Here is a 144,179-nt window from a genome sequence, read left to right as displayed (position 1 = left end):
TGCAGAAAATTGCATGTTGATTTTTCTTGGAAAACTTAAAATAATACAGCATTTTTGAATGGAGGAAAATTAGTTTGAATTTCGAGTACTGGGTCATTATGACATTAAAAATGACATTAGTTTTATTAGTTTTTACTTCACAATTTCTTGTGTTTTCTTCTGCTCTTATTCAAAATTGACTCAATGGAACAATGTACACAAAAATGGCTTTTGATAATCCCTTTGTTTTGTTCATAGCCATGCAATTTTAACTGCTTTCTCATTCTTTTCGCCTTTCTTTTTGGCTTTGGATGAGTTTCGAAATCGATTTCACAAATCATAAAACCTACCTCGATTGATGTTTCATAAAAGCTCTTCATTTTACTTTATTATGTTAATAAAACAAGCCAGCTAAGTGCGTAGATAGGCTTTCTGTTTATTAACATTTGTGTGTGTGTGTGTGTGTGTGTGTGTAAAAAGTCATCTCATACAAGTGGTTACATCGTCGGGGAAGCATCTTGATTTGAATACAACACCACTCTACCCCTTTTGCTATAAAGAAGCTCATTTTTTTTTTACAGCGCAGCTGATAAGCTTGTGCCATTTGGAGTTTATGGTGGCGTTTAGAAAATGTGGAATCAAATACATCTTATCATAACCTCAACCATCACCAGTAGCTGTCCTCATATTCGCGCTGCTACGTTGATGATGGTTGACCGCATGTTTCACGGACATTTGGTATTCTTATGAGCGTTTGGCAGGGAGGAAAACGACTACATGGAGCTATTTTTCCATCATAGCCCGGGCTCTACGATCCATAGAATGTGGTCCACAAGCAATCAGCTGTGAGTGGGGCGGAACCGTCATAGCGTCACAGGTTGTCCGGATTGTCGATATGAGAAAGCACATGCACGATCCCGGAACCAGATGGGATGTTTTATCGTTGGGAAGAAACGTGATACTTTATTGGTCGTTTGGAAGCTGAAAAAGAGCGTGCTTTCCTAGAAGAATATGAGGCGTAAAAGTTGTCGAAAATATGGTCCAGTTAAGCATGAGCAGTGAGTGTGGAATTCGAATCAAGTGAGCTGAATAATTAAAATCGCAAAACAAATGCTTCGATTTGCTAAACATCGCACCAGCGGTCTTCGAAAAGCACCGCCCGTCGTGCTCATCGACACGGCTGCCTGTCTAAACAGTTCGCCAGCAACAAAAGGGGTGAACACCAGCCAGCCAGAAAAAACGGCCCCATCGCAAAGGAAAAGGATGCCCGATGAGCCGCGTAACGGTGGGCGAGTTAATTAAAAACGTAAATTGGGTCCCGATAAAGTTGGAGAAAAGATCGACAACCACCTCTGAATCCTCCATTCCTACCGCAGGTAACGAGCCTCTGGTGCAACTGTTCGGCGCGGACCAGAGCAGACCAGACGAAGTGGCCGTATTTTACCCACGTTGCCGAGTCCTCTTCCGTCCCTGGCGGGCGTTCTGGTACACGCGTCAAATTAGGCCCGGTTTTGGAGGCCCTCACCTTCCGGCGGTGCGCCGAGGCGTAGCTAATTTAATTTTCACCAACGGATTTCCTGCTGTCCCAGAAAACGCCATCACCACCACTGGCTCCTCGGGCTCTGTCAAGTTATGGTGCCGTAAAGCATCGCTTACCTGCTCATTAAATCCGGTAATGAAGCTCGAACGAAGCGGGACGCCAGGGCGTGAAGAGGAGTTGAAAACATAGAGACATAGAGAGAGAGAGACAGCAGGGAGTGCCAGCATGTTGCCAGCGTGTGATCCTTTCTCCAGTGACGGGACAGGATCGGGCTGGGGACCAGTTAAAACAGCCCGGTCGGTAACGGGTTTAACAATGTGCAAGACAATCATTTCGGTTTGCGGGAAATGCTTCAGCCTTTTGGGAGCCACCGGTAGACTAGAAGGGAGCCCTGGGAATGAAACGAAATCAATGCTAATGTCTTTGGAAAACCCTTTTTTCCAGCCCGGGTTGCTGGTGGTATTGGAAAGGGCCACTGAAATTATCTCATTGGACGGTGGGAATGTCGCTTTTTTCTATTTCCAAAAAAGTACGGCAATTGGGAAACACATAAAATTGACGATGAATCGTTTGTACACTTCTGTACAAAACATTGAGCTTTTCTCGGGGTGAATTGGGAATCGAAATAAACGGTTTCGTTTAGGGGTTTATTGATTTGGTTTATTGATGAGCTTAGGCAATTGGCTAAAAATACACTTTGAAGTACTTTGAATTGTTGCCTACTTTCAGGCGTTTTTACAATCGTAGAAATAGGGATTGGTATTTAGAACCTTTCACAATTTTCTTTCTGATTGCAGGTGTTGTTTCCTGGGTACTAAACACTTTAAAAAAATCAAAATATTCCTCATTGTACGAGTGAAATTCAGTATTTTGAATTTAATTTTAAATTGTTACAGTCCGTAATTAATGACGAGTGAAGTACAAGTGTATCTTATAATATTTTTTACAATTTATAAACTTAAAAATATTTCAAGTAAATTTAATAAATATCAGGATTTGTACACAATTTTCTATAAAATTTCTAACAGTTTCTATTTTTCGATTCATTTTCACACTTCATAAAATGAATAAATGATCGCATTATTTATGAATCGAACAATATTGTCCGTGCGAAAAACAATAAACCCACCAACGCGAACGACCCTCAATATCTCGCCCACCTAGAGCAGACACGTTGAGAGGTCAATTATCTTAACCTTGGTGCAATTTAGAGGCTAATTCGAGGCCCATAGCCACTGCCGTCCACCGACGTACCTGAAAGCTCCCGGACTGCCGGTCGAGAAAAGCCATCCAAAGCGCCCGAACAAGGGAAGTGGCAACGGGGCAATGGGTGCAGCGGGGTAAAAACACCAAAAGATACAACCTCAACACAATGAACCTCCTTCCATCGTTTATATAGCGTGCGCCCATCCGTCTTTGAGGCGCTGGGCGCAAAGGCAAAACGGGAAACGAGATTCGTGAATCTTTTCCCTGGGTGCCCGATCCTCCTTCTTTCAACCCTCCTCAAAAGACAGTGTTGAGATTCCGTTCCGTTGAAACTGGCCACAGTGCTGGCACAGACTGCGCAGAGGCTGAGAAAAAAGGCAGCAGAGCCAGAAAAAAGGGGTGGCAAATGATGGTAATTGGCGGCGAAAAGCGAGCCGAGTTTGTGCCGTGATTTAGATGGGTTGTCAGAATGTTAAATTTCCTTGTGTCCATGCCCCCCTCTCCTACGCCTACCTACTCCACCTCATCCACCACTCCCTCGCTGCTGCTGGGACAGCGAGAAGGCTTTTGTTGTTTTTTTTCCATTCGGCGTGCGTTCGGTCGCGCAAACCATCATTGCCCCGGCGTCGTCGGAACCAACAATCACCCGGGAGCCGTTGTTTGTAAGCCACTGTGTGTGTGTTTGTGTGTGTGTGTCTGTCGACATTAGTTTTGGGGAGGCTTCGAGACCGATCTACAGCACGATGTAACACGTTCGCGGACGATGCTGAAGCATCTGGCGATGAAAGGTTTTTGGGGTGGATGAAATTGAATTTATTTCTCGTTACAGCGCATCGCGCTACTGCTTTATCCGAGCTTTGGTTGGCTTTTCGCCCGGGTAGGGAGGGGTGGTGCAGGCTGGCAGAAGTACGAAAACGGTAGTCAAATCCGGTACCGGCGGATCATTTCGCTGGCGGGAAATTACGGGTGAAAACTTTCCGTTTCCCCTTCGCCGGCAATGGTCCCGCTCGTCCCGATTGTTGCACGCGCGCCCGAAAGTTTTACTACGGCCCGTCAACTTGTGCTGTGTTTCGTTCCACTGTTTTTTTTTTATTATTTTTGTTTTTGAGACTCACTGTTTCGTTCGATCAAGCTCGTTGTCTATTGTCCTCGCATCGTTCGAGAAGTTGTGGAAAGTTCTGTTGCCCACCCAAACAAAAAAGATACCCATCCGGAACGAACGTTAGACGGTGTGGATGGGTAAGCTCATGGTGTTCGATGGTGGTATTAGAAATCAATCAATCCCAACCGAGCGCCGGGAAACGATCCCCGAAAACCGTGTCCGAAGCGCCCGAATGCTCCCAGGGATTAGCAGTAGCGTCCGTCGGTATGTGTGTGTGTGTGTTTCGGTCGGCGGGCAAGTACCCCAAAGCGTAAGGAATGGAAAATCTATTTCACCCTATAAATGGTTCGATGGAGAAGACGAACCGATCGGTAATGGATGCCTGATCTACTTCGGACTCGGGCATCCGCAAGCAAGCAAAAAAGGACGAGGAACTTTGTGCCAAGGTGGTGGTGGTGGTGATGTGCTGTGTTAATAAAAATGCGAAACCTTATTCGAATGGCAGAAAAAGGCGAAACAAAAAAACCAACCTACCAAGCAAGTGTTGTCGAATGGATAAATGGAAACGATGGGATTGCGGGAAAACGTGTTGGTGCAAAAGTTTATTTGTTTCTGTTGCGAGGGGTTCCCGTTCTTCAGACAAGCTGTCGGACTGCGTGTGCGTGGGTTTGATAAAAAAGTAAAAGGATAAAAAAGGAAAGTTTTTTCCCCACACACACACATATATCACGATCGATCCTCTCGATCCAGGAATCCATTACCGGGAATGTTGGTTCGTCTTCCTTTATTATTTACCCGTTTTCTTCGTGTTTATTTTATACCGTTACAAACTGTGGCACTAATGGTCATTACTTTTCCCCACGGTAATTGGTGCGTAGTAATTAAACGTTGACCTCGGTGTGGCACGTGCCACCGATAGGTCCCTAGGGGGAGAGGCAGTACAGTACAGCGCGGCGCGGGACATGCCGTGAATCGGCAGTCAAGTTTTTACCCACACGCACAACAAACTTGCTAGCGAAACGATTGTTTTGCTTTTTTGTTGTTCTCAAATCTACCCGAATTGGATGAATAATTGACAAAAGTCTTATTTCCGCTTTCCGTGATATACATTTATTAAAACTCCAAACAAAACAAAACATCCCATCCCCAAAACACTTTTGGGTGAAAGTTAATATGAAAAAGCAGGGCACGTGGGGATAGAAAGTTTTTCGATTAATATGAAAGTTAGGGTGAATATCGGTGATACAGTGATGTCTACCAGCATTTACTTCCTCTGTTTCTTAGCTTCGATCTATGAGAGGTAGGGGGGAAAATGGAATACCATTTTGAGACACTAAGCAGAAAGGGAAATAAAAGGAAAGAGTGAGAAAAGTATCTTAAAACGATTTCTCAAAACCCGAAGACGATTGATTCTGACGGACGAGGATACCTTTTCCCGGGTGGTAAGTTTCGCTTTTAACTTTTAGCTCTTGTCAATTTTATGCTGGACGGGGTTAGTTTATTTGTTTGGCTGTGATAGGCAACCCCCTCGAGCAACCCAAATCATTTCTCGGCAAGGACGACAATAATGGTGTATGTGTGTTTGGCAGCTCGTTGAGGTGGAAAATGACCATTTTTGGGGAAGGACAGTAATGCATAGAGAGAAAGATAGCGAGATGGTGTGAGAGATAGAGTGTATACTGTGGTAACTTCGATAGAGCCTACTAGTCCAGGAAAGCTTTTTAGCTGCGAACACTTCCCGGAAAGCTTCGTTTTAAGGTAATTATAGGAAGGGACGATTAAGTTCTTGTTTTTTGTTCAGAAGAGCTTCTCAAAATATTATAAATCTTATTTCGCCTGTTTCTATATGAATAATATATTTTCGTTGATTTACCGGTTTACTGCCTTTAAAGCATTATGTACTAGTGATGTGTTCTCTGAAGCGCACCATAGACTCCAAACGGATTCCAGTTATTGTTAGTCTCATTCCGGCAAATTCACTACTTCCGTCCTGAGTCGCCTTTACACGACTTTTACCTTCACACGATGTAACAGCTCATATGCTACCACACCATAGTATAAAACACTTTTTCTACTCTAAAAAAACGACCATCATCATCATCTTGCTGCTGCAAATTGTTATTTTCAAACAGATTATTTACTTCTTTCCAAGATTTCCGGACAGAGCAGACAAAAGACTCCGGGAGAAAGACTGTCCCCCGACAAAGTTGCACCGGCCCCATTTCCCTACCCGTTGGCTGTTGCTGCTTGTTTTTGTTGGGATGACTTTTAATCAATTTTCTTATCGAGGCTCCCCCCCCCCCCCCCCGCGCTGGAGCCGCTACAGGAGGAGAAAGTTTTCCCCGCAGCCCGAAAGGGTTAGGGCTTTGCGTTGAGTGATTTGCAAACCCCAGGAGACGCGGGCAAAAGTTTTACTCCCCACAGCAGCCCTTGGGAGCTTGGGGCTTGGGCGGAATGAATCTTATGTTATCAACTCCACAGCGTGTGTGTGTGTGTGTAGGTAGTTTTTGTTTTATCCTTCGCTCACACTCTGTTTGTCGGCACGACTCCGTTCAAGATACTTTGTTTCCCTTATTGCAGTCATTCGGAGGGGTTGATGGGACTATTTATTGAAAAAACAAAACAAAATGGAAAGTTTCATCCCGGCACGTGTTACAACTTCATCAACCGGCATGAAGAGTGTCCCTCGAGGGTGTTGTAATCATGTAGCGTAATGTTGCTAGACCAAATTAGAGGAGCGCTTGCCGTGGGTCGCAAAACGTGCGATGAATAAAGTTTCATCACTAATAGAGACTGAGAATGGAATGAAATGATACAGTTTGTTGTAACGAAACCGTAAGTGATGCAGAAGAGAAAGACAATCTTTTGTAACAATACACATTATCAACCGGGAGCAGTAGCAGCAGCGCATTAAAGACAATGTAGCAGCTTTATTAAACTACACGCTTTCATCAAGTTCATTTGGAGTGGAAGACAAATCGCCACCAGCACGGTGAGGTTTTGTATCGAACATAGATGCATCCGACAGTCATAAATTCAACCCCATAGAACCGGGAGAGCACATACACCCAAACCGAAGGAGGCAACACACACACACGGTTTGCTCCTTCCACAGCCAGTTGCCTGCGTCCAGAACCTGTCGGGGTTGGGTGTTGGGCGGGTGTGCATAAAGTAAATACGCAGGCTAGAGATTAACAACTGCAGCTTACCGTAAATGAGTTATGAGTTGACTTCCTGTGCACGGTAGTGGTGGCACAGTGTGCGGAGTCGACCGTGCTTCCGGTGGTGGAAGGAGTAGATGGGGTGTCGTTTGGGTACGCGTGGCCCGCTTTTTATCAACACGGTCGCACACGATGATTAATGGTTGCTGATGGACAACGGGAACGCGTTTGCTGGTTTGCCCCGTTTCCTCCGAGAGCTTCGTGCCGTGGCTCTCGCTGCTACACTGCACGATGTGACAATTTATCTTGTCACTCGCCAGAAAGTCATTCAGCTATGAAGATTTCAGGCGGAAGTTTTGGGCGCATGGAGACGGTGGATGGAGAAGAAAGAAACGACATTTAATGTTTTTCAATACATTGAACTATTGAGCTACTGGGAAGAAGCAGAATTCTGGGGGGGAAGCAGTAATTGCGTTGCGAGAGTTTCCCGGTTTTTTCCCGGCAATGTGTGGTCGATGTAAGTGTAATTATTTCCGGAATAGTTCAACTTTTTCACGCCCGTTTGTCTTGCTTCTTTATCATTTGGTGAAAGGGGAACGCTTTTGACGCTTGCGTGACGATTCATTACGCATTCCACGATCGTACGTGACACTGGTGCTAAGCTGGCAGTTGCGGTCCGTGTATGCGGAAAGCACTGACAATTAGAAGTGAACTGGTTGCGCCACCAATCTGGAAGCAACTGCAAGAGCGTAGCATAAATTATGTACCAAAGAGGTGTCATCGAATGGGCCATTTGAGTGAATGTAAGCATAATTGAAAGAAATTAAACATGATATCCAAAGGAAAGGCATTTAAAGTGCAAATGTACTGCTCGATGCTCATTTTGACTTGTTTGGTTGAGGAAATTTTCTCCTTTTTCAACTAACTGTATACGTTTTGTGTACGTCCTTCTTGAAAAAGTCGATTCAATTCAGACTTCAGCATGTTAACCTTCCCACATTTTGACCAAAAACTTTGCTTTGAGCTTTTGCGACCAAAGCGAGCAGCGGTGCAATGGAGAGGAAAGCGAATGAGAATAAAAGCGAAAAGTACAAACCGAAAACTGAACTTTTGTCCAGCATTTTATCGTCCGGTGGCTTTTCGCTTTTGTGCCATTTTTTTTCGGGGGCTTTGAATTATGAATTAGTATAATGAAAAAATAAAAAAATAAAAAAAAGGAAACGAAACAAAGGCAAAACTTTTATCGCAACAAACAACGAAGCAAGGGATCCTCGCAATCCTTTTCTGGGCGGCCGAAATTCATTCACACTGCTGTTGTTTGGTGTGTGTGTGTGTGAGAAGAAGAGAAGATAAAAAAATCGCATTTTGATGTAAAAATGGGAAAACAAATAACTCGGCCAAGGTGCTCCGGATCACCCCCACCCCCCCCCCCCCCCCCCCCCCCCTGTATCAAGAAGATCTAAAAGAAGGCAAAATAATAATAATACATTTCTGAACTGAAAACTAAAAGATGATGAACAGCCTTACCCTTGCTGTTAGCAACTGTTTTTTTTTCTTTCTTTCTTACCATTGACCATTGATTTATTTAAATTTTATGCTTCTTTCTTCGCTGCTGTTTGGGGAGGAGCGGCTGCCTTCCTCCTTGGGGTACAGTTAGGGTAGGGTCTCGATCGGCTCGTAACTGTATGCGGCGGGCGATGAAATATAAATGAGCCATATGATTGCGGAGAAAACGTGTGTGTGAAGCGAAGAAAATATGACCGGCGTTAGGTTAGGTTGGAAAAATGGTAATATATTTTCACGAGTTAGCACTTCTGGCGCGCTTAGCACGTCCGAACAAATGTTCCGCCCTTTTGTTTGGTTTTGCTATTGCTTCTTTACGCAAAAGAATGATGAAGATTTCGAAGGATGCTGCCTTGTTTCTTTGGAGATTTGTTGAGAAATGTACTTAGCTTGCAAATATACAAAAAAAGCTTTTTCTGAGCTTGCATTGTAAGTGGTTGTGCAATTTGTTTGTGTTTTAAAAAAAGCTTCATAGAACATGAACCTGGGCTAAGTAAAACCGGTTTCTTTAGAAGTTCATATTTACTGAATCACTCAAACAACAGAATGCAGAGAATAAATGAGTGAAAGAAATGAGTTTAATCCACTTCAGAACAAAATGATCTACAAAAGCTTGTCAGCAAAAGCTTATGAAGCATTTCATGATAATTGTTTGGATTATGTTGAACAAACATTATCTTCGTCTGAGCATTTGTTTCTTCCGAAAGTTACTGGAAGTTTCTCGCTTATCTCGCTCTCTGCCAGCCGTTGTCGTTGAGTTGACGAATTTCAAATTTTCTAACTTGTATCCCTAAAACCTGAATCTACTCTTCACAGTGCTCCCTACTAAGCTTCACCCAAAGCACACTGAAACTTTCGTCCAAGCAGACAGTATCGATAGCTGCTCGTGGGAAGAAAGATTATCTCATCCTAGGAAATGCGATTGGAAATGAATAAGCCATTGCTGTTGGCAGCTCCACGTGACATTGGAAATAGTCTCTCCGTGCTCGTATTTTCCACAGCTTGGTTAATTTGTCTAGCCAGAACGGGCCAATGCTAATATTCGTACCCGGTTTTGCGCTGTTCTGTTCCAACGATTGCTTATGGATTGCTGCTGCTACTGCTGCTGGTGAGTGATGATACCTGCAACAGTTGTGCCGTTACGTGCAATACAGATACCGCTAACGATGTACGATTTCATTTTATAGCCCGGTGCAGCAACAGCAATAGCAGCTGTCAGCGGCTGGCGCAAAGTCTGGTACAGCAAACGCAACAGGCAAAGCAAACAAATCCAGCAGCAGAACCATCACGGTGTATTGGTGTATAAATTTGACCATTTAGCGGTTATAAAATTGGGCGTATCAATAGTGCCTCCCGGCGATGGTGCTGGTGGTGGTAGTCATTTCGATGCTGCAATTGAGTGGATTTAGCCCAACGCTCGGTAGGTCTGGAGTGACGTGGGTCTGATTTTACGACCGCACCGCACCGCGGTACCTGACGGTGGTACGGAATATTCCAGTATTACGGGCCTTGCTGCTGCAGTGGTAAAGCTTTACGACTAGCGAACGGCAATTGATAAGGGTATAATCCGAAGTGCAAACTACGATTTAGATTATTCTTACGGCATTGGGCGGTCCCGGTTGAGTGTGTTTCAACACGATGGAGCTGTGTTTTGTGTGTCGCTGTTAGACGGTAGATCATTTTTGCTCGCCAGGATGTTTATGTGTTTGTTTAGGGAAGAAGCAAGTCTTGCACTTTATACCTTTGTTTGTCATGGAAAATACATACTTTTTGGCAGATGTCAATTTTACCATAAAAAATTAAGTGAAAAGTACATAATTTTACCATTATTCATTCCATCCTAGGAGCTTTAACCGTGTATAAAAAGCTTCTAGGGCCCTTTTTGAAGTATTTTGCTCTCTTTAGGAGAGACAAAAAAGAAAAAAAAGGAACGAAAATTGCGTTCAACTGATTGTATTTTAATTTGAAACGGGTCGCTAACGAGACATCCTCCATTCAAACCATTTAATGTCAATTTGGCTGCCAGAGATCTAATCATACCCGTGGCGCGTATAAATGCTTGCCAGTTTTGTGCAGGGCCGGTGGTTTTGGAACGGTGAAACGAAAAAAAAACGCCTTTAAAAAACAACTTGACAGAAGTGAAATGAATTTACCGCACCGATCGTGAGGGGGTGGGGGGGCCGAGTTCGCGGTGCGATTGTTTACCGGTCGGATAACGAAAATCTAATTGAGACATGCCGATAAAAAAATGGTTCTGTTAAGCGTTCGGTTTTTTGTTTGTTGTTGTTTGCAGCTCTGTTCGCAGCCCTGGTTGGTTGGACCACGCATAGAAGGGGAGTGCAAATTACGATCGAATTTATGCTTTACATTCGCGAACAAATCACCCAAACGGAGCAGCGTCCGTTCGTTAGGGTATCGTTTGTCTTGTTTTTCCGCGTTTTTCGTTTTCTTGGTTGTTTCCAGCATAAGATTTAACAGCATCTTGCCGGCACTTCGCATGACTCTTCTGCCACTTGTGATGGTCATGTTTGGGTATAAGATAAACCAAACACCCTTGAAAACGCAAATGGACCCACGGTTAAATGGGGCAGCCCATAAAAGCGCCATTGCTTCGCCAAATAAATGGATGGCCGGGGAGAGAGAGAGGGAGAGATAGAGAGAGTGAGAATCATGGACAGGGGCTAAGCAGCAAGCATTGGAAAGGGTGGTCAAACTGTCACAAAACCGGCCAGAAATCCTTTTTCTTGTTGGTTACTAATTTATTGGTCGTAAGACACAGGCATTCGGGCCTCACGCCTTCCGCTTCCACATTCCTCCGAACTGGGGCTCAGTAAAACGAGCTTCCTTCCCCGTCATTCTGCAACCCCCCCAAAGAAGCCTCCCAGTGGACTCGGCCGCGCTCTCCAATCACTTTGGGGCCGAATGCGCTGTTGTTTATTGGGGTGGGTTTTGTCCACCGTTGAAGTAGCCCATTCATTTGGACAGACTGGTTTTCGGAAACGGATGTGGTGGGGGAAAGGCAAAGGCGATCCAAGCGGTTGACCTTTCCCGAGGTTTTATTGGTCCAGCCCTTTCCGTTTCGCATGGTTGCTGCACACATGCGGGGGGGGGGAGGTCGAAACGGCTGCTAGGCGGTAGATACGGATCGAGTGACCGATGATTGGAACCTGGGCAAATGGTTCCAGCCCGGTGCCCGGTGGAAGGAAATTAGCTTCCATTCCGCTGTCGGCAATCTGATACGACTCAATCTTGCCATGATTTGTCGTCCGGGGTTGGCCGTTCGGTGTTCGCATTTTGTTGAACATCGGTGGTTAGGACACGGGCGGGCGGCGGAGGGTTGGAGCGGTGGATTTAAAACATTTGTGTTTTTGAGCAGAGCACGTTCAGGGAAAGGTGTAAAACGTTGTAAACGCTACAACCTAAAATTTGTTCGATTGTGTTCTCTCATGCTTTTAATGTGCTTTTTCTATTTGACAGTAAGTTTTACCTTTTCTGCAACTTGAAGCAATCGTTTATTTGGCCATTTTTAGAGCAAAACATCTAAGGAGGCCATGAAGATTTGTACAGTATACGCTCGGTAATCCGCACTTGATCACTTGGTTTATAAAATTATGTTTTGATGCGTTTTTTAAACTTCTTATTTTTGTCTCACTTCACGAGTCAATTATTACAATACATACATTTTCATGTTGTACAAAAAAAGCTGTAATTCCAAAAAACGAAAAATATTTGTCTAGCAGTGGTCTGGATGCATTTTCGGGCATATTGCAACGTTTGGTCATAAATTTTTACTTACAAAAGTTGAGGAATATCAAGAAACGATAGAATTAATGTGCAATTATCGATTATAACACGATCAGTGATCAAAATTTGGACAAAATAATGTGTAACTCAAGAGAACCAAAGCTAGGAGGCTAGTTTTCTGATTTTGATAGTTTTTAAGTGATGAATTACTGGAAAAAACACGAAGAATACATTAGGTTTTGTGCAGAAAATGCAGAAATGGTCATCAAAAGTGTTTGGTTTTGTGAAAATGTTTGTAAACACTGTATCATCTAACTGTCAAAATCAAGCTTTGAAAATCTTCTTCTTCTTCTTGTTTTGGCTCAACAACCGTTGTCGGTCAAGCCCTGCCTGCCTGTATCATCACTTCCCCCACCCCTCCCATAGCAGGATAGTCAGTGCTACGTATAGTGGCATGGTCCATTTGGGGCTTGAACCCATGACGGGCTTGTCGTTAAGTTAAGCTTTGAAAATGGTGAACCAAAATCAACATACGTATCGATCTCTGTATTATATAGACTTTAGTGCGGATTATCGAGCTTAAGGATTAAAAAGTGCGGATTACTGAACGTGAACTGTATACGAAAGCACCGACAAACCGACGTGACACTGGCGTTACAAAAGTGTCCCACACGAAAGTACTGTCATTTACCAGTGAGGCGATCACTTCTGTCAAAGTAAGCTCTGTTCACTGCTGCTTCGATGTAAACAACTCTTCTAAATACAAATTGCGAAGGAAGTGTGAGGCAAGATTTTGTGAGAATTATTGGACAAAACACCCAGGAAAATCATTTTATAAGTTTCCAAATCAATGCAAAAGATGTGAGAAGTACATAAAACAATACGCATTGGAATTTGTGAAGAAAAACAAAAAGGGAATTTAGCAGTTGGTTCTCTGTGTCAGTGTAGTAAGCGAATCATTATAGAGATGGCGCTAGTGTTTAACGTATTTTCATTTAAAATAGAGAAACAACTTTTGAAGCTCATTTTGTTCGAAGTGTTATAAAAAGTTGAAGTGAAGTGTTATGAAGTTTTATAAAAAAAACATTAAATTAAAATGAAAAACAAAACATCTTCAGTGCAGTAGGGTTCTCTATTCAGTTCTATTAATTTTCAATTCTATTCCATCATTTTCTGTATTTTTTATACCTAATCCTAAATTAAGTAATAATGTAAAGCAAGTTCATTGGGAAATATGAACGTTCAACCATTTACGCGCCAATCAATATCGATTCCAACCTGTTTCTAACCGGATGCCTGGGATAATAAAGCCATCCCTCACCCGTACTGATGAATATTTTAGCCCCCCCCCCTACCCCTTTATTAGCCTGTTTGTCCATCCCGAGCACGTATGTTCCAGCCGAGCAAGTATTATCCATTGTGACACAGGGCAAAGAACAAAAAAAACCCCTCCAGCTTACCTCTGCCATTCCCATCTGTCCACGATGCTTTGGTTTGCAATTTGTCAAAATTCGGATCGTCGCTTTTTCGCACACCCAGCATCCAGCAGACCCTTAAAGGAGAGGAGTGTGGAGGAGAAGGAAGCAAAAAAAATAAGAGAAAAATAAAAATGGGAAATGTACCTTGCATAATTCAATTCGTTTGGCGCAATAATTCAAAATAATGGAACAAAATGAAGCTACATTATCCCCAATGATTTGTCACAGCCAGCAGCTGAGCTAAGCTTTGCTAGCAGGGAGCATCCACCGAAGGGAGGAAGGTCTGGAAGTTGTACTACCGGCCAGGAATTGTGCACGCTCCCTGGAGGAACGCGCTACGTTTGCTAGCACGGTAGGCTTTAGCACAAGATTTGACCTCCGATCTCGCTTATTGCGATGGAATAACGGCAAAAATCCAACCAAGATTTCAAACCTGTCCCTTACCTGTTTTGATTTGGGCAGTAGGTTGGCCCTAAAGTTACCACTGCTCTACCGGGCGCTGGGAAGAAAATCCACAAAAATGGGACCTCCGGTTTGGGGTTTTTTTTTCTCTCTTCTGTGTGTGTTCTCTTCTGTGTATTCCCTCCCGTAGCTCAATCTCTGATGCGTTAGTGTTCTTGTCTTGGCTTCAGCTCCCGGGCTGCAATTTATTACTGCCATGTCCATTACGGCGAAGCGCGCAGCATGATGCCGCCGGGGGTGTTTCCACCGAATGGGCGCTGTAAATCATTTAACCTTGACCTTACCCGGGATGGTCGGATGGGATGGCCTACGGGAAGAAGAACACGAACACGATTCCTTTAACAGATGCACGCCAAGATGCGCATAAAGTGAGGTTATAAATAACGTGCTAATGTCAGCGCAGACATACAGGCGCAGCAAATGGCAGCAAAACCCGTGTCGTTTCCATTGATGGTTGGTGGGAAAGGTTTTGCAGGAAAAGAATAGAAACACAAATCAAGGGCCGGCCAACTTACACGACACCGAAGTTCCATCAGCGTGGAGCCGTCAAATGTGACACCTTCTCATTGTGCCGAAAAAAAAAGAAGGAAAACACTTCATTCAATTAAGTCGACGGGGCCGTGCATGTCAAATGCTTTTCTTGGGACAAGGGACACATTCTTGACACTAATAAGCCTGGGTCTGTTTCGAAAAAAGGGAAGGCAATGCGAGAACAATCTAACGAATTTTAATCTCTTTTCTTCAACTGTTTCCATTTGGGTGCGGGGGGGTGTTGTGGCAACTTGAACTTGGCAGCAGCCAAGACACTAATTGTTTGAGGATGATGTGCTTAATTTCATTAATCGGTTTGTCGGTGTTCGTTAGCCCTGTTTAGGTTTGTTATTATTGTTAAACCAATCCCACTGCCTGCAAGCCTGCTTTCCTATCCTTTTTAAAAAGTCCCAATCCCCAAATCAGGCTGCCTGGGGGCGTAACGTAACATGATGTTAATGTTGTGATTAAAATCAGATAATGCTTCCTCCCCGTTCGCTACGCAATTCTGGTCCCGTCTTTCGGCTCTTCATTTGCTTTAGTTCCGTTCCACCGACACGCCACGACGACATATGCGTGTCAAATTACCGATGCTGGGCTCAGTGGGGACGTGAAGAAGTGAGGAGGGGTTAGGAGGGGGCGTTACCAATATTCTGCCTGTCAGCGCAGATCGTGTTGCCGCGTGCCATTTCGGGGAGGATGGATTAATGGTGTACCGGGAAGTGGAGTCGAGGAGTCATCAAGATTGACGTTGTATGATAGTGTGTGCGAATGTGTGTGTGTGTGTGTGTGTGTGTGTGTGTTCGGTGTAGGAGCAAGGGAGTAAAGAGAATAAAACACACACTCTCACACACGCACACACGCACATATCCGATCGAATGTTATTTACATGCAAATCAGAAAATTAATGTAAGCTTCACTTACTTTGGACGTGTGCGTCCTGGGTGCGTTTGTGTAGCCTTTATTTTTCGATCAAACACTCACGCGCAAAGCTTCTGTGTACTGCAGCAGTACAAGCTTTACTGAATTGGCTTTTGGTGTTTTGACTGGGTGTTACAGGCCCCCCTCGGCAGGATCCTTTTTGTTTTGTTTTTTTGTTCGGACGCCTCATTTTAGGGAGACAAATGAAGGAAATGGTAATGATTTTTGTTTTAAGAACCGACTCAGACAACAGAAAAAACACTAATGGACGAGGTGCCAAGCTAATGAAATGTAAATGTTGTACCACTTGAGGCACCCACTCCCGCACCCATACTAAAAGCCTTTGCGTTTGGTTGGATAATGAAACATTCTTTTTTTTTGCTGACAGGTTTCGGGTGCCTTTTTTCTGGTGTTGTCCTTGCACTGTTTTTCGGGTGAAGATTGAAGTTCATCACTTTGTGTGTGTGCTGGAAACCAGACACCGAATAAACAATGTAGCTTGGGGGTTATGCCCTGGGTCGGTAAAATATCGACAGATAACAAGTGCTCGTAGCACTTTGCGTTTGTGGCGTAATATCTTCACTGAAATGGATGGGAGTGGAATAATGCAATCGGAAGGAATGCTTGGGTATGAAATTTCCTACCATGACCTTGGGGGAGGCAATACAAATGAGTTGGAGTTTTATTTGGTGGTCAATGTTCGATTATCAGCTGCTTTTAAGATTGTTCATTAATTGCCTCAATAATAAAATGATCCTTAAATATCCCATAATTTAACGGGTAGTGCCATAATTTAATCCTTACAGGTAGATAATGTATCCATTTGAGTTTAACGTTGCTGCTTTGGTACAGACCAAAGTCTGTATAATACAGAGGTCGAGTCATTCAGAACATTTGATCAAAAAGCGTGGGAAAGTTTTGACAGCTGGATGAAAAAGCTTTAATAGTTTCATTGCAGCATGCATTGAGGTTTTAGTTGTTGTGCATGCAGTGGTCTAATAATAATAATAATAATAATAATAATAATAATAATAATAATAATAATAATAATAATGTGCAGTTCAAGAGGACCAAAGCTAAGAGGCTAGATTTCTGATTAAGGTCGTTTTAAAGTGATAAATTTCTGAATAAAAAAACTACTCCATGTCACGTTCATGAGAAAGAAATGTACAGTTACACTAAGTTTTGTGCACAAAATGCACAATTAACCCTGAAAAGTGTTTGGTTGTTTTTAATCGTTTGTGAACGCTTTTTCATCTAACTGTCAAAAACAAGCGTTCAAATTGTGGACCAAAATCGAGCTATGCACCGACCTCTGTATTATATAGACTTTGATACAGACTTTGAGCTGAAATTTCAATCTGTCACTGGAACAATATTCAACATCCGGGTTGTATCCATATGACAGTTTCATTCCGCCATAATGGATTTCAGCATTTGTGTACTAACAAAGACGTATTTGTAAATAATTTCGTTTCCCTTTCCTGCTTTGAAACATGATATAGTATTTTTAATAAGTTTTAAAATTACGATTCAAAGAATTTTGAACCTTTCTTGACAAAATATTTATGATTCAGCAAATAAAATCAACCTTTCATGGGCTGAACCTGGCCGAGTTTGGCACGAATCCCTCTTTGTTTACATATTTTTTAGACATGTGGTTTTGTATGGAGTGTTGACATGATTTTAGCCGCCAACTTTCAAACTGCATATAAAAAAGTAACTGGCATACTAAAAAAGTAAATTAGTCCACATGTACCGATTGTCGAATTTCAACTAACTCGCTAGGAGCCGACCAATCCTCCTCCTTCTCTCCTAATTTACCGTTTTTATCTACCCTCTCACTCTCTTCTCTAGCGTTGTGACCTGACAGACTGTTGGGCACTCACGAGTTTCCAACAGGCTAGTATCGTAACTTACAGTCGTTGCCACCTAATTTTGGCTCTAAGGCATCAATTTTTGCCTCTAAGGCGACTTCCAAAATTATCAAAATAATTAGTTTATTTTAAACTCTATCAACAAAATTATTCACTACTTAACTTAATTTCAATAATTTCAGAACACACAGTTTCAGAAATCACGTAAAATTTTGTAAATAAAGCGATTGACTCACATTAAAAAATTGATGCCTTGCAGGCAAAAATTAATGCGCACTGCCTTCGAGCCTTCGTGCCAAAAATCGTGACACGCTGTGAAAAATTGGTGCCTTCGAGACAAAAATAGGTGAATAAGTGTACACATTTAGCGGCAACGACTGTATGACTTACATCACGTCCGTCATGGGTTCAAGCCCCGATTGGACCGTGCTCTCATACGTAGGACTGACTATCCCGCTATGGGTAATAAGTAAGTCACAGAAAGTCCATTAGTGGTATAGGCAGTTCTTGATCAACAACGGTTGTTGAGCCAAAAGAAGAAAAAGAAATATCATTAAGCCCCCAATTGTTTCAAAAAGGTTCATTTAGCTTTTTGTTCATTGCTCGTTTTTTTTATCCACACTTCACCTAGTAATTCAATTTATGTTGTTCGGATGCATAGAAAATAATATTAAAAAACTCAAGTAGTCTCAAGTGTATCGTAATTATAAAAATCTACCTTTTAAATAAGAAATATCGTACTCTTTGAGTCGTTTCTGTAGAATTACGAGATGAAATCGTTAACTTTTAAAGCACCAATTGAAAATGCAAACGTAAACGGTAATAGCAAAATTTGCTTACCATTGCCTATCTTTTTCCAAACAGTAGAAGGGAAAATTTCTTCGATAAATGGCTATTTTCCGAAAATTTTGTATCACCTGCCCAAAAAAAAAAAAGAAAGAAAGATACCTACAGAATGTGAATTATTTTCCTAATATATGGAAACGGTTTTAGTGCGAAAAAATTAGCCACACTTGATTGGCGTGGGTGTGTACGGCGCACGGCATGGCACAAGTTTATTTTATAAAATTCCCTCAAGGAAATGGTTTCTCGGTAAGGCCACGGTGGAAAGTGGTTCCCGAAATTGTGTTCTTGCGAAGGTTTTCTTTTTTCGCTTGGTTCGATTTGTCCCTCCCTCTCCAATTCCACGACAAGGGAATTGCATTAGCATTTGAGTTTCGGTCGGGTCCATCTCTTCGCTTTCCTCCTCGTCTAGCTTGCTGCTTCGGAGGTGGTATGGTAGCAAAACTCGCTTCGGCTAAGAAAGTTTTTCACCGAAACACAGTCAATTTCTAGTCAAATAATATTAAGCACTTCTTTGCTGGTTGGGCGACGCCAAACTGGGACAGTGTGCGCAACAATTTCGGTAACTTTTCTTCTTTTTTTGCTGTTGCCAATAAAGCTTTCCGCTCCATATAATCCCGTTTTGCCACTGTTCCCCCTGTTCCCCCTTAAGGCACGTACAATAACATTGTATCCTTTTTCGGAAAACGATTCACCGGTGGCTGCATAATCACGTTCCGCCCCAAACCGATGACTAATAAAACTGTTGCAATGACAACGCCGCCAAGTTTGGGCCGCCATCTTGGCCGCCCTCCCAACTTGTTGCACCGAAGAAGGACGGTTCAGCGGGAGAGGGAGGGAGGGAGGAAGGCAAAAATCAACATGTTGGATTGACTGTGCTTTCCGCACCGCAACGGCAGGCATTGTGTACAGCGCCTGGAAGCTGTTTTGTAATTTCGTTTGAATTTTCGTTCCTCCCCGCCCACCCGCGTTCGCGTTAATATACTCACAATTGATGAATGATTGTGCCCAAAGGGAGCGGGGGGGGGGGAGGGTGGAGGAAAAGGGAGGGGATTGTTAATCTTTTTTCTCTTCCGAGTACGTGGTAAACTCCCAAAAGCACACGAAACACGCCGGCTAACCAGGGAGGGTGATGAGCTTCGCTTCGACGGTACAACGACGGTCCGGAGGAATCCGGTACTGGTTCCGGGCAGGCACAATGTGGAGTGTGTTTTCTCAACAAACAAACAAAGTCTCGGTGAAGGTGAATGTGCCGGTGCCGTGGTGTAAAAGTTCAACGGCCATCAGCCGTGATTGGAACGATGCCAAAATCAAATCTCAAGTTTAGAGCAATTTTACCGGGACAGGAAAATGGTATAAAGTGAAAAGTGATTTAGACACTCAAACGAGTGTGTGGGTGTGTATGTGTATTTGAGAGTGTCCTACACACACACACACACACACACACACACACACACACACACACACACACACACACACACACACACACACACACAAAACATGCAAAAATTCATTAAATTGTCTCTTCGCATCAAGTGGCACAACCTGTTGTTTGACTTTCTTTCTCTTTAGCAAGCAATTCTTTGTGCGGCGGTTTTTCTGTGTGTGTGTGTGTGTGTGTGTGTATGTAGCAGTGTGTCCTCTCAATGGCAGCGCAAATATAAAACAGCGCGTGCGGTAGAGAAACAAATGCATCAAAGGGGTAAAAGCTCTCGAGATTCCGCTGCTTCCCACGGTGTCGCACAGATCAAACACGCCTCGCGGCCACAAAAACGTGCGTCGCGTAAGAGTAATGCGATCTTGCCATGTGTGAGCGAAAGAGAAAGTAAATAAAAATGTAAAAAAAGCACAAAAAAGTACTGTCTTTCCTAGCAAATTACATCATACAGTTACATCGCGTCTTCCTTTTGTTCCGAGGGGGGCTTTTTCTTTGTGAGCTTTTGCCCAACAGGCTGCTGGCCTACTTGGTTTTACAAAAACAGGTTATTGACGTTCGTACATGCGTGTTTGTGTGTGTGTGTGTGCTTGTGCGCTCAGGCTCTAGAAGGTTAAAGCAACAATTTCCTCATCAATTGGCTCAGAGGCGGCTGTATTTGTGCGCAGGATCTCGCGGGATCGAAAGGCTTTGGAATTGATTGAGAAGCATATGCTTCAATGCCGCCGTCGTCGTCGCATCGTGTGCTCTCGGGGGCCGGTTTTTAACGAATGGCAAATGGTTAAAAATCCGATTGGCTTTTCTTGGAAAGCGCTCATCGGGTTAGCTGACGCAATCCCGGCGCGTTGCGTTAAAAAAGCAATCAAAACAGCGCTGGTGTTTATATTGATGCGTGTTTTGTTTTGTAGGTTGGAGGGGTAATTGAATTGGAACCTTTTGTGTTTTTTTAATACGATTAAAACGATCCAGTGAGTGGGATTGAATAATGGTTGAGCAATTGAAATTGGGCATCTTTTTTCTATTAGAATAATAATGTATTTAAATTATTCCAAGAAATGTGTTAATTTACTTTAAAAAAAATCTATCTAAATGCTTCCTTCTTCAAACATTCCAGCATTTCATCAAACAGTGCAAAATCTTCAACGGAAAATCTTCTATACAAAATCATCACAAAAACCTTCCAGGGATTCCTTCCCATTCCTAATGAATTCACTCAAAAGGAGCGGTTGCGGTGGTTTTCGTGAAACAAATAGGGTAAAACTTTTGAAGCCCATTCCCGTCCCGCTCGTAACGAAGTGCAAACGGGCCTAGGGAATGACCGAGTGGTTTGTGGTGCAAACTTTTCCCAAATGGCAACAGCAGCAGTGTTCATCCAGCTGGGAATATAACAGCATATTGGCAGTTTATGTAAAGTGTCAAACTCACATCCGGTGTACACCATGTATATGTGTGTGTGTGTGTTTGTGAGGGCATATCAGTAGAAAAAGGTGATTGTGCCATTTCAACAAAAGGTGCCAAACAATCCCCGCCCGGGGGTGGCTGTGGTTGGGACAAAGGGAAAACGAAAAGGGAACTAATCAAGGTAGTAGATTGTGTCGTTGATGTTTGTGACGTTGTGAGGATAGGACGTGGAACGATAAACGATTCGCGCCGGTGTGGAGGAGAGTGCAGGAAGTTACAGCTGTTTCCCCCGCCAACAAATCGGGTCGTTTGGGAATCATGAGCTTTTGCGGATAGTTTTGCTATTTCTGTACGTACGGGCTGCGCTGTTTGTTGTGCTGTTCTTGTGTGATGGTAAAAGTAGGACAGTGTGATAAAAAAATCAACTGTGGTTGATAAAGTTTCTTTGCATTTTTGTTGCTTTACCGAAACGTTGTGAACGTGGCATTGCATTAGTAGGATCGTATTGAAATTACGCTTTAAAGTTGAAAGTAAAAAGCAGTTTATAGTAGCTAAGTTAAAAACAGGTTCAACTTTCTTTTGCTCTTTTACAGTCATGTTCTTACTGTTTAACTTATTATTTGAAACATTTTAATATAACCGATTTTTTTCCAATTAGAACACAAAATTCAAATCAGAACACAACACAAGCTAATTGCTCTGGATATGTTCTTGAGATGGTTCATTACAATGAAGTAATGAATATGAAGTCACAATAATTTATTTATTTATTTATTTGGTGTGTAATAAATGTAACAAATGAATAAATAAATAATGGTTAAAAATAATTGCCAATTGTTGTGTTGATATTTTTTTCTAAAGAAATTGCACGCGTATAAGCAGAATCCATGACAAGACAAGTTCCCTGTTGAAATACTTCATAATAATCCTTTCTTAGTATCCTTAGTATCAAATATCAAGTCTTACAAAGTGGTTTAAAATACGATTAAAGGTTGATTAAAACTAGCCATCAAAACTCCAATTTTTGTTTTGACTGACTGTCATTACAAGGACAGGACGTTTTAAAGGTAAAAGGTATGTTGGAAATGGATATGTTTCTAGGAATGTTTTGTAGTATGTGTACAAACTCTTCTGTAGTTGTTAGTTTGGCTATTTTAACATTTTTGTTATAAACAAGATTTTAAGAGAATTTTAAAGTTGTTAAAACACGATTTTAAGAGAATTTTAAAGTTATAAATATAAAATTTGGATTGTTCCTTGGAACTTTCGAATATTCCACGATAATTTTTCCTTACTTGTTAGATGTTATTTCCCGTTTGATTGTCCCGGATGTTTATGTCCCGCCTAGAGTAAGGGTGATTCGGTGTTTTCAAAAACATTGTAAAACTTATCGAAACAGGAAAGCCTTAAAGTCTTGTTTATAATTTCTTCCCAAAATATCGTGTACCGTATTGTAATGGCAGCCCGTACTCAAACATTCCAGCGTAGAAGCATTAGATTAGGCTTTACAGTTGACAGTAATGGCAATGGCTCGGTATACTGCATCCATCGACAACCGAAAGCCCCTCTTTCCTTTGTTAACCTTAAACCATTACTCGACACGCCTTGCTATGTTGTTTCCAGAATACCAAAACACATAATTTCATGTTGATCCTTTGCACGACCAGCGAAAGTACAACGAGGATTGCGTTCTTTTGAATATTAAGGTACATATTTATGGTGAAAGCTTAGTCACCCCTTGAGAAGAAAATAGTTGAATAGTGAGAGTGAGAAATTCAATTTCAGTTAGCTGAGTGCTAATGAACTTGTTCTGTGTGTTGCCGTGCCTCACTAATGGAGACGCCTAGTTCGTGAGGGGAAAAGAAAACGATTCGAAGCTTATGTCATTGATATGGCCCCCCTTCACGTGTTGGGATGGTATCTTTGGTTACAATTGCTGCTTGCAAATAAAAGAGCTTCCTTTTGAAACGGGAAACATGTCCGAACAAAATTAAATGATACACTCCACTACTCAATAAGTGCCCGGAAGCTGTAAAGCTTTCTCCCCCGGAACAGCTTCGATCAATAATTGAATTAGAAACATTTGCAACTCCCCACTCCCCACAAAAAAAAACCTCTTCAGTAAATGTATAACTGTAATTTGCGGGATTGTAAAGGAAGAATCGTTTGCACTGAAGTACGTTACAGCGCTTGCTGATAAACATGCTAAATTAATAAAGGTAATTATGTTAGCCCCCACCGGCTTCGGAACACCGAAGTCGTCGGAGGTGAATGTAAAGACGAAATGAGTAAAGCAGAAAACCCTCCACTGCTGAACATTTGATACGCATGACGCATCGGTAAACAATCGGGTAAGGGGCGCCGAGGCTGTGGCTAGCAGCGCGGGAGCGCTTGCTTTTGGGGAAAATATTTTCATCCTCCGCTTTCCGTCGGTAAGCGAACGTTTCCGGTTCTGCTTCGTTGGCGTATCAGATTGTCATTCATTTAATTTTTACGACTGGAAAATCATGATCCGAATCATTGCACTCGGGCCGTGGCACTTGGGTGGGTTCTTTGCGTTGAGCTGGATTGGGTGCACGTGCCCTGTGCCGGAGTGGTTTGTTGGCCGGGAGATGAATGAAACGCTTTTATCTTCTTAATATTGTGTATAAGGGCAAGCATTTATTATTTGAAATTGTACTTTAAAAGCCAAAAATATGCGACAAAACACTGTTGTTAAAGGAGTCATTGTTATAAATGGAACCGTACACATCCATTTTTAACCAAAATTGCTCTTGAGTTTCCTCACCAGTGCTGAAGATGGATTCGACGTGAGCGAATAAGCAAAAAAACCACAACTAACCAACGCCAAAACACTCCTTCACGCAGTTGGTGATAAGTTATCTAAAGCGACACAGGGCACAAAACCCCACAGAAGGCTTCAACCGGGCAAAGTACTTTACTCGTTCTCTATCTCTTTCCCGCACCGTCTTTTGCCCGCAAAATCTGTCGCCAGAAGTTAAGTCACTGTAAAGCTGATGGTAAATATCAGCGAGCTGTCGTTCGTATTTTGTCGGTGTGTGTGTGTGTGTGTTCGCTTGTTACTTGTGCCCTTTACCGTCCCCATACAAAAGACTCCAGCAAAGTGGTGGAAAGTGTCACCATTCCAACTTCATTTACTTTCCCCGTTCCGAAAAAAAGCCCCACCCAATGTGATGGCACAGTTTCAGTAAGCTAAAAATAATTTGATATCACGAAGGGCAGCAACAGTAGCAGCAACACAACACAGGCACCAAGATTAAAACTCGTCGGTTTTGCGTCTACTGAACGTTTGCCGGTTCGGTGCGAATTCCGTCCGTGCCAGCACGTGTCGTCGTTCCCGGTGCCTTCTAAACCCGCGTTGGAATGGGTAAAACTTTTTAAGATGAGGTAAAAACAAAGTGAAGAGAGCAGAAAAAAAACCCTTCCAAAACAGTGACTTTTGGTCGAGGAGTAGCAAGTCGACTTACTTTCCGATAACGAGTGACAGTAATTAAAGCTACTTTACTCCGTGCGGTTGGACAGTATTCGACCGTGGGTGTGAGGTGAAAGCGCTTTGAAGGCGAACAAACTTACACCCTTCACGTGCAAACTTGCGTGGTTGTTGGTGTTGAGTTGATAAAGCAGCGACATTATGGGTGGACAAATCACGTTCGATCGCGTTGGACGATGATCAGAGTCGCTTTGCACTTTAACGTACGGCATGGACTAGACCAGACTAACAGCAACCCGTTCTTGTTGATTGAATTCGAGAAGGCTTTGTTTTCCCTAACTGCTATTAATTACGGAAATTGAACACACCAAAGGAAATGGCTCAGCAAAAGGTCAGCACTAATCAGTGGGATTATGGAAGCTTACACAAACAGCAACGCCCACGGCACGCTTCCAGGCGATGCGTGGCGCCTGTTATGATTGATGTTGCTGGGCGAAGATTTGAATACGCCTCATCGTCGCCTCACTCCAAAACGAGCGACACGAGTTCTCGGGAAATTTCGGAGATCGATGGGGCTTCAAACCAAACTATGTGCGCCTGCGGGGCTTGCGAAATATGCTGGCTCTTTAGTGGCTGTGCATATTGTGAAGAGGATGAAATATTAAAACTCATTACTCGCTGTTGCGTGCGTGCGTTTGCTTGGGCAGGAAGCCGGGCAGAGAAAGAAACGGCTGAGCAAGGGAAATATGAATGTGATTTTAAGTCAAAAATTATTCATCACAGTGTGGTTGGCTGTGATGAGGACTTGCAGTCGTAATTTTCATTTATCTTTGCTATCCATTTATAATGGAACTGTGTACTATGCATTCATGAGGTATGGTGCAGTTACTTTGCTATGATTAACTGGAGCTTGGTTATAGTGTGTATTTTTGTTGGCTCTGTTCACGATGTAACATTACATTTACGCTTGTTTTTAGAGGTCATATGAAGAGGTTCATTCGTTATTAATTGGCAAAACAATGCACTTCAATGTGTGTGGAGTAGACAAGCAATAGTATGCCCCAAGGTATCGTTTAGCTTTCACAAAGAAAATCAATGTTGATTTCTTCTTTCGTATATTATATTATTAAAGCATCATATGATCATTTATTTATTTATTTATTTCGACATCTAAAGGCCGGGCTACATTGATCGTACTCTCTGGTGTAATTTTGATTTTCACTAGCGCATCTGGCGGCGGCTGACCGAAGCATTTTTCCAAACAATTTGGAGCCGCTTCAGAAAATATGTTATTTTTCCATGTTTATTACCTTAACTGGACTGGAAACGCTTTGTAATTGATAGATGAATACGTTGTGCAAGTATTTCAGCCATTTTCGCATCAAAAAACGGTGAAAAAACAACTTAAATTTGAGATCCGGCACGACTATTCCCTTGAAGACCAAAAAAAGCTTCCACCAGCCGCCGCCAGATGCGCTAGTGAATATCGAAATTACACTACGGAGTACGATCAATGTAGCCCGGCCTTAATGGGTCTATTTCGCTAACTACATAGACTATGACCCATTCCACTTAATTCTATATGCTGAAACTAATCCAGTGTAGTTATATGCAAGTTATATGAATGTTTATAAACAAGTGCATTTAAATAATTTATTTGATTTAAACGCATACATAAAAACAAACCAAAAATCAAACGTCATATGTGGATGGCTTCTTTAGTTTTAAAGCCGGGGTACATTGTCCGTACTCGCTAGTGTAATTTTGATTTTCACTAGCGCATCTAGCGGCGGATGGTGGAAGCTTTTTTTGGTCATCGAGGGAATGGTCGTGCCGGGGCTCAAAATAAAGTATTGTTTTCTTCGTTTGTCGATGCAAAAAAGGATGCAATTCGTGCAGATCTACCTTTTACAAAACTTTTCTTGACCAATTTAAGTTAAAAAAATGGCAAAATCACATATTTTTTGAAGCGGTTAAAAATTGTTTGTCAAAATGCTTCGGTCAGCCGCCACCAGATGCGCTAATGAAAATAAAAATTACACTAGCGAGTACGGACAATGTCCCCCGGCCTTAACAGTACTGATTGACACTGACTATAAAGACCGGGGTACATTGTCCGTACTCGCTAGTGTAAAGGTCGGGCTACATTGATCGTACTCGCAAGTGTAATTTCGATTTTCACTAGCGCATCTGGCGGCGGCTGGTGGAAGCTTTTTTTGGTCGTCGAGGGAATAGTCGTGCCGGATCTCAAATTTAAGTTGTTTTTCCATCGTTTTTTGCCATGAAAATGGATGCAATGCTTATAGGACATGTGCATCTACCTTTTACAAAACTTTTCTTGTCCAAATTAGGTGAAAAACATGGAAAAATTACATATTTTCTAAAGCGGCTCCAAATTGTTTGGAAAAATGCTTCGGTCAGCCGCCGCCAGGTGCGCTAGTGAAAATTAAAATTACACCAGAGAGTACGATCAATGTAGCCCGGCCTTTAGAACAGTGATATCTGAACAGTAAAATAAGGAACTTAGCGTATACTTACAATAAACCGGATACATTGATGGAGACGCCTAGTATCTCACAACAAGGAATGTTTCAAATAGTAATAAGTAACGTAATTATAGGCAACACAACACAAAAGCCAATTTCGGATGTAAAACTTAACAGTGATACCCAATTTATGTTTAGAATGATAAAATTTGATTTTTATTGAATGTTTCTGTTTCACACGGCTAGTGAAACGGAGCATAATCCCAATTCCGGACTTACCATCCTATTACATCTTACACATTAGTAGTTTATATGCTCTTTACACTCTAAACGTCGTGTTCCAATGCTTTCCACGCAAACAAAAAAAAAACACTACGACATATTCGACAATATATACTCCATCGCTCACACATCGTTTTCATCGTTTTTTTGATATAATATACATCGTACAGGCTTTAGCGTCTGTCTGTTTTTTTTTAATAATCTTTTATAGTTTGTACAAAACATGAACAACTCTTGTGTACTTTTGTTTCATTATGACTCACTTCCCGCATGAGTGGAGCCGACTGTACTGTACAGCTGTCATACCTCTTATGAGCTTAGATGCTTGCTAATGCGTTGGTATGGTTGAAAGTAGTAGGCTTACGTATAAATTATGTCTTAGCTCACTATCTCACTTTAAATGCTTCATGTTGTGGCGCTGCGCTGCGATACGACTTGTGGTTGTATGTACTATGTGGTTATGGCACCGTCAATGTGTGATACTAACCATCCAATGGAGTGCTTTGCTAACTTGCCATTGTTTCCGATTGCCGCCCATTGCACCATGTAACGCCTAGTTTCTGTGCGTTTCGAAGTTTTGATTGGCATGTATGGGCGTTACCCTGGCTGATGGGGCCCTGCTATTTACTTCTAAAACTCGCAAACTTTACAAAATCGATGATACTTTCTTTAAATTCTAAGCAAAACGCAACAATAAATCGGTTTTAATGTAACAAACGCATCTGTAAATCTACTAACGTCTCGCTGGACGCGTTGTAATAACGAAACAATTCCATTCTACAGTACCACAACCGATGTTTGCTTTTGGATTAGATGGTTTTCCCTATAAGTATAAATATCTCTCTTTCTCTCTATCTGACTGCTACGCTTCGGTAAATCTCTAGTGAATGTGAACAATGTGTTGTTTAAAAATAGTGCTCGAATCTAAGTGTTTTGGTGGATCGGGTACCCGGTGGTGGAGGTGAAAACGGAGCAAAAATTTAACAACTCGAATCCTCGTTACCTACAATACTTGCTTTGTACACGTTTTGGCTCGTGTGTCTAGATGCCATCACTCTCCCAATCGTTCGCCTGTATTTACATTACACACAGTAACACTTTACCCACCTGGCTGAGGTGTGCAGCAACCTTTAGTGTAGCTTATAAATATAGCAACAGATTGGACTGCTGTGAAATTTTCCTTACTAATCGCTTTTCGATTGTTGACTTTATTGCTACGAACAAGAAGCGTTACTACTACTTATGTTGCTTTGCCTTTTTTTATTTACAGCGCTCAAAGTATCTAACCTACACGCTAGTAAAGTTTGGAGATATGTTTTATCAAACATAGCGAATGGCAATTGAATGCTAGCTAACGCTCGACGACGAATGCACCAATGTGCGATAAAGTAAAAACACTCCTTAGGAGTGCGTTCCCAATGGTCCCTCACGGATTTTACTCAATCGCTGGGCAAAACCCCTAAGTGTACCCATCTCGCATTGTGCATCATCCCGCAATAAGCCACGAAATGCAAACGTTTTCTAAGGGGCTCACTTAGACAACGTAGTGATTTTGGACTATGCTTAATGGGGTTTAAACGTTACGTTGCAGCAATGCAATAGAATGCGAGATGGTGACAGCAGTGTGTTTTTGGATAGCGGTTGAGTTGTAAAATCCGTCGGAGCATTCGCTTTGGCAAACAAGATAACGCAAGGTGTACAGTCTTTGTGTTGCAACTGAGCAGAATATGTCCTATGTTTAAAGCGTTATTGTTAGCTAGCGTTCGGATTTCGATTTTATCGATGATATTGGATCTTAAATGTACTGTTACTGGGATAAGGGAATAAACATAACGCATGCAATCGGATTATCAGTAAATCTTAAATCATTGCTTTTACAGGGTAACATTCCGATAGTATGTTCGAGCACTAGGACTCATCGCCTTTCGGCAAGCCAAACGGTAGGACAATCAATCGTACCGTATCGTGACAGCAAACGATTCCTTTATTCACTGCTGTCCGTGGAATGTAGTAAAATAAATATGTGCTACACGCATGGTGATGTTAAATCGTAACGAAACGCATATTGACAAATCATCAGGCAATAATTCATACGCTATGCAAATGATCCATTCGCATGCGGCAGGTTTGGGAAGATGTGTGTGTGTGTGTGTGTGTGTGTGGATGATTTTTTCCCGGAAAGGAAGTAACGAAAGCAACGCAGTGAGGCGGTAGATAAAAAGTATCGAAAATAAATATTGCCCCTAGGTTGCATGACGACGTTCCGTGCATGACTCCCATTGGTTCGTGATTGCCGAAAGCGGTGAAAATATTGATGGATGAAGCGCTTACGATGTTACGATAACGTACCCTGGATAGGTCGATCGAATCAGCTCGTTTATGTCTGTGGTTTGTGTAATGTTGTGCAAGGGGTTTTAATCTTTCGAAAAAGTACTTAAGTCATTTTTGGGATTTTTTGGCGATAAAAAAAAAAACGTATGTAGAATTTTGGTTGGGCTTTTGTACATTAACATATCTAAGGCTATAGGGGCACAGATGGCCATAGTTGGCCATGTTTCAAACCATTCAAATGCTTTTTAGGTAGAGGAACCAGGCGTCTCCATCATCACAAGTAAAGTACCGGGCGTCTCCTTGAGATTACACAACTACCATACGTGAAAGCTCTATCTATCACAGCCTACTAGGTAACCGAGGCTTCGAAGGAGCATCATTAAAATTAAACGGTGAAGCTTAGCAACGAAACCATACATCGGTAGGCATACTTTGATGAATACGGTAAGATTAATTTACTTAAATACCTACTACTGAATTTACTAAAAGGAAATTGTTTAACACTTTAAGCGCCGTGTCATATAAATTCGCATGACGGTTTGGCTCACCGTTCAGCTTGGCATCTGACGCTCAGTGATTCTCTTAAGAACGAATGAAGTAGGAAAGAGAGAACGAGAACGACAAGTACTACGCCGCTTATCGCAATGAAACAAAAGAGTGATAACAATGGCACAAGAAACTGTCGCTCTCATCGCTCTCTTGCCATGCGCTACGTGCTCACTCAAAAACTGTGACGTCAGGCCGGCGGTCAAAGTGTTAAATAGCATGGAGGCGCCTAGTATTTTATAAAATATACATAGCAATGAATTCTTAGACCAAAAACGCCCCAACTGAGATGTGAAATTTTTTAAAGTATGATAAATGTAATCTATTTAAAATAATGTTGTTAAGTAAATAATGCTTCAAGTAACTAAATTTGTGTAAGGGAAATTGTTTGAATATAATGGAGGCGCCTAGTAGTTCACAAAACTTACATTGTATGTTCATGAATTCTTAGGCCAAAACACGCACACGCAATTGAATTGTGAATATTTTAAAAATAAGATGAAAGTTATCTATTTGCTGGAATGTTGTCAGCATATTCCAAAGCGCTTATCGATACAATTTCACCAACCGCAATGTGGGGTACATCGCTCTACAATACGATAGTAGGTACCGTAAGGGAGAACAAAAAAAGCATACGGTGAAAAGCAAGTGTTTCACAATTTCATCGCTCCGAGATGCTTATCGCTCGCTCGCTCGGTCGGTTGGGTGGGAGTAAACGCCAATGATCTGTTTATTGCATATGTGTACCACTTTTTGCCTTTTTCACCCATCATGTTAACCCATCGGCAACATCGCTGTTTGTATCGTCGCAAGCAAATGGTCCGTACCAGAGGCAAACAAAGATCAAACACATTCTTGCACAGCCTTGCCAAGGTGAAGTTGTGCAGTGCAAGGAGTTGAGTGTGAGGGGGATCTCCGCTTACCCGGGCCCGGAATGTTCTGACAGTCTAGTGCCTGGGGGGGAGGAGAACAAGAGTTTCCACCCACGAACGGCAGGCATGGCACAGAGTATCTCAAATCGTTGATTAATAAAAAGGAAATGTGTGTTATTTTGTAAAGCTTGACTTTCGTGCGAGTAGAATATGCTACACTGCTTTTGCAGAAGCATTAAAGCACTTTCATACAACATGAAGCCACCGTATCTTATGCGGTAGGTTGCCACCCGTATCTAGCTTCATCTTTTCCTAAGTAAGAAAAGAAGATAAAAAAGAAAGCTTGCGACACATTTTACGATATTCCACCCGTGATTCCATCGCAGTGCGGGACGTGAGACAAATCCACCAACGAATGAATAGTGTCGATTTTATTACTCCACTGCCGTTCGGGGACGAAGAATCCGAATGAGCAGAAAAAAACCTAAAATAAATACATTGCTTTTATTGCCGCCCGCACTCGAAAACGCACACATTAAGAAGCGATTTTCTGCGCGCGATGCGAAGATTGTTTGATTTCATAAATATTCCAAATAATGAGCCAAGTCACTGCTCGCTGTTACGTTCGGGTCCCAGGTCCCATGCTGCCGTGGGGGGTGGACACATTTAGAAGAAAGCCGACAACAGGGGCGTCGTATCTCACCGCCGTCCCTTCTTGGTGCTTCCCGTGGTCACGATCCGTACGGCGAGCACGGCTGCGCACGGAGCGCACGTAAATGAAATTGGAAATAATGTAATACACATTGTGCTGGGGCGGGGAAAACGCTGGGGTGAAAACAAATGTCGAAACAATTGTAAGCCAATACCGGGTGCTGGGGCCTTCATTTCTGTCATCTCCACCTTTCACCGCACCGGCGCACCACCCACTCCGCCAGCGCTGGGTGGTTTCAGCGTGAATCATGTGCAAACGGGTGTGCGATAAAATCGAGCGAAAAAGTATCTCTTGTGCAGCCGCTGTGCTGTACGTGTTGCGCTGCTGGTACCAGTTCATAAATTGATTTTACGACCGGGAGCGGGCCGAATGATCAGTGCCTGCTGATAAGCCTGCGTTGCCGGATGGAAGTAACAAACGCAACGCAGAAGTTCACCACCGCTCCCCAGAGGAGGGCAAGGAGAGTGAAAATATGACACAACAGTGCACTGTTTGTTTTAATTATGCACATGGGGCGTGAGTCGGGAGTGGTCCCAGCAGAGGTGAGGGCAAATTATGAGCAGCGTATGATGGTTACAGTCGCTGATGGGTGAAATGAATGTTTAATGTGCGCTGAGTTTATCCACAGCAATGGCAGGAGCCTTTAATTCAAGACGAAACGGATCGGAATGAACCAAAGAAAGAGCAATGATTTGATTGAAATGCTGTTGCTGTGCAAATAAAGCATACAAACAAGGTTGAACAGTGACTGGTAGAAAACAGAAGCTTGAATACACACAAACATTGGGCTGATTTTGATCACGTCTTTCTTCTCGAGCGTGTGATGAAACCATACGAAACGTTCGCCAATATTGATATCAAACACAGTGGCATGGCTATCGGACACTATAAACGATAAGCCTCGGAAAGAGAGATGTTAAGCAAGGATACAAAAGAGAGAAAGAAAAACACACACACACACACGCAAACGGAACATGCTGACAGCTCGCTCGACAGCTTCGGCTTTAATCGTAACCGATCGCAACACCAAATCAACCCAACTGAAGCGAAAATGCGATTAGAACGGATGAAACGCAGCAGGGAAAAACTAGTCGACGGACTAGAAAAACACTCGATAATCGAGTTTTGTCCGGTGGAGCCGGCAAAGAGAAACATAACCACAGGTTCGCTGTCTACTATCGCGAACGCTACTCGTGTATCGATGTACGGTCCAGACGGCCGGACTTTGATTGTTTCGCTCGTTTCGTGCTTCAGTTTATCTCATTCATTGGAAGCTTTTTTCCACTAGCACACACACACACACACAGAGACACACCGACACACAATTGTGTCGTAAAATTTTGCATGTGTCTGTCCTATCCACCTCAACTCCTCACGGCAGTGCCTCACACCGACACCTCCTCGGTGTACTTGGAGCGATCGTTCAGATCGATAACGAGCCGCTTTTCGGGCGACTTTTTCTTCTTCGTCCCGCTCGTGCTGGTGCTGCCCACCTCGCCACTCGCCCCACCCTCACTGCCGCCCTCCCCGCCATCCGCACCGTCCCCACCGGCGGTCGACGTTTCCGGCGAGGCGGCACTGTTGCCGGTGCTGCTGCTGCCCTTGCTGCCGTTGCTGCTTTCGCCCCTCCGACTGCCGTGGTTGTTGCGCTTGGTTTCGCTACTACCACCGGCACTGCTGCTACTGCTATTACTACAGCTACTACTACCACTACTGCTATTGCATTTACTATTGATTGCTTCATCCCGGCCGACCGGGTTACCGGGGGCCACCGTGCTTGATTGTTGTTGTTCGTGCTGCGTTTGCACTGCTGTGTCCCTTGCCGGTGGTTCCGTCACGCCACCACAACCGCCACCCCCACCCTGCTCCACCGGCTCCCTTCCTCTCGCTCTGCTCCCCTGGCCCCTGGACCGGTTTTCAATTTCCAGATGCTGCAGCGCGGTCGTGAGCGCGTTCCGCATCAGAAAGTGCTCCTTCAAGCTATCTATCCTACTGCTGTTGTTGGCGTACAATTTGTTAAACTTTTCTAGATTCACCGACCGGATCGTGGCCTCGTCGGTGGCGGGCGCCAGCTGGGCAAGCGTCCCGGCCACCCCCACCTGTGTCTGTGTCGCCTGGCTATCTACAAGGGTGTTGGGGCCGGTGCCCGATGGGTGGTTGTGCCGCTGGTGCTGGCGGACTGGTTGCTGCTGCTGCTGCTGATGTAGCAGATTATCACAAGATTCGAAAGCTTTTGTACTGAACTCACCACACTCGCTGGTGCTGGAGGCACGCTGATGGTGATGCGGGGAAGGATGCATTTGTTGCTGTGTTGAGTTCGGTTGCTGCTGCTGTTGCTTCCGGTGCTCCGCGCTGCTCCTATCGACAAACTGACAGTTGAGCACCAGCTCCGAGGTGTGCTGTTTGGCTTTGTGCAACGGCCCGGCACTCCCGACCGTTGCGTCCTGCCGCCGCCCGCCCGCACTACAGGCACACCCGGAAGCGGAACCGGATTTGACGTGCACTCCACTTATCTTACAATTACAATTAACCGCACTGCCCGCACCGGTGAGCACCCCGGCGCTGGTGGAATTGTTTATCACACTATCGTTGCGCCGGCCGTGCTGCTGCTGCGGCTGTGCGGTGCGGGTCGAGGTGCAGCAGGCGCAGCTGCAGCAGCAACCATTGCTGTTGTTGCGCCGGCCGGTCAGCTCCATCGACCGGGACAGTGGGTCCCGCTGGCCGGCCTCACCGTACTCCTCGTCGCCGCTGCACATGCACTGCAGCTGCTGGTGGTCGAGCCGGAAGTCGCTGCCATCGATCGAGCGGAGACAGTTCGGCCGGGCGAGGTCGGGCACCGCCTCCTCCGGCCCGTCCAGCTCGTCCGTGATGGTGATGCGCGTTTGGGCGGGTAGCGGAACGATCGACCCATTTCCGGGCGGTGCGGTCGTGACCGACCCGTTCGGGATCGTTGCGGTCGTGTTCGTGTTGGTGCTCTTGTCCAGCCGCAGGATGGTGGTTGGGGTGGGCGCTGGCGACGGGATGCCCGTTGCGCCCGATGCCACCGACAGGCCGTCCGGTGCAGCGGCGGCCTTTATCGCTTTCAGCGGGCTGGGCGCACCGAGGGCGGGCGGTGGGCGCAGCGAGGTGGTCCGGCACGCTTCCATCAGGCTGGCGACGGTCAGGATGGCGGCGCCACGCTGCGGGATGCGCTCGTACAGCCGCTGGAGCTGGGTGTAGAGGAGCTTCAGCTCCTCCAGCGCTTCCGTTTCCGTGAGGCGACCTTCGTTCGCTGGAAAAAGGGAGGGCGGAAAAGGATGCTGTAACTTTCTGTGATGATGTTTTTGAATGAAATAAAGTTGAGATTGAATGAAACGCCCGGGGACAAGATGGCTCAATTATTATCGTTGTAAGTTTCATACTCATTTCCCAGGATGTTTGGCCCATGACGGGTCGTATTCAAAAAGGTTCGCAGGAGATAGTTACAGTACGATTGCTGTATGATGTTGTAGAGAGTGCTTTAGACGAAATAGTACAACATTAATAAAGTGTAGCAATCAAGCAGCAATAAAATGCTAAAGATATCAAGCTTAACTATGAAAAATTTAATGTAAGAAGATCAAACCTATACAAACGCCTAACATAGCTCTGGGTAGAGACTATTACGTGAGTGACATAAGTACTCTTTAAGGTACAGAAAATGCCATAAAAAGAAGCAATGTGTTTGCTGAAATAAACAATAGTGAAGTCTCTTCAAAGTGCAGCTTATTTAAGATGGTCTTGTCAAAATGCATTTTGGCTACCTCTGAGATGAATTCTTAAATGGAAAATTTCCTTTGATTTGTACACGCTGTACAGTGCAATAAATTGCATTAGTTTTAGTAATACAGTGAAATCTCTTTAAAGTGAATTTTCAAGGGACTGTCAGCATAAAAGCAGATTCATGTTGAGGAAAACTAATGTAGGTGTTGCTATGAGGCATCCAGGTTATCCACTCTATGGGAAAAGAATGACCAAAATTTTTGTGAACTGTCACCAAAACCTTCATCTTAGAGAATTTCGGCTGCCAAATCGCATATGCAGCTTGAGGGATATATGCCTTAGGGAGTCATTCGTCTTGAAGAGACACAACAAATATGGAATACGAAGGGACGCTCATCTTAGTGAATCTTCACTGCAAAAGCCGGGGTACATTGTCCGTACTCGCTAGTGTAATTTTGATTTTCACTAGCGCATCTAGCGGCGGATGGTGGAAGCTTTTTTTGGTCATCGAGGGAATGGTCGTGCCGGGGCTCAAAATAAAGTATTGTTTTCTTCGTTTGTCGATGCAAAAAAGGATGCAATTCGTGCAGATCTACCTTTTACAAAACTTTTCTTGACCAATTTAAGTTAAAAAAATGGCAAAATCACATATTTTTTGAAGCGGTTAAAAATTAAAATTACACTAGCGAGTACGGACAATGTCCCCCGGCCTTAACAGTACTGATTGACACTGATTATAACGACCGGGGTACATTGTCCGTACTCGCTAGTGTAATTAAAATTTTCTCTAGCGCATCTGGCGGCGGCTGGTGGAAGCTTTTTTGGTCATCCAAGGAAAAGTCGTGCTAGATCTTAAATCTAAATAGTTTTTTCATCGTTTTTTTGACGCGAAAATGGCTGAAATACTTGCATAAAGGCCGGGGGACATTGCCCGTACTCGCTAGTGTAATTTCGATTTTCACTAGCGCATCTGGCGGCGGCTGACTGAAGCATTTTGCTAAACAATTTGCAGCCACTTTAGAAAATATGTTATTTTTCAATGTTTTGTGCTTAATTTGGATGAGAAAAGTTTTGTAAAAGGTAGATGCACATGTCCTGTACGCATTGCATCCATTATCATGACAAAAAACGGTGGAAATGAAGTAGATTTTGAGATCCATTTTGATTTCCAGTCCAGTTTATGTAAAAAATATTGGAAAATAACATGTTCTCTGAAGCGTCTCCAAATTGTTTGGAAAAATACTTCGGTCAGCCACCGCCAGCTGCGCTAGCGACAATCGAAATTACACTAGCGAGTACGGACAATGTACCCCGGGCTTAACAAATTTGATTGGATCTGGTTTATACACAACCTTCCTTTTGTTACCTAATGCGAATGTAACCATCCAATCAAGAATGAAATTTACAAAGAGGAAGTAGTTTCATGCTTCTTCTTCCTCAATAAGATCTAAATAGTCTTGATTACATCGATGCACTATCGAAAACTATTCATGTTGGCTGCTAGAGGTCCTCAGAATATCCTCTGGGCTAAAAGAATACTTCAACAAATATGAACAGCAACATGGGGAACATCACACCCAGCTGCAAAGACACTTGCTTCCTCAAGCCACACTTTGAAGCTGTCGGTAGTCCCAAATGTGTGCTGTTTACTCAACAGGTCGCACTTGAACTTGCCGTGGTATCACCACTAAATCAACTTCTCACCCATAGCGCATTGTTCATAACAGCTTCCGGCAAATTGGTGCGAACGATTTAATTGCTTTCGTAAGTGTTGTTTCGGTTGACTATCATCCGACCGAATGTCATCAATCAGTCTGCCCATCGCAGTGGGGAGGGGCGGCGTGAGGAATATGTTTTCTTCATCCACATTCACACATAGACCTCACAACAAACCTGTTTGTTAGATGGTAGCTCAGCCGCACTAACATTGCACCTCATGGGGTAATACTTCTGTCCGATGAACGATGTCTATTTTTCATGCGTTTAATCAATTTCGGCACAAGCTTCCAATTCCCATTACACACACACACATGTATGGCCATGCAGAGCTTCATCTTCATTACCACCCCGACCCTCTCCACCGTTGGGAATATTATAAGCCGGCGGTAGACTGGTAATGAAAGTGGCTGATCGATCATTCCGGGGGAAGCTTGAACGGGCCTGAATACCCGTCGACCCGTTACGCGCCACCTATAGTGCGTGGAATGTGATAACGATAATTCATTTCCGAAAGGATGTGTCTTCTCCCGGCTGGTTGGATTCGAGTGCTCGCATCCCAGTTTTCCAATACTGCATGCATGGGATGGTGTAGATGGGGCGAGGGTTGAAGCGATTTGTAGAGCACCGATGCGTCTATCCAATGTAAAAGGGCACTTGATCACTGCCAGCGTGCAGAAAAGCGGGTCAAAGTATAATTTCTCCTTCCTTTGTGAGCGGTGGCAAAACTGCACGGGAAGCAGTGGAGAGAGGCACTCTTACACTCACTATTCCTTTGTATTTGGGACCAACCCCCTATCTTCCCCCCCACCCATCCGGTGTGGCCAGTCGTGCAACACGGTTTGCCGAAAAGTGATTTATCGAAATATGCCTCGAGCTTGTATGTAATTGGTTTCGGTTCCGTTATTTGCTTTTCTGGCGGCAGTGGAGCTATAAAGTGGTGTCTGCAGTTGGCTTGCCCATTCCCTGGGTGTCGGACAGACTTGAACCAGAGGATGTGGAGCGCGGGAAAACAAAAGAAAAGCGGGGAGAAAAAAAGAGAATTCTGCTCCAATCGTACAAGTTCATGAAAGGGGATAAGTGTTCTGGGTTACTCTCTCTCTCCCTCTCTCTTGATTGCTGTTCGATGTTTCCTCTCCACGAGCATCCCAGCATGTTACCCGGCACATGCAATTCCCTCCCTAGGGTTCACTACCATCCACTATCCCCTGCTGAGGTCACTGACAAATGGGAGCCGACCCAGCTTTCAGCTGCAACGGGCTTTTTCTTCCCGAAAGATCGTGCTCTCCCAAATGTCCAAGATGTCAAATAGTTTCCCAAATTGAATTTAATGAAACGAAAACAATCTGGCATTGGAACGATGCAAACGCTCCCTCGACCTGCCGGGCAAAGTTTCTAAAGAGTTTCCGTTCACTGCAACTCGTTCGTTCTGCTCTTGTGGCACGTACGCATCGAACACGATTGCTCTGGAATGGCTTTTTAGACAGCAATCATTGCTAACACTATCAAAAGGAATTGCTCTGCTGAACTGTGTGTGCTTTCGTTCTTCCGATTAGTGCACACACATACACACACTAATTCCAATTGGGATTTCCTAGCTCCACAATGCAATACATCAAACGAATCAAACGATTCAAATGGCTCAACATGCGGTCATTTGTGTACAGGCAAACGTTTCATTCCATCAATTTCTCTTGGCACATGTAAAAAACGGATTAAAAAAAACACCCGGAAATGAAAGAAAAAAAAAACAAGACTAACTAACAAGACTAAGCGACAGCACCGCATACTGATACTGACCCATGTTGGCCCCGAGCTGGGCGGTCGACGTCGTGACGCTGCTAGCGTTCGCAAAGGTACGTCCGTGCGAGCGGCTAATAAATTTGGCACCGGATGGTTTGATGCCGAGCCCGGTCGGGTCGTCCTGATGCTTGCCACCGCCCCGGAACACCAGGTACACCTGCGGGGAAAAGAGACGGGTGAAAGAGAGTGGCAAAGTGTAGAGTAGTAATCGGGAATGACATTTCAATGTGCGACGGTGTGAGGGAAGTGCAAGCAGAGCAGACGGTTGTACTTGGAAAGGTGCGATATGCTTTACGATTCGGCTTCCTCGGGAACGGGACGGTTGTATTTACACGGAATCAAATTTGACAGTGAAGTCGGTTGTTTTAGGCGATGGCATAACTCTTTCCTTCTGGATAGTGGCAATCTCTTGAGTGCGTCCGTTTGATTGCGAAATTCATCCGGTGTAAGTGGTGTCTTGCGGAGGGAACGGTTCGGTTGACGGGGGCCGAAAGGTACACAATAAGATGTGGTGCGACAATTCCGTAGAAATTTGTGCTAAAATTACATCAGCTTAGTTTGAAGATTGTTTCCCCTCGTTTGTGAGGAAATAGCATACCTTCGAGCTCTTGAAATGCCAATTCCGTCCAAACATTGCTATTCGCGCTGGCTGACTTCACAATCTCAGTGCAAACCAATAGCTGCTGACTGTTAATTTTGTGCTAGTTCTGGATAATTTTCGAACTCTTTCCAACTCTTCGCCGCGTGCTCTCTAGCGCACTCGCTTCGTCCTGCTACAAATACCACGAACGGATGATTACTGATGGCCTGGGGTTTAATAAAATACTTCCTGGAAATTGTCGACCACACTTGAACAACTTGAGCTGTTTCTGTTGCCTGTGCTAGAAGCACTGGGGACACGAAAAGGCGGCAAAAAGAAAAGAAAACAAACAAACCGACTAGAAAAGAAAGAGTGAAGAAACCCTGCCGCCAGATATAGGACGTGCTTATCTGTTTCGACTCCGACCCGAAACAGGGCCCGTGTCTTACGGGCCATACCGTGTGTACTTTTCATTTAGAGCGATGGGTTTTATTTACCGGATCGCTATCTAGAAGTGGTTCATTATCCTTTTCTCCTAGCAGTTTAGTTTTTGCCGCTCCTTTTCCCATTGGCCACTCCGCAGAAGCTGTAAAAATAGATCGTCGCGTTGGAGCAGCAACGAAGGCAACGAGATGCCGAATAAAAATGGTTGAATTTTAAGCGCTCGTCGCTTGTCGTTGCTTGCCAGCTACCCCAGGATCGTTCGGACGACGATGACAAGTGTCGGGACAGAAATGGCCCTGTTAAGGAAGTTGAGAGGGGGCGTTTTTGTGCGGGGGCCAACGGTGGTGGTCGCTTTGTACGATCCTTTTCTCAAGAGCAATTTCGCAAGAGTGTTGACAGAAGCGCACGGCACAGAGAATGGAAGGTGAACCACAACACAAAGCACAAAAAAAAAAAACAAAACAAAAAACCTCAGGAAAGCGGCTAACGATTGTTTGTCTTAACGACGGGATACATTCGTTTTCGTTTGCGGGTAATGGGTAAAGGCCCACCACTTACACGTGCAAGAAAAGCAATCAAGCAGGCCTCTCTCGCTCGCCTGAAGAACAATGTTTTGAGGGGACCAGGAAAGGAAGCTCGGAGGCAAACGGAAGGAATTGGATAGCTTTTGTTTTACCTTGCTGCCAAAAATCAAAGCCAACAGTAGCGTGACCGTTAGCTGCGTGTGACAGAAAAATATGATGTACAATAAATCGGGATTAGCCGGCGACTGCAGGAACAACCTGAAAGTAGAGCGAGCAAGAGCAAGCGAAACAAGAGAGCAAGAAAAGAGGATTAGAAGAATCGCAATAAAACAGAGGAGCGGTGAAAGCTCTTTTGTAGATTGTTGATGAAAAAGCAAATATTATGTTTTGGAAAAGAAATGGCAAAGAAACTCAAACGCACACCTCCCAGCCAACACAGCTTAGCTCGCATGAAAATGCATTAGTTTGAAGAGTGATAGAAGATGAAAGATCGTAGCAGCAAGATGGGTCTGGGAATTGGCAGAGCTGGTGTGTCTGTGGTGTGACGTACACAGCATGCCATGAAGCGTTATGATCATCAACGCAATCATATCAGTGGAGCGGTGGGCTGGCCTGTGCTTTTGCTCTAAATAGATGAGCTGCTGGAGGAGAGCACTTCTAAATAAGTTCTAAATAAATGATAGTTCTTTGTTTATACTGCAGTGGCTGCACAACGGATTTGAGCTGCAATCCATGCACAGTGAGGGAAATGAAGGACAAATAGTTTGAGTCTCAAGTGACTGAGGAAAAGTGGGTTTTGTTATTTTAAACTTAAATATTTTCCATAATCTGAATCGTTGCTGTGGTTTAGTTTAGAGTTTGTTAATTATTAGTCTTTTGTATTTTACCGATTTTTAAACTTTAATTTAAAATTTAAGCCAGGAAGACATTGAAAAGTAGTCAAAAATAATCCTTAAAAGTCCGAAGTATAAAAATACAACACAAATTTTTTTAAAGAATTTTTAAAGGCATTACAGGGTTTCCCACGATTTATTGGTCAGTTTCCATGATTTTTTGGTGCGTTCCCACGATTTTTTTTATCGTATCCCATAGATTTTTGGTTCGTTCCTATAATTTATTGGTATTTTCCGATTGGATATAAATACAATTGGACCAACGAATTCTGGGAAACGGCCAAAAATCGTGGGAACGCACCAAAAAAATATGGGAACCCACCAAAAAACCAAAACCAACCAATAAATCGTGGGAAACCCTGTAACAATGAGGTTAAATACTGAACGCAGATTCAATGTTATATATATTTTTTACAATAAAATACTCACTGTAATAAACAATTTTAAACATTTTTTTGCTGCAAAAAAACTGTGCTGACGCACTCCGCCATGGCATTTGACCACCGTGCAAAACCGTTCTATTTATTTGATCCTACCCTTGACAAAGGTTTCTCAAAAATAACTTGTTTTTCTTTTGAAATTTGTAATCCAGCCCGCCCGGTTCTTACTGCATCTTTTCTACGACTTCCGGCTGCTGGGACGCTTATCAAAGGAAAAAGGGAATAAAAATCCCCCCGCCCCAGCTCACAGCAGGAAATTTTTACATTTTTCTCACAACTCTCACGAGTGCATCGACGAATCAACAGTGCCAAACAGTGGGATGGTGGTTGTGTATGCATAGTTTTATGGCACTGGGGCAATGGGCGGCCCCGTGGCCTTCGCGTATCATTTGACGGTTCGTGGCGTACAGACAAACGTCTTAATACGTCTCGCTTTTTGTTGCTTCTTGGCTCAGCTTTCTGACACGAATCTGTCACGCTTTTGACCACGCGAATGAGACGACGAGCTGGGGCCAGGGGGTGGTTGAGTGGTCGCGCGAGCAACAACCATCAACAGTGCCCGTGAGCATCAGCACGAGCAGAAGAGCAAGAGCGATTTATTATCCGGCACCAGTCGTTTGTGTGTGTGTGCGAGGGTTATGGCGGGGTTGATTTATTTTACACCATGTTTTGTTTCAGTGGCCCTTTTTTCCACTCGCTCTCTCTCTCACACACTTTGTTAGTTCAAGGCGGTCCGTTTTGTTGCTTTTGTTAAAATTTTGTTTCGTGTTCGTGGGACGGACGGACGGAGCAGAAAACACTTTTCCATCTTTCCATTTAGTGCGGGCAACAGTATTTCATCTCATCCTGCGGATGAGTGGGCATTTGAAGCGTTGGCCGTTGTGCGACTCCAACGCGACCAGGCGCCATCAGCCGTTTCTTCGCGCTCGGTTACGGCTGCGTGCTGGGAAGACGGCAAACCACAGGCGAGAGGAAAGACATGACCAGAAAATGAAATCCCATTTATTTTGACCGGCCACAAGCACCGGATGGCAGCTGCTGCCCGGGCATTCTTGCCGGTTCGGTTGCATTAAACGACGGATGCCGGGGGTGGGTGGGCGGGATTTTGTTGCCTTACGTCAAACCGGTGATGCATGAACCTTTTTTCCTAGAAGCGTACGCTCATAATAGTCGGAATTTTGTGGTTGGCTTTGAGGTTTTGGATGATGTTACGTTTTGGGAGCTGTGAGAAAACTGTGCGTTTCCTACTTTCAGTCAATTTTTGTTACATTTCTTTTGTTTTTCCTTTCTATGGAAAATTTTATAGATTGAAGATAAATATTGTGGTTTTTAAGCTGTAAATTTACAGTCTAGATACTCAGAGGAGCAATCAAATGATTTTACAGCTCCAATTTTAAAGGAACAGTTAATTTAAAATAGTTTCATTTCATTTTCCGTGCAATTTTGCAACCATTTGGGTACAAAAAACGAAACCATAAACATGAATCTTTATTGATTGCACTGTCCTCCACGTTCGCGAACGAAACTGTAGATCGTGCATCCATAAACAGTGCATATTTTCACATCATCTTCGATCAAGATGGATGAAAGCTTTACCGTTCCACGAGCCATATTCACCCGGGGAAGGTTACAGTCTCTTCGACAGGGAGAGCAAGTCTCCGATTCATCATTACACCACCATGGACCCACTCCCTTATTAACGTTCGTGTCCATGTAACGCACGGCTGAAAGTGGCTCCAAGCGCGGCAAGCAACATTCGCCCATAAATACTTTGCACCCTCCGTCTTGAATATCAATGCGATGCGCCCTTATTTGCATAGCGTTCGAATGTGTGTGTGTGTGTGTGTGTGTGTGTGCGTTACCGCTGGCCGTTGGGCTACTTGAAACTGGCCATTAGCCCACGAGATAAGTGCGCGCGACGAGGGGTAGAGTCGAGGCTTGATTTAGTGTTTGCGAAGGTCCTTGTGAAGTCATAAGGTGATGCGGTGTGCTAAGAATGGACATTAAAAACCCATCATCCACAATATGGGAAGGATCGATCGGACAGCCGGGGCTGCTGCTGCTGTTGGATGTTCCGTTTGCCCAAATCCATAATTCCAACACGTTCGCAGATCGGTGCAAGCTCGTATGGGTGTGTTTGTGACCGTACAAGCCGAGATGGATGGAATAGACGGAAAAGATTATCCCAAAAGCCAAACACATCCAATCAATCCTAAGCATTCGATCATATGATGTGGGTTTACTGAACCTATTTCTGTTGCCTCTTTTTTTTCTTGTCAGCTCATCCACAGTCAGCACAGTTTCGCTTTCATCAATATTCAAATCCAGCTCCCGGAATACATTAAACCATTCCAAGTACCATATGAGAGACCAACACACAAACAACCAAAAAAATCTGCTCGGAAAACCTCAAATGACTTTTGCAGCTTTCCGGTTGCGTTCCCGGAACATACAGTCTCATTGTAGCCAATCTGTTGGCCGATTAACTCCATGCTGTTATTCTCATATTCCAGGGAGAACAGCCTTCGTTTGAACACAGTTGTGTGCGTACATTGTGTGTGTATAACACAAATGAACCATACTGCAAGTAACAAGCTTATGAAGAGAGAGAGAGATAGAGAGATAGAGAGAGAGAAAGGGAGTGTAAAATGAAGCAAAAAAGCCATCCCATCGAATCGAACCAATTGCAATGACAAGTGAGGTGTTTAAGGATAATAATTTCCATATTAAAATATTCATTTGCCTGCGACCGACAGAGGCGATCGCAGACAAAAAGCATACTGTTTCTGCCCCTTGCGCTTTTTGTGACCTGCAGAGTATCGATAATGCACCGGCCACATTCCTGCGGCGCGGTGAAAGTCCCCCTCGCAAAGCGGAATGTATAATTAATCTTCACAAAATGGGGTTCGATTTGTGTGACTTCGATTCCGTCTCGGGGGCTGAATAGGGGCTGAGCAGGGCAAATGAACAGTGCAGTTTAAATTATTCATCTGGTTTTGCTGCAATGGCGCAGGGCGAAGGGTGTCGGATGCGTGTGCTGCTACTGGATGGAGGACCGACTGGCCGGAACGTCCGCAAATTAATATTCAATCGAGATTTCCGATGTGGTTTTCTTTTTGCTTTCATTTGAGTTGAGGGTTTACATTCCTTCCATTGGTTCAATTTGTTTTAAAACCAATGTAACAGCAAGTTTAAAGAGGTTTACATCCATTGCTGGATGCTTCGTTTGGCACCAGCAAATGGGAAAAATCTGTTCCTTTGAAACCAATTTGGATGCGTTCAACTTAAGGAAGGAAACATGCATTACTTTTTTCTGTCGTTTAGTTGATATTGGGCCCCTTTTCGTTTTAAGTTCGTAGGCTGAAATTTAACCCTGTCAGCTGTTTGCATTGTATAGCAGTTTTCGATTAGCTATCGAAGTGAGTTTAATATACAGGTGGGCTTATTCCAAAGTGCATGTATTTAGAAGGTTGATTTTTATCGCTTCTGGTTCTGAAAGAATATTTTAAGAGTATTTTGTGTATTCGTCAAGTTACCAGAAGGCCTGTTTGAGCAAAAGTTTTCACCCGTCCTGCCAAAAAGGGACGTTCAAATTTTATTATAACCAACATGCTATGAGATCACCTGGTCTACATACACTTTGATAGTGTATTCCACCACATGATCTCTTTAATACACCTTGGGATAAATGAAAACACCTCAATTGACCTTATCGAGCTCTAAAATCGGGGTGTTCGAGCTATTTCCCTTAAACGGGCACCTTAAACTTCCCTTATACTGCACCAGTTTAAGGGACTTTTAGAACAAGCCGTTTAAAATCGACTTTGATGTGGTTTTTGTTGTTGCTTTCTTATCTATCCTTTAGGAAATTACGTTTTAAATCCTTATTGCTGGTCGTATAATGATTTAATATCAAAAACCACCGAATGTTCACCAAATAACGCCGTACGAATTGTACCTTATGTTTCGCAAAAATATTAAAGAAAATCAATCTAAAACGAATTGTAAACCATCATAATCCAATAGAAAAAGGTCATTCGCTTGCACAAACGAGGTTTTGACGCTTTCTACATGGTTTATTACACGCAAATCACACAATTTTTGGTATCTTTAGCAACGTTCGAGCAATTCATGGTTGACATTTTAAGTGACATTTGCTTGAAATTATTTTTCCAAATCGGCTCGATTAGTACTCGATACGCCTGAAATTGTGGATTTGTGTGTGATTAAGTGTGTTGAAAGTGCCAAGATTTGGTGTGTTCGTAAATTAGACTTTGTTCTTTCGATGGAAGATGTCTGTCGATGGAGGGCTGTCGAGCCCATTTCAAATTCATAGCTTTGGTTTTTAATGAAAAACAAAAACTAATTTTGTGTGACATTATTCTATAAAAATCGGTATTATTTGAGTATAAAATGGCTACCGGACCAACTGTAACGATAGGAAACATTATTTCTGAGTGAATATAGAATAAAGCATCGAAAAAGCCGCATCCCAGTTGATTTTGAAGAACTTTTCTGTAAATTCCCTGAAACTGGGGCAGTTTAAGGGAAGTTGAAAGCTCCAGTTTGAGGAACTTAGCTCGAATTCCCGGTTATTTTTGACGAAAATGTCAGTAGGGTTGAGACGAACTTTTCGAGCACTTCTATTCGAATCTACTTCTAGCTTTGAGGCTAAAATAATCTAGTCCGACAATCGCAGGCTAGTTTTGTGTGTGGTTTTGTATGGAGTGTTGACATGATTTAAGCCTCCAACTGTCAAACTTCATACAAAAAACTAACTAGAATCGTGAAGGGTCCGATTGTTAGATTATTTTTGAATCATAAGAAGCAGCATACAAACCGATTAAAGCGCTTCAATTTATTCTTTTCAGTCAAACAGAGCGTTTAAGATGCAATAAATTAACCCTGATTGTTAAGCCTTTGCTCAGCTTCAAACAAAACAGCTATTGTTTCTTACCAATCTTTTTTGCGCCTGAATATAAAAAAAGCCAAACGAATCCCGCGGGTTCATAATTTCTCGTTCTGCCTCGGAACACCGTAGCATAAATCTTTTAGGCGCTATTTGGTTTGATTAAGTGAGACAATAAATAACGCTATTGATTGCAATTCAGCGTATCGTAAGGCAAAAGCTGTATTAGGTTTTTTTTGGTTTGTTTGCAGGCTCCTCCTCCGCCCATCAATAAAAAAGGTCGGTGAGTGTGTAGACAGCAAGGATGAGAAAACAATAAGGCATGAACAAAAGGGCATGAGAGAAAGAGAGATGCAACAAAGCTAAACGTAAAAGCAAATAACGATTTTTCTTGGAACTGAACAAAAAAAAAAAAAAACTCCCCAACCCTGCAATAACACATAATTCATTCGCCGGGGTAAATGAGGGGGTAAAAGAAATAAGGACCAGACACACGGATGATACTCACATTGACACATTCAGGAAGCAGGTCAGTAGAAATTCGTTGTAGATCGCCATCGATATAAAGCGGCTTTCGTTGAACTCGGACGGTGCCTTCCGGACCATGATGCAGAGCCGGACGCCCCAGGCCAGAAACAGGACCTCCACTGTTTGGTGGTGGTCGTTGTTTGAAGCATGATGGAAGGGGGGGGGGGAGTGGAATTTGTGGTCATATTTTTACCGAGAAAGTAAACACGCACGCGGTCGGTCGGTCGGTTGGTCGTTCGGTGGGTGGAAGCCGGTACCATGAAAAGCCATGAAAAGAAAAGAGCGTACAGAAAGTTAGTGCTTCGGTGGAGAGATTGTAGTTAGCGCTTTTTGTGCGGTCGCTTTCACAATCTGTAACTATACTATGCTGCAGCAATTCGACGCAGCGAGTTTGCTACACGTCGCGTATATGCGAAGTGCAGAAGTGTGCGCAAATAGTGCTTTGAAGCGCTGTTGTGGTAAAAACCAAATCTGTACGCTCGCGCTGAAGCTGTGCGGGACTTAGTTTATAGTCGGAAAAGAAGCGGAACGCAAAAGGAAAGAAAGAAAAAGCTACTGCACGCTGCAGTTTAATAAACAAAACTGAGTGCGCGAAAGAATTTGACCTAGGAGTTTTCTATAAATCTCGATGATGATGCACAGGGCAACAAAAAAAGGGCACCACACTGTACAGGAGATAGTAGAAGATAGTGTGTCGGAAACAAGTTCAAACAAAACTTTCCGAAACCCATCCTCCCCCCCCCCCTCCCCGGGCAGCATTTTCGTACAGTTGTAACCCCACGGCCAGATTGTTTCTTTTTTGGCTGGAAGTTTGGTACAATTTATGAAAGCTGAACTTGATCCGGGAGAAGCCGAACAGCTTTCTGTAATTCACTTTGCTTTGTAGTTTTTGTACTTTTTTTTCTTCATTTTTACCCAGCAGTTTCTTGCACGCGTTGCGCTGCGGCGCTAGTTCAAAATTTGCAACGGAGATGCTTTCCTACCGCTCAAGCACGGTTCGCAGGTATGCACCGACCTTTCTAGAAGCGCGCCGACAGATTTACAGCTGCAACTTCCTGGCTGGAAAGAAGAAAAAAAGGGCAACGGTAGCTTACGCTTGGTGCAGTATGCGCACCCTCCCCAACCTGCCTGCCCATCATGTAGCGGAAGGCATAATATGTGCGCCAGCTGCAAGCGCAGCCAGAAGTTCAATATCGTAGCCGGAACTTTTGCGCGTCGCGTTTCTGGAGAAACACAGAAGACAGAAGTGCAACATGTGCTAGTAATTTAAGCCGTAACATGCTGCTCGGGGGGGGGGAATAGAATGCCTCTGTGCCGTAGTGTAGTGCCGGTGCAACACAATTTTGCCATTTTAGGAAACACACACCAGGGTTTGGTAGTGAAACCAAAAAAAAAGGGCAGTAGAGAAAAAAGAAAGAAAGGTTGGTAAAATAATGATCACTTTTACAAAGTATGTCAGCACAGGCCTTGCTCCTGCTGCTGCTGCTGCTGCTGCTGTGCAGAGTTGCCTGATGCAGTTGCCTTATGCAGGCGGATCGGCGGACACACTCCAGCACACAGTAGAGCCAATAAATATCCTGCTAAGGTGTGAAGATTTATGCCGTTGTTTTTCTTGCACGCCGGTGGTAATGGTAGTGTTAATAGCTGGTGCTCAAATTATACAGTACGGATGCTGGGGAACATCGGAACACCTTCACTTGGCCGGGACGGCAGCCGTTTGTAAGGCAGGGCAAGATGTGGGCAGAAACATTGTGTTCCGGTGTGTGTGTTCACGGGTGTGTTTAAATTTAAACCCCTTTTGAACAACTCCGTCTGCTGTGTCTGTGAAAGAAGAGGCAGCGAGTTGATCGTGTACTATGGGTTATTTTTTTTCCCCGTGTTACACAGGTGTAAAAAACGTGTTCTTTACTAGCTGTTCTTTAACTCAGTTCTTTGATTTGGAAGATAGTTACTACGTTTCACAGTTTTTAGTTGTGTGTTTCAAAGAGCCGTTTAAATTTGATTTTTAGTTTGTATGCTGATTCCCTTTTAAATAGCAACGCTTAAATGTTGCCTCCGATGTAGCTACTAAGCATTAACAAAGTCTTAAAACATTCAATTTTTAAAATGTTTTTAATTGCGAGCTTTGCTACACAAAAATCTTCTACAAGAAAGAAATAAGCAAAACAGCTTTTTCTCGAGATTGGAACTTTGATTTTGAATCTTAAAGTCGCTTCGCGATAAAAAAATAATGAAAATCAATATATTCTCAATATAATATTAATATAACCAATATATTCAATATTACTTCTTCTTGTTCTTTGGCTCAATAACCGTTGTGGGTCAAGGCCTGCCTGTACCACTAGTGGGGCTTGGCATTCAGTGACTAATTTTTTCCCCCCATAGTCGTACGAGTTGACAACTGTGCCACGAGACTGGCTTAGTACTTAACTTAAATTCAATAATTTTAGAAAACCGAGTGTCAACCCTCACGTTACATTTTTCAAAGCGATGGACTTACACTCACACGCTGACACGCTGTCGAAAATTGCTGCCTTAGAGACAAAAATAATTGAGTAAGAGCCAAAATTTAGTAGCTAAGACTGTATGGTATGTAAGAAAAGTCTTAATTTGATTGAACCTATTTGCCAGCTTCACCATGCGGCAGATCTTGGAGAAGATGGCTGAATACAGAAACGACACATACCATCTCTTCATTGACTTCAAAGCTGCATATGATAGCATAGCCAGGGTAAAACTGTACGACGCTATGAGCTCATTTTTCTAATCCCGGCCAAACTGATAAGGCTAGTTAGAATGACTATGAAAAACGTCACATGCCAAGGGTCTGCGCCAGGGGGACGGGCTTGCCTGTCTCCTAATCAACCTGGCGCTAGAGAGGGCCATCCGCGACTCGAGGGTGGAGGCTACGGGAACTATTTTCTATAAGTTAACCCAGATCCTGGCATACGCTGATGATACTTACTTACTTACTTACTTATCCGGCGCTACAACCGCTTTGCGGTCCTGGCCTGCCTCAGGAGTGTCCGAAACCGCTCACGGTCTCGCGCCTTCGTCTGCCAGTCCGTTATCCCGGCCTTAATGGCGGACGCCTCCACGCCATCTTGCCACCTCAATTTGGGCCTACCACGCCTCCTCTGTCCTTGTGGACGGCCTAAAAAGACTTTACGGGCTGGGTCGTCCGTTTCCATGCGTATAACGCTGATGATATCGGCATCATTGGTCTGCGGCTCTCCTATGTAGCAGAAGCCTACCAAGAGATCGAGCAGGCGGCAGAGAGCCTCGGATTGCAGATAAACGAGGCGACGGACTGGCAGACGAAGGCGCGAGACCGTTAGCGGTTTCGGACACTCCTGAGGCAGGCCAAGACCGCAAAGCGGTTGTAGTGCCGGATAAGTAAGTAAGTAGGTAAGTATTTGCCAGCTTAAGATTCTTATTGAATATACCTCCTTGAGCACAACATCAACCCATCTTTTAGAATAATTGATCTCCTTGAAACTTGATCGCTAAGTGATCAAAGGCCTTTTGAAGTAATTGAAAGACTACTACACTCATGAGCTTCAGTAAACGAACTCTGGGAAGTAAGAAAGCCAAATACTTCAGACATCATCATTAATATGCAACTCCCAGCTTTTACTGAAAGGATGAAGGTACCAACTAAATTACTAATTATTGAAACGATTTTTCTATGTAGTAACCCAAGCTATAAACCCATAAACCTAACTAAACACATCCCAAATGCGTAGGCTTGACTTCAAAGTAGCACGAATTCTATGATGCTGAAGTTCAGTGTAAAGAAAGCAAGCTGGATTGGATCAAACAGTGCAAGCTTTTTTCCTAGAATTTGTAGCACTGCGTGAGATGAATTGTTGAATCTTCAGTTTTTGTACGCATCGTACGGCGCCTACACTAAGCATAAAGCAACATCATAAACGGAAACACCTAAACAAGTGCTGCTTTTATTTACTAAACCGTCTGGACCGCAGATATCCATTGAAGAAATCACAAACAAGTCCAGCATTCTAAATACTCATTAAAATTCACCAAATCTACACAAAAAAAACACACACAAAATAACACGTAAACCAAAGCGCAAAACCAAAAAAAAAAAAACAAACAAAAAAAACTTCAAGCTCATTTGCACGATTCAAATTAATCCTATCTGCTGGTCCGTAATTATCGTTTCGTTTTTTTGTTCGTACTTGACTTGTTTCTTCTTTCGTTTCAGTTTCGCAAGATAGAACTGCCCTACATCGCCGACGGCGCTAACCGACCAAACCAGTGTTACACGCGATCGCTGTAAACTTGGAAGAAAGCAAAAACAACAACAACAACAAACACGCCCAACACTTCCGCCGCCGGTCGAAGCCAATTTAACGGGCCAGAACATTTTAATTAATCCCGCGTAACCGGCATTAACACGAACGTCTTTACCGGGAAGGATCTGGGGACTTCGGGGTGCAAAACCGGAAACGCAATTAAGGAGTGAGTGAATGGAGGGGTCTACTTACGTGAGGTGAAGGTATGATCCCACCAATCCGTTTTGCACAGGAACGCCTTCAGATTGTCGGCGGTGCGGCCGACGATCACTACCGGCGGTGCGACCAGCGTTCGGACGAGTAGCGCTATCCCGACGAAACCGCACAGCACACCGATCCGCTTCAGCAGGTAGGCGTCGGTAATTTTGACCGCTTTCGCTGACCGAACACGGAAAATTACCGATATCCTGGAAAGAGGGGTAGATTTTTTTAAAGAAGGAAAATGTTAAGAAAAAAAAGGTATGAAGCGCAAGAGAGAATAAAAAAAGGGTTCGTAGTCAAGGTAGACATTGCGGTTGCATCGTTTGCGGGATTCTTGTGGTGTTGTCTCGTCGCTTTTTGCTGCATTCTTTCATCGCCTCTCTCTTTTCTTATTTCTGATCGATTCTTTCTACCAATTTTCTTATACATTAAGAGCAAATTAGAACTCATCCACTTGTTGCTGCTTTTTCGATTGATTCATCAAGGAAATGCAGTTTTTCCTTGCAGACAATCACTCACAAACACACTCATGAAGGCAATTCATTATTTGCGCTTACTTCCGTTTGCTTCATTCGTGAGCCCACCTGCTTCGGACAGCTCTACCTCTACCAAACGCCTTGGTTACCTTGGTTACGCGCACCGAAACGCGCAGCCCGTGTAAAGTTAATTGTGATTTTGCGAATAACAACGGTCCTGCTGGTGTGGTGGTTCAACTTACCGCCATGTTTTCAGCATCAGCGCTCCGTACGTCAGGGAAAAGCCAATTTCCCGCAACCAGATGCGGGCGGTGCAGGAGTACAGCGACGGGGGCGGATACATCACCACCGACTGTCGAGTCCGGTTTCCGGTATGGACAGTTTCCGCAAGAATAAACACGCGTTTTGCCAACAGTGTGACCGAAGGGGGAGAAAGGTGCAAGCAACAAATTGAACAAGAAAGAGAAAGAAAAACAGAGTAAAGTGAGTGAAAGAGAGCGATTGAAAATGAAGTGCGGTAATGTAATGAAACTTCTCCTGCGAGCAACAACACAGCACAAACCCATCGTAAGCACGTTGGACACGGTGAGTGAAAAGTGTGATTGACTGAGCGATTCTAAAATGAAAGTGTGGGATGCGTTTTATTCCCTGCCCTCTCCCTCCTCCCTCTCTCCCTCCTTGCTCCATCACCACTACCACCACCTCTCGCGGGGGCAGTTAGTTATGTAAATGAAGGTAATTAGTGATTCTGGCGGCGTTCGAATGAAGTTAAAATTAGATTTCCTTTTTAGCTTTCGGTGCGAATATTGCTGCTGTTGTGCGGTTGTTGCTGTATTTCCCCCCCCCTTCTGTTGCAGGTTTCTGTTCCCGGGGATGGGACAAAAGAATGGGGCTGCAACCAATTCCTTCACGCTAGAAAACAACACTCCCGCACAGCTCGAAAACAGCGCTCGAGCCGTGGCCGAGGGAGAAAAAACACAAAATAAATGAATGGGGTGAGCTCGCTGTGGTGGTAGTTTTTAATTTGCTTTTACTTTTATGGATTTTTTTTTTGGTGTGTGTTTTGCTCGTTCCATCGGTCCGGGCGAAAATGAAAATGAAAGCGAAGGGAAGAATTATTTAAATGCCACTGGTGCGATGCGGTGACGGGTCAGGAAAAAGGGAGAGAAAATAGGCGAAGTGAGAGGGCGGGCTGTTGAAAACTATGCCAACCCGAGCTTTGATTTACGTCGATGTGCTTTCGTGGCAGGATCGTGGCCTTCTGTCTGGGCCGGTAAAGGCTTGTCAAGTGGACGTGGATTGTGTGTGTGTGTGTGTTTGCCGAGGACGAGAGTCGAATAATCGTAGCAAATATTTGCACTCGACCAGTGTTTCTTGGTGGTGCATTCCTTTGCCGTGGCTTTTTTCTATTGTTTTCGAGATTCAAGAGAAGACTGGTGACAATTTCCTTCGCTTTTGAAGACACCGTGTTTGAAGAATGAAGTTATTTAAATAGAATAAATCTGGCTGTGAATGGTTTGAATAGTAAAGAATCTTCTGTTATGCTGCTATTTTGAACTGTTTAAGTGAGCACAGGATTAAATAATTATTTTTATATCCATAATACTGTCAACATAGTAAAGTTTTGGTATGAATAGTTCGCGATGCTCGTTAAATTTCAAAATTATAATTAATGGGACAGCAACGAACCCTGAAAGTGGCTCATTAAAAGCGGATTAAACTATCTCATATTGCCCTTTTATCGTGAATCAATTGCTACTATCGAATTTAAATTAGTTTCCTTGTTCAAAAGCTACCGGACTGGGGGCTGACAGAGGAAAACAAAACAAAAATAATCATTTAAACTGAAATTAAATAAAGATATCACATTTCAAAAGGGATGAAAACACAGAAGCAATTGCAAAAGAGGCTGAATCGTATTGGAAAAAGCTCAAAACAAAAACAGGTCACAAAAATGTTCAAAAAAAAGCACAGCAAAAAGTCACCCACCCCCGGCAAACCGGCCATTTGTAATGTAATGAAACGAAAGATTAATGTATTCCTTTGAACGAGCTGGTGTCGCCGGAAGCCTCGCCACCGCTTTGACTGACGACAACAGTCCGCGAAGGGAGTCAAAAAAAAGGACGAAGGAGGAAGAAATAAAAATAAAATTCCCCCCAAATCGAATGGATATTTGAGTATGTTTGCAAAATTAAAACCCCTGCGCCGCGTAGCCCGCGCTCCGCCTGGTCGGCGAAGGGCTTGTGGCACTTACCGTGCAATAAATGCAAAATGCGCCCAATGCAATTACACGCAGCAGCGCTGGACTGGCCGCCCTTACAACCTGCAATGAGAGTGAGCGAAAGAAGAGAAAGGTTGTGGGTGAGTTTCAGTTACGTTTTGTCGTTGTTTTTCTTGACCCTTTTTTTTTTTTTTGGTGCCCACTTGCAGCAAAACTGCACAAATTAAATTTCGTGCAAATTTTGCTCAGCAAATAATTGTACGAATTTAATTTTGCTACCACGTCGTTGATGGTAGAAAAATACACGCTGAAGAAACTAAAAAGGAATAAAAGCTGAATTTGGTTTTGCATTCTTTATATATGGCGTTTTTACTGCTTATCGGAAGCTTTGGACTGATACCCAGATTATGACCATTTTTTTTTAAATGCATGAGGATTGTGGACTTAAAGCTTTTAGCTTTCTGAAACACAGAAGCGGTAGAAATTTTCAAAAAAAAACATGGTTTTTGTTAAACAAGTAATCACATTTAACGTTTCTTCTCTACCTCCTTTCGTATTGCAGCAAACGCAGGTCACAGATGGAAAGGGTGTTAAAAGCTTTATTATTAATTTAAGCAAAAAGAAAATCATTTCACTACACAGACACACATACAGCAGTGCAATGTAGTTCATGGCCGAACCGCACGCATGCTGCATATTTAACACCACCAATCAGCAATTGACACCTCCCGGCTTGCGTCAGGTTCAGGTTGCGCGTTGGTGCGTAGTGCGTATCGGACAAACAAGCGGACGTACGGATCTGTGCAACCGGGAATAAATTAATTCCAAAGCCTCCGCAAGCCGGAGAACCGTGGTCGAACGGCAAAAATACGGTGGCAAGGTACAACCAAATCAAACCACCAAACGCCAAGCCTTTCGCGCGTGTGTGTTTTAATATGCAATGTCAACCGGTGTCGCTCTTCCGCAAAGAATCCAGGGATGCTGAAGGGTAAAAAAATGTAATTTACATTTCCCGTTTTCGTGGAGGAGGGAGAGTAACCTTCATAGCAATTGGGTCAGGGATTTGCGGCCACACGATGACGGGTTTTGCACTGTCTGTTTGTTTGTTCTGTTGCAGGTGCTACAGCTTCAAGTAAAGGTCTGGCAATCGATAGTGAAATGATGACGAGTGACGAACGGTTTATCCGAGCTGACCACACATCCCGTGGTGTGAACATATGTAGGCGCGCGCGAGTGTGGTTTTTTGTGTGCGTGTTGTCGTTGGCTTCTTTTGCGTGTTTGTTTGTGAAGGATCGTGTCTGTAAGCTAAATTTTTAAAGCAAAATTTAAACGCACTGTGGTGAGTACATTAAACTGACTAGCCGTAAGACTTGACCATTGTACCACGATGACAAAAAAAAACCCATTTTATCCTTTTACAGGGTTTTTCTCGATTTATTGGTTGGTTCCCATCAATGTTTGGTGGGTTCCTATATTTTTTGGTGCGTTCCCACACTATTTTGGCCGTTTCCCAGAATTCGTTGGTCCAATTGTATTTCTATCCAATCGGAAAATATCAATAAATTATGGCAACGAACCTATGGGATATCTATGGGATACGATCAAAAAATCGTGGGAACGCACCAACAAATCATGGGAACTGACCAATAAACCGTTGGGAAACCCTGTATTTCCCAACGGTAAAAACACTACCCGTGTAAAAAGGCTCCATTCAATTAATAAACTAAAGTCCACTGTTGAGTTGCGTTTCTATTTCTACGCACACACGGAGGAGGCAATCTCTAAACAAGGCTTGCAGTAAAATGAATCTTTTTTAATCAATTCCGAGTGCGCGCAGTTCCATTGCTGTGTGCAGCAAACAGTTCTCTTTCGCTGACGCAGAACGGCTTAAATTAAAATTATTCACCGTACAGCGTGTGTGTTGGTTTTGCAGGCTATGTGCCCACTTCCTGTACGCTGCTAGGCCCTGCCTACCGCACCACAAATGAAAAGCAAACAAGCATTCTAAATCGGAAGGGCCTCTCTGCGCTCTAAAAACCTCGTTTCCCGACCTACCTTCACTTGCTGGTACTTGAAGGTAAACACGGCCGCTGGTGGGAGCAGCCCGATGACGGCACAGGCCAGCACGAGAATGGACGTACGCATCGGCCAGTTCAGGGCGGCCACGCACGGCGATGCATCCTCGCAGTAGTCGCAGCCTTCCGCACACGGCAGACATTCGTACGAGTTCGGGATGCTGTACGTGCTGTACTCGTTCTGCAGTGACAAATAGACAAACGGATATAGAACAAAAAAGACACTCACCATAAAGTCAGTTTAGAGCCACCAACACTTACCAGCATAAGCTTCTCGTACTCTTCCTCCAGCGTGCTGCCGTTGAAGTACTTCTGCTCGATCGTCGTGTCGGGAAAGTAGTAGCCCTTGCGGCAGATGCACCGGTACGAGCCACGCCGAAAGCCAAGCCCCGGGATGGGTGTACACTGTGTAAGAGGAAATGTACAAAGCAATACTATATTTAAAAAAGCATTTTACAGGGCTTTAAACACAATGTGCACTCCCGTAATGACTGAACGCAATGGAAATAAAAGGAGAAATAAATCGACACGTAAAATAAATCAAGTGCTTCTGCTAAAGCTAGGGCCGTGGGGCCGACAGGGTTTCACCCGGTGGGAAAAAAGAAAGGTAATCTCGCTTTGCAAAGCAACATCAACTTAACGGGAGCGATGAAATGGCGCCCAAATGAACCACGGTTACAAGAAAAAAACGCACCCAAGCAACATTAAAGTACCGGCAACATTGAAACAGCATTAAATTAATTAAAACTAATGAAAGCAATGAAAATTTATCGCTTTCAAGTTCTATCTTTGAGGTAGGGCCCTTGCAAAACCGCCGGCGCCGGTTGAGATGCTGTGATGAGAGTGGGGTAAAAAAAGGTGGAAAATGAAAATGTACGAAAATAAGCCCTGACGCTGTGTGAGCGAATGGGAAGGTGCATCACTGCGCGTGCTTTAATGGGCCTCGCCATAACTCAACCGTGCTTGCTCAAAGGAATTTACGTACGTATGGGTGTAGGGTGGCTGTTTTTTTAGATCGTTTTGCCTTACATTTTCCACTCCATCTGTACCGGTACAAGGGAGGTGGTGAATGAACAAAAACAAACACAAAAAAAAAAAACTGGGAAAAAGCCAGAAAGAGCCTTCTCCCGTCCCGACTAAATTCGGCAACAGTGTGCCAACGTTCCGGGGGTGTATCTGGGGCTTGGAGGTTTGTTTGAAAAAAGAGCAGGCAATGCCTTAAAAATACCATTTTAACGTGATTTTCGCGTTCGCACATGGGGTTAGTGTTGCCCAGCTTTCGGCATGATAAAGCATTGACTTGGGTGCGGAAGAATATTCCTTCCCTTCAAAACAAACAAAAAAGTTCCTAAAAACCTTTCCCCATCCATTGTTGTGTCGAAAGTTAACGGCTGTTTTGAAAATTTTATTACACAAAGCACTACGAAACGACCAAAAAAACGCGAAAAAACAAAGCAAACCCCCTGATCCAACTCGACGTATCTGTATATGTATGGTGCCGTTCAGTGTCGTACAGAAGGAGCAGGAACATTCCTTTGCGGTACTTACCTCGGTCGTGCGCTGCTTGCATTTGTCCGTGCCGGCGAATATGTTGAGCGGCTGCGGTGCCCCCGATGGGGAGTTCTTCTGCGGACACTGATCAATGTCGACGCGCCTTAAATCGATATCGATGCCAGAAGTGCCCCTGCAGGGAAGGGACGGGAAGAACGGTCAGTAAAGTGGCCAGCTGGTTGGTTCAGGCGAGTAACGGGAGCTTTATTCATTCGTTTTGGTACGTGGCTGGAGAAGGTTTTGCGAACGCTAATGAATAAATCGATTTTGATTTTGCTTTCAGTGGGTTTAGGAAGCAACTTTCTCTTTAAAAATGTGTTAAAATTTGCGTAAATTATTCAGCTAAGTAGCAAAAGATGCTTTCTACCTAATCATAAAGATGCAAATTTCTTTAAAAGTACTGAGTAATTATTGTAAGTTTTTGTGTAGCATATCGTTCGAGGAAGTACGTCATCGGCTTCCTCTTTTGTAGAACCCTCTTGCCGGACGTCCATGAAGCCATTAATTTAAATATAATCCACAACCAAATGAAGCTCGACCAGTGCTTGCCAAAATTCGAACCACTCACTGAAATCAATTATTAATGAGAAACAGGAAACATTTTCATTTCCAAAACATTTAAGCCACTGGTTGGGAGCGATCTTCGCCGAACCATTCGACTACCGTTTCTCCGGGTTTTTCCCCAGGTTCACCATCGCGAAACAACTTGCGATGTTAATCTTTCTCAACTTTTCCTACACCAGCTCTAGCTTAATCCATCAGCATCGGGGTATGGTTTTGTACTACCCTAACGAGACGCTGGATGGTTGGCAGGCGCGATTTGCAAATTGGCCAAATGACTACCCTGACAACCGCCCCTGACGACTCGACTGACGCTCGACTGTGCGACAAAACGGTCGCACAGCACCCTCAGACACGCAAGGCAACGATATCAGCAAAGGAACTGGTGTCGAAAGCCCACGCACGCCATAACAGTGGCCATAAGTCAGCGTCAGAATATCAGCCCAAAGCCACTGCCCACTGCTTGGGGGTTTCGCGTTCTGTTCACGGCCGATTGTGGAAAGTTTAATCTGATGAAAGCAAAACAATCGATAAGCGGCAGCTCGGAAGCTCCGTAATCGGATGTGACGATGTGCGGCGCGCGCGCGCGTTTTGCTGAGTGGACCTCCTTAGGGGAGGGCAGCGCAGCGAGTAATCCTATTAAGTTGTCGCTCATTGATTTTTAATTGAACATGAAATGGACCGACGTCTCGACGTGCGAGTTGCCTGTGTGTGAGTGTGTGAGTGGACGTGGGCGTTCTCGCTGTCGACGCATGCAATCGGAACGGGAAGCAGATCTCACGAGACCTTCTAATAAGTGAAAGTAATCTTTTTTTTTTTTTGTTGTCGTGTTGTTACTCTGACGGCCAATTCCGCAAGGAGTTCTCGGTTCTGGGAAAACTGTCACGGTGAAGGTGAAGCTTTTCCGGATTCCCATTCTTGTCCGGTTTCTTTTCCGCTACAGATGGCGAACTTTGCCTGCCCGCATGGACGGCTTGTTTTTGTTGTTTGGTGATCCGTTTGCGCTCAATGCTGTGTCCTACTTTTTCTTTTCTTCGAAAAAGAAGCAAACAAAAACCGAACAGACTTAGTTACCCCGATGAGATGAGAAGTACAGTTACGGAACGTCTGCAACATTATTATTGCTTGTTTTTGGAGGGGCCCGGTTTTCCTTATTTTTCCCCCACTGATTAAGGAGTTCACGGACAACTTCTTGACACCATCTCCAAGGTAACAAAGAGTCGTGGGACGAAGAGTGACTAAACTTTGCCTCCTCGGTGCTGTTGATGTTGTCGATTTTGGAGCTAAAGTTAGCGTTGGACTATTTGCGCTCGCAAGAGAGAGAGAGAGCAAGTTTCTTGCGTGAATGTTTTACCGGCCTTTTCTTCGATTTCCTTCTCGAAGCTGAACGATTTTGATGTAATTTATAACAGCACAAGGTATCGAAAGTTAAGCACCGGGCGAAGTGAAATGGACACAGGCAAATAAAGCCCGATAAGTGTGCGGGCAAGGGTGCGAAGAAACATTGTTCTACATCATAATAAAAGCTGGCACAAAGGTGTCTGGAAAGTTGGGCAGAAGATTTACCAACGCTGATAGGCTCGCCCCAAAACGCCCCATTGATCAATCGTGGAAGCTAACACAAACAAGTGGACCTATTTTCTCGCTTCTTTATTTTTACGCCCTTTCGGTGCTGCACAAAAGATTCCATCAACTGATACGCTTGTAGATGGCGAAACCGATTAATCATCACCGAGCTTCAAAGTGTGGCGTCTTTGAATTATCAAACGAAAAGAAAAAATGTTCACAATTGCAAATCAAAACCGAAAACCACTCTGGAATGGTGATGGTGGAAGGATAAGGATCTGTCGGGGTTTTTTTTCTTTTCTCCACTTTACCTAATGCTCCATTCACTCAACTATTAATTACAGTCAGATAATTAATCTCCCGAGGCACGATCGCCGTTCCCCCTTCCCCCATTACGGGACCAAAAAAAAAAACTGCAAAGATTGTGCCATCGATAAGCGCGTTGATTAATATGCCGAAAAAAGGAAATCGCTCACAGGGCCGAGACGTAGGCACACAAATCGAACGCTCGGTCGACGATCGTTCGGTCGGTCAATGGCACTGGAAACCGCATCCCAGGCAACGGCACTTCTGCTCCAAATCGCATTTGGGAAGGATTTGGGATACGGCCAATGCCTATGGAAGCTATTCCTGCTAAGCGGATTACCGCTTCCACCCACCCAGCGATGAGAAATGTGTTGCCTGCTGTTAATTATAAGAGTTGTCCCGTTACAATGGAGCGAACAAAGGAAGCTAAAACGAAACGAGGTTTGTTTGACATCGAGATTGGATCAGTAGAACAAGAAAAAACACTCCGATCAGAACGTCAGCCTGTGGTTTAGGAGGTGGACCAACCACCTGTAAGGCTGGATCCACCTTCGACAGCAGCTCCGAGTATCGATTCTGCCCACTGAGCCGATTTCGAAAAGCCGGTACAATTTTGACACCCATGCTAGAACCGTGTCGTCCCATTCAATCAATCTTTGTGGTCTAGATCCACCCATTTCCAGCGACTGCGAGCAATTGGGACGAGTATCAGACCACACCCTATTACTTCCAACTCGAACAGGTTCTAACTTAAGTGGTCTCACAAATACCTTGCCTAAGTCTACGCCACTCTGTGCGTGGAGCTTTAGGACGACAGGCACCGGGCACGATGTCTTCGCCAAAAAGTAGGCCTCTCCGACACCGATTTATTGACCACACCGAATGTGTAACGATGAGTGATTTACGGTACTTGACGGATCACGTGTCACCGAACGGGAGTGCCGTCCAAAATTCGGACATTAACGATGCTGACCGGGCGGGCAATGGGCTCAACAAGTCCGAAACACTTGGTGTGGTGTAGGTTCGCCGTCGTAGCCGTTCCCCCAAAATTACCACAATCAATTTTCACTCGTACCAAGCGCCCTCGCACTGGTAGGCTGTTGCTTTTCGAGGCGAAGCTCGAAAGTCCCTGGGTGGAGACATTTTTGTGTGGTGGTGAGACAACTTTCGTTTAGCTAAAATTTCATCATCGAACGTGCACGTTTTTTGTGTGTGTTGCTTTTGCTGTTTCGTGCTTCCTTTCGCTTTGTCAAAGCTTTCGGTCCCTCGTCTCGTCGAAAACGCTGAACGCTGATGAAGATGGAAGAGCGAAAGCTCATTCAATCAAATCCCATTACGGGTTTCTGCACGTTCGCTGTGTTGAGGTGGCGGTTTCGAGTCAGGCTAACCGCAACGTCTCCTTCCCCACCCGGAAGCTGCCAATGTCGTGCCGTGCAGCGGCATAGTCCTCTGTCAAGGGGGTTTTTCGCCCCGCTTTATTACGATCTCTTCTACACAAAGCCCCAGTTAGAGGAAGTTCTTTTTTTCTTCGCATTGAATTTCTTTGCCTAGTTTGTGTGGTGTGTGGGCTGCCCAGCTTGTCTCTAATTTCCCGCACCACCCCGCATCCACCAACCATGCTCGGCCGAGAGTGAAATGGCCTGTACCGAACAATAAACTTTGCTGTGTCCGTTGGAATCCGATTGTCTGTGAAAGGCTGCGAGTGCTGGGGGTGAGGCTGTTGCATCGCCACGCGTCCCAGTGTACCGGTGGAACCGGTGGAACATGATCCCTTTCGGGATTTTTGCGTCCAATACGTCCAGTCCGTTCAACCAATGGCAGAGAACCCCGTATCCCGTTTTTCCGTCGATGGTTTCACCCCCTTTCTCGTGCCGGGCTCAAATTGGACCCATTGGGACATTGGGCGTGAGCGTTGGTTTGGTTAGCGTGGGCGCAGCCAGCACGATGCTAAGCCTTGGCGCGCTGAAACGATTGCATACAACCATCTACAACCACACACAAACACATCCATCCATTGTGTACTGCTGGTTGTGAAGAATGAGAACAAATATTTCTGCGAAAGATGGCAAAAACATAGCGGTCGGTGCTGCGGTCTCCCGCGTCCACTAGGTTTTCCAGTTGGCAGGCTTTTTTTTGCATTATTGTGTGTCCCTGTGTGCTGTGTTTTGCTCGAGCTCGGGCTCTCCTGCTACCATTGAACCGTTGCCATTGAACAATGGCGCTTGGGACGGCGTGCTGTGCTTGTACCGAAAGGTTTTCTTTTTTTGAGGTTATGCCTCGCCCCAGTATCTGTTTCACTTCAAACGGGACGGGATCTAAAGGAAATTGAAAGCTCGGCAATTATTTGCAACCCTCAGCTCTATTAATAATGGGGATGTCGACAAGGGACTTGTACTCGCCAACACCCACAGACACACACACCCACTGACAGACATATCTCGAATCGGCACGTGTCCGAGTGGAGCGGCATGATTCAACCGTGCGCTCGCTAATCGTTTCGCTTTTTTGGGGAAAACTATTGAAAAAGCCGCTCCGATTCCGATCTCATGAGCAGATAATCGAGCGTGCAGCAGGGAAGACCGTCCTTTCCCTTGTTCTTCTGCCCGATTGAAACCGTTGATGCCATTGTCGAAACCGGTGGGGGTTATAATTATGTGGAAGGATGGCTAACCAAGCCACAGGGACAGGCCTGTTTTGTTCGGCTGGGAGAAGAATGAGTAAGAGTAAGCTTTTGTAGCCCTTGCTCTGAGCCGTGCACACATTTGCACATTTTCAGCACGTTTGCAAGGTTGGATGTGAAAACTATTATTTGGTTCGAAATTGAACCGTATCCGTAAGTGGGGTTCGTTATCGAGCGAGCTTTTGCTGTGCTATGTGTCGTGAGCTCACATCGTGGACATTTTTTTTTTCGCCGTGCGCAGGTTTAGTCCGATACAGGCATTCGATTCAAAATCAAACAGCACATCAAGCGAAATGGAAACAGACAAATGGCACCATTAATGCTCACTGGAAGGGGTGGAAAATACTGCTGATAAAGCTCGGCATACGAAATGCTAGTTAATGAAAACACGTAGCACAATAATTGAATGGCAGCCGTGGATGTAGGGGAGAGCAAAATAATACCAAAAAAAAAAACAGCAACAAGTAATTATCGTGGAAGGAAATTGGAATGTTCATCGAGCTACATTGGTTGAGGTGGATGCTAATGGAAACACGTAGCATAAATTAAATGGTACTGAGTTATTGCGAAAAAAGATACAAATAAATGGTAAAAAGGGAAGCAGCTCTGAGGATTGTTATTGTTAATGTCTTGGAACTGCTCTTCAATTATTTTTTTGCAATAAAAGATTGTCATTTTTCGGAATCGATGGTTCACTTCTACAAGTTCATCCTATTCCTTTCCCAAGCTTGTCCCTGTTTCTGTTAAGTATATTAATCTGCTTCCTTCATCCACTTTGGGCACGATTTGCAAATGGGAAGAGCATTGAAATGATAAATGCACCTAGGTACCAATGCATTGCTTTAGAAAGAAAGAAATATTGTGAGTAATGTGTGCACCGTTTGCAATTAATTTCACCGTTACCGTACCAACTGAATGGACTCAAGGAAAGAAAAAAAAAACAAACACTGACACTTACTTGAAAAAGTACGTCCCATTCTCGTAGCCGAAGAAGGGTACCGTGTACGTCAGCATCCAGATATTGCCGCCGCCACAGTCGTAGTACGGCTTTGACCATCGTCCGTCCTCGTACTTGACCGATAGGATTTCGTCCGCCTGCCGTTCGGTGTTGTTGGTGTATACGTGAAAAGCTGCGGCGTGTCCGCGGATCCGAGAAAGAGAGCGAGAGATGAAGAGAAGGAGAAACACATTTCAGGAAAATTAATATTAAATGTTGCTTGGAAAAATTGAATCGCACCAGGAAGCTATTTACGTTTACATTTTTTCTTTCTTGCTGTTGCTTATTTTGTTTGTTTGTTACTTTAATTACTTGCTCTCTCTCTCTCTCTCTTCTTGAGAGCAATCAGGCGAAAAGCAGCAGCAAAGGACTTCCGCGAAATCAAAAACCATTTTCTTGAAAGCTTTTTCCGTATTCCATCTTTGTTGTTACCTTGACGGTGGATTTTTCCCACCCATTTTTCAGTGTTTCCGTTTTACGAAGTAGTAAATAAAATGGTAAGCAAGGTAGTGAATGGGATCTTCGGAGCAGATAATGCTACCATTAATACCGTACTTAGTGATAATGATTGGCTTTGGGCGTATTACGAAGAAAGAAATAGCCATCTATTTTAGAGTTTAAAATGAAAAATAAACAAAACCACCAGTTCAAGAGAAGCGTAACCCACATCCTCGTAATGATACACACGACAACACGCACGCAATCAAACCTAATGATGTGTCATACCGATGCGCTATCAAGCATAAACTTGAAAATTCTCATCGCTATAACAAAAAAAAAGACCCTACCACTTGAAAGCAGTGGGAAGACAAAAACAAACAAAAAATGTCACACAACTCACAGTTGCCAGCGAGCAACTTTTAAATGAGAAACTTTCACTACGTCACTTTTCGCCACAGTAACGCACATCCGCACAAGCAAGCAAGCAGCCAGCGCCGCAAGCAGCACCAGTTGAAGTAGAAGTTTCTTTCCCCGAAACCGTGCCAGAACCGTCAGGCAAGTTCACAGCAAGATTTATTGCGACACTCTGGGCAAGAAACTTGAACTTTACTCGGAAGGTCGGCGCGCCGCCACCGTTGGGAAATTAATCAAACGCGAAAAGACAAGCCCTGTTTTGATACGTTTCGCTGGTGAGTTGTCGTTTTTTGGGTTCCGTTTCCAAGGGTGTTTTCTTCTAGTTTTGAACAAAAAAAAAAAAACGAAGAAATCAAACAAACTACTATTGCCTTTTTTCCGGTCGTGCCGACAGCCCTACATCGAGCTGATCGCCCCCTAGCTCCTCGGTGAGGAATTCCAGGCGAGGCACTGTTACAAACTACGGTGACACAAACCGAACTGGAGTAGCGCTTTGTGTGTGTGTGTGTGTGTGTGTGTGTGTGTGTGTGTGCGGTTGTTGTTGAAGATTGAGGATTCCCACGAACCCATTAGCCTGGGCTGGTGGTAACAAGTTATCCAATGTTGGTCAAATTTTGGTAGACTGGGGCTGGCTATCTCCTTTTGCACTCCTTCTTGCAATTTTGTTTTGCGTGACCTAATCAACCGAAAAACTCCCGCGATGATTCGGGGGACAGTTTTCAATTTTCTTCGAAATTACTCCGCACCTTGATAGTGCCGTTGCGGGGGGGGCTGTCTGACGATTGTGAGACGATTGCAAAGCCTCCAACGACGTGCGATGATTGGGGTTGACGGTTGAGCCGTTGTGTTGTCGAATTGGTTACATTGGTTTGTACGTTTTCTCATATTTTTATTCCGTCGGATAAAAATGCTGCAACACTGTGTCAAGGGTTGCTACATGTCATCGCTTCAGCAAAAGAGCTTCAAGGTGTTTTGTTTGTGTATGTGTGCACATACGCTATAATGCTTGGTTAAAGAGAGTAACTTGTACACTCACACAGTTTCCCAAAGTTTTCGCCTAATTTCCCAGGAACTTCAAACCCACATCACAGACAATTGGTCTATTTTAGTCTGGTTGCGGGTACACTGGAGTTCCAGGGATTATTAAATCACTTTAAAACAAATCCCCCTACAACCACATGAAGACAGGAGCGAAATTGTGTGTGCGTGTGTGTGTGTAATTGTGTAGCGTCTTAATATTTCCTAGAAATGCCTAACAGGAAAATGATAAGTAAGTAGACAAATTTTGCATGTTTCCTTCCCGGAACAGGCTTCTAATGCGCCCAATTCTCAGTAACGTATGGATACTGAGGATATACAGATATGGTTGATTGAGCTTTGCGCTACACACGCATGACAATTTCCGGTTCGCCGGCGGGGCACTGTAATCTCTGTAGCCGCATTACCAGTGCTTGCGGTTTTTCGCCCGCTGTCGATCGCTGTGCTCGTTGCGCTCGTTGACATTTTAACAGAACATCATAATCACTGTACCGGCGTTGGTGTATAAAGCGCGCTTAATTCCCGTCAGTAGATTTTTAATCACATGTACATAAATACACACACACACACACACACACACACACACACACACACACACACAGACTCATGCAGACACACGTAACTCCCGCTTAGTTGCTGTACGTGGTGCTCCGTTTTTTTTGCTGCTGTCGCTGAACATTATGCTAAACATTACCACCCATGTCAACACCAGAGGCAGATTCATTTTCTTCATAACGCGAGGACATGACATGGAGGGAATAAAAAAACAGATCCAACACAGAAACTGGGTTTTTCTCTTTTTGGTTTCAGTTGGTACGCGTTTTTGTGTATTCATTTCTGTTGCGTTCATCCTCATAATGATGTGAAGCTTGTACAAACACAAGGCATACGTTTCCAAAGGGTTCTGTTACTGATTTATTAGTTTGAGATTAATAGTATCCATCTATAATGTTTTCAAAAGTACTTAAACCTTGTTATAAAATTGTCTTTGTATTTTTCACAAAATTTTTTGTAAATGCTATTCTATTCCAAAAGTAACGAACCACAAGTTTTATCAATTTAATTTAATTGGCCATTGTAAGGAACAACATTTTCGCTGCAAAGTCATAAACTTTGACAGTGTAAAGTAAGTCCCGAGAAATTCTACATTGATGATAAAGGTTTATGCTTGCCTTCATCTCTAGCAAGTACGGTGGTAAAAATGTCAAAAAATACGATACAACAGCCAAGGGAAGGACCTTGTTTGCCTGAGCGGAATTTGAGAGGCGGTGCTCATCAACGATGAAGTTAACTTGCTGTTTGCTCCTTCTCGGGTTTTGCTCGGCCCACCGTCGTCTGCGCAGGAGTGCGCACAGTCCCGCAGGCCAACACTGTTCCAACGATGACGGACTCCCATCGAACCTGATCGCTTTGGCTCACTTATCCGGCCTCCGCTTTCGCTTGCCGAATTTTTGCTTTGGTGCGTTCCGGGAAGAGAGCCCACCACTGGATTGTAAGGCGGCTTAAGGATACAACGCTTGCTAAAGGGAAGTGTATGGTTGAAATTTTTGCTAACCCCCGTGTGCTCTTGTCGGTCGGAGGGTAGTGGACCGCTGCCGCTGACAACGGCGACACTGTGTTGATAGTGATGTTGACAGTGTTTGAAGGCTTGGGAAAAATATGTTTGCTGTCAATGTGGAGCAGGATGGGGATCGGGCGAGAGAGGGGTGAAAAGATTCGGTGCTGAATCTGAACCATGCTATCAATGCGGAATATGGTGCCGCCTAACCCTAAGCATGCCTCCGAACACGCGCGCGTTATCACCGAAGTGAGTTGTAATAATCATCTCCAGCGTGTGTGCGTGTGTGTGGTTTGTGTGCTCACCAGGAGAGGGGAAAGAGTGACATGATGAGACGTTTACCATTATATCGTGACTGTGTGTGTGTGTGTAAGGATTGGTCTGAGTTCAGGACATTACAGCTTAAAGAGCCAGATGAAACATCGACGTCGTCCCGGATCAAGGAGGAAGATAATGGGAGCTTTTTTCCACCAACATGTACACCATCAGTGTTGGTAGAATTTTTGATCAAAATCAAGTGTGTGTGTGTGTGCTTTAGGGGAAAGCGGAAGCGGGGGAAAAGACCTATATGGTCGGATTTAGGAAGTATAGGATTTCATGCGCTCATCTCGTCTAATGATGCATTTTGCCACTTTGCTTGTGAGACGTCGCCTGGCTTATCTACTCATATTACGCACACCGCCTTCACCGGCACTGGAAAGAGTGGAACATTATTTGTTACGTTTATTGTACACTCTCACATGGAAAGACAACACGCTAGCAATGACTTTGTAACGATGAATTTGAGATACAATTACAAGACCCTATTGCTATTTGAAGGAGTTTTGCACTTGAACGTAACAAACACACAGCATTTTCCCAAAGCAAACTTGAACCTCAACTTTTGATTGTTGTTTCAAAAACAACTTGATATGCGAAAATACACACACCCACATTGTGCTGACTGCTGACGTCTGCAAATGACGCGGCAACAATTACTTTCCCACCATGGGCCCCATGTTTAGCGGCGGGCGAAAAAAAAACAGGCGATGGGCAAATTTTGTGGACAGCAAAAGTTTGCTTTTTGAAAGAACAATTTCACATTCACCGTTACGAGAAAGAAAAAAAGTTCTGCCCCCACCGGAGCAGCAGCGGCAGCAACAATAGCAGCGGCGGGCTCAAGTTTTGCAACAGTGGCAAGGGTCATTCTGATTTTGTTCTCTTTCTCGATTGGTTCAATATTGCAGAAAAATGGCAACTACACCAAAAAAAAAAACAGCTGTCAATATTGGAGCGTCTTTTACCTTGCCGCCGAGGGTGCTATTGTGGTGCGCTTCGGACGGGGGGTGTGTGATTGCACACACCCGAAACTCGTCGCGTTTTTCTTTTAGTTTTGGCTTATATCGGCCGATGTGTATGCCGGTGCTAAAATGAAACCAATTTCGTACCATGAACAAGCCAATGAAATTGGTACACGTGTCCAATTGTCGACCCCCGGGAGCACAGTTTGGATAATGATCAAACACGGGCGTGACAATTCTACGAAGGCAGTGGCCACTCCCTACTTGGGTTGCATCATTACTGGCATCGAGTGGGACAAACGCGAGGCAGGGTAGAATGCATAACTATACCACTTTTCTGAAAGCTAATCGAAAGCTTCCGAAAAGGCGAAAGGTTATGGTTAAGGGTTTTTTTTTCGTGGAAATTTTTAATTCTATCTTCTTTCCTTACCGAACAACCTTGCGGTGTTGTTCACAGTTTTGCCGAGTACAACGCCACATTCGACAGTGACAAAACTTTGCCCTTCTTTGCCAAACCGGGGGAATTAATATCAATGGAAGCTTATTAGAGCGCGACTAATTGTCTGCCAACGTGCCTTATGTTTTTTTTTTGGCAGTGCCCCAGTATCTCCCTCTCCATGTGCGTTTCCGTGTAATGGGGCTCCCCAAAAACATGGGCTCCACGTGACGTTGGTGCAATTAATTATTTAAATCGCTTTACCAGCGCAAGAGTGAAATATGCTCCAGGGCTAGAAGGCGGCAGGCATCTTCTAGCAGCTAATCAGAGGAATTAGCACGGCACAGAAACTCTCTCTGTCTCCTGCTGTACCACCCCAGCATGAGCGGGCGCCTTGATTTGTCAGCTGACAGTCAATGACGTGGCAGGCTTATCTGTTTGTTTGCAGCCCTGCGAGAAGGCATGAATGAGAAACATTTAAGAAACATCTCGCCACGTAACGTGAAAGATTTCGGTGGAAGAAACGTGCAACTTCCGGCGCTACGAGGAGCACACGCAAAAGGGAAATGTAATTATGGCACGGCTTGAGCGACGGGTGAGGTAGCAAACGCTCTCAAAAGAGGCATTAGTTCAATTAGCACAACCGTATGCTGTCATACCGTCCTGTGAGGAGCAGGAAAGAGTTTTGAGTGCGACACAAAATGGATAAAATACGAACGCTGTGCTTCTGGCACGCGATATTGCTGCAAAGTCGGCCTGTAGCATAACATTCCTATACCTAGCCCTGGGAACCAAAAGGAACCAACAGCAACTCTTGGAAACAGCACTGAAACCACACGAAATAACATCCTGAGGGTATAGTTTTTAGCTACACAAAAAAGGGGGGATTAAAGCATACAACTCACAAAAATTCCGCAAAGAAAACTTACAGCTCACGTAGTGAAATCTGCGATGCGGAAAAACTTCGTGTCGTGCCCCCAAGGTAGGGAGTCTATGCATGTTTTGTTTCTCCGAAAAATCCTATCCCTTCTCAGAGCAAAAAAGGACTCTTAAATCGCTACCGTTTGGAAAACCCGGAAAACCCCGTATTATGACGCGCGTTCGTATTGAATATTTTATCTCTATGCGCCTCCCTGGTTCCCTTCCCAGTTTCCCGTTTATGGGCGATTTTGTTACTGCGGTAAAACATTCGATCGCACAGGAGCGATAAATCCGGCCAAATGCTGGGGTTTTGGGCCGGCGGGGAAGATAATTTTATGTCTATCGGGATTTTACGGGTAGAATTCAAATGTTAAACGGTGCTGGGAGCGTATGGTTCATGTCTTAGTTCGGGGGGCACGGTGGGTAAACTGAAGAAGACCATACGGTCACGAAAACTGCATTGCACTTCCGGGTGGTGCGGTTTGATATTGGGTCGAAAGGGAGCCAAAGTAAGCACGGGTGAAGGTTAAGGACACAAGAGTCTGAACGGCACTCGGTGCAAGAGGTGCAAGAAGTTGAAGCTTTCAACGTTTCCAGCTTTAAATTGGTGTAAATAGCCGTTGCAGTACAGTGTCAGCCTATCGAAATTGGGCTCTCTGGATAGGTTTGAGGAATTTTGAGATTTTCCGTAGCTCTCCAAGCAGGTTATACTGGGTTACACTGGGAACAAGCAATGCAACTGTTATTATTTTGATGATGATTTTTTTCTTCTACAAGCATAGGAATAGGTAATGAAATATCTTCCGAAAATACTTGTAAAATAACCAGTAAAATAAGCGGAAACGGTTCAAAAGCAGACGGTTCACAGAATGACCGCGCAGATGCAGATCGATGGGCGTCGAGGTGTTGTTCTCAGAACGCTGACAGCTTTCCATGAATAAAATATTTATCAAAATAGAAGTAGCTTATTATTTCGCATAGCATGTTGCGGAATATTTATGGCGAAATTAAGTCAAAAGCTTCAGATAAGTCAAGTAGCAGACAAGAAATTACCGACGGAAAGCTATAAGCATTTTGAGCTGAGCAACAAAGACATGAGCAATGCAAAGTTTTGAGAGAGTTTTGTTCAAAGCTTAAATCTAATCAATAATAAGGTTTTTACGCTCTTTTTGGCACTTATCATGGAAATACAAAAAAAAAGAAGCTACTTCTAAGAAGATTCCCTTAAATTGATGTTGTATTTGTACTTCCACGTCCCGCTTTTGCTACTAAAAGCCCAATTTACGTCACTGTTCAAAACAAAGGCCGATACAAACTGAAAACCCTCCAGGCTTCGGACACGACGACTATCCATCGCCAAACAAAGAGCGTCCCTCGAGAGAGAAAGAGAGAGAGAATCAATGTGCGAGTCACAGCAATTGTTTTGCAGTGAACAACATGCCACACGAAATTGATAAAAGCAGCGCACGCCCCCGAAGAATAGTTAATAGATTCCGCAAAATGATTGATGGTAGCGGACGGAGGATTCCTCCTCGTGAATATTCATTCACACAAATCAGTCTTTGGGGCCGACGTATTCGATCACGTTCGACCCGGTCTCGCTACCCTGTGTGTGTGTGTGTATGTTTTTTTGTGTGTTTTTGCTACATCCACACCCAGCCCAGATTGATTCCCCGTGACGCAAATAGGGCTGGAAAAGTTTTATGGAAAACAAAAACATCCAACAAACGGGTCGTGTTGGGAGAGTTTGTAACAGCGCAAAAAAAACGAGGGGCCTAGTGCCTTTCAAGTGCCGCTACCCGCTCGGTGGGAGGATGAGCAAGTGAACAGCACATCAGTGGCATCATCCAATTTACTGCTCCACTTGTCCTCCAGGAAACCAACCAAAAAAAAAAAAAACCCCGGGAAGAATCGACAACGGATTCAGGCACGCAATGTAAGGCGGGCACAAAAAAAAGCATGGCCACTTACAAAACTCTTGTACAGCACTGTTGGGCGCCAAAAACGGAAGACGTTGCAAAAGCACCCACTTCTCAGCATCAACATCGTCATCTTCGGCATGCCTTCTTAAGCGGACTGCCACTCCCCCCCCCTCCCCCAATCGAGTGCCTTTTTCAACCATAATGAGTTAATGGGAAGCTTAGTGGAGCTTTTGAGGTTTTTGGACCACACTTAGGAGCAGTGGGGGGGGGGTGGCGGGTGTGTGGCTCGTTTTTTTTTGTTGCTTCCCACTTTTCTAACAGCTTCTTACGTGCCTGAAACGTTATCCAGGGGGGCGATAGTCCGGGAGCAGAGGGACAAACCATTCACTATCCTTCCTCCTTGGTTGGCTGATACCCGGCCGGTTATAATCAATTTCAAGCTGACTTGCGGTTTTATGGTCAGCATCGTGTTGAGCCTTTTTGCGCTTGAAGTGGATACGGCGAATATAATTTAGAGTGAAAGTCAGAAGAGGTTTTGACGATGCGGGATGGCACACCAAGCACAAAACCTCCCTGTAGTGGAGCGCTTGGGGAAGTGGGTTCCCTCCTTTTTATGCATTCATTATGCTGTAGCAATCCTTCAACGGTGCACCATCATCATGTTGGATGGCAAATTAAAAAAAAAAAGATATTTTATCAAAAAGTAGAAATTCATCGAACACTGCCCCGAAAGGGAGCGCGATTGTAAAAAAAAGCTAACGCCAAGATCTTTAACTAAAAAGCAGCGCAAAAAAAGAAACAATTTTCCAGGAAAGCTTCCCGCCCAACGGAAATGGTCACTTGTTAGACAGCAGATTAGAACGTTTAGCGCTGATTGACAATGAAAAGCGATTTCCACCCGCCTGCCGTTGTGTTAGGGGGTGTTACTTGATGGAAGAAGTGAAAAGCACGAACCAGTGTCGTGTTTCCTCGAGCGTACTAGATGAGTCGAAGGCAACAGTGATAAAAAAAATGAATAAGAACCACGCAAGGCAGAGGCGAAAAAAGCCTCTTTTAATTAATCACCCCATCCTTGCACGGCTTACGCGCTGCTGCTTAATTAGTCTAAACTGTCTTTATCGGCTTGTTGAAAGCTGGGTAGCAGCAACGACATAAAAAACCCTGTAGAAAGGCCTTCTGATTGATTCACAAACAAGTGTCATTATCAAGAAAGTGCGGCCAGAGCGGGGATGCTTCAGATAAACGTGCTGACTCAGTGCCGCTACACTCTTGTGAAGATTCATTCGCGGAACACGGAAGCACTGGCTAAAAGCGGTAAAAGAGGCCATGTTCCATGTTTTTTTTTGTTCGCCTTCTCTCGTTTATTGCACGTTTGCTGCATAGTGAAGGTAAGGTGCACCTTCTAGTGCCTTCTTTTGCTCCGGCTTTACATTAAACGTTATTACTTGTGCAATGTAACGCACTGTCACTTGCAGTAAGTGTGGTGTAGTTTATCTGTTTAAAGAGGAAAAAAATCCTCCCAGTGTGCTCTTGAGCATGAAAAGAGTCCGAGAGAGAGGCCCTGGTTTGAGTCAGTCTTTCAAGCCAAGGCCCAGAAGCATACCGTTGCAACACGGACGCGGAAACATCGTACCAAAGACATGTCAAACCAAGAACTTGCGCGAGTGGCAGCTCAAAGGGAGAACAAAAACGAGTTGGTTTTCTCTAGAAAAGAGCGTTTTACTTCTGTGTGTGTGCTCGATGTCGATGTGTGCTTTAAAAGTACTTCGCTTATTAGATTTTGCGCTCGTGAACGGAAACCGGCATGACGGGCGGGTACGACGATCGATACTGAGGGGTACGTTTGCCGGTGCAATGGAAAGTAAACAGACGTGCGTCGAATGCAGCCGGTTGGCTTTCGTTGTTATCTTTACATATATTGCGTATATTTGCACATCCGGCATCCGGACGAGGGTTTGCCGCACTGTATGAGACATCGTTCCATTTCGCTTGTTCCGTGTCAGTCCCATTGTCAGTGTATATTTAGGATTGTTTTGATTGGAATAAAATGTAAGAAAAAGAAATGTGCAATCACGATGGTCTCGCGTGTATTAAACGAGTTTAGTTAAGTTGCAAGAATGAATTAGATTTATTTGGAGTGATTTTTTACCCTGTTTTTTGACACGGTTCAAGACGTCTCTGAAATAGTCAAGAAACAGTAAAAGCCCAACGGGACACAACTTGCGAGCGCATGCAGATAGGACCGGTTTGCGGCCTTGGCAACTTGAACCGATCTGTCTAGCTTTACTTAACAATAGGGAAAACTTTACGTCTGCAACGTCTGTGTCCCTCTCTTTGGGGGGGCCCCCAAGTCCCAAGTTGCAATCGTGCGCATTCGTAACAGATCTTTGTAACTCTTTTTTTTTTTTTGCTTTTGCTCCACCATCAACCACACTGAGCGTACCAGCAGTTGGTGCAAACCATCAAACCAGAACGGTTGGAATAAGTTTGTGCAGAGTTTTGAAATTGAATAAAGCACAAGATGATGGACGAGAAAAATGAGCTGCCGCAAACAAAGGAGCCTGGGGCCCGAGGCTACTCAAACAACTCAAACCGCAAAAGTAAGCACCGCCAGCTTTAACAGCAGCACTAGCGTCTTGCCGTACTGCTGAAAAGCCGCAAACAATGGACAGCCGTGCGAAGGTAGTGGTTCAGGAAGCACTCAAGCGCAGCTTGAAACCTGGGACTTCCTCCGTCAAGTCCCAAATAAGCCCACCGACATTTCCCGCCGAACGTGGTACCACCGGTGCATCCACCAGGTTGGTCATAAAGTCAGCCAGTCATCTCCTCCACAACGAACACTGCGAGCACAATAACACGAACAACCTTGCTATACTTACATTTAATGTACTGCTCGTTGCGCGCGATGACCTTCTCGGCGTTTTTCCGCGCCAGAAAGAACCATTCCGAGGTGTTGCCCAAGTAGTGGTACTCGAGCGCCAGATCCTTCACGAGCGAGGCGCCCTGGTCCGGGGGCGGCAGCCGGTAGGCGAACGGGCAGAACAGGCCCCGCTTGGCCGGATGCTGGTTCCAGTCGAAGCAGTTTCCGCCGGCAAAAATGTCATCGTCAAACTCCACCATCGACAGGACGGACGCGTGCAACAGGTGCTCGGACGCCTGGACGTCCGCGGACGAGAACTTGAAGATTCTGGGACAGCGCGACGGGCAAGCGGGTCCGATATCCGATGTGTGTGTGTGTGCATGGAAAGAGAGTGCATGGAAAGAAGGAGAGAATGTTAGCGGTGGTGTGCAAAGAACATCTAATTAACTTTTGTGTCAGTCGTGTGCGTTTGTACCGAGCTTTCGGTTTTACTGTCATCCCCGTGATCCAGTAAGCTACTTAATCGCTTAGAACTGCGCTAGAAAGTTCCGACATAACTAGAGACACACACACAACAAAAAAAAAATGGTGAAGTTAAAGCAAAGTCGACGGAGCCTGCCTGATGACAGCTCGTAAACGTTTTATCTAGCAGCTTATCGTTTGCTAGGAGGATGGGTCTTTATTATTATTTTTCTGTTCTTTTTTTTTGGTCGACAAACTCACTTCCAGACAAGGTTAAAAGCTTTCCAATGGTTGAAGTTTGCTGATAAAGATAAACTGTCCGGTGCCGCTCGGACGCAAATAATGTGCGCGGCAAACAAGTTGAAATGACAGCACCCGGGGGTGCGTAACCTTCGTCGTGGCAGGTCTCCGCTTTGTTCGTGTTGTTTTAATGCGTTGTTGAAAACCATTACACTACTAGAGCATTAAATTGAAGTGTCAAAATTCTTGCGGTAATCAACCAATTGAAATTAATCCGATCAATAACTATAAATCCTTTAATAGATGCTCCACGGAACGATCTCTTGTTACAAGTAATGGTATAAGCAAATCATATAAATGTTTAAAGCAGCTCAAGAAAACGATATAATAATCCCAAAATTCTGCTAATCATCATCCTGGATAAAGTGTTAGACAAATTATGTAACAACAGCAGTTTGAAAAGGACTAAAGAACATGAAGTCGCTGCCTTGCGGAAATTAAAAAAATTGAAATGTTGAAAGAAGTGTCATTATGTTTTAATCACCCTCATAATGACTGGAGGAAAAGTTTAAGGCCCGTCTGAAGAACACATCCTTCAGATTGAAATATTTCTCACATTATGAGACCACACACAAATCAAGCACCCAAAAACAAAAAAAAGAAAGAAAACCTCTCCAAGATATCGCACACAACAACGATGCCACCTGAACCCCTCAACCCACTTCCCGCAAGGTGTCTGGTCGGACGGATAATGGGGCCCTCATCTTCAAATCAAGACAAATTGACAAATATTTCACCACAAAACTGCCCACCCCAGAGTGTGCGGGTTCACCGTGTCCCGGCCCAATCCCTCGGAAAGTTGGCCCAAAATTGGACGAAATGTGCTGTGTAATACATTTTCGCCACTCGTTTTTTGTTTTTCTTTCCTTTCGACCATCCCCCCTTATGGAAACCACAAAACCTCAACCCGGCATGGGGTCCGGCTATCGCTCGAAAGTAATGTACCGCCATCGAAACTTTATCCTCCAGTGGTGATGGTGACTTTCTGTGCGCCAAACCAAGCTGCGCCGAGGGTGCCTAAAAACACACCACGCTGGAAAGAACGCTGGCAGGCTGTCCGGATGGGATGTTGGTCCATCAATCGGGAAAAAAGGCTCCGGGTAAGTCCGTCGTTGCCCGATGGGCCCAACCTATTCATTATGCCGCAAGCAGCAGAAAAGCTGAAGCAAAGACGATGCTTTGAAGCATCCATTCCCACCTCCCTCCCATCGCCCAAGGTCCATCTCGATATGACGCGCGCGCGTACCTTTTCTCGCCTCCAGTTTCTTCGATAGCCATCTTCGATGATTGATTACCGTATACTTAGCGAATCAATTTGCAACACTCGGGGCGTTTAATCACTCTGGCTCCAGCTACCCATGGAGCCAATCCCATGGAAAGGGAGGCTTCCTTTCTCTCAAAATTTCACCTCTCCCATCCCATTGAAATCGTAGCTGCCTGGAGAGGGAAAATTAGCCCAAACCCATTAGTGCAGCGTTGACAGAGAGCGTAGGGAAGAAAAAGGTGTTTTTACCCAGCCACAGCATGATGCCAGCACAGCGGTCTGCCGGGAGATGGGATCCTTTTTCGCTCGGTCAAACAACACGTGACACAATGAATTGGCCAACGACGGAAGGGTATCAAATTCTTCCCACACACACAATGACTACAACGACCATGTGTCACCATGAGGGGTAGCAGCTTAGTAAATTCTTCTCCGAATTCGTCCCCCCGGGTTCGTGTCGTCAAATGTCAAACGCTGATGCTGTGCCGGTGAAGGGGACGGTGCTCAAAACAATGGCGCTACGCCAGGCACAAAGCGAACAGTGGAAAAGCGTTGAATTCTTCATTAGCAATCCGATTAATTCCACATTTTCAGCGGGTTTGGGGCGAAGCAGAAGCAGAGAAGTTTGAGGCTTTGCGGCTTTGGGGTATTCGCTCCTTAGGGGAGAGGAGGATAAAAGCTTTTATTTGGAGTGCTCTTTTTCACTGCTCCCGTTGAACAGTGTAGTTCACATTGTGACCAAGGCATGAAAGGGACTCAATAAACAAAGTGTGAACTAGTGATGGGAAAGATGAAGTTTTGCTCTAGATCCGACTAGCTCAGTATTTTTTTGTCGATTCCAGAATCCAGTCTCAGAAATCGTTTCCAGATAGCAGGTTCGGAATCAGTTACCAGAATTTGAGCCGGAATTTTGATATCTGCATGAGTATAGGGTCCTACGGTTTGGGTCCTATGCAGCTACAATTGTCTCGATAGCCGCCCTACCAAAAGCAAGAACCCAAATTTACGATTGTGGGACTGATTCCGGGACTGATTTCGTTTTAAAAACTTTGAATTTCAAATTCAAGAACTGATTCGGTTTTCGGAGCCAATTCTTTTTCCAATTTCTGAGCTTATTGCGATTTCCGGGCTAATTGCGATTCTGCAGCAGATTCTGGCTCCGGAGCCGATTCCGGAGTTCACTTTCACAGTTGGCTTCGGAATTGGCTCCTGAATCGATTCCAAAATAGGAGTCTACTCAGGAATCTGCTCCGGAATTGGAATCGAGTCCAGAATCGGATCTAGCTCCGGAATCGATTATGATAAAATATCAGGATCCGGGCAGTTACGATTCCGAGCTCTCACCACTAGTGTAAATCACATAACAACTAACGGCATTCGCTAAATTTCAGCAAACCCCCACACTTCAATGTGTAGGCAATGAAAGCTAGAACCTCGGGTATCCTCGGGGCTTGGCTAGCGGCTTTAATGTGCCCTGCTTCGATAGTACCATTCATTTGGCGAGAAAAGGTCAGCTGGAAAATGCATCAGGGGTGCGTAGGCAAAAGGTCAGTATGATTACCATAGAGGTCCATAGATTATCTAAATAGCAGCAGACGGACAGTGTAAATTACCTACTAGTATCGCTCCCCACACTCCATAGTTTTGGACCGTTTTTGTGTGTATCAAAAGCCAACCACAGGCCCAAAGCCTTTTCAGCATGGCCCACTACAATGTACGCTAAAACTTTCATTGATTTGTTTGCACGTGTATCCCCCGTAACATGATAATGCCGGACCATTGTTATCTTACTCTCCCTCCCTCTCTCTCTCTCTCTCTCTCTCTCTCTCTCTCTCTCTCTTTCTACCATGGGAATAAATCATTGCACTGGGTTGCACAAGCTGGTCCCCGGTGCGGTTAGTGCAGCCGTGGATTGTAAACTCGTTATGATTTAATTCAAATAACCTTCTTTAAACATTCGCTCGCTCGGTGCGGAGGTTAAAGCTCTTGCACCGTTGCTGTTGTGCTGGACCCCTTGTACAATCGGGGGCTGTACGATACATTACTCCTCGCCCATTGTGTGCCAACAGTGGACGAGCGTAATACACACACACAGACTAGTACACTCATGAGCATGCATGAAGAATGGCCATGGAAAAATGGAGCAATGGTTCGACTGCACTTCCATTCTCCCGTTAGAATAGGGCTTTTCAACATGGGGGGCAGCAAGGTTCTAGCTGGTGCGATGTGGAAGCTACCCAGCCGCACTTCCCACTTTGTAACATTGCTGCTGCTGCTGCTGTAAGCTGTTTTGTTGATATTATGATCTGGTCCTTAGTTTTCGCTAAAACTCCACAGGGAGTCAGACTCTGACGTTGGCTTCGTTAATGCGAAAGCGCACGACGATGATGCTGATGATGATGCTGATGTCCTACTCAGCTCGAGCACAGAGACGAACTTGTCGAGTGTATGGTTCATACACACAGAAGTGCTACAACAAAAAAAAAACTGGAATTGTCATGAATGGAGATCATTCTTATCGCATGGAATTGAAGCTGAACAGAGCCCGTCCCGTGCGGTCCGGCGTGCTTATTATTTCAAGTGCTTCCTGGTGCTTGGGCGAATTCTGTGAATAAAAAGCAAAACCCCAGCGTAGGATGTGTACACGCATGTGAGCTCCGCAACGTTTCGCTACCAATGGGGTACCGTTGTGCTATGGAACAAAGCCGGAAGTCAAGGGGACACAAAACTTACTCGCTCGATTCTTTCTCCTTTTTGTGTGTGTTGTTTGGGTTGGGTTTTGTGGTTTGTGACATTGTGGTTTGTGCACGTGGAGAGGTCATGCAACCCCTTTCTCTGCGCTAGTGGTACCAGTTTTGCTCATTTAATGCTGCGCAATTGTGTGCGCGAATGTGAATGCTTTCGTGCATGAAAAAGGGGCTCACTTGAACTGGACTGAAAGCAAATTGAAACTTTTGCATGGGAACAGTGAACCGGTTAAGGTGTAATTCCACAAATGAATACTTAAGGTACAGTACCAAGTCAAGCACTTTTTGAGCTCCAAACAAGCTCAAGAAAAATGTGTTTAATTGAGATATTTCTTACCAATGATTGAATTGCAACAAAGCCAATCGTGATCAATTACCATTTCACGCACAAACACATTTCACCTATCACATACTATAAATCTCCTCACTCGTGCCAATTTGAGCTCAATCATGCCCATTAACATGCATGTAAGTCACGGCATTATGCGAACCGATACTGCTTTACATATCGTTTTAAATATAAAGACATAGGCCACGCAACACTAGACGCAATTTGTATTTCAATTAAATCGCTCCATGCTACCTCACGGCCCCTATTGGCATCCAGGATCCACACCTGGGCCGAACGATCCCTTCCCATCCGAGCCACTTCAACCCTCGGGGGCGTGTGGTTTTGATCCTTCCGCTACAGAGCATGAGTCAGGAAGATTCAAGCATGCTGCATGGTTACGTTCCAACAAGTACGTTCATACACGCACACACCTACGCAGACAAACAAAACTAACGCAACTAACCTTTTCCCAGCAAAACAAAACCATCCACTTGCCACCTGCTCGCCGGAAGATCGGTGAGCTGTTCTTGGGCAAACACACCGACGAACGTTTTTGCGTGGTAACGCATGAGGTGGCCATCATTCATTGCCCGGAACCAATTTAGCTTCCCCGATAGGCTCGAGTGGCTCGATTGACTGCTTCGCAATTCAAACAAAACGGTACTACTGCTACTCTTTCCCACCTTCCTCCTCCTTCAGATTGTCAGACCGTTCTTCTTGCACACTCATCGGGCATCTACAGAGGCATCTGCCGTGCCAGAGAACACGAAATCCAATCATCGATACCGACAAGCATTTTATGTGTGCCGTTTGCAATGGGGAGGGAAGAAGAAGTTGATGGGAGTATGCGTGCGCGCCGATCACAGGAACCCGGAAGGGAAGCAAACAACACACTTCGGCCCCGGCCGGATCGGGTCGGGTCGGAGAGAATCCGAAATTAATTAATGGAAGCACTCACAACCAATTAACGTCAGGTGGAATAGCAATTTGCCCGTTTTCTTAAACCGAATGCGGCAGCACTTCGCTCATTAGGCGAGCTTTCGAGGCAGCAGGAGCTTCGAGCTTTGGGAAGAGAAATCGATGTCATTGTGTTGTCGATCTGTGTGCGTGTGTAAGTTCACCCGTTCAATCCCGAACAAGAAAAAACACACGAGAGCAACAAATGCAGAACACCACCAAGCCACCAGAAGGACGTTTCTTCCAACAGTCGGCATCGCACTTTCACCGATGCTGTACCCTCTGTGCTGTGACTTGATTTTCTCCCATTGCTCTCAAGTGTGCCGTGCTGAGCCGATCGATCTTCCTGGCACTGCCAGCAAGTATATATTCGTCCCAGTAAGCTGTGCTGCGCTCGAGACAGCGGCAAAGCCTGCTCAAGATCAATTCTTTGCAACACTTCATTGATGGTTCGCGATACGGTTCAGCGGAGCGTGCGAACGGCAACCACGGCATGGAAGAAATCAATGGCGTATACCGGGGCTCGGTTCGCTTTTCTGTCACGTCTTTCCGCTCCCACCTCCCCCGCACCCACTCAGACCAGATTAAACGGCACTTGACTTTGGGTGCAAACTGGGAGGGGAGGAGAAGGAAACCGAGTAACGGCAGTTCCAGGTCTATTCTCCTAGCAAGGCTGAAAGGAGGACGTACACGTCTTATGCCTTTATTTGCTGGCAATGCTTGAACGGTTTGCCAATGGAGTGTGTTTCTGTTCCACTTGCCACGGGTAGTGAGTTGGCACTTTGTTTTCGGGTGTTCTGTGGGCAGGGGTAGGGTGTCTTGCTTGATACGCTGCCACATAATGGTGCCGTGCCACACGCGGGATACGCGGGGACGGATGCGCAAGACGGCCACAGCGCTGGGGCGGGTGAGACCACGACAAGTGTGATCGAATGTGACGTATTAGAAGCACGGGCGTACAATCGAATTTCATCCATCTCCGTTAATAAGGTGCGTGTGCGAAACAAGGGCTTGCCCAGGAACCGGGTGGGCAAACCGCACACGCATAGGGGGGGGGGGGGGGGGGGGGTGGCGGATTTTGCGGGGAAAACTGAATTATTTCTTCTTAGCATTTTTCTTCCCCCGAAGCTACAGGTAGGAAGAAGCACTTAAGAAACGGGGCTATTATTTCAGAAGTAAGCTGGTTATGGTTATGGGTGGAAAGGCGAATTAAGTGTTCCACCATCGTCTAGAGCTGAAAGTATGTAGGATGTGAGCTATTAAAGGATATCCATAAATTACGTAACGCTTATGTGTAGTGAGAATTACATTGCAAAGATTTTTAGATCATAAAACAAAAATATAAGTAAAATAACAACGATAAAAGAGAACAGGTCAACGCGTATGAAATATTTTTTGTGTTTAGCTAAGATCTGTTGCAATGGAGGGAATAAGGATTGAATCACTTTTTTTTAACTCGTTTTCAAATAATTATTTGTTATTTGTTATTTATTTATTAAAATTCAACGGACCGCAAGTGGCCCACTTGAAGCGAATTCATTTACATTCATTCATTATAACATAGTCACATTTCGGTCATTCATTTGTCACGCTTAGTCTTAAGTAACATAATTAACATGTAAAAGGTCGCACGACACGAATACTATTTAACAATGCGGTGCGCGACATGTCAGGTTGATGACGATCACAAATGACATTAAACTCACTTCACATACGAATAAACGGATCAGAGGAGCCAAAGCGAGTGCGGCGTTCCTCCACGTCAAGTAGCGATCTAGCTCGGAGCGATCTCGGCGGGACATACATGTTGATTAAAAAAACATTCTATATTCTATGGCTGATTAAATCCATGGTTCTTATTTATGATTAATCATCAGGTCATAACATAGGACGGTACACATATATTGCCATTTTACTGTCAATTAATCACAATAGGAGTTCTAACACCCAGTTGGAACTGCCAGGATATACTGCCAGTTCTGTTCCATATTGGTATTTTAATGGTTCGAATCTCGTTCAAACACCATTAACAGTCTGTGCCCGAGTTATCTATTTACGCGGATTTGGAGATACGCGGAATTTTTATAGTTCATGTGTTGAAAAAATGTGAAATGGAAATTCAAAGGCTGCTAAGTTTTTTAAACGACTTTCAAACCAGAAATACCAAATATTTAGGCCGAAAAATGCGATATTTTCGCGAGCAGACTGCAATTATTATACCTAAAAAATTGTTCTGCATGGTATACATTTCAACACAACATTTATTCTTCTACTTCTTCTTCTATTTAGTATTACGACCTGGACGGTCATGCCGAGCCAAAGAGACTTTCGAGACATATTTAATATCATGTTGCCGGATAGTCAATCCTAGGTACGGGTAAACGGACAATATGTGACTTGAATCCACGATGTTAGTACATACGAATTGACGACTGTACCATGAGCCCTTCCGCTTTATGAAAATAAAAATGTAAAATATATATAATACTAAACTATAATAAAATGTAACTGCTATTAAATAAAGGAATTATTGAAAGCGTTACGCAATTTATGGAAGACTCCTTACAGCGCACTTATAATGAGTGGAACATATTTTTGAGCGCTCGCAATCAATCAGTAATGGTAATAGCACCTCCCATACAGTAGACGAACCATAATTTTCCTCTAAAGGGCTTCCGAAGCGGATGGTTTGCCTTGTGCCTTTGATGATGTGCGGCTTCTGTCACCCAGGCAGCGCATCACAAAATGATAAAGTTTTAATGAAGCACTGATGGAGCCGCATCGTGGTGTACTGCTGTACGTACTACGTACCGCCTACATGGATCAATGGCAACTGCAGCTGCAGCCGAGTTGCCATCGTGATACCGCTTTGAGGCAGTCCATCAGTACCGAACGTCCGAGATTGATACCGGATCCAATCAAAAGCTTCACCCGGGCGATGTGACGATGGCAAAACAACATAACACACGCAAAAAACCATTCATGTAAACCCGTACCAGCCTTGGAAACAACACACTCGACACTGTTGAACCGTGCTGTTTGTGCGCTGCGAGTAGCTCAATTACAGGACCCGAACCTCCACTCACTGGAAAGTGGACGAAAGCAAATTCTCATCAGAATCTCACTGGATCCCCACTTGGATCGGTTGAAATAAATACCAAAGAGAACAAAAAAAAAAAAAAACACTCGTTGGCAACGTGTTTGGCAACGGATAAAAACCTTCCAAAAGGGAGGGCACTTACCTGGTCAGCATGTTCGCCCGGTTGACGGCAATTTCCGCCTCGACGCGAAACCGATCCTGCGCGTACCGGTCGACGACACCCTCGCCGAGGTTGAGCGCGGTGCCGGCGGTACAGTTCGCCCCGAGCAGGTGCTGGCTCTCGACGATCTGCAGGAACTGCGTGACCACGTCCCGGCCCTTCATCAGGTTGCGCCGGTTGTTGCGGCTCGTCTCGTCCAGCTCGCTCAGGTCGGCCTCCTCCATGTGGAAAACGTTGTTAATGTCGGCCGCGTCCGGTGCCTCGGCCGGCGCTTCCTCCTGCTCCTGCTCCAGCTCGGGCTCCTGCAGCAGCGGATCATCGTCCTGCAGCAGCCCGTCGCTGTCGTCCACGTCGCCTTCCGCTTCCTGCTCGCGCTCATCGTCCGCCGCGTTACCGGTGTCAACGGCCGCCGCCGCCGCCGCGTCCGCCACCGGCATGTCATTAGGATAATCCACCCCATCCGATACAACTCTTGACCCTCGGTGCCACTCGTACGGTGAACGGTGGTCCGCATCCATCACACCGGGCGACTGGGTTGAGCCCGGGCTGAGCAGCAACAGCGGGTTGCGGGGAATCGCGTCTAACGAGATTAGTCGTTGATTGGATGCGGACACTTGAGCGCTCGGCGAGCGCTGGACGCTTTTAGCGACCGGACCAACGTCCTCCACCGCCCATGGCAACGCCGGTTTCCGACCAGCTGCAGCACCCGAACTCATCGGGACGGTTATCGCACTGCTGCTGCTGCTGCTGCTGCTCGATTGCTCTTCCGCACGATTGCTGCTGTCAATCGTTGCTGTGTCGGACGGGATGCGTTTACCGGCGTGCTTGCGCACCGCCTGCGTGTCCCGGAACGATGGGACGAGTTCGATTTTCACCTCGTCGAGGTTGTGGTGCGCTTTCAGGTACTCGAGACCCTTGTCGACCGTGCGGCGAATGTTTTCCATTATCTCCTTCTTGATAAGCTTCCGCTCCCGGCCGGTCGGTACCGTGCCCGGGCGTGCCGGCGGTTCCGGCGTCCCGCTACCGCCGAAGCGCAGGTTATCGAAATCGCTTAGCTCAATCATGCGCTCCAGCTCTTCGGACTCGTCAAACCGAATCGTGAGCGTGTTTCCGCGGGAACCACCACCGCCACCACCACCATTCGACCCTTGTTGTGACTCTCTGGCGGGAAGGGTTTCCTCGCTGCCGGACCCGCTGCCCGAGCCGCCCGCATCGTAGTCGAGCAGCGTAAAGTTGTCGAACACTTGCAGGCCCCACCGGATGTGGTCCTTCTCGCTCGAGTGGCGGACCCGCGACCGGCCATGCCGAATGATTAAGTACTCCGAGCTGGTGCCGGAGCAATTAGCCGCGAAGCACGCCAGCGCCACGAGCACGAACTGGCACTGACGTAACATTGTTAAAAGCGGCTGGCTGGCTGGCTGGCTGCTGCTTCCTGCTCAGGCCAGCTCAGCACATTTGCGTGTTTGTGTGAAGCTACTCCACTATGGGTGTGTTTGTGTTTGTGCGCTTGAACACAGCACCGGCACACAGATCAGGGTAATGGCAAGTAATGAAGCAATTCAGGCGTCGTGACGTGTTGGTGTGCGTTGTTTGGGGCCAATTTTTCAGCACCTTTAGCATAGCGCAGAGCACAACCGCTGTGGACGGGCGTGACCAGGGCTTCGGGGAAGCGTATTCTACTAATGGAAAGGGAAGGATGGCGACGAGAACGACGCTTTGGAAGGAAGTCAGGGAAAGAAGGGGATGCTAGTGTAATAAACAACGCACACACACACAAACGAACACTCACACTTTCACACACACAGTTGTAAACAAGAGCCCCAGGGGGGCCGGGTTGGTAGTGATTTCCTGTTGATTCTACGTATTGTTTTTATCACCCCGACCCCGGCATCACTACTGGCTGCATCTTTCTGCCCGACCCTGGGCTGGGCTAAGACCGGCCGTACCGCTTCATTGCCAGCTTCATCGGCAAATCGATCAATCAGGCGCGTAAGCCGCTCAGGGCGGATTATGTTATTGATTTTACCGCGCGCCCTCACTCTCACACCCTCCAACCAAGCAGCACCACTACTATCCACTTTCACCTCACTAATAAAACAAAATCGCTTGTTAGCAACTAGCGGCGCCTACTGCTGCCAGTTGTCAGTAGGAGCAGTTGTCTCTTCCTAGTTGTGACGCTCCTTCAAAGCGTTCCCGTGGTTGAAAGTTATCCTGCAAAGAGAGAGAGAGAGAGAGAGAGAGAGAAAAGAAAAATTAAACAAAACAAGAAAGTGCAATCATGTAATAGCAACAAGCTGCAGGGCTTATTACTAGTAAAAGGGGGTAGTTTTTTAGCTTCATTTTTAGTGCACTTTTTCGGTGTTTGCCTTTGCTCCCCCATTTCAAGCGCGTTTTCAATTTATCATCGTTACATGATGATTTGCCATTCGTGCCCCCCGCGAGTGGTATTCGTTTAACAGATTGAAAAACTTCCCTGCGTATGAAAAATACTTTCAGAAAGCGTCGGTTGCGCAAGAAAATTCAATCAATGTGCCAGCTGTGCACTTTGGGAAACAATTTCTCCGCCCATAACACTATCGCTCCCATCTGACGAGGACGTTACGGCGCGAAATCGCCTGCGTACGTATGGTTTCGATTTGTACTGGCCAAAAATGGTGATTGAGGAGGAGGGTAAGAAGCATTAAAATAGGAAAACTTATAACTTTTCAATCAGTAATAGCGCGATGAAAATGCCAAACTTCTTCAGCTCGCTATTGGCGATAGGAGTCGAATTCTTCGTTGGAAATGATACAATTTTCCTTCCTGCTACATTTTCCCTTCCGACATGAACGTTATCGTACGGCTCACACCTACACACACACAGTACTGCTGTTGTGATTTGACGGGTAAAATGCATTCATTTACGAGCGTGCGTTTTGAATACGTTCACCTCACTGTCGCAAGCTGTCAGCTGCTCCTGTGTTCCTGTTTTCTAAGCGGATCGTTTTTGCACCCCCTCCCCGGGGGAAATGATGGGAAACGGTAGCAAATTTTCCCGAGACACCCGAGTAATATGTGGGTATCGTTTGACACGCCAATTTGTCCGACCACAGCCACCAATCATTGCTGTAATGTAAGCATTTCCATGCTCCTTCCCGCACATGGAGACGCCTGGTGGTTGACACGGGAAATGAGCGGTTTGCGTGCCAAAATTATAGTCTTTCGGGTGGCAAATGGTGAGAAGGAAAATGCTTTCCCACTGTGTGTGTGTGTGTGTGTGTGTGTGTGTGTGTGTGTGATTATATCGGGCAGGTTTATTTTGTAATGAATAATAACAATCTTGTACCACTTCCCCGGAAGAACTTCATGTACGACAATTGCTATTTATGTCAGAGTGAATCGATTGTACAGGATTTCTTGCTCGATTTGAAGCAAGACTGTCGACGGGAAATAATCATTTTCAATTATGCTCCCTTTCCCACTTTCCTCAAACGCAGGATACTGCTGCACTTTGCCAGTAAATCGGCACGGCTAATGGTTTGCACTACTTTCATCCGGCTGCAAATTGAGCCAATGCACACTGTTTTTATTCAGCATTGCGAACAATCATGAACAATCGTCTTCCCTGGGCCACGTGGGCAAACAGCCAAGTCCCCGAGCAGTCTCTCTTGTGCCTTCCCTCCCGTTTGGCGTTGTGTCCCGTCCGTCTACCGAAAGCAAGCTCATCGATTGCAGTGTAAATAAAAGTGGGATTATTGAGAATGCAATGGGCGATACGGTTGGCTCCACACAGCTGCCACTCGTTATGAAATGGGGAAAGGGGGGGGGGAAAGAAATTGAGGGGAAGAAAACAGAAGGACAGTTTCGGGATGGCTAGCTTTGCGGCCCCAAGCAGCAGGTTGGGGAACTCTTCTCCGATGAGCTGTTTTTGTGCTCTTATCGTTTGTTTTTATTTCACCTTTTCTCTTGCAACGGAATATGCTTCTTCATGCCGTGCCGAGGAGCACGAGGATACTCTGGTTTGGTGGGACGGGGATTTGGACAGCTGCTCGCACTGATCCTTCCGGTTGCAAGTGCATCATAATCGAGAACGGGAGACAGTTTGAAACAAGCACCGAAGCACAATAAGCTCTCGATGGGCAGCCATCCGGTTCGACGCCGACGGGTACCATTTCCCATTCCGCATCGTCCGATCGAGACAAAGAAAAGAACACAGAGAGAGCGAGAGAGAATATGAATCCGAAAAAAGAACGAGCTGTGTGTGTCTATAAGACATTCACCAAAAAAATCCCCAGGAAGTAATGATAGGAAAATCGATTTTCCTTCCACTTGTATGTGCGTTCCGTTCCTTGAGCGTTGAAGTGCTTTCCAAACAGTACGGCCAGGGCCATATTTTCCTTTGCCCTTGCCCGGTTTGGACTATTTGGAGAGAAGGCAAAGGAGTGAACGCCGGCAATCCAATCCAGACTGGGGAGAGTGGACGAGGATAAAGAAATAAAGCAAAAAACCGATCGAAAGAAAAACCAATTGAACGTCAAGTTACAGCATGATATTGGTCCGGCTTTCGTTTACCGCCCATTAGCGATATTGAAGCATGGGAAGGAAATGGAGAATAAACTACCACTCACTCTCTCTATCTCTCTCTCCATACAGATACACACACATAAATATATATACAGGCTGCTCAAATGGTGGTGAAGGCTTTATTGAAATTGATCGCTTCATTTTTAATCCTTTGGGGTGTGCTTGTTTCGCTTCACACACTTTCGGGAACATTCGTTTCGATGCGTGAGCTTTCTGGGGAAATCAATGGCAAAGCCTTTCAAACACCCATCACATTTGCAGCCAGCATTTTAGTAGGGAAAGCTTATTTCAATCAAATGATAAACATAAATACGTGAAAGGGGTTTCTCGTGCATTTCTTTGACAAACTGTTCTCCGCAATAGGAATGGCTTGTTTGTACAAATTGGTTCTGCTTTAAAACAATTTTCCTGGGATCGAATGAATGGTATGTGTAAGACCATGGGTGGCATGACGTATATAATAGTCTATCAGCAGACGTTCCGGTTCCCACGAAACCCAAATTGGTTCAAACCGGCTCCAACGAAAACTGAACGCAGTTGGTTCGAGTTGGGGAGTTGGGTCGATAGATGAGGTAGTAAGGATACTGAAGCACTATCATGAGATACGTCAATTGCTCTTATGAACATCATTCATTCAAAAGCCATAGCCAGTCGAAGGAACAGGTCAACCATTGAACTTGGGTTTCGAGTTAATATTGTTAACCTTACGTGACTTACCTTAACCTTACAAGGCGAACGTGAAGTGTCACTAGCGGATGGCACACTTAAAGTCAATTATTCTTTAATTAATTATGGAATGGATCACGGGAAGTTGCACAGTGCAAGAGCTTCGAAAGATGTCATCGCTACATACTTAAGTTGCTTTAGCACTTGGTATACTTAACCGTGACGATGTACTTGTATTGGATGCAGAAAGCAATTCCCAACGTCTTTGAAGTCTATTCCTGCTTGTTCATCAGATTGGAAGAGATTAATCGCGCTGGTGATTATGCGACATTTTTCATATATATGCATAGACTAGTGGTGTACTCTCTGAAGCTCACCCACGACTTTGATCCGACTCCGGTTATTGTTAGTCCGATCGGAATCAGAGTCGGAACTCCGGCTTATTCGGATCCACTAGTTTCGCCCGGATTCGTGTGATATCATCCGGAATCTTCCGGCGTCGGCCGAAGTCAGCTGGAGTCGGCTGAAATCGGAGACGTCCGGAGTTGGCCGAAGTAGGCTGTAGTCGAAGTTGTCCGGAGTAGTTGGCCGAAGTCAGAATTGGCAGATGACGGCCAGTTCAATGTGTTTGTGGTCAGGAATGCGTGCACTTCTCAGACAAGTTTTTTCTTCTACTAAGAATAGCAATTTGAGGACCGGCCCAAATCCGGTCGACTCCAACTTAGGCTGATTCCGGCGACTCCGGATGACTTAAAACGGCTCAGACTTAGGATAACTCTGACTCCGGACGAGTCTGGATGACTCCTGAAGACTACAGACGATTCTGGGCGATTCTGGGATGACTCCGAATCTGGACGACTGCGGGTGATTCCGGAAGGCTTCAGACGATTTCAAACGGCTCTGGGCGGACCTACCTTCCGAAAACGGTTCCGAAAATTCCGGAGCCGGATCGGAGCTAACTCCGGATGTTCACCAACTTTACCCATCACTTGTATAGACATGGCATAGTTTGAATATAGATGAAATATTATGAGCCAAGTTGATTCATGATTAAGAATTTCAACTCTCTTCACTTCTCTTCCTTTTATGCTTCATCAACTATGACAGAAAAATAAAAAAAATCTTAAATAAACTTCAGTAATTTATTTAAACCTTCAAGAGTTTGTTTCAAATAGTGTGTGTAGTGTGTTCAAGCTTCAACTTTGGTCGATAGATTCTTTGCCCGAAGCCTTTAAACTATCAGACAACAGTGTCTAGCCTCCGTGCTACTAACCTTCGTAAGAACTTGATCTTCACTCCTTTTTTCGACAAACCTGGTGACCTTGCGCCCCATGTAAGCCGAACACGTGTGTGTGTGTGTATGTGTGTGGTAAAGCGTATGAAATTACACTCGCCCGGTGTTCGCCCGGGACGCGTTATGAAATTAATTTTCCTACCATTTCCCTCGGTCCAGGCAGGTCAGCCCCGATGTCAGGCGAGACCTGAGAATGATGAAGTTTTATGGTAATGAGGTACCATGAAGTCTCGAAAGGACATCCGGTCTAGTCCAGAGTTTTCGTGGGGACGTTGGTGGGAGCCTAATGATGAACTCATAATGAGCTACAAGGGGAAGGAAGGAAAGAGAGACGGTGCAGACTCCTGCAACAAACCCTCACCGTGCCGTTATAAGCCGTTTATGGAGCAAGAACACACTCACATACACGTACCCGAACAGGCACACACACACACACATAAAGGCAAGCAGAATAAAAAGCAGGGTAGACGCCAAAAACCGATGCCAGTACGCAAGGATGGAGCAGGATCGCTTGATAACCGGTCGGAGCGAAAGTTTAGTTTCATTAAATTTTAATTATCTTTCTTCGCTTCGTTTCGCATTCTTCTCTGGCCCGTCCTGTCCGCCATTCAGTGCCGATGGTAAAGAGAGGGGGGGGGGGAGTTTTGTATCTTTTAGAGATTCGAAGCTCGAAGAGAAGAGGAACTGAGGGAACCGAAGCGAAAGCGTACCGAATATCTATCGACTTAAGCGAAAAACAATTTACTTCTCCCGGTTAGCCGAGCTCATTCGGCAGCAGTGCGAAGGTATTGAGAGGTGGGGGGAGGGAGGAGAAGGGGATGAAGTTTTCCGCCTGGTACCGCACTTGAACCCCGTTCATTGGTTTTCTTTGGCGATCTTTAGCCTTTAGCCGGTCGTGCAAAGTTGTGAACGAGTTAGCGATAGCGCGCGGGTGACTTTTTCCACCGCTCCGCGCCGGCATATCGAAAGCAAAACAACACAACAAGAGAAAAAGTGGAGCAAAATTAATCTTTACCAGATATTTGCCGAAGCGAAAAAACGAAAAAAAAACGAACCCGTCACTGCGCTTCCAAGGAACGAGTGCAAAGCAGGGCAGTACCAACCATGGGCACGTTACACGGGTCGGTTTCGATTAGCGGGAGGTAAACATTGTGAGCCGAGAAACATGATACCATGATGTTGGTTTTGGTTTTGAGTCGATTTGCCGGAGTAAACCTTCCCAGCAGCTTGCCTTCCACCCTTGTGACAATGTGTATGTTTGCAAACGAACCGTGCGTTTTGGGTGGAATGGTAAAATGGTGAAATTAATCAGCATTTTCCCTGCTGTTTTTCGAAAGCATCACTTTTCCATTTTCCCGCACACACACACACATATCACCGACTTTTTGCCTGACAGATTAAGCTCTTCCCCCTCCGGAGGGTTTGTGTGTGTGTGGGATTTTCCAGCAACTACTATAACCCAAACCCGTGTGCGTCTAGCTGTGAGCTGTGAGTGTGTTTGTGTTCGCGCAGTTTTCTTCGCGCTTTTTGCGGCCAAGGCAGCAGATAGCGCGACAAATGCTGACGAAGCGTAATACTCGCGTATTTGTTCGCAAGTCGTGATTTAGCGCTCGCGTACGAGTGAAGAGTTTATACAGCGATGGGTGGGGGGAGGTAGGAGGTTTTCATGGAAGTTGTCACGCAGATAGCTGAGCTTCCGGGTTTGACAGGTTCGGGCAGACCGCGATAAAGCGACCGGCACTGCACAGGGAAAAGCAAGGGTTTGTGGTAAGGGCTGTGAAAACAGACAGACGAGACGAGTTTGGGTAAGCACTACTTCTTCCTGGTATTGCCCGAATTGCCCCAAGCACGGGAGACCGCTGAACAGCTTGAAACCCGTACCGTCTCGGATACCCGTCTTTGGCTCAACGGACGCGTGCATGTGTTTTCCTTTTCGCTACAGTGGTCGGTAGTTCGGTCGGTTCGTCAAACAGAACAACAGCTAGGACAAACCGGTGCGTTTCGGGGTTTTGACTGATTCCGCTCAGCCTCGGGGATAAACAAACCGTACCGTCCAAACCAGGAGTGTTCATTAAAGGGGACAGGCTACAGTCTTAACAGCCGGAACGCTAGCTTTGTTTGAGAAGAGTGGTATTATTGCTAATTTCAAGTGAAATATGAGCGTATGAGGTGATGTTATGAGCACATCTTGTGGACTTATCTTTTAAGTGGGATTGCGTTATGACTTGCTTTTGCTGGAAGGACAAATTGAGCTATGTTGATGATTGTAGAGAATGTATGTAATATTTAGTGTTTGAATTTTACTTGAGTTGTGTACAAAATTTCATGGCAAGCAGTAAGCTTTTGGTGTGCATCGGAAGGATCGTTTTAAGATAGACATATCCTCCCTCCCGAGCTCTTAAGGCTTTTGGGGAGTTCTTGGGGAAAGTCCTGTATTCGATCTCTCCTAGCATTTCTTTGAAGTGTTGGTTCCGCGACATCTCTGGGAACCGTGCATTCATTCGAATGATGTCTAGGCTTCTGGGCGCACATCTCCAGCGCATAGGACAGGTCGAAACGCAAGCATGTGGCTGCGGCCTTGGATTTCACGACATATACTATCTTCTCTGACCTTGCGTGGAATTCGAGGCTGTACGACCCTCTTTGTTGGGATGCAGTCGAACAACTGGGAAGATTTCCTGGTATCCCCATCCGGGATATACTAGCTGGGTCGTACTGGAGACTTTTCCCATCTTTGACTGGATATCATCTTTGAGTTCTGCAGAGGTAACGGTCGTCGGTGTTAGCATGCGCTTTCACATCGGTGGTGTGGATTCCTGGGATGTTACGGAGATGTTAATCCACGATCTTTGCATAGATAAGATCCTCGCCAAGAGCATGAAGAGGTCCTTTTCAAGAAAAAGTTTGCTAAAAGCGGCCAAAGATGCATACTTTCGCTCACAAAAGCCCTGAAAGCTAAACCTGCTAAAGACCCCTGCTACGCTTACTGTACCTTTCAAAACGGCCTGTATCGGACCTGGAATGGATATTTAGCATGCTCGAAGCCTTTTCTTATGATAACCGGAACAAGGACACCAGATTGGCAATTGCAACACAATCTAAACCCCAGCCATTTTTACGAATATACTGCCATCTTTACGAATAGACTAGGATTGGACAATATCTGTAATGTCCGAGTACACCCAGCATAAGGTGTCCTTTCATATTTAACATCTCGATCAGTTACTTCATCAATTGGATTTTTTTCCCATTTCTTGCTTGCATGGTACAAATCCTTTTGGGACCTTGATAGAACCATCGTTTGCACTCGAACCAAACCTTTCCCATGAGATTAATTATCTACTACGAATTGCACCTAATGTTCACTACGATTGCTTCATTTTCGTTCCCTCATACGCCATTTTTTATCCCCAATTACCTACATTAACATAACCCGTCGCATCGGGCGACGCAAATGCACTTTTGATTGCTTGTCAATGTCATGTTTATGTGTAAAAAAGCAACGTATTATCTCATAAAATAAAGCTGTGTCCTTATGTCCCCGGCACCAACTGTTGTTATATATGAGGGAAGGAGCCCAAATACCGATTGTCTCGGTAGTTAAAGGGTGTCTTTTCTTTTCTTTTCTTTGACCCTTGCTTGCCGATCCCTTCCAAGACCAAGGGTTGCTCGCGTTGCTCTTTTTTTTTTTTTGGCTCACAAAGCACACACAGACTACAGAGCGCAAAAGGGGCACAGAGAGACAATAAAACATAATCTCGTACAACCAGGCACGTGTCCGTTCCCTCAACAAATGACCCCCGGGGGACGAATTGCGTGCCTTCACTAACGACGTGTCCCATTGTGCACCAACCATAGCACACAGCATACTCACACACACACACACGCCACATGTACGCCACAAGAATCCTGATCCTCTGCTCTGTTGAGGCAGCAAAGCAGACAATGGGTAGAAACACGAAACGCTCAAAAAAGGAAAATGGTAAAGCGAAGTCTGCAGCTTTATTGCTAAAGAATCTGCAAAAGAATGAAACGACGTGTTCGGGGTTACTATGGCAACGAAGGGTAAATGTGGCGTGTCTGTGCGTATTCGTACCGCTCGCGCTGCAAGCGAAAAAAGCATATCATTTCAGCAAAAGCTACACCGTGAGATCAAAATGCATGCAGATGGCAGAAACATGAAGCAGAGCGAAAGGAATGGTATGTAACAGACAAGCAACGTAAGAAAAAAAAACCCTGCTTTTTTATCAGTGTCCTTTAATGGGCGTTTCGTGCAGGTATAAAATATTCATTTTATGTACTAACTGACACCGGGAGAAAATGAAGAAATTTAAGCTGGAAAATGAACGGAAAAATAAAAACAAAACACTGAAGGAAACCTTTTCGCCACTGTCTAACACACCACGCCTTGCGGCTGTGTACGTGTGCTTGCCCCATGTGTACGTAGCAGCGCAGCATCTGAAAATGTCAAAGTTTTATTCAATCGACTAAACCTCATTAGACACTTTTGTTGCGAGCAACTTTGAATGATGTCGTTAATTAAATTACGTCAATTTATGTTGATTCATGTTGTGCTGAGCATTGCGTGGGCGCCCAGGCCAAAGGAACAAAAGAGGAGGAAGAATAACAAAACACACAGTCGCTTTGGTGGTTTGAGCTGTCAAGAGGGTGGCACACAGTGCGATGGGTGGCGGGAACATAAAATAATACGGAAATAGGCTTAAATAGGCGCCAGCAACAGCATGAAGGAAAATGTGAGCCGTGCTGCTTTTGTAATGTGTTTGCGACTAGAATTTGTTTCATTTTTTGTGACGACCTATTGAGTTGGATCATTTTCGAATGTTAAGCTTCGCGTTGAACTATGTGCTAGTCAGCGATCCTAACTACTGTGTGTATTATATGAAAAATATCTTTTACAAAGCTCCTATCACACATCAAACGGCTTGACCTACCGTCCGTGCTGATGAGCGTGTGCTGATAGCGTTGGCATAACCCATCTGCTCACTTACGTCCTGATTGGACCTTGCTCCCCTCCACATCCGACAACTCATCAACAACTCGTGTCGTGAGCGGCAACACTACACCCAACTAGTATGGCACGTACACTGTATACATGCTCTCTCCCCCCCCCCACCCTTTTAACGTCCCTAATTGGCACGATTACGAAACTTATCCATCACATCGAGCCGATCTTCTGAGGCGCGATGCGAACGCGTCGATAACGTCCATTACTGAATGATACTGCACAGACACACCCGCATGCCGCAAACCACATGGGAGCAGCTGCAATTACCAAAGGGAAAACGTGGTGCGGTACGATAATGAAATCAACCTACTTTTACCATCAAACACACATACACACACACACAAACGGGCTGTTGGCGAGCTGTAGCTGACGGCGCTGGCGAACTTCATAACGAGACCGGTGCTTTTAATAAATAAACAAGTTAATGTGGGCAATCGGGGATGCTTTTAACCCCTTGCCCGACTCCAGTAACGCCAGCGCGAGGGCGTTAAGGGCGATGAAAATGTAATAGTTGCCTACGAGAAGCTGGTTGCGATATTATTTCACGGCCCGGTTCTGATCGTGTCAAGAAGGTGTCGTTTAACTCCTACGGTTTGCGTTGCGTTAGAAGTGGCTGCATTTGAAGAGCGACAGCAGCGGTGTGTCAAACGCACAGTAAAGCTTACGAAGAACCATAGAGCGCAGAAAAGATTTCTTAGTATTCTATTATATGGAACTTAAACGCCAACAAATATAAAGAGGAGCTATGCAAATGTCTGCATCCTGTAGGATGTTGGTGTACGGTTTGCTATCATAATAATTTGGGGCACTTTGTACCCAGGAGGAATGATGATGAGAATGAGATTTTTCACTTCCTACGCGTTGTGATTTAGCCCGGGAATTATTGTGCCACTCTAACCTGCAAACTTCAGCCTACATTATTTCTACCTATTTCAAACTAACGTAAGTTTACAGGGAAAACATGCTTCTACTCGGCAATAAAACAATACTAACCACCGGGTGAAAGCGAGAGTAAACAATTGCCTGCCCCGGAGCAAATCCGGAACCGGAATGGTTTCGTGGAAGGTACGGCCGGCTTTCGGCTGGCCCTTTCCGTTCACACGCACTATTTGCAAATGAATTAAATTGAATTCAACACATGCAATGCGGCAATGGCGCACTCTATTCCATGCTGGTGAGTGCTTTTCAATCGAAATGATTGTGTTTTTCTTTCTTGATTTTTTCTGTTCATTTTCTTTGTTGGTGTAAATGACCCAACCGGCTGTGCAGGACTAGACTTACATCAGTGCTCTGTTGTGCTTTTTTCAGTCCATGCCGCAAAAGGTCGGAAAGGAATAAAATACTTTCTGTTTTGAGTGTCAGAAAGATCCCCCAGCCGAAAGGATCTTTTTTGTAGCAATGGAAACCTTTTCTTTATTTTTTTAGTTTTTTCCATTTTTTAGACATCTTTCTCGAATTTTCTATTAAAATTTCATTAACTATCCTCATATCGTTGGGATAGTCGCTTTACCTTTAAATAGCATATTTTTGAGCTAATTTTCAATCATTTTTAACTGCTGACAAGCGTTCATGGCCTACTGAAATTTACCTATTTTACTTTTTCTGCGTCAGTATAATAAATTCATTCATTTGAATATTTACCAGTACTTTCACTCATACATCTTGCCCTAACAGCCTTTACAGTTTTACAGGAAAGCAAAAGTTCTTACTGCAGTGTGTCCTTTACATCTGTTCACCTTAAATCACACGCCGTAGATGTCGGCGTAAAGCTACATGCTACCCTCTGCGATACAGCATCTGTTTAACGAACAACCAGCTTTGGAGCTGTAACATTTGAGAAGCAACATAAAAATTTAAATTTCAACACCAACACCTACCGCTACTAGTTTACGACGACCATAACAGCCCTACCATCCACCAACAGCAAGGAGCCACGTGAGCATTTACGCAGCAGGCTTGTGTGTGTTGCGCTACAGTGTCGCACAAGCGTTAAGCGTGTCTCGGCCTACTCGGACCACAGGCCGAGCCGTTCCTCTGTGCGACGTTCAGCTAGCCTGCACCCAAAGCAGCATACAGTGAAGCGATAAAGCTAGTGTCAAAAGCGTGCAATCGATAAGAATGTCGTCCACCAGCCCCGTACCGTGATCGATGGGAGGCGAGAAAAGAAAGCAGATCAGATAAGCTGTACATGCATGCAAATCATGGCACACGAAATTGAAATATCTTCGTGCATGGTGTGCAAGCTGCCACGCGTCACCTCCTGCCGAATGGATCAATAAATCGTGCCTCCCCTCCGCTGGAAAGGTCCGCGTGCTTGGAGGTGCTTGCTTTCAACATCGACATCGGTTGTGTTTTTGTGTCACCCCAGCAAACGAGAAAGGGACAAATCCCTGACAAGGAATAATTTTCAACACGTGTTCGTTCGGGTCCGCTTTCCGCACTGCCGCCTTGCTTGCGGGTTGCGGGCTTAGGCGGGTTGAATTCGGGCAAAGCCGAGGCACCGCCTACCGTAGGGGCAAGCGGCACATATCCAGCAGGCCCGGTCGCAGGGACAGCGATAAAAGATTTGAATTTGTCTGTACACGCCCGAAAGACGAATGTGACGGCCATAAAACTAGGGAAGCCAGCTCGGTTTAGCAAATATTCGGAAATCCTGCCCTGCAGGAGGTACAAAAAAGCTTTCCGAAGCAATATACAGAAAAAAGTAGGAAAGCTCTAAAGGATTCCGTAGGATAAAAAAGGGAAAAATCGATGACGAATTCAAATGCAAACGATGAAGACACGTGGAAAATAAAACCATGTTACCTTACACGTTTCCTTACATGGGCTGTTTTTTTGGTTTTTTTTTTCATTCAATTTTCACTCTCAAAGCTTTATTCTTCAAATAGTTGAAGTTGTAAAGCATTCTGGGCATTAAAGCATTGCTGTACGGTATAGGACATTTAGTTTTTTCAGTATGCCATTCTAGTAGTAGTAGTAGTAATGTATTTCTGAGATAATTATCTGAGTTTTACAATGACGATTCGAAATTCGGTAAATAGTGGGTTCAATTTCATTTTTCCTCGCTAACTGAAACTGTTCTTGGCTTAGCTGACTGTAACATAATATTTATCCATCATGGGGTTTTAAACTTGAGTAGGAAAACTGTTTTCATCAAAAACCTACCTCACATTCAAAAGAAAAAAAAAATAATTTTTACTTAACTTACTTACAGTCTAATTCTTAACGTTATGGATTTCCTATACAGTTCAATTTTAAGTTCTTATACTTGATTTAACGTTTTCAATGCAATAGGAGTACTGGGATTTTGGGATTGTGGATTTTAGGTGGTATTGTAGGATTAGACAGGATTTCTAATTATTTCTAATTGTGCCCGTCTAGGTTACTGTTTATGAATCTTGTATTGAATTTTTGAACTATTTTTGCCGTGAATTTTTCGATTGAGGGAACCTGGCAAATTGAATGAAGAGTTCTTGTTCTGAACCATGGTGGTACATTAAGTATTGTTTTCAGAAACTTATTTTGTGTTCTTTGTAGTTTCATTTTATGTGTTTTAGCACAACTGTTCCAAACAGGCGAAGCATATGTTATGATAGGTCTTATTATGGATGTATATAATAATGGCTGGTATTATTGAATCCGTTCGTAGCGGGAACGTACGGCGCTCACATGAAATTCTAGGGATGGCAACACATTTCTTGAGCCCGCTCTTACAACGCCGCTGTGAATAACTGTAGCAACCATCCAGTAGGTTAGGAGAATGAGTGTCGGGACGTACGCCGCCGCTACGAACGGATTCAATAATACCAGCCAATATTTTATTGCCTATATTCAACTTAGATTTTCTATTAATTAAACTATACAAGCTACGAAATACTTTTTCACATTTAATTACAGTATTTTCGATATGTGATTTGAACGTTAATCTCTTGTCAAAAATCAGGCCAAGATATCTTAAGGCTAATTTCCACGGTATATCTGTATTTGAAATTTTGAGCTGTCTTCTAGGATTTTTTCTAGTACTTGTAAAACGCGTGAAAAACATAGCTTCGGACTTGTCACCGTTAATCTTAAGTTTCCATTTTAGGCAATACTTGGAATATACATCAAGCGCTGAATTAAGATTTTTAATAATTGTGTTTGGTCTTTTTCCGGAGGCAGTAATAGCAACATCATCAGCAAATAGGTATTGTACACAATTCTTCATTTTTGGGAAATCAGAAATGTATATATTGAACAGTAGTGGTGAAAGAATGCTTCCTTGCGGCACGCCTGCTCCTGGTGTATAAGCTTCAGAATAGGTGGAATTTATTGTCATCAGTATGCCATTCTCAATGCGATGTTGTGCCTATCGTAAATGATTCCATTTTTTCCAATAGTATCCATCAAACACTGCTTTCGATATTTTCTCATGAACAGCTCAACCATCGAAGCATCGAAGTAAAAAATGTCCAGCAGGACATCAATACGTTGGAATTAGCATCATGTGAGGTTTAACCGGAATCGTATCGGATAAAACCCCCTGACCAGGAGCTGCAAACAAAAACGGGTTTTTTGTGCGGAGTAAAATGCATACCGCTTCCCAATGGCATGGCAGGTTTCCTATTTCATCGCATGTTTTGCAGTTCCGGGAAATGCTTCCTTCCTTCCTTGGTTTGTATTGCATTCCGATTGGAAAGTCGAGCAAAAGCTCGATCGACAAAAAAGGGAAACAAGAATAAAAACCGGAACCAACCGGAGTGTTTACCGGCCGAAATTGATTTCTATACCACCTTTTTCTTCCGATGTCATCGATCCTTTTCGATTGCATTCCGAGGCCACAGCCATGTGGAGGCAGCGTGATGGCAGCAAAAAAAAAAAATCTGGCCTCCTTCCGTGCTCACATTACTACTGCTACACTGCTACTGTGCCTCACCTCTAAGGGAGCGCAAAAAAGGGGGGATTTAGTGAATGGGACCGTACAAAATCAACATTTCTTTTCACTCTGCTCGACCCCGGCGGCGCTCGAGCTTACCGGTGGCCTGATGGGGATCGTTTATTTGAATCAGAGAGCTGATTGGACGGGCCACGGTTGCACGTGTCGTTCGATGGGTCGTGTGTTTTATCAAAAAACACACTCGAATTTGAGGGGGGGGAGGGGTGGAAGTATAGGGGGTGTCCCATTTTTCGATGGAGTCGGTCGGCCGGTATGATAATCCAATAGAATTGAGCATGGCCTTGCAGGCTTGGTGGAACCTGTTGGTTTTTTTTTCTATCGCTTCGGTCGGATGTCCAGTAATATTATTTACGCAAAGAATTTGGCACGAAAAATGGAAGATTGTTTGTGAAGGCTCGCCGTGGTGAGGTGTGGTATTGGTTTGATGATGATGTTTGAAAATATGACATTCTATAAGTCGAAGCAGAAGGTAGAATAATGTTAAAAAATAACAAAAATATTCAAAATGTATTTCCTATAAGGCTAGAAACGCACACTTGAAGCTGCTACTGTGAATTGATCGATAACTTAACCTATGATTCCAATAGTAATTTAAAAAATTGGGTCATTTTCTGTTAAATTTATCACACGAAAATTCCTGTTTTTCCCCCATTTTAATTGTACGTGCTTTGATCGATGTCAGCAGCTGCCAATAACCCATTAGCGCGATAGCTCAATTTGTCATGCATATTCTTCCCCAACCTGTTCGAAACGTGAGAATTCAGTGATGATTTAATCAATGCTCTTCAGTGCAATTAAATGAACCGATGTTTTTTTTTTTGTTCCAACTACCTGTTTCTGTTTCGTTCAAGCTGGTGTCGAGAGCACGTACAATTGAAAAATGTGAAATTGGAAACGCAAAAAAAAATGAAATTGGAGAAAGAAAAATACACATCGACACCCGCATCATGAAGACTCTAATTAGATTAATCGTATATGCTCAAGCGAGCACAAACCAGTGAGTGAAGAGCACTGCAGCGATATAATGAAGTAGCAAGCGATTCGAGAAACAATCCACGAAGCTTTCAGTACCGCGTTCGATTGTAGGAAATGGTGAAAATGGTTTGATTGCATGGAAAGTGTATCAATCTATAGGAAGCATTGAGTGTGTTGCACTGAAAAACGGTGTTATCTCGTTGCGATGGTATCGATCAGAGTGCTTAGAAATGAATACAATACGTTAGTGGTGCTGAAGTTTTTTCAAGCGGTCCTTCATTATATTGAATTCATTTTATGATTATTAATAAATCGTATGAATTTAATGAGACATTCTGTACACATTCCGCAATTCAATGATTTTTTCCTTCTGCAACAATCTGCTTTCCAAATAAAAAAAAATAGATAAATTCAATACAAATGGAGGACGCTTTCAAATTTAATAATAATGTGGAAAATATAATAAATAAATCACAAAATTTTATAATAAAAGTATGTATATTTTGCCATCACAGCATCGCTATAAAAGGCAGCAATCTAATTGGTAACGCTATATACCCCGAAACCATCCAGATTAATAAGGGGCTCCTGCCAACTCACCAAGGCCACCAGTGCTACCAGTGGAAATGTGATACAGTTTCCCGTTTATTCCCTCTCCTCCCACTTGATGTTGAAATCATACGCAAGCAGCCAGAGTCATCTGGCCGGCTAGAAAGCGTAGGAACTTAAACGGAACGCTAAATTATGAACGCGTAAACATGAACCAACCCAAACCAGGGAAGGGAAGGAGGATGAGGGAGAAATTGACGACAGTTGTGAACCAGTGACAACAAGGCTAGCCCTACTCCTACTCGCACCATTATCATTGCAAACCGAACCAACGAACGTCCGAACGGACAGGAAGCGTACACATTTCGATCCGGTTCGAACGCTTTCCAAGGCAAGCGAACTCCAGGCGAACACAATAACAAACGAGTGGTTTATTTACATTTTAAATTTGTCCCCCGACGGGTTGGGGCAGCACTTAGTCTGTCCATTTAATTGGAGCTTATTACATACCCACACACACACACACACACACACACACTTCCTGGAAGTAACGTCGACCGGGAAGGGTTGAATTGAAGGCGTGCAATGTCAGTGGTTGGTAATATTAGCACATTAAGTTAATGGGGTCTCCATCGGACGATGGAAGCATAGTACAAAAAGGGTAGCATTTTAAAATAGCAGAATTTTTAAATGTAGATTAAAAAAAATCATAAAAATTGTCGTCTGAAAAGTCCAAAGCGATTACTATTTTATTTTAAAAATAATACTTTAAACTTTATCTTGTTGTTGAATTAGACAAAACCCATTGAAAAGCCGCTACAAACATTAAACTTTTCCTCCCATTTACATTTAACCAAAACACAACATCACCTTAAAGGCACACTACACAACAATTGCTAAAACAAAGCGTTGATACGCCGTAGAATGTCGCGCTACGGTTACGTTCCCTGGCAGGAGGCACCGCGCTGACAACAACTGCACAGTGAAAATGCTAATTATGGTGCCGCTTCTGTGTCTTCTACGTCTCCCGTATGTGTGTGTGTGTGTGCACGTACGTACGATTCAGCGTGCGATGTAAATTCGACATCGCCAAGCCCGTTTGCATTGTAATGCTGCACCCGCGGCGAGGGGAAATGTGGCTTCGCCAAATTTGACTTGCTAAATGATGCATAACGCCAAACGATTGTGCCAACAATCGGCCACCCGCGGGATCCCGGTTTGGTTTGGTTTGACTGGGCCAATTTTACACCCAGCTGCGCTTAGGACAGGGCAGGCAAGCTAATTTTGCGTGCATTTGGCGCAGGAAACGGTGCGTCGCAATGGTCCTTCAGGGGCTGGAGACCAGGCTCTACCAGGCGTCTCCATTGACGTGCGAGAGCGGGCAAAGTGGGACATTGTGGAAATGGTGTTATATTTTGTGAAATGTTTTAAATTCAGACGAATATAGTGGAGTGTACAGATAAGCAACACCTTTTTATCGGTGTAGCTCATTGTATAATTTGCATAGTTGCGCGACTGTCGGGACGTTTCGCAGTCACACTATCCGTGCTAACGGGCTTTCATACTATTGTGTAGGGATTTCAGCATCTTGATGTGTGTTTTGGAACTTTGTTCATTTAAGTATAGATCTTTGACTGGCTTTATTCAATTATAATTGCCAATCAAAGCTTCAATCAGTGTCTTAAAGACTATCATTCGGTCACAGTTTGGATTTTCACAGAAAGAGCCATTCGTTTCCTTCGCCGCTCATCTCCGCAAACCAAACAAACAAACACACAAACAAACAAACCATCATCGATGAAATAATACCCACTGGCACCATCTTTGGCACCGGTATTGATTTTCTCTTGCGCTAACAATAACAACATGGTGCTCGGTAGTGCTACCCGTAAGCGTCGCGCTCCTCGACGAACTTTCATTTCCGCGTTTGCTGGTTGTGTTTGCTAGAGCTAGAGCGTCGCTTCTCGCCGTCCCACTCTGCCTCCGGGCGCCGTAAACATAACCGTAATATTGATGATAATTTTTATGAAGATTTCATCTGCCTCGTTTCGTTCGCAGCGGCATACCATACCACGTTTACGGCTGGTTTTGGCGGGAGGTGAAAGACACCGTGGCATCGCGTTCGTTAGGTATCCGTGCCACATTCTTCGCTTTAGTTTAGTCGAGTCGAGTATCACCATGGAGGGGAGGTGGTCCAGGATTACCACGGACAGGCTTTGGTCGAAATCGATTACTTCGAGCGCCGCCTGAAGTACCCCGTAATTGGGGCTGTGTGTGTGTCGGAACGAGTGAAAGTAACGACCCATCTTTGGTGGCGTGGGCTCACAGCCAAAAATACACACACACACACACACACACACACACACACACACACACACACACACACACACACACACACACACACACACACACACACACACACACACACACACACACACACACACACACACACACACACACACACACACACACACACACACACACACACACACACCAACATCGAGGGGTAAAGTCGGCTCGGCGTGAAAAGTGAAACCAAACCCGGTCCTTCAAACAGACGTCACGTTCCAGAAGACGCTCGTGTCTTCGGAACGACCCCAAACCTCCGATGATGAACGGTGGTCCAAATTTCGCAAAAATGGTGGTCTCCAGGGAGGCTGGAATTACGCAATTGGAGACGGAGAGCACGATGGGAATGCCAATTGTGCCCCCTGTCTGGGGCTGTGTCGATGTCGATGGCCCCTCGAGCGGTATCGCCTGCGAGTCGTTCGCCTGTTGGGGCGTACGACCAATCCTTTTTCTCGTTTTTTTTTGCGGAGCTACGTTACGTTGCCAAAATTTCGTTCTTCCAGACCCGGGGCGGAAAAGGCGAACAAGACGCCCTTTTTTTTCGTTTTGGGTGTCCGATGCTGCTTCCAACCGTTCGTAATTACACTTCATTGGAATGCTAATAGTGCAGGCCGGTTCGAAGGATGGCTGTCATACTGAACTATCAACCATTTTGCTCACCTTGCCGTGTGCGAACGGTTGAACGGTGTGATCGTTCGTTCGAATGGGACGCCAAAAATTCGATATTCCTTTTTGTGACGGAAGCGCTCGGTCCAGAATTAGGACAATTATGACATTCAAGCGTGTCCGGCTCCTTCCTCAAACGGACGTGAAAGCAGATTTTCGTTTCGTCAATACATTCTTCCAGAAATTCCCTTCGTTTTGTACAATCGATGTTCGTTTTTCCGGTACCTTCTTTGTGACCTAAAAAGCTTCACGTCTCACCCCGAACTTCTACCACCAGAAGGTGGGAAGGGAATAAGTAAAAAAAAAGAAAGAAAACTGGTCAGACCGCATCGTAAAGCGATACCGATTATGGTTACCGTCTAACTTTGGGGGCATTTTGAAAAATCAATTTATTTTAATGCCAACCAACGGATCGTCCGGCCACCAGCCGATTGAGGCACCATAAGGTTGAGCATAACTTATGAATCTCGCATTAAGTGTCGAGGGATGGTAATTTTCACAGATTTTATTTTAGCGAATGGATTGTTTTGTTGCCCTTCCTAAGTGTCGCTAAGGATGTTTAATAGTTTAGATTTGTTCCTACCTTTTTGTGCAAATTGTTTCGTTACCGCCGTTTGACCCCTGATACCATTAGTGCTAAGCAGCATCTTCGAAACTTTGAACCCCTTTTCATTTGCCAACTAGCAGCACTGCCAGGGAGCGCATCTTATTTGCTGTAAGAAGTGGCGCAAAGAAATAGCAAAAAATAGCACAACGAGCTTTTCAAAACTGAGCTGGAGCGATGCTGGATTCGAGCGATAGCAAAAAAATGCTACCAACCCCTAACGCTGACCACCGTTCACGATGCGAACGAACCGACCATTAAAGAGGATAAAGCATTATTGAGGATTGATTGCAATTTATCTAGCAGCGCTATTAACCTTTGGCCTTTTAACGTTCGTTTTCTTCTGTGTGTTTTTTTTTTTTTGTGTATGCTGTTTCCACCATCGACGTATGACCTCGTTCGACTTTTAACGCTGGCGTGTAGGTGTGTGGTGAATGGTTGCGGCTGCTTCGTAGAATTAAGTTGTATAATGTACTGGAGTAGCATATTTATCGATTTGCCAGTGGAAATTTATTTTACAAAAGGTCAATCGCTCGAAATTGAAGATGTGAATTTTACATACTGCAGAAGATGAAGTGGTAGATGACAAGAAAATGTTTGTTTGTTTGTATAAAATTTTCTACAATTCAACAAACCTTTTGAGCTGAAGTTTTGTTCCTTGAGTAAGTTCAGTGACTGTAAATAAAACACTTATTAGGAAACTTCAACAATGTCTATGATCCTAACTTCTATCGCCTGTAAGATTATTTGCTAAAAGCTCTTTCCACTACATGTATCGTAAATTTTAATCAATCCATTGCATACCTTTAGGCGCATATCAAGCAACATTGTGCTTTCTCCCATACAACACATTCAAGTAATGCAGCTTTAATCTCCTTATTTCCTACATTTCAATGCTTTTGTGCCCCTGTTTTGCTCACACTCATCGATTGATTTAAAAGAAAATGACCCAATTCGTCTAATAATTCAACCATACCCACACGATATTACCCCTCGTAAAATCGTAAAATGGAATCGTAAAAAAACCATCCAACGAAGGTACAAATCATGCTGTATGCTGTACACTCGAATGAAGCGAATCATATGCGTCCCAGAGCATGTAAGGGAAAAATGTAATACATCGATTTCATCTTTTTTCCCCTCTTTCTATTAGCGCGCTTCCGTGCCCTCATACTCTCCTCTGTCCCTCTTATGAGTGCACAAAGCCAAAAAGTAGCTCTTCAGTTGTAGCACGGAAATACTATCCTTCTCTGTTCCACCACCAATCTGCTCCGTTCGGGCGGGCACGCTTCAGTTGCACCGAAAGGCCTCGGATTGAGCACCGAAAAAGTAAGTCATCGAACAAGCAACAGATTTCATTCGGTTTGCACTCCAAATTTTGGTACGGGGGGGGGGCTCATTCCATTGAATGTCATGTATTGAATTCGGCTACCGTAACACACCCCCACCCCCAAACCCCAAAACGTTCGCCGTAAAAGAATAAAAACGAAATCGTTCACTCCACGCTGGACGCGGTGACTTCTTAGCTCGCTTTAGTTCGTTTGCAGCCAGCTGGCAGTGGGTTGGGTTGGGTGCCTTTTTTTACGGTTGGTAAACATTTGCTAAAACAATTTCCTGACCGAGTTTTTTGGACTCTGTACCGAAGCGTACGTACGCTGATCAAAAGGTAGACGACACCGCAGCGTCTGCCCCGAATCAAAAGTCATTCGAGCACGAGCTTATTGAAACGGGGCCGGAATGATTTGGGCGAGCATTTGAATGAAATGTTTATCTTTTGCCTTTCATTTCCTTCGATTTGTGACGGATTTTTTTTTTTGTTAGAAAGGCGGAACACAGTTGCTTTGACATAAAATATGGCACGGCGTCTATTTTTCCAGTTAAAAGGCAAGAATAGAGGGTTTTCTGATTTACCTTAAATTAATTCCAATTCGAAGTTCTGGGAAATAAAATGGCCCCAAACGTTGCTTGCAACGCTAAACGCTAAACGGAAGGGGAAAAGGAAATTGGATGGTTTCTAGTGAAAATCGTGTTGCATCGAAATAAAATACAAAACACTCGTTGCTTCCAGAATCTAGCGGTGAAAAACGATGCCCATGAAACAATGAGCATACAACCCGCCTAAAGAAAGGGAATAACCACACAAAAAACCACAATTCTACCGCCAGCTAGAACCGATTTCACCGATGCTCCATCAATCAAATTGGAAAGGTGGAAAGATCAAAGACGCGCTGCTCGTCACCGCGGTAGCGAGACAGGCTGAAGGTAGGAGAAAGCAACTCGCTTTCTTTCGATGGCGGAAAGTTGGACCGAAATCTCGAAACCCGAAATGGGTTTCGGGAGGCATGGCAGCATCCGCTATCAAAAAACCACAAACTGTCACGATTGAGAAGTCGGAATCGAATGTGATTGCTCTAAATACCCTCGGGGCGAATAGAGCCGGTTACCCTTGTGCGTGTGTGTGTGTGTGTGAGATGCCCACATGGTATATGAAGGTACCTTGGTACCAGAAAAAAAGGAGAAATAAAACCGACTGAATGTCAAGATCGGTCAGCTGGATGAAACTGGACGGGTTCGTTTTGCGGGAGAAAAACCATGAAACAGCCACGATATTTTGCGGTTTCCCTCCTCCACCGCTTCACTGTAAGCTGGGAAATGTTGTGATTGATAAATGCCATTTATCCTGCCTTATCCGATAAGAGCTTTTTGCCCATCCACCTTCTCCAACTTCCGCTCCTCCCTTTTCCTCCCCAGGGGCATTTGGTTGATGGGTTTTTGAGTGCAAGCCGGGAGAAAGCAAAAAATCAAACACATTAGCATTTTTGCATTTAAATCTAGCAAAAGCGGATGATGATAAATAGATCAGATAGTAAGCTAGTCAATATAGAAAAAAATGGAAGCTTTTGGGTTTAAAAATGTTGGAATTTAAATTTCATTTTTCAACCATTTCACATTGCACGGAAGTGAATGCTGGAAACAGAAGGAAAAAACATCAAAAAAGGAAGAGTGTTTTTACTGTCCATGAAATGCCCGTTTCACTTGCTGTTTGCATCTCCATTCCTGAGTTATAAAATATCAATAAAAGCTCCGGTGCTCCGAGGGACACGCAGCACACATGCAAAGCTGCCCATGCCCGATTGTTAGTTAAAGCGCCCGCCGGGTTTAAATGGGAGCTGCCGATTTACATAATCCATAAATTTTACATCCTGCACATCCTGTGTGCTGCTGCTGCTCGAAGTGAGATGCACTGCGCATAGACAAATAATCCCGCACCGACACACAGCACAATCGTCTAGCAGTCCAGCTGCGGGCGTACGAAAATTTCGCGTTCGCGTATGTAAATCGCGACGTTCGTGCCCTAGCAAATAAAGAATAAGCTGTGAGCAAATCGTAAAACCGTACCATGTGTGTGTGTGTGCTTTGTTGTGTTTATGGAAATGATTTAGGGAAGCTTATGGCAAAGTAAAGCGGAAGGAGTAATTCAGCTCATGTTGTGCAATAAAATAGTGCGCCAAATGGTATGATAGTTTCATTGATTGAGACTGGTTTTTTTTTAGATGTTCTTACGGGATTTCGAATCATATAAGGGAATAGTTCAATCACTTAGGGGAATGTTGCAAATCGGTAGGCGAATGTTGCATGCAAGCTGTGGAAGTTTGCAATCATATAGGGGAGTGTTGCAATCGATTAGGGGAATTTTGCAAGCGTGCTGTGGAGCTGTCATCAGACTGTGGGTGCCGCTGTAAATACCTCAAAATATTTTCGTCAATCTTACTAACTTATCATGTTTAATTATGGCTCTGCAGCAGGATTTATTTAGTTTATCATGTGTACAGCAGAATCCCACACGAAAACAACTCCAAATGATGTTTAAAAAAAAAACATCATCGGAATCAATTCGAAGCTTTTTACAGCGGCACCCACAGTCTGACGACAGCTCCACAGCACGCTTGCAAAATTCCCCTAATCGATTGCAACACTCCCCTATATGATTGCAAACTTCCACAGCTTGCATGCAACATTCACCTACCGATTTGCAACATTCCCCTAGGTGATTGAACTATTCCTTTACATGATTTGAAACCCTGTATTGTCTCTTACTTCATGCCTTCTTTGGATATGTCGATTTATATATATTTAATGAAATATTTGCCTTATTTTAGGTGAAAATTCGAAATTTTGATCGTTTTATGCTTCAAGTAGCTTTTTAAACTGAACAACAAAAATCAAAAATCATTTTGCAACTACCCACTGAATTGAACGCCACATTAATCCATCCTCTTTAAGCTTGTTTGCGATTTTCCCTGCCTGCGATCGTTTCGAGCCATCATCAGAGGCTCGATTTTTGTCATCGATTTCCCGGAACAACTCGGCTCAAGCAAAAGCGAAATAAAGTTTAATTACGAAATACTTCAGACTGCGATTCATTGGGCCCCGGCTCCGTGAACCGCCCCGAGGGGCCTACTTCAAACCCCAATATAAAACGCTCAATATAGCGTACAATGGGGCTTGCCGTTAGCAGCAGCAGCAGCAGCAGCATATTGCTTTAATTGAAGCCAGCCAGCCATCAACGAATCTGGATTCGGTTTGCTGTGGTTCGCCGCTTGCCGTAGGTTCGAGAAAGACTGCCCCCGGTACCGGAACTGTTCTGCATAATTCCTTTGAACTTACCGGACTGCACGCGGCAGTACGGTGAACCACGGCTGGTAATGCACGGCTGCCAAAAGTGACCAAGGGCGTGGTTTATTGTGGAAGCAGCTACCTGCAAAGAGAGACACGAGACGAAAGCGATAAGCAGACGGACAAAACTAAGCGTACACACGAAAGCAGCGGGAAAACGGCAAGCAAAACGATATGGAAATTGCTATTTTAATACAGCAACAACCGACGATCAAAGGCAAAGGCAACCGTAGGCCCTGAATGCGCCGTTGTCTGTGGCGCCATTCGTTCACGCGGCTGCCCGCCACATTGCCGCTCCCGGTGCCGGGAGAACGAGCTGTACCTTTGCTTGTCTGTAATGATTATTTGCTTGATGCTGGTGCGGGAGGCGAGTTGGGCGGTAAATATCCGCACCCGTGGGAAGGAACCCGGAACGGTGCGCTTGCCTCGCTTTAGGAACGCTCTTGCGGCGGGGCAATTTCCATTTTTATTGGAAAATGCGCCTTCGGTGGCATACTTTTTTGTTTGTCTGGGTGTGTTCTGTTGTGTGTCGGCTGGACACGGGTCATGGAGGTGATATTTCGTAGTCGGGTTTTGAGAAGTACTGTGTTTTCTCCCTATTTTGTGAGCCATCTTCGTGAAAGGAATCATGCGACGTGCCCAGTGTGCCCGGGAGGTAATTTGTTGGTGAAGGTGAAATGATTGAATTTTGCCTTATGCTTTTTACGATTTGCTTATCTTAAGCGATCGTTTAGGCGGGTTTTTTTCTCATGACATTGGAATGAAGCAATGATTTGCATACATTTAGGGGTTGAAATGGTCTTTTGTGTGGTTTCTTTATTCAAATGTTGTTGCGGAGTACAAAGGCATACCTTATGTTTACCTTTTTTTCCTTTCCTTTCTCTTTCAAGAATAGATTATACTGTCCAACAAACAAAAAACCTCAACTCTTCAGCACAAAATTACACAAAAGAAACAATTACTTCATCACACTTCTCACGTACATCCAGTTTTTTTCTCTCCTGAAACTCTTTTACAGAAACTTTTGCTGCAATTTTGCCACGTTGGCTTGCGCAATTTTCCCTTGAAGAATGCCTTGACCACCAGCTGGACCGGTGACGGGAGCGGCCAAAGTAAAAGGCCAAGAAAACAATAAATTTATGCCCTGGAATCACGCTTCCTGGCAGGGCACGTTCTGTGCGCATGTGAAACCATGCTCCTTGCTGCTCCATGCTCCACGCAGTGGCAGTGGCAATGTAGCCCGCGTTTCGGAAATGTCAGCGTAATGGCTTTGCAATTATGCAGCGCTGCTTTGCCGTGCCCCTCAGTTCCATCGCTAATTCTACGCTAGTTTTATCGTATTGCAGCTACGCCGACGTTTGCCCTTATGGCCTTTTTGCTGTGCTGGCCACAGCGCTGCACCTGTCAGGTGGTGCCCGTGCTCGATGGTGGCAAAAGCTGGCAGAATGGTTTCTTCCATTCAGCTACAGAGGAAACTCCGTGGAATGAAGAGTTTTTTTATATTGTACGAGGAGAGCAAAAACAATGAAACGAAATCATTGCAAATGTTCAGCGAGTAAAGTGCGCTGTAGCTTTATCTCTGCCAAACTGTGTGTTCGCCATGTTCACCTGTCCGTCTGCCCAGGAGAACCCTAATTAAACTGCCATAATCGGGCTGAGAACGTGCCCTATGCGCAGTGGTAATTGACCGTGGAGGGTTTGAAGCGTCGAGGATAGGTAGCGAGCAGTTCAGGTTTGATAAGTTGAGTAACTAGATAATTATTCATGACAAGCTCAACGTTTAAAAGCACATCAAAATTCAGTTGTTACCTTCAGATTTGCCTCCAAGCTATCCGTTTTGGTCCATTTACACGTTTTGGTACTTATTTTACACTGTAAATGTCTTTGTGTATAGTATTTTTCTTAGTTTGTGGTAGTTTATTAATAAATTTTCATTTAACTTTGACTATTAAAATTATTGACTACTTTATAAAGATTTATTCATTTATGTATTTAGGTAGGGGAATTTAAGGAAACGATTGATGTATACTAACAAAGCTGAAAACTACGAGTCAACAAGTTAATTTAAGGATGAAACAATAACATCACTATACAAAATTCTACAAAAAAACCCTACGCAATTTGCTACGATAGTTCCAATGCTTAATTCCTACGCTGCACATTTACTACCGGGTATGGTTTGTCGACCGGAACTGCATCGCTTCCAGATCCGAACCAATTATCGTTCTCAAGCCGGAACAGTTCCAGGTGCTGTTCCAGGTAAAGAATAAAATTGGGAGCTATTTCTGGATCGGTATGGGTTTGTGGTCGGTTCCAGGACCGTAATGGGTTCATGATAGATTCCCGAACCAGTATGGACTCATGATCGGTTCCAAGACCGGCATAGGTTCATGATCGGTTCCAAGACCGTTATGTGGGTTCATGATAAGTTCCAGGTCCATTATGGACTCATGATCGGTTCCAGGGTCAGTATAGGTTCATGATCGATTCCAAGACCAGTATGGGTTCATGATCGGTTCCAAGACCAATGCGGGTTCATGATAAGTTCCAGGACCAGTATGGACTCATGATCGGTTCCAGGGCCGGTATAGGTTCATGGTCGATTCCAAGACCGGTGTGGGTTCATAATAAGTTCCAGGACTAGTAAGGACTCATGATCGGTTCCAGGGCCGGTATAGGTTCATGATCGGTTCCGAGACTGGTATGGCTTCATGGTCGGTTCGGAGACCGGTGTGGGTTCATGATAAGTTCTAGGTCCAGTATGGACTCATTATCGGTTCCATGACCGGTATAGGTTCATGATCGGTTCCGAGACTGGTATGGGTTCATGATCGGTTCGGAGACCGGTGTGGGTTTATGATAAATTCCAGGACCAGTATGGACTCATGATCGGTTCCAGGGTCAGTATAGGTTCATGATCGATTCCGAGACCGGTATGGGTTCATGATCGGTTCCAAGACCGATGCGGGTTCATGATAAGTTCCAGGACCAGAATGGACTCATGATCGGTTTCAGGGCCGGTATGGGTTCATGATCGATTCCAAGACCGGTGTGGGTTCATGATAAGTTCCAGGACTATTATGCACTCATGATCGGTTCCAGGGCCGGTATAGGTTCATGATCGGTTCCGAGACTGGTATGGCTTCATGGTCGGTTCGGAGACCGGTGTGGGTTCATGATAAGTTCTAGGTCCAGTATGGACTCATTATCGGTTCCATGACCGGTATAGGTTCATGATCGGTTCCGAGACTGGTATGGGTTCATGATCGGTTCGGAGACCGGTGTGGGTTTATGATAAATTCCAGGACCAGTATGGACTCATGATCGGTTCCAGGGTCAGTATAGGTTCATGATCGATTCCGAGACCGGTATGGGTTCATGATCGGTTCCAAGACCGATGCGGGTTCATGATAAGTTCCAGGACCAGAATGGACTCATGATCGGTTTCAGGGCCGGTATGGGTTCATGATCGATTCCAAGACCGGTGTGGGTTCATGATAAGTTCCAGGACTATTATGCACTCATGATCGGTTCCAGGGCCGGTATAGGATCATGATCGGTTCCGAGACTGGTATGGCTTCATGGTCGGTTCGGAGACCGGTGTGGGTTCATGATAAGTTCTAGGTCCAGTATGGACTCATGATCGGTTTCAGGACCGGTATAGGTTCATGATCGGTTCCGAGACTGGTATGGGTTCATGATCGGTTCGGAGACCGGTGTGGGTTCATGATAAGTTCTAGGTCCAGTATGGATTCATGATCGGTTCCAGGACCGGTATAGGTTCATGATCGGTTCCGAGACTGGTATGGGTTCATGATCGGTTCGGAGACCGGTGTGGGTTTATGATAAGTTCCAGGACCAATATGAACTCATGATCGGTTCCTGGACCGATATAGGTTCATAAACGGTTCCGAGATTGGTGTGGGTTCATGATCGGTTCCAGGACCAGTATGGACGCATGATCGGTTGCAGGACCGGTATGGATTCATGATCGGTTCCCGGACCAGTATGGACTCATGATCGGTTCCAGGACCGACATAGGTTCATGATTGGTTCCAAGACCGTTATGGCTTCATGATCGGTTCCGAGGCCGATGTAGGTTTATTATAAGAACGGGTTCAGTATCGATTCCTGGACCGATACAGTAACAGATCCAGAACCGACATTAGGTCATGTCCGGTTCTTAAACAAGAATACGTAATGTATTGAAGTAAGCATCTCTTTGTTTTGGGTCTCTTAAGGGGTCTTCAGAAGTACCTCATTGTAATTGGGGTTCGAGGTCAATGATTGCTTTATACTCTTTAGAGTAAAGGAGATCTTTGAAATTTAGTTGCGCAGCACTGTAATCTGGCCAAATTTACAAGTACAGGTGTCCCCCGACATACAACTGTAGTTCGGACCGATAAAATTTCTCAAAGCAAGGCGTAAGTCGAAATATTCGTATGTCGCATATCTATGTCGAATATAAAGCTGAAGAGTCGAAATATATGAAATCTCATATTTTGTTGATAATAATTTTCGATTTTGTATTAATTTTACTCCAAAAGCCCTTTACACGATAAAGATATTCAAGATCGGGTAGTTGTGGAATCGTTGGAAATGTCTGTGTAACGGTTATCAGCAAGAAACTCGAAAAAAAAATCGAACAATTTCTTCACAATGACAGTGAATCGTCGCCACTCGAGGAGGTCGTAACTCGGAGAACGCCTGTATATGCAAAATATGGTGAAATTTTAACTAAAACTGCAAACAATCAGCTAGCCATTTTGAGCCTTCTAAAGTACCTCGTGTTCGAAAAATTACACGACAAAAATATTGCCACCATAAGCTGCCACTGCTATCCGGTAAACAAGTTTGACCACTTTCTGGGAATAAATCAACGCTTTTCAAACAAAAGCAGCACGTGCCCGTCCTGAGCAACTTTCTTCTCTCTAAAGCCCAATCCCTGCAGTGACAGTTGTCCAGCAATGTTTACCTCAGCAGCAGCGGTTCACTCGAATTTCAACCTTATACACCATGGAATAACATTTCTAGGTAGTAGGAAACAAACTCTGGAGAAAATGTAAAACAAGCACACACCAAAATAAAACAAAACTCGTTGCCATGTTGACTAACGCTACAGCAAGCTGTCCTCCTTTTCCCCACAATATTGAAATACTTTTCGGTTAAGGAATAAGTGTTAAAAGAGTAAGCATTTTCCCAAACTAAACGCCAACCAGCTCGCTACACTTAACATTCTTTTAAAGGTGACATACATTCCTTCTAAGTCTGTATTGCTATTTTCGTCGCCTAGCAGAGAAGAGCAAATATAGGTACGCTTAGCGTACGGACTCTACTTCCCACCCATTGGCGATTGGCGGCACCACTTTGTCAAACCGATTATGGTACCCGAAAAACTGCCACCCGAATCTGTCCGTGTTGCGTTGCTCACCGCAATACTGTCAGCGCAGTCGGTAAACGCGGCTTCAAAAATCAATTGACTTGTTTATCGCTCAGCGCCACAGGAGCACCACTTACCAGCCACTTGAGCGAGCGTTTTCGTGGAGCGTTTCCCCCCCCCCCCCCAATGCTTGGCCACCTTCACCTCCAATGTGAATCGAACCGTGTTCAATATGGTTGAACGTTACATCCCGATCGTTTCCCTGCAGCTTGCTGTTTGTTCTAGTGTGCGCCCTGCGCACCATTTTTGGTACAAGCTTTCGGACGCGCTTTCATCGTGCCCCGGCAAGTGACAGAAGAAGAAGCAGGAGGTTCAGAGAGGGGAAAAAAAGACCGAAGCAAATACCTTCTGGTGGAAGTTTTGACACAACACCACCAAACACACCAGCACTTCAGGAAGTCGGTACGAAAATGTCAACCTGTAGTGCACTTGCGTTGACGTGTGTTCCCGTCCTAAGGAGGGAAGCGCCGCACCATCAAAGCATCAATAGTGCTGTTTTTTGCGAACAGCTCCCTCCACTATACAACATCTCACGGGGTTTCCGACACACAAACACACACACACATACCGGACGGGCTTTTGCAGCGAAAGCGCTTCTCCCGATTGTTGCAATGGCGATGGCGTCTTTCGCGGAAAATGTGTCAGATGCATCACCGTTCCGGGAAAAGGGCCAATCAAACACTCGACAATCACACACTGCTAGTGCTGCTGCTGCTGCTGCTGCTGCTTGGCCGTGCAGTGCAGTCAAACGACGTTTTTCAATTTCCGTTTCAGAGCTGCTTTGATGGGGATGTTTGACGGTGCAACAAGTGTTGGCATTTGACTTTTGGTCGTTTTCGTTTTATGTTTTTTTTTCCCTCTTTCCCTCTCCCCTGCCAAACCCATCCTCCAAAGGGACGCTTGTGCAGCTCCGAACCATGGGACATTTATGTTTCGCGTTTGCTTTGCTCCCTCGGCCCTTGGCGACGGGGCGTGCAAGCAAACAACCAGCTTAAACGAACGTAATGAGTTGGGTAATTAATTTTCAGTTTGAAAGGATTAATTTTTTTCACTCAAATTCTCAGTCTTTTTTTTGTTGTTTGCTTAATTACAAAAGTTTCAGTCAATATGGAAACCTTTCGCCGCTTGACAGTAACGCGTAGCCCCGCATGAAACATGTTTGAGAGGGGAAAAACGGAAGCAAAAGTTGCCCGAATGTTGTGCAGGTGTCACATAAATCAAATATTTCCCTCAATGTGGCATCGTCACATTGAAATGGGGGGGGGGGGGAAATGCCGCTTTTCCCCCGGTTTAAGTTTTGACAGGGAAGTGACACAAAAGCTTAGCTCATATATGTACCAAAAAAAAAAAACACCCACAAATACATACCCACGCGTAACAGTGAAGGTACCACAACAAAAAAACAGGCAAACCCTCAAAGGAAAAGCAAGTTTGCTTCACCGTCAAACCATCCGGACGGTTGGTGGTTGACTTCGAAACATTCTTCTGCACTTGGGAGGGGCCTAAGGCAGGTATAAGGCAGGAACATTTGCCAAGCAGCAATCACTTTCAATTTCCTCTTTTTTTTTCTTCTTTGGCGTGGCGAAAATACGAAAGAAAGAAAAAGGAAAACTCTTCTGCTGTTGTGAAACAATTTTATTTTTACTTTCGACCGACCCCTTCCTACAATGCCAGCGTGATGCTGCTTGCTACAGTCGTCTCCCACCGATGTGTGCTATTATTGTGGGATATTTAAAGGAGAAGAAGAGGACAAAAAAGAACACCACCACCACTGACAAAGACACCAACAACCAACGGCTGACGGATGATGAGGTTGGTAAAATACTTTCGGTTCGAAGTTTTACACACGCCATTGCCAGAGGGGACCGGTACACACACACACACAGAGCCACACAGTGCCACACAGAGCCACATGGCAACAAACACTTACAGCAAAATCAATGGTGGCTTTCCAGGAGCGAAAACGCTTTTCCGCGTGACGCTGGCACAATGGGAAGGAAAGGATGGAATTATGAAGCGGAAGCGTGATTGGATGTATGGGGGGGGGGAGGGTTGGTAAAACTCGTACTCCATCATACACGTGCAGTGCATTAGCTTGGTGTTGTGGTTGTGTCGCGGCGTTGTGAGTGTGCCTCATTGTTTGTCGAATGCAATCTGCGGTGCATAATAAGCAGGAATCTCGGCTGAATTTTTCACCACATTGTCACGCAAAAATTCGTTCCACGTGGCTGCTGTGTGTCTGTGTGTGTGCGAGCGACTGTTTGCATGTATAGGAAGTTGAGGAATGCTGTTCCTGAGCCGTTCCAGGAAAATGTTTCGAAGCTTTTTATCCCGGTTTAACGACGTTTTAAGCGCTGTTATCAATAATGGATCGGTTAATGGAATGTTTAAAAAAAAATGATGCCAAAGAAACCATCAATCATGGTTCCGTTTATTGAAGTAGATTGAGGGGGCTTTCTTTGAAGGCATTACGGAGAAACATTAAAGAGGCTTTCACCGTTTTTTTTAAATTTGTTAAAAAAAGTAAAAAATTCTTAATGTAGTATAACACCAACAACTACGCATCAAAACACTAAGCAAAGAAAGTGATCATCAACAAACTCCCGGATGAATTGAACTTTATTTAACCCACTTCACTTAAAGTAGGAAGAGCTATTCCCATGTTTTTTATACACTATTTAAAAACCCATAAAACACCGATCCGAATAAGACAAAACCTGTATCGGATATCCTTTCAAGTGCAGCATCAAAGCAAATGTGATAAAATCTCTTTAAAATTCCGAAACCAACTCTACTCACATCGATCGCCCAACAGCACCGACCCCTTCAACGTATCAACCACCAGTATCGCCTTCCAGCCATAACAGCAAAACAACCGGCACTCTAGCAGAACAGCTTGTCTCGGATGTTTCCGGATTAAATGACACAGCACCCGCGGGTCCGGATGCAAAGGCAAACCGGCGTACGCTACGGGTACGGTTAGGACCCCCGACTTTCTCCCAAGCGACACCCGCGAAACATCCGCGAGTGTCCATTTTGATGTTTCACAGGTTTAACAAAATTGACGGCGAAAGCTCGTAGAAAGTAGTGCACAACCAACACACACACACACACACACAAAAAACCCTTCTCCGATTGGCAAAAGCAAACCGAATCCTTTTGGTGGAAAATGCGAAAAGCATCCGATTTTTATTTCCCCTTGCAGCGGAGGACGCAAGCGGTCCGCATTCGGGCAGAAAGTGATTTTTAATTCACTTAAAAGCATTTCGTGCCAGCAACGTTTTTGGATATTTTTTTCTTTCTTCCCTTTTATGCGTTCACATCGAATTTCGATCGAAACCGATTTGCAGTACTGATGCGCGTTTGTGTGTGTATGTGTGTGGGTTTCAGTTGTGCCGTCTTCAACTGGTGGCAGATGAAACGGATGAAAGAGTTTTAAGATTATTTCTCCCGAAAAGGGAATGTGAATGATATTTTGCGTAACTGTTTGGATAATTGGGTAAGATTTGCGCGAAAAATGTTAAAAGCAGCTCATGTTTTTGGGAATTTTCGATTCCATATCCACAGAATAGCGAGTGAAGCTTTCAGTAGCTATGTCCATGGAAGTATAACCCTTTATTAAGTACAGGGGTTTTCAGGGATTTTTGTAGCTGTAGGACATTTGATTGACTCTTTAATGTGATAGGAGTTGGAATTTATAACACCCTTTTTGGCAAATCCAATAAGAATTCCAACAGTACCTGTCCGAAAAGCGTGGTTTTGAGTCTAATTACCATCATATAAAGTTCACTGCTCGTCAGAAAAAATCAAGGAACTGTCACACCACTATCACCAACAGAACTCCTGAAAAATACTGTAAGAGTTGTTGAAATTTTGACTGTATAAAATGGCCTAAAAGCTCATATGCAATGCATAAATCCAAACAAATCGAAATAAATCCAAGCAAAATACCATAAAACACCGCTCAAACAGTCCAAACGAGACTTCCAGCAAGAAATGTCACCAATGCAATGCTTATCCAAACAACATCAACTTAAACGTACGTTAAAGAATGCGTCACTTCAACCAACTCCACCGCTACTGTGCATTAACCAGCCAACCGATCGGCACCGGAGGATGACCTATGGCCGTGCGGGCAAAAGTGTCCATGGGGCATGGATCAACCACATCGCACCTCACACACCGTGCGGCCACTGAACTATGCCGGCCACAAACACTCTCAAACACGTACACATGCACACACACACACACATACACATACATCACAACTCTCAGCACAACCAGCGGAAACCGGAGAAGTGTTGTTGCCTCACGCCCGACGTTAGGTGCCGGTGCGAAAGTTGAACTTGAATGGAGTTGTTTGAGTGTGTGTGTGTGTGTGTGTGTGTGTGTGTGTGTGTGTGTGTGTGTGTGTGTGTGTGTGTGTGTGTGTGTGTGTAGCACTTGGTGGTTTTCTTGGGCAGAGTAGAAAGTTTCCCATTTGCCTCCACGCTTGAAGCCTTTCAGTAGGCTTTAATGCGACGTTTAAGATACACTCCAGCACTTGAGAGGAATTGCTTGCTGCCGTTGCAAACAAGTGCGTTTGCTGGCATAATAGCTTTGTAGCATAAGGCAAGCACCTCATTACAGTGACATTTTACATCGAATTCAATTTATTACCCTTTTACCATTCCACTCCTTTCACTGGAGCACTGGTGAGCAGTCCCCGGCTCACTTTAAAATCGGCAGCAGCAAGCATGTAAAGCCACCTTATCTAATTTATTCGGCCTCCACTCGTTCGCTCGTCGCTGCAAAAATTGCTTTATGACGATGGTTTGTCTCGTAAAGCCACTGGCTGGTGGTACGTTCCACGCACTACACAAGCTGCTTTAAAATTTGCACCCAAGCCCAATGGAACACACCCATGAAAAAGGGGAAAAAGATAGCCTAAATTTCAACAACAAAAAATCGTGTCTGGTTTTACAGTTCCCACAACCTGTGTACTCTCTTTTGGTGTGCTTTGTTTTTTTGGAAGCCAGCCCAATGTTGTTTTTTCTCTCCCTCTAGCCCTCCGGTTAACGAACCAAACCGAGAGCGTTGCCTTTTATGGGAATGAGTTGCCGTGGCATATGCTACGGTATGAGCGAAGCATCTTCCTTTCCTTCGAGGAAGTGCAAACTCGTTTCGCAAGTATAATGACCACACCAGGGGCGCGGTGAATCGATACTGTGTCTGGGAGCACTGGGGTCTGGGAGGCACTGGCAGACAGAGCCAGCCGGGCTGAAGCTTCATAAATCTTCAATATGTTTGCAAAAGTGTAACAATGTGTACATGGCTGATGTGCGCGTGGGTGAACGGGTGGGAGTGGTGATCGGGTTTATGACCAGACGCGCTAAAGCGCTTGTCGATACTTTCTTGTTTATGGTCGGCCACTAACTTGGGCGGTCGGTGTCGCTTTTCGAATGAATTTGAAGTTTCTGTCTGTCGGAAAACTCGCTTGGTTATGCCGTTGTCTGTTTATGGTAATGTCAGTAGCAAGTTATAAATAAATTATCCTTCACGTTGTAAGTAGCTTAAGTATTAAAGGATGAGTGAAATTTATTTTTTATTCATGTTTTAGGTATTTGTATGTTTATGGAAAAAAGGATAGGCTGATTTCTGTTGAAACAAAAATATATTTTTATTTAATTGCTCAGAATCGCTACACGCGTGGCTCATAGAATGTTTGAATCATGCAGATGCTTGCTTAGTCACTCTAAAGGTGACTTTCATCTAAGCAAATAATTATAATTAAATTTGCAACATATTAGATGTTCTTTATATAAAAAATCCATTAAAATTATATGAAAGCTTAGGCTCTTAACAAACTAGAATTAAATTGTATGACAATGTTTCAGTATTAAGGCCGGGCTACATTGATCGTACTCGCAAGCGTAATTTTGATTTTCACTAGCGCATCTGGCGGTGGCTGACCGAAGCATTTTGCCAAACAATTTGGAGCTGCTCCAGAACATACGTTATTTTTCCATATTTTTAGCTTAATTCGGAGGAGAAAAGTTCTGTAAAACGTAGATACACATGTTTTGCACGCATTGCATCCATTTTTGCAATGGAAAACGATGGAAAAACTACTTAATTTTGAGATCCGGCATAACCATTCCCTGGATGACCAAAAATAGCTTCCACCAGTCGCCGCCAGATGCGCTAGTGAAAATCAAAATTACGCTTGCGAGTACGATCAATGTAGCCCGGCCTTTAGAATAACAAAATTTGATTGAATAAATTGAACTTCATACTCAATATCCATCAAACAACAATACATAAATCTTCAAATATAAGTTTCTTTAAATGTTCAAAAGCTCTACCAAAAACCGTTTAGCTTAAGTTGCGCTATAAGCTATTTAAATGAGCTAACACAATCCCGTAATGACGATTGTTTTCCAATTGCAGCCATTATGATGGAATGAAATTCCAAATTCCCCCTCCAAGCGATTGGCGCCATTTTCCACGTACGAACGTACGCTACGCTGCACGCAAGCAGAATGCGAAAAAAAAAGAATCACTACCAAACGCGTTTACAAGGGGCATCCGAAATAGAGAGCACGCTGCGCCATTTCCGAACGGCGTGTACCGATGAAGCTCTAAATCAATATTACGATTCTTCCACCAGCTTACATAAAATCACAACGTGTAGCCCGTTGGCTACCCATGCTCCAAGTGCCTGCCACAGCGTTTTGGGGTCGGTAGAGCGCGGAACTTACGTAGATACACACTTCACCGTACCGGAACCGTACCGTACCACATCCACACACGGGTACTTCATCATTGACATCGAACCAGACGGAATTTCGAACTCCCGGAAGTCGCTCACTCACCAACTCCGCACGGGGAAGGACTAGTAAGGATGCTTCTGTAGGGGGTGTGTTTGCTGCGAATACTTGAACAGCAGCACCAGAGTGAAAAGCGTACAAATAGTACGTCCAGAGCAGTAGAACGTCTTACCGCCATCACTGTCTAAAGGCTGCACGTAACACGTATGGCAAAAGGGCTCACCAAAACGAAACCAAACGATCCAGGCGAACTGTCGAACGGATCATTCAAAGCGTGCCGTCAGCGTACCGGGAGGCCGTTTCAAATATGCGTGCCTGATCCTGCCCGAAAAGGGGTAGCCTAGTTGGTGTACTTGCTTTTTTGTTCGTGACTTCAATTTCTTCTAGCGAAATTCAGTGTCTGTTCCAAAACGTTCAGAAACGGATTCATTTCCGCTTCGGCATAAACAAGATGCTTTATACCTAGACCTGGCTGCCCGGAATGTGAAGTGATGCTAGTGTACCGGGTGAGTGAAGTGAGCGTGCAATGCAAACCCGTAAAAAGGGATTTGATTTTCTGAGCACATTTACAATCGTCTCGGTGAATGCGTTTTGTGACCAAGCTCTTGATCCATGATCGTAATTTACTGCTGATTTATCGGCATGACGTTTAATAAAGCCGCTCAAGCCAGCAATTGGCAGCAAAGTAGGGTTCGTTTAATAAATCTATCACTCACAAGGTTTTATACCACTAAAGGTAGGGAGTACTCTTACTGTTAGTAAAACATTTAAAGTTATTTACGTTTCCACACATCACCCGAAACCTTCAATGAATAATGTTAATTAAATATTTTTAGTACAAAACCGAGCTGTCTTCGCACATCACCACATCATTGCCTGGCGAGTGTCAAACACTTTAAAACAATTAGCGCAACGCAAATTGAATGTTCACCGGGGGTGCAGCAGGCAAACAGGTGCTTATTTCATCAATGTTAATGCGCATCCATCAATTAGCTGACATTTCAATGAAAAATTAATTAACACGCCATGGCACCCGGAATGCTCTCCATACCGACGGAGTGTATGCATCGATCAAACGGTCGTTTGGTTGACTAACTACCGCTCACAATTTGTTTCGAAACATTCACGCTATGCAGGCATGATGAGGCACACAGTTAAATACCAAAGCTACTAAAAGGAGCAGAATATTCATCTTAAACCATTCGACAAAGGGTAAAAATGGAAACTTTCAGCCAGTGTTTCTACTCTGCTGTACAATGGATGATAGAAAGACGTTTTTCCTATGCATTCCCAAGGTAGGAATGCAATACATTGGGGCGTAGGTACGTTCCAATGCATCACCGAGCACCTTATTGTGCAAAGAAAGTGATAAATTGCGTTTCATTCTTGAAAGCACACATACACACTGCATGACTTTGGCTTCAGGATGTGAGGGAACTTTATCCATCTAAAAACTTGAAAATAAAAGCTCCATTGTGCTTCTTTTCCGTAGATAAAACTGATGATGATGATGATGGTGATGAAAAGCAAACAGCTTAAACATTTCTCAAACGCACTGTATCCGACAGGTCTCTGTGGTGCATTTTTGAAGTGCTGCATCCTGCAACTGTTCTGGCGCGGTTGCGTGCCCCGATTTTTGCTTTTAGCTGTCTATCATCGTGGTGTGGTGCATATTTACACTTAAAATACTGCACCAGCAGGAAGTTTTGGTGATTAATCAAACGTATGATTCATAGTAGGCATGGGCAAAACGATTCTTTTCACCGAACGCGAACGAACTAGTTCGCTCACCAAAAAGAACCGAACGCGAACGACGATTCTTTCGTTCTTTGTTTCATGGGGTTTTTATTCACAAAAAACGCTCGTTGTCTTTTTCATTTACCCACCATAGACGCATACTGTAGCCAAAGAAGTACTCATTCTGCGGTTGAAACCAATAATTTAAAAACATTAAACACTCGACTGATCTGGTCAACACAATCCATCGCAAAACCGACCAAAAACTAGCATGTAAAAAACTAATACGAGCAAAAATGTCTCCTGCATATATTGTACCCCATGCCTTATACACACTTAAGGATTCTATTTTAAAAAAAAACTACTTAAATATGGATCAACATGATGAGCGCAATCAATTCAGTTCAGTTTATTCGCGAACAATGACAAATCCGTTTGAACGGGCTCGATCTATTGAATTGTATAGGTATAATGTCCATACCAACAGAACACAGATCGAACACAAATGAGCCAGTTCGAACGCGTTCGATGAATTCAGTCGTATAGATACGATTTCCACACCAACAGCACACGTATCGAACACTGCTGGACAAATTCGACGGCGTTCGAGGAATTGAGTTGTATGGGTACGATTTCAACACCAACAGGGTACATTTTGATCTCTGACGACCCGTTCGCACGGTGCGAGAAAGAGCGAGAAAGCAATGGCTGGTATTATTGAATCCGTTCGTAGCGGGAACGTACGGCGCTCACATGAAATTCTAGGGATGGCAACACATTTCTTGAGCCCGCTCCTACAACGCCGCGGTGAATAACTGTAGCAACCATCTAGTACGTTAGGAAAATGAGTGTCGGGACGTACGCCGCCGCTACGAACGGATTCAATAATACCATCCAATATGATTTTGCACGTTTCATTACATTGGCTGGTATTATTGAATCCGTTCGTAGCGGCGGCGCACGTCCTGACACTCATTTTCCTAACTTACTAGATGGTTGCTACAGTTATTCACCGCGGCGTTGTAGGACCGGGCTCAAGAAATGTGTTGCCATCCCTAGAATTTTATGCGAGCGCCGTACGTTCCCGCTACGAACGGATTCAATAATATCAGCCATTACATTTATGTGAGCCGTCGAACACTGAACGGAACGTTCGAACGCGTTCGGTGTAGTCAGTTTCTTCCAAAAGTCCTGGTCGTTCTTTTTGCTAAGAACCTCGTTCGTTCGTGCACTTTACCGAACTGTTCGAACGGTGCGATTCTCGTTCATTTTACACATGCCTAATTCATAGTGTGGCAAAAAGAACGACGTTGGTTTTGTCTGTTTTTGTTAGAAACGTTTGCATCTCCCGTGAAGGCACCGATGGGATCGTCTTCACGTTTCAGAGTCTTTTTAAAGCGACAAATGAGTGGTTGATGTAGTTGTGAAAGCAATAAATCATAATTATTATTAAATGGAAAATAGAAGATGAGCAACATTTTTTTTTTGTAATAAAGTTTCACAGCAACATACGTTTTTGGACCACCAAGCTCAGCTGAAACCTGTTCTTCAGCATGATCACAGCTGACTTGCTTACTTCGATTACTTGAACGATTTCAAAACACATTTGCGCAACCCATATACCCAATAAAGCAACGAAAAATTACACATTCATAGAAAACAAGATGCCCCTTTCACTGACACAAACATGCTTCCCCAGCAACGTCATGACTGCAGGCCTTTTGTCGTACCATTTTGTCCCTTTTTTGGAGGGACACGGGGGGGGGGGGGGGGATTTGAAATTGTCAACCTCATTGCAGCTGCACCCGACCAACCAGCTCAATCGCTGGGAAACTTACAAGCGATCATCATACATTGCTTGCATCCCGTCCAAACATGCTCAGACGACGCGGAAGTAAACGTTTGTTCGTGTGTGTGTGTGTGTGTGTGTGTGTGTGTGTGTGTGTGTGTGTGTGTGTAGTACGAAACGCAAAACCCGCTTCCGGAACTGGAAGAAGCGTAACTGCAAGACACGGTCGGTTGCCTGGCAGGAGAGAGTGAAGTAAATCAATATGCAATCGTTTCTGCTGCTGCTGCTGCTGCTGCTGCTGCTCCAAAGTGGTGGCACTATCTGTATGAGAATATGTGTGTATTGACAATTTGAAGCACAAATGGGTATTTTTCATTGATATGAGATTTCGGGAGGCAAAAAGAGAAGTATAGAAAGGAAGGAAAGACATGCAGGATAAAATTGCACCACTTTAGATAGAGCCCGCTGCCTCGCCCGGGCAAGATCATGATGCTTCGATTATTGAGAAACAATGCCAAAAGTGCTGCCGTATATGTGTGTGTGTGTGTAGGTCTACCGTTGCAAAGTGCAATATTGCCATTGTTATCCTGACTGCAGTGCAGTATGCATTTCATTATGCATTGGCCCATGATTATGATTGCATGTGCAGGGGTAGATTGCAAGCCAAAATGGGTAGAACAATGTATCCGAGACAGTCCAATGTGCCGCTACCGTCTCCACTGGATGGATAAAATGCAACCCAGTCTGATTTTACGGCACCACCCACTTGGGAAGTAGAGAGACAGACAGAGAGAGAGAGAGAGAAAGGTAAGCAGGTGCAGCAAACACGAATGACAAACATACAAGGTAATAATACTCTATTACTATTACACTCACAAAACCACCTCCCGCCAACCATTCGCAGCATGGTGGAGCTTACTGTCGAGAATTGCCCGTAGGCAGGGCGCTTTGTTTGAACTTTTAATTGCCTGTGCTGGGCCGTAAAGCAAGAATTATTTCGCAGCCCCATTCGCCCCACGGTAAGATGGATCGTATCGCTGTAATCGCAAACTAACCAGCAGCAAAGCAAGGGGGCAAGTGCAGTTTGAAGGCAGCAGCAGTAGGAAAATTCAATTACACACACCACAAAAGCATGCGGGCAAGCAGTAATGGGGCAGCTCGCAACAGCATGTGTCAGCACATGCCAGTATGTTGGGCTCGGACGGGGTGGCTTCGCTTATGCACCAGTTGGCAAATGAATTTCGAGTGTAAATTGAGCAAAAATGGAAATTTCTAGCTGGGGATAACAAAAAAAAATGCTCCACCGAACGGAAGCTTCCTGGTGCTACAGTTTTTACTTGCAGCTAAAATCGCACTATGCAGAAAGCGTTGGTAGTTGGATCGATTTCATTGGACGTCTGTTCCTGTATGTGTGCAAATATAAAAAGCGAGTGAAAAATGCCACCCCAAACGTGTAGGATTTTGTTTCAATTTCTCAAAATCCTTTATTTCGAGCGGCGAGAGCTTTGGCCGAGCGTTCTGCCTCCGCACACAAAATGGACTGAAATGCAAAGCTGTGTAAAACGCTCGTTTACCGGTGACACACGAGACACATAGCGAAACGTTCGTCCAAAACTGTCCCAATGTGCCTCTGGGCTGTAGGTAACCGTGTGTGTGTCTGTGTCCTGTGTGACTATGGTAACGCGCACAGCAATCCAGTGCTGCGTGAGACAGTGCTGGGCTGTTGGCGAACCAAAAAAAAAAACGACTTTCAAAATAAAAGAGCAAACAGATAAAATGATTTTTCAGCGAAGTATTCCCAATTTTTTTTGGTAGCACATTTTTGCTCAAAAGCTCGCGCAAATCAGTGTGCAAAGGAAGACATTAAACCGGATACATCTCACATCACGGGTGCGCGTTCAGCGTGGTGGCCAACCAACTAAAGGTGAGCAGACAGAGGACATCCGAGACATGCGAATATTTGCCGGTCTCCTTTTTTTTTTGGTTTTTTTTTTGCCGGTTTTATTTTAGTAATCTAGATTCAGAATAGCATTTTAATGTTTGTTTGACGTGGGAGGAAGCAAAAAAAACGAAAACACCACAGTGTGCACGTGCCAGTATTTGTCGTTGCTAGGGCAAGTGAAAATTGAAACGTTCGTACGTACCGTACACGTGCCTTAAAATGGTGAGGACGAAAATGGTGCACCGTCGTGCACACCGTTGTGCTCGTACACACCACCGCGTGCATTATGGTGCGGGCACAATTCAACGCTAAACGGTAATGCCACTACACTGGAATAAGATGAGTACACCACACCAAAACTGAAAGAAAAAGAAACGTGACAGGCTTTTTTCTTCTGCTCGTTGCTGCTCATTCATATACATTGCATCAGACGCAAATCAAATAAAGCATGAAGCGAAGAGGCAAATGTCTCCATTGTGTTGCTTATCAGCGATGAAACGGACGAAACAGAGGCTGCGAGTCAATGTGTGTGTGCTTCTACTACCACTACCATCACCACCACCACCATTCATTCGCTACAATACAATACACCCCTGGGACGGCCTGCTTTGATGGGAAGGGGCAATAGTTTTCACAAAAGCCTACCAGCAGGCTGAGCTACCGGGCGTCTCCATCGAGCTTTGGTGCCGTACTGTAACAGGAAAAATGGCTGCTAACGATGGGCTACCGTTCTGCTGCTGCTGCTGCTGCATATGGAAAACATTCTCTCTCTCTCCTATAGTGCCACTGATATTCGAACAGTGATTTGATGTGAATAGAAACCCCCACCGGAGCCCGGGCAGGCAGGCAGGCAGCCCGAACCAGTGAGCAAAATAAATATAGAATGCATCTTACACGCTCTGCGGATTGCATACACAACGGGCCTGAGCGGTGAAGGTGCGCAGTATGGTAAAGCGCTTACCGATGGCATGGTACCGATGGCAACCCGGGGCTGTTTCCCCCTTTAGTTTGCTCGAAACACGGTGGAAATTGTGCACCGCATCGCATCACGCCCGGGATGACAGGGCTGGGCGGGCCCGGGAGACAGCTGTTGACAGCGCATGATACGGTGCGGTACGGTGTGCAGTTGCAATTTTGTCTTCCTGCTGCCGGCAGTACCATCGGAAGCAAGAATAAATGGCCAAGCAAATTGACTTTATTATCATATTCGCAAGATCATTCGCACAGCGTGTGCCGCCGGTTGCGTCTTTCCGTGCGCGATGATTTCTGTGGGGAATTGCTGCTGCTGCGGAGCACTCTTTCTGTGCGAGCCGTAGCTATTCTTTGAGAATATGATTGCTAAATATTGGTGGAAATTTTGCTGAAGGTCAAAGAAATAGTTTGTAAAAGTAGTAAGTAAGTAACATGAAAAGTTGGAATAATATTTAGCATGCTATAATTGTATAGAAACCGATGTTCAGCTATTGTATGGTCATTCAAAATGCATTATATATTATTATATGTATCTTTTTATTATGTACCATAGAATTTGGAGCTTTATAAGTGTTTGTTATTATTGAAAAGAATCACTTCGCCCGATTGCGTCGGCAAACTAATCAATGCTCTAGCTTAGAATTATGGCATTGTTTCTTCAAGCGGTTCCAAGAAATGTTCAAGACTTGATACACATAAAAAGGCAGCAACTTTTTCAAGATTTCAAGAACCACGAGTGAACCACGATACTCAGGAAAATTCATTTTTCCGACGTATGTAAGCATATTTTGTTCTATCCTTTCCTTCATGACATTGTACACCTTCGCACTAGCCCGCGCGCATCCCGAAACTCCCGAACCCGAACCGAAGAATGCATGGTTGTGTCACCCGTGCTCCAGATCACATGGTTGGAATCTAATCTACCTGATGCGCCCTTGACGAAAGCAACAGCCGTGAATAGTTGTTTGATGGTTGCTGCTGCTGCTCAAGACGTGCCCGAGGTGAACTAAGAAACGCTAGAGCGATGTTGTACGTCCCTTTAACTTTTTTGGACCCCTTTTCACGAAACTGAACGCAATGCGCTGTGTCATTCCACCACAGATGCAGATGTTTGCGTCAAGTGGTTACAATAACAAAGACGCAGCCCAGTTTGGCCGTTACTTCAAATGCTGTTGTTGTGGAGAAATTGTTAAACATATTGTGTCCTTATCTTACGAGGGGAAGGAAGAAAAAACCGCCGCACACATTCCTAGAACATGCATGGCTGCATACTACTGTGGAACTATGGAGAAATACAGCAAAAAAGGATCACAAGATGGAAACAAACATCTACCGTCGGATGCCAACGCAAAGCAGGGCCATCTTTCTGCTGTCCTTTGTTGGATTAGCTCTTGAGACGGAAAAAGCTCAAACGAATAATGCAAAAGCAAACAATTTCTTCCCGAGTGGTGCTCCATCCGCTCGGAGGGTTAAGCAGTGCTATAAGCAGTGCATGTAATACCTTTCTTTTTTTTAGAAATGCGCGCAGATTTTAACATTTTTGAGTAGCACTGCTCAAACAAACCGTTCCATGATCCATATCTTACAAGAGTCCTGAAAATGAAATTTCATCCTCCGTTTTCATCCTCTTCCAATCCATACTATCCTCCCTGTCGTCCATCACGTTAGTTACCGTCTATAAATAGTGCCAATACTGTCCATACCTACTCGATCTCAACAGTCGTTTTCTCCCATTTCAAAAGCTCACTTTCATTCACTTTCGAACTGTCGAACGGCGTGACAGTTATCCGAACCCAGACCCTGCTCACAACCTTTGACAGAGTGCTTTAAAGCTGCCTCCAACCACCTTCGCTTGCAGCGTCAGTATTTTTCCTTCCTCCACAAACACAGCTGGTGAAATAAATCGCATTTTAAGCGCATTATCCCATCAGCGTGTTGTTGAACAAGCTTGAAAGGGTTCACTACACTATCGCCAACCGTCAAGATGATGTGCTTAGACAAGACAAGCTACAGCTACTGCTAGGAGCGCTGCTTATTATTGTACCTCGGTTTATAACTGTCCACCACGAATGGAGCCTCATTACTTATGTAGGCAATTCCGCTGAGTAGCTCCGGAGTAGTTGCCGGAAACCAGCTTCTTAACAGAGTTTATTGCCTTCACCGCCGGCTCCGCCGGTTTGGCGTTTGATTTCGCCTGCTTGGTTTCTTAAGGTACGCTCACGCGAGCGAGCAAACGAGCCTTTTACATCGGTACACCGGATGAAGGCGAGCATAAACTTGCTTTATTTATACGGCACTAGGCAAAGGGAATCTTTTCCGAGCGTCTTTGGCGCGGAGTGCTTCCATTCCCAGGGTAGCAAATGCTGCACGCGTTCCTTCATTTCCTGTGCATCAATTCGATACTTTATAGCGCATAGTGAAACTTCACTTCCTGCGTTCCGATTTGCGAGATGCGGTAACATTCGGCGAACTGTTCGTAGATATTTTGCTGTTGTCGGTGCATTGTTTTGCTTCCGGCTGGAATAAATTTGCCCTTGTTTTGTCGTAACGCAATGTAGAGCCCTTACCCGCAAAACAAAACATTCTTGATTCCCGGTATGTGAGAGCACGCACGTCATAAATGGATGAGCAAACACGTTGGAAGATGCACTTTGCCGTTTGAAGTTTCACATTGATATGCATGTTTCGGGCAGGATTTTAGTATGAAACTCCCCGAATGGTTTTGTGTCAGAGCTGGTTTTTCACGAAATTATCAGTTCGCAAACAACTTTTCTGAGCTATAGTGTACGCAATCTTCTGAGAACAAATGCGGCATACAAGGAGGAAAATGAAGTAAGACAAGGTATTTCAAAGTTGAGCAATGTTTGCCCCAGAAGCCATTGAGAGGAGGTATTAATTTCCATGAACTTTTGAAGCTTTTGTTTCCAATTCCACGTATTGTTTGGTAATTGTTTCCTTCTATCGACTTTGTTGCCTTGTAGAAGGGAAGCACAATACGATGCTAGTGCTATGGTTTTATCCGTAGCGTAATTTTGCGAAACTTGAAGACTGGTAATTAAAGCGAGCTTCCAAGTAGAGCATCACGGCCCAAAGCATCGACTCTTTGTGTGGATTCTTGAACTTTATAATTTTTTTAACAGTAGATGTATTGATAAATCAACCCAATATTCAATCATTATAGGGTTGTCTCTTGCTCATAGAATTTTTCTACATTTATTAAATAATAAATACTACAAGAATGCCTATCTGATGAGTCCTCTTAAGCTGGGTGACTGTCAAAGGTTTCCTCCATGGCAACGAAAAAAAAAACGATAAGCCCTACTTTAGATAGTTATATCGTACCCTTCCAACCAAAGCTAAAAATAGACTTCCCAAAAATATCGGCATTATATTCTTCAAAGATAATTCGAAGCGGTGTTCAAGGAAGCATTAGATAAGCTCCTGGTAATTACTTCTACCATCCGTCTAGAGTAAAGTGGCTTATTTACTGAGAAAAAGCATAAACCACCATCACCATGCCAACAGGACAGCCGATTGTAAACATTGCAAAAACACCCTCACAAACACACACACACACGCACACACGATTCAAGGAAGCTTCCCAAGCAGTGAATCAATTTCTCCGGTGTGGTTTTTAATCCAATAAGCGAATACACGCATCGTATCGCTAGACACTTACTCCACAAAGCGTCCCCACGTCCCAGCGACCGGTCGGCCGGGGTTCATAATTTATCCGATTTGCGCCAGAAAACATCATGCACCAAACTCCTTCTCCTTGTCCTTTTGTGCTTCGGCTAGAGCCAAGCCCCAGAACCGATCAACCTTCACACCCGGCGTGCCGCAGCATCCGCACGCAACACACACACACACACGCAGTACTCATTTCATTAAAATTCAAACAGATTATGGTGAGCCATCCCAAAAGTGATCAGCCGTAACGCGTTGACACGAATGTCAAGCACTGTGCACGAAAACTTTCTCTCGAACCCGCTCCTTCTCTCTCTCTCTCTCACACACACACAACCACGCTCTACCTCTTTCTCGTTCCATCTACACGCTCGCTCGACTAGATACACAATGAGGAAACTTTGTGTGCCTACAAGCAGGGGGGGAGAGGGGATCCCCCAAACCAACCACGCGTGTGTTTGGTGTGGGTGCGCGCGTGTTTGTACCAACCACAACGCAACGGACGCAACGTGACTCACATGGTAAGCGAGTTTTTGCCACTCGCTGCCACCACTACACGGTACGGCAAATATGTTTTGCCCGCGCAGATTCTCTATCAGCACGTCAGCACGCTTCCGCTTCCGTCCCTTGTCCCTTGCGACATCTCTGGCAAAAACTCCTGTCACCCCGGGCGAGTGGAAAGGGGAAACAGGAAATGGAAGCGCCCGGGGAAACTAACACGATGTGAAGGATGTTGGCCAAAGAGTTGGACCCGGCCGGCCGGTTACATCGGCGAAAGTGTAGCCGGTTAGGCCCGGCCTAACTTTGTCATTCTACTGTAATGAAGATGGTGCGGGGGAAGCGGGGGTCCTGGTGAATTCCTATCTCGTGCTTCCCTATCCGACAGTTCGCGGTTGGCCCAAAACCCCTGCGTTCCATCAGGATGTGTAAAACTTTTGTGTCAAGATGTGCCCGTTTCGCAAGGGTTTTGCGCTAAACTTGGGTCACCAAAGTGCACGTCCGCACGACGCACGGCGTACGACCGACCGAGCCATTGGAAGCCACTCGGTTCGAGAAGTTGCGGATCACGGTGATCCTCCTGTCAATGCTGGTCGTCGCATCGCTTTCGCAAGATAAGCCATACAGCCGTACAGCACAAGACGTTGCCATCGTCCTTGCCGTAAGCCGTGGGAGGACACATATTTCGAGCACCTCTATGCCCACTTGTGCCGAACAGGGCCGGCGGACGGGGAGGAGAAAACCTTCGCTTCAGCACAGGTCAAGTTGAGCACACCGTCCACTCGTCCACTCGCCCCGTGAGCCGTGCAAGAAATCGCACAAATCACGACCATCGGAAGATGTGGTCGCCTTGCACGGCAAAACTAATAAATTGCATACTTGAGTTGCGCTGAGCGTAAGGATAAGCTGCGTCCGTGACTGGGGGCAACGGTTTCGCGAGGACGTCCTCGGATGCGAAAACGCCGGGGCGCCAAGGCAACGACCTATGCGACAAAATTATGAAATCGTTAAACTAAATTAAAGTTACGACCGCTCGTCATAACTGGCCACTTAAAAGTTGTGATAAAGCAGTCGCCCGCCCGCGCAACACGGGGGGGGGGGAGCTTTGTGATGAGTGGCAGGGCCACTAACACACGACCATGCGGTGCGTCCGGCCCGGCCATCAGAACCCATCAGGTCCCAGGTGTATCGTAAGGTCGGTTTGGCAAAACGTTCGCTCATCCGCGGACACAAGCAGCTCGATGTTGCTGATGTATGCTCTCGGAAGATAGGTGGAGAGCGTCGTCTGAACACAGGGAAAAAAAAAACACACACACACAGATATCCAGAATTGTCAAGCATTGGCATTTTAATGGCATCCCGTCTACTCGGGGAGAGCTACGTACGCTTTGGGAAAGTTGGGAAGCTTTTTACCCACCCAACTTGACATGGAAGCCCTTTCCCGGGGCTTGCGCTACCTCCTGGCTGCACGATCTCATCATCGTAATCTTCACTGGCGCGGATGAAATGAAAGTCATTAAAGTTGGTCCAGGTCTTCGGGCAAGGATTGCGGTCACAAACCGGATCACAGGCGCTCACAAGCGGTGGGTTTTAATGAAAAATGTATTATCTTGCTGTTGCTCCCGCTAGCTCTAGTGTGGGGCCACGTTTTATGAGCAAGGCTTTTGATGCTGTAAGTGCGATCTTACACCGGTACTGATAAACGGGGTCAGAGCGTTTTACGACCACCGTGTGTGTGTGTGTGTGATGTAGTTTTGCGTTTTTGAAATTGTAATGCCTGGCACTACAATGGAGCTCGATCGTAAAACGCGCGTATGATGGCGCGAGGGCTCTGGTTTATCTTTTCTCCTAATCCTGGGCCGTGAATGGGGTTGCTAGAGATATAAATGTATTTCAATGATAGTTGATAAGAGTGTTCTGTGTGAGGGGGCAGTGCACTTGAAGGCGTGTACACTGCAGAATCTAGGTAATGTAATGTCCGCAAGTTATATTCATGTAGTTGTAGCATATCTGCTATACAGAACTTATTATAATACACACTATCAGCTATAGACACATTCGAAAGCCAAATCACACCATCGCAACACATACACACCCGGAAGAGCTCAGGCCACACCGTTCATATAAACACAATTGTGACACACTTTTCAGGACCAAACGAAACGTACATCATAAGCAGGATCATTTTTGCATTATAACCCAAAGCAGAAACAGTATATGAGTTAAACCCAAAACAGGAACCTAGTAACAAGAACCATCGTTCTTGTCAACAAAAGACAAACGTAACTAGCTGAGTGAAAACAATAACTTTCCAACATACAACCCGGAACCAAAGGTGCGAAACCTTTAACTTCATTTGAGTATAAATAAAATCAACTCCGATCATGGCAGGTCAGATTCGTTCGGACTGTCAGGATAGGACTATGCCCATCCTACATCTATCGACTTCTCATTTAAAGAGTTTAGTTATGTCCCCCTGTCCAAGGTAAGGCCTCTAAACTTCAACGTTTCCAGTAAGGGAAACCTCCTAAAGGTTTCTATGATCGCCTGGACGATCAAGTGTCGAAAGTCCGTTTCGAAACATGGCAATCATCCCAAAATCGAACAAACCGTGACTACCTCAAAACATACCACATAGTGTTTCGTTCTTATGTCTAAATCTGTTTGACATTTGTGGAACCCCAAATCTTCAATAAATATGCAACAACACATTTCAACTGACATCCATAAGTGTTGGCTGTCTTCAAACAGACATCTAATGCTTTAAAATCACTTTGAAACATGTCTCGTTCGCACGAGCGATGGCAACTAATCAGCATACTTTGCTGCTAGTACTTTATTGCCCGTCCTGCTTAGAACAAAACCATTCCCAGCTTCCAGCTTATCCGTCTCCTTGCACTACCAGTACCCTAAACTAAAAGCATTTTGTCAGTGCTAATGCATATGACGCCATTTCCATTCAAATAACGGCATTCTGATCCCTGACACTTACTACAGGGCATCAGACTTCCCTGCATTCCCCTCGCTAAGCTGCCGCGTTACGTTCGCTGCGTTACATGTTTGCCGAAAACTTTCAGCATGAGCGCAAATTTGAATTTTGCGTGACTTTCGACTATGTTGTTTGGTGGCACTTTGCCGGAACGGTCACGCTTCGTTGATTGAGCGCTCCGTTAGCGGTAGCTCACTTCCCGCTTCCCGCTCTAGCTGCTTTTGAGTGGCAGTCCCAGGAGCGTGTGTGCGCGCTCAATGAAGGGAAAGTTGTGTTTTTTCTTCTTTTTTTGGGTTTTGTTTCGTTTGTCATACATCATACTCCCGCTGGCGTTGAATTTCCCGCGGGAAATCAGGGCTACGATGTGCTGATGGCGATAACATTGACTTATGGTCGATTTACACGACGCTTGGGGTTGTGTGTGAGGGCAGGCGGGGAAGCAGGTGAGCAGCGATAGCAAATCATTCCGCTCACTAAATTAGCCATGTTTATTAATGTGTGTGACTTATGAATATGCCGAGCCGGGTTAATGCCGATCGGTGCTGCCAGCTTCGCTAATGGAGGGCTGGCAGTATTTGGAGGTGGAAATGCAAATGCAGTAGTTTATAATCATGAAGCTTTTTTGTTTATTGCAAGCTACCCTTTGGGTGCGATATAAATTAGCTGGCTGTGTTGGATGGAGCATCCAAAAAGGGCTTCCAAGAATTTATTGAATTTCAATATCGGTAGCTGATCTGCTGATCGATCAATCAGGCAGCATAATTTATGATTAATGGAACCAATTTCAAAAACGTTTTCAGTAATTATTTAAGCTCAAAGCGCTCAAGATTAAAGCTGACAAAACATAGCATACATTCAGGCGCTAGTTTGAAATGTGAAAACAAACCTTAAAGATTCAACATCTACTGTGAAATTCACTTCTCTCTCACAGAAATCTAAACAACCATTCGCCTAGTAAGCGTTATGAGCCACCCAATCAACACCACTACAATGTTCAGCCTCTGCCCTTCAGGAACGAAACTAATCGCTCTAGTCAAGCTGCAAGTACGGAGTAAATTTATAAGGTGTCAAACATAAGACACAAAGTGTGAACCATGTAAATCGACATGCAATCACCAAGCCATAGCCACCAGGCACTGCAAAATCCGATAAGAGCAGACATCCTCGAGATCCAGACAAATCGGGTAAACAGTCTCATCCTCAAAATCACTCAACCTGCTTTGACAAACGCTGCGACAACGTTCCATCTCGAGGGACCTGTAGTAGCTGTAAGATAGATTTACGTTTGAAATTACAATTGCAATACCAATTGGGATTTGGCAAGCAGAATTGCATCCTTCCCCCTCCAGCAACCGACAATCGGATCGTGCTGATAGTGTGCTGAAAGGCAAATCAGCTTATCCAGCAAAGCTGCGCTGCACTTGTGCACTCCTAGGTACACTCCCTTGCTGTACATTCTGTCAAGGCACTGATTGCTTCGGGGGATTGTACGCCCCCCGAAAGCGTCTCCTAAAGTTCGGTGTACGTTCCCGCAACGAAGCGCCCTCCATTATGAGCGCTGTATCGAGCTGGGATCGATTTTCGAACTGCGCGACGTGGAAAGTTTCGGGAATTGGAACCAGCATGTTCGTGCAGAGCGCGCGTTATCACAACACAACTATCGATGGAGCGGGAACGGAGCCGGGATGATCTTTTTCAGACCAGCACTAGCCACGGCAGTGCCGCACAGATTAGCGACTCACCCGGCGAATACAAGGCGGTCCAAATACGGTAACATCCGCTACAAACCTCTCAAATACAGACGTCGCACGCAGACAAAGCGGGCAAAACTTTATCGTCTTTTCCTAAAAAGGGCGTTCTGTTGCGGGATGGTACAATGCAAAATTGGAATGAATATTTTCCCCTCCAACGGGGCGAAAACTTTTCCCTGCGGTTGTGGGAACTTACAAGTCACCGCCAGAACAGTGAGCCGCTGCGGTAGGAAATGAACAACTGGCAGCAACGACAGCAACGACAGCAACGGCAGCAACACCAGCACAACTCTGCCCAAAACAGCCAAACAGCCAGAAACAATGCAACACCATCGAGTGCTGCAAAACAAAAAGGGTAAAGCCACTTGGGGGACAAAAGTTTGCCAGCCCCCTTTTGAGTGCTGCAACTGTTTGCAAGGCTTTGTTGCTGTGCTCGGTTTGCAACACTTGTTTATGGCTCTTGTGCTTTCGCTCGCCAACTTTGCAGCCAAACAGGGAAGACTAGAGTATCAGTTTTGTGTTTTATTCATCAATCATTGCCCTCAGGCGCTGGAGCATTTGAAATGTGCACACACACTCACATACACACCGAAGCACGCGTTTGGACCGGTTCTGCATTTGCAATTTAAATGTATTTCACTGTGCTTGATTTATGGCTAGGACAGCAGTTGAACCTGAATGGTGTGTAATCATTTTATAATCCTTTTTTATAGCATCACGCACTTTACAAGCCAAAGCGCACCCTTCCAATCATGTATTGGAAGTGCAAAATGAACGTCAATCCCTTCCCCCAAAGCCACGCTAAGCGTTCGATTCGGTTGGTTTTTATAACTCTATAACTTTTCACGGGGGCTTATCGGGCAGAGAGCAAATAATCGTAAAATCGTCACACCTATCCAGCAGTCACGGGTGTCAGGTGTGGTACCGTTTAGTGTCAACAATATTTTTCCGATTTATGATGCGTGCCGCTTAATGAGCAAACAACACACACACAGTGGACCAAGGCGTGTACTAAGCACTCTCCATCTCTCACACCAAAACTCGTAAAGAAAAATCAAATGACTGTGTTTATGTAGCATGCACACTTACGAACCAAGTTTGCCATAAACGGCACAATGGAAGTAAAAAGAGTGAGAGAGAGGGAAAAACCGGTATATGAGATAATAAATTTCAAGTGTACCATTTAATTGCGATTTGTTGCGCTTTCTATGGTTGCAAAAGTGCCCCCAAAACAGTCCGGGGAATAGATTGCGCCTCCAAACCAAGGCGTGAGGTGTGAAAATAATTGCCTCGATGTTGCTAGCAACGATCCATTCCCCAGCGCGGAATCCCCCAAAGCGCACAAGCTGGCCAAATTATTTAAGTGAAATATTTAGCAAAAATAATACGAGCATATTGGGATTTGCCAATGGTGCTTTGGGTCGTGGAAATGGGTAGGATTTGGTTTTGCAAAAATTGAGAGCATTCATTTGGAGCCGTTTTTTTTTTGTACTCGCTCTTTGTCGCTGAGTGTGGCTCCGCTACCATTTTGGGGGGCATAATCCTTAGCGCAAATTTATGACCACTTGCAAGGACGACCGTTCCCAATGGCTAGCCCCAAACCGGGCTGGTCAACCTGATAGCCCGGTTCTTCTATTTACTTCTATGCTCAGGTGCGTTTTGTGTACGATTCCCACCCAACCGGGAACCGGGTTGGCGGTTTGGCATGTAAATATTTAACGATCTCTTGGGCAGCTCAAAACAACGGAAACAACCACACACACATACAAAATCCTCCACAAAGCTTATTTTGCTTTTCGAGCTGCAAGGGACCTTTTGGATGGCAGTGGGGAGTTTTCATTTTTTGGTACTCTGCTCACATAAAGCCACACACACACACCTACCTCTCGTGCTCATTCCCAACAGCACGTTACAGCGCTGCGAATCGTGTAGGTAAGGACAGGAAGGTAAGTTTAAAAAAAGGGCGACAAGAAGAGAGCCATGAAACGGTGAAATATAAAAATAAGCACGCTCTTCGCTTATCGCAGCACCATCCTCAGTAGGATGATTGTTCGCCCGCCCCCGCCCCCCCTCCCACGCTGTGGGTTCTTTCGTTTAGCTTCACTTACATCACGCATCCGGGGATGGGACTTCTGGGGTCTGCGGGCAGCGGCCAGCGGTTTCGATAAACACGGACGGGCGTCGCGGTGCACGACGTTAACAGCTTTTACATGTCACTTGTTTGATTAACCATCACAAACACACACACACACACACAGGCACACATACATAAGCACTCCGTGGGGCTCTCGTTGTGTGTTGTTGTTTTTATTACTTAGTAAACTACACGCTTTTCCCACTGTCACGGCAAAAGGTTCGGGTTCCAAGGGGGAAAGGTTTTGTTTTTACTTCGTTTAACGATTCCAGCACATTCCTCCGTGTGTCACCTTAATTGAAAAGATAGGAATGGGCATATGAGTGTTTACTGCACACCCGTTACTTTGCTCTCAACTTCTGATCAGTGTAATATGACATTTCATTTATTTTATGAGTTCAAATTGTTTGCATAATTTGCTTATTTATTTGTTTTTTTAATAGTTTTAGCATTTTTTTTTTTATTTTTGACCAAAAAGTAACCAAAAACCAAATTTTAATACCAATCACTAAACCGATTAAATGGAAAAGTTGTATGCCCGCCCCTCCAGCACTACCTATTTGTTCCTCCAAAAGGGATCAAAATTAAATTATATTCCAATATCCTCCAGCTAGTCGCCCGATATCTCAAACCCAGCAGGCACGTGGGCCTTAAGACCGTTCGCCCATGCTTGGCACGGGGCACAGCAAAGAAAACCCCAAAGTAAAAAGGAAAAATAAAACCTTCACACGAATGATGGGCTGATAGATGATTCAATTTGCAATGCACCGCAACACACTGGGCGCCTCCACTCGTCCTTGTCCCTGTCGGCATGGGTCCTCCCACGACGGGCATCGACGGGAGCACCGAAAACACTGGAAATAAAATCAAATCCTACCCGGCTGCTACTAACACACTCCCACACACACACACACACCTCTACACACGCAGACACAAAAGAAGGAGAAGAGGAAATATTACTCCTCCACTGGCTTGGTGGGCCCCTCCCACTCTCGCAACCAGCCAACCCACCTTTTTTATGGTGTAATAAGACTCGGTACACAATGGAAAAACGATTTTCAATGGCAGCGTTGTAAGCGCTGGAGCCGCAAAGGGAAGGAAAAATCTAATCTTCACAAAACCATCCGATCGTAAAAGGTCGTAAGTCGTCAGCGAACACACAGACGCACACGTTCACACAACTACACGCTTATTACATGCGCGTGCACACACACACACACATACATTTATATTCATCCTCAAACAATAGAGCGGAGCGGTCACAGGGCTGTAACACAAGCTCGTAGAACTATTTTTTGCTTGTTTGCAGTGCCGCTCCGCTACCAGGATATTCAACAAATCAAGAGGACATCATCAACACACACCCATATACAGACACACACACACACACACACGAAGGCATCCAGAAAAGCGCACACTTGGATGCGTTTCGAACTTCATTTGTCCTCGCCATTGTACAATGTGCACATTCAACACTTTCTCTGCTGCCGGTCGTCGTACCATATAATCGTGGGCCCGGCACCGACCGCCCTGGCAAACACCTCCCCGTACTACTACTGCCCGGGCACTCAGCGCTGGAACTTGGCGGATCGATTGATTTGCTCGTCCTTGGGCTTGTAAGGGCTTTACATTGAAGCTGTGAGCGCACGGAACGGGAGAAGCGGGCCGGTCGCAGGCCGCGGGCTGCAAACTGTCACCGGTAATCACGTTTAAATCAACACCACTTACACACACTTACACGCGATTGATCGAGCTTCCGAACTTACACTTCCTCTCCGGTGGTGCGACCGAGATGCGGGTTCGATGTTAAAGGCGAATGTTACACCCTTCACAGAATTTGCGGTTTCGATTGTTAGGGCAAGCAAATTTGCTCATCTTTCGCTCCTTTTTTATACACAGTCCTCGCGGTGAAATTGTAAGCATTTTGCCACAAAACTATACGTAAACGAAAGGGTGGAAAGGGATTTCTTTGAGCGGCAGATGAAGGTAAAAGAGCATCCGCTTACACCGCACGTAACACGCGTAACAAACCTTCTCCGCAAACCGAACCGGGGCGAGATACCGGCAACCTCCGGGGAGGTGGGATTTTTTTTTTTTTGTTATCCTTCTTCTTAACGTTAACCGGGAAAAGGATCCTCAGCGCGAGGAGTCGCGCGATCACGTCCACACGTGCGGAGGTTCACCGAGAAACTGAACGCGTCCGACGCGAAGCAGCCTCCTCGAAGCTCGGCGTTCCGAACCGAAGCGAGCATCCTTTCGCGCGTGAGTGACGTTACGCGTAACGCTATACCGTAACGCCTACTCGCCTACTGAGCGGTGGAGCACGTGCACGAGCGCACTCTTGCCTCGTGAGTGACCGTGCTGGCTATTTTTATCGCTCGCCGGGTGAGTGACGGGTGAAAGAAAGTGTAAGTGAAACAGCTGTTGCCGCATTTGCGAGCTTGGGGGGAACAAAGGGGGTACAAAGCGTTTGATGCGAATGTTTATAGTGTATATATTTATGTTGAGGGTTTAGCATTAACCCGCCCGAAGGTAAAGGGGAGAGCCCTATTGCTGTCCGGTGGAATCACAACAGTAAATATGCAGTAAAATAGACTTCCTGATTAGGGATGGAATAAGCAAAACGACTGTCCGTTTTTTAGCCATTTCCATTTATGTTTCCAATCAAGAATGGTTGTGATTTGTTGCAAAAACTTGCCAAAAAAATACACCACTGAACACCCGGGTGGTTTTGTGTTAAATCGGGATTGTGCCACTGCGCGTCGCTATTAATCCCGCTCCCGTGCTCCGCTACAAGACAAGTCGTTAATTTGCTTCATTAAGCTTTAGCGTTTCGGTGCTGCATATTTACGTAAACCGTGCGCTGGTTGCGCGCGTTTTCACGACCACAGCACCAGTCGTTCGGGGTTTAATGCAAAGATTTACTACCTCTTGATCAATAAAATATATGTGTAGCTGCAGCTTTCGAACGCAGGGAGCCACAGTCGTAAACTGAGAGGGGGGGGGGGGGGGGGTGAGATCGCAAATAGTCGAAACGTCTGCATCCCTAATTAGGCCATTTTGCTCGGGACTGGGTCATGAGAAGCGTGATTACACCGTGTTTTTGCTGGTAACATGGTTGAAAAAGTGAGCTTTAAACGCATTACCGATATTGCATTTATGCCACCTTATTTGAAATAGTAATCTTAACACACAAACATGCTGTGTAATGACATTTGTGTGTCTTAAACCACATCAAGAGTTTGATGACTCTCGAAACCCGAATTCCCGACCAAAGCAGCTTTAATGTCATTCTTCCACATTTTATTGCATACATCAAGGCGTATCGTGTTCTATGCCGACACGTCCAACGAACAAAGCGCCTAAATGCATGCAAATAGCTTAACAAAATTGTTCCTCTACCGACTCTCTTAGCGACGGGTAGGACCTAGCAGGAATTATACCGTCTAAATAGTATTTAAATTATGTGCCACATATTCTC

The 144,179-nt window shown here is 44.7% G+C and overlaps 1 protein-coding gene across 1 annotated transcript; it reads right to left on the bottom strand.

Annotated features, from left to right (window-relative positions):
- Positions 1-33,215: 33,215 nt before the first annotated feature.
- Positions 33,216-140,827, bottom strand: LOC120950230 (uncharacterized). The gene is made up of 14 exons (XM_049605494.1): positions 140,673-140,827; positions 84,628-86,856; positions 75,344-75,651; positions 64,416-64,587; positions 58,342-58,477; positions 57,055-57,198; positions 56,774-56,974; positions 54,752-54,820; positions 52,740-52,849; positions 52,013-52,227; positions 47,482-47,620; positions 40,884-40,989; positions 39,181-39,340; positions 33,216-35,194 (listed from the first exon to the last, which is right to left on the bottom strand). Exons 2-14 carry the CDS (start codon positions 86,037-86,039, stop codon positions 33,309-33,311), a joined length of 5,058 nt encoding a protein of 1,685 aa, XP_049461451.1. The 5' UTR covers positions 86,040-86,856; positions 140,673-140,827; the 3' UTR covers positions 33,216-33,308.
- Between the last annotated feature and the right edge of the window lie 3,352 nt (positions 140,828-144,179).

This window comes from Anopheles coluzzii, chromosome 2 (assembly GCF_943734685.1).
Source record: "Anopheles coluzzii chromosome 2, AcolN3, whole genome shotgun sequence".
NCBI classification, from domain to species: Eukaryota; Metazoa; Arthropoda; class Insecta; order Diptera; family Culicidae; genus Anopheles; species Anopheles coluzzii.
This window is presented reverse-complemented; position numbering and strand designations above follow the sequence as displayed.

What these genes read in the sequence shown, in the direction of transcription:
- LOC120950230 (XM_049605494.1), bottom strand. Translation starts at nt 86,039, where the DNA reads ATGTTACGTCAGTGCCAGTTCGTGCTCGTGGCGCTGGCGTGCTTCGCG. An exon ending in CTTTGATTTTTGGCAGCAAG is followed by an intron (nt 39,341 to 40,883) that starts GTAAAACAAAAG and finishes TTTTCCCCGCAG; the next exon opens with GTGTACCTGGTGTTCCGGGG. An exon ending in CCAGCTCGGGGCCAACATGG is followed by an intron (nt 35,195 to 39,180) that starts GTCAGTATCAGT and finishes CCCTTTTTCCAG; the next exon opens with CGAACGAAGGTCGCCTCACG.